The 112,977-nt window shown below is 38.4% G+C and overlaps 8 protein-coding genes across 14 annotated transcripts; 5 read left to right on the top strand and 3 right to left on the bottom strand.

Annotated features, from left to right (window-relative positions):
- The first annotated feature begins 6,727 nt into the window (after positions 1-6,727).
- Positions 6,728-27,993, top strand: si:dkey-247m21.3 (5-hydroxytryptamine receptor 4). 2 transcript variants are annotated; one of them, XM_057361169.1, is made up of 8 exons: positions 6,728-6,930; positions 8,264-8,436; positions 11,281-11,375; positions 11,484-11,627; positions 11,783-11,983; positions 13,637-13,790; positions 14,472-15,028; positions 26,590-27,993. In XM_057361169.1, the coding sequence occupies exons 3-8, from the start codon at positions 11,347-11,349 to the stop codon at positions 26,681-26,683; spliced, it is 1,179 nt and encodes a 392-aa protein (XP_057217152.1). In that variant the 5' UTR covers positions 6,728-6,930; positions 8,264-8,436; positions 11,281-11,346; the 3' UTR covers positions 26,684-27,993. The 2 variants fall into 2 exon arrangements, with proteins under 2 accessions (XP_057217152.1, XP_057217153.1); XM_057361170.1 differs by lacking the exon at positions 6,728-6,930 and having other exon boundaries at positions 8,258-8,436.
- Positions 27,994-28,147: 154 nt separating this feature from the next.
- zgc:86764 (uncharacterized protein LOC797431 homolog) lies at positions 28,148-33,698 on the bottom strand. Of its 2 annotated transcripts, none has more exons than XM_057361168.1 (14): positions 33,593-33,698; positions 32,966-33,098; positions 32,757-32,879; positions 32,397-32,630; positions 32,140-32,310; positions 31,889-32,038; positions 31,634-31,784; positions 31,157-31,290; positions 30,953-31,048; positions 30,703-30,849; positions 29,568-29,669; positions 29,368-29,484; positions 28,740-28,838; positions 28,148-28,546 (listed from the first exon to the last, which is right to left on the bottom strand). In XM_057361168.1, exons 1-14 carry the CDS (start codon positions 33,607-33,609, stop codon positions 28,481-28,483), a joined length of 1,740 nt encoding a protein of 579 aa, XP_057217151.1. In that variant the 5' UTR covers positions 33,610-33,698; the 3' UTR covers positions 28,148-28,480. The 2 variants fall into 2 exon arrangements, with proteins under 2 accessions (XP_057217151.1, XP_057217149.1); XM_057361166.1 differs by having other exon boundaries at positions 28,151-28,546; positions 31,157-31,293.
- A 502-nt stretch (positions 33,699-34,200) lies between these two features.
- slc26a1 (solute carrier family 26 member 1) lies at positions 34,201-40,345 on the bottom strand. Of its 2 annotated transcripts, none has more exons than XM_057361112.1 (3): positions 40,225-40,345; positions 36,396-37,040; positions 34,201-36,327 (listed from the first exon to the last, which is right to left on the bottom strand). In XM_057361112.1, exons 2-3 carry the CDS (start codon positions 37,011-37,013, stop codon positions 34,810-34,812), a joined length of 2,136 nt encoding a protein of 711 aa, XP_057217095.1. In that variant the 5' UTR covers positions 37,014-37,040; positions 40,225-40,345; the 3' UTR covers positions 34,201-34,809. The 2 variants fall into 2 exon arrangements, with proteins under 2 accessions (XP_057217095.1, XP_057217096.1); XM_057361113.1 differs by lacking the exon at positions 40,225-40,345 and adding an exon at positions 38,836-39,867.
- Positions 40,346-44,614: 4,269 nt separating this feature from the next.
- Positions 44,615-46,568, bottom strand: rbp4l (retinol binding protein 4, like). 2 transcript variants are annotated; one of them, XM_057361116.1, is made up of 6 exons: positions 46,446-46,568; positions 46,162-46,283; positions 45,928-46,064; positions 45,222-45,334; positions 44,908-45,120; positions 44,615-44,821 (listed from the first exon to the last, which is right to left on the bottom strand). In XM_057361116.1, the coding sequence occupies exons 2-6, from the start codon at positions 46,276-46,278 to the stop codon at positions 44,811-44,813; spliced, it is 591 nt and encodes a 196-aa protein (XP_057217099.1). In that variant the 5' UTR covers positions 46,279-46,283; positions 46,446-46,568; the 3' UTR covers positions 44,615-44,810. The 2 variants fall into 2 exon arrangements, with proteins under 2 accessions (XP_057217099.1, XP_057217100.1); XM_057361117.1 differs by having other exon boundaries at positions 46,162-46,279.
- Positions 46,569-49,553: 2,985 nt separating this feature from the next.
- On the top strand, positions 49,554-58,759 carry pde6b (phosphodiesterase 6B, cGMP-specific, rod, beta). The gene is made up of 22 exons (XM_057360251.1): positions 49,554-51,294; positions 52,130-52,282; positions 52,915-53,004; positions 53,097-53,237; positions 53,315-53,389; positions 53,464-53,528; positions 53,643-53,709; positions 53,811-53,858; positions 53,933-54,082; positions 54,172-54,315; positions 54,396-54,461; positions 54,778-54,924; positions 55,011-55,118; positions 55,368-55,477; positions 55,558-55,645; positions 55,725-55,825; positions 56,105-56,212; positions 56,302-56,365; positions 56,453-56,527; positions 56,782-56,865; positions 56,978-57,131; positions 57,315-58,759. The coding sequence occupies exons 1-22, from the start codon at positions 50,824-50,826 to the stop codon at positions 57,371-57,373; spliced, it is 2,568 nt and encodes an 855-aa protein (XP_057216234.1). The 5' UTR covers positions 49,554-50,823; the 3' UTR covers positions 57,374-58,759.
- Positions 58,760-61,949: 3,190 nt separating this feature from the next.
- On the top strand, positions 61,950-63,006 carry hspb9l (heat shock protein, alpha-crystallin-related, b9-like). Its single transcript, XM_057360188.1, has one exon. The coding sequence runs from the start codon at positions 62,018-62,020 to the stop codon at positions 62,684-62,686; it is 669 nt and encodes a 222-aa protein (XP_057216171.1). The 5' UTR covers positions 61,950-62,017; the 3' UTR covers positions 62,687-63,006.
- Positions 63,007-63,738: 732 nt separating this feature from the next.
- On the top strand, positions 63,739-67,029 carry si:dkey-30k6.5 (zinc finger protein 883). Of its 2 annotated transcripts, none has more exons than XM_057360183.1 (4): positions 63,739-64,055; positions 64,324-64,429; positions 64,572-65,031; positions 65,366-67,029. In XM_057360183.1, the coding sequence occupies exons 2-4, from the start codon at positions 64,391-64,393 to the stop codon at positions 66,805-66,807; spliced, it is 1,941 nt and encodes a 646-aa protein (XP_057216166.1). In that variant the 5' UTR covers positions 63,739-64,055; positions 64,324-64,390; the 3' UTR covers positions 66,808-67,029. The 2 variants fall into 2 exon arrangements, with proteins under 2 accessions (XP_057216166.1, XP_057216165.1); XM_057360182.1 differs by having other exon boundaries at positions 64,528-65,031.
- A 409-nt stretch (positions 67,030-67,438) lies between these two features.
- zgc:103482 (uncharacterized protein LOC450001 homolog) lies at positions 67,439-69,979 on the top strand. 2 transcript variants are annotated; one of them, XM_057360184.1, is made up of 8 exons: positions 67,440-67,848; positions 68,018-68,123; positions 68,220-68,366; positions 68,494-68,565; positions 68,672-68,752; positions 68,888-69,053; positions 69,423-69,614; positions 69,779-69,979. In XM_057360184.1, exons 1-8 carry the CDS (start codon positions 67,602-67,604, stop codon positions 69,821-69,823), a joined length of 1,056 nt encoding a protein of 351 aa, XP_057216167.1. In that variant the 5' UTR covers positions 67,440-67,601; the 3' UTR covers positions 69,824-69,979. The 2 variants fall into 2 exon arrangements, with proteins under 2 accessions (XP_057216168.1, XP_057216167.1); XM_057360185.1 differs by lacking the exon at positions 68,494-68,565 and having other exon boundaries at positions 67,439-67,848.
- The last annotated feature ends 42,998 nt before the right edge of the window (positions 69,980-112,977 follow it).

Here is a 112,977-nt window from a genome sequence, read left to right as displayed (position 1 = left end):
TGGCCAGATGGATGGAGGTGTTCCCGCTGGCTGTTCTGATCAGCGTCACAGTTATTTTCATCTCCATGTGGACACCAGCCCTTAGTCCTTACGCTCGGCCACTGAGTATGAGGCCATGCCACCCATGATTAGAGTTAGAGACACGAGACAGCGAGTCAGATGGTGATGAGGTCAGCACTGGCGCGTGAATGGATGGGAGAAAGATGACGTGTCAGTCGCCACCTCATGTCTCAGGGGGTTCTGCAACCCTCATGTCCTCAAACGAGCCCCTGGCAATGTCTGCTATGGGATGCTGTACTGTCACACAGCTCAAACTCAGAGACACAGTTGGCGATGTGTGCTGGGGGGACAAGGCTGACTCAAGAGTTTTAGGGGTTTTCGTCATGGTTAATATTAGTGTGCCTTTTCGTTTCGACATGTTAGGTCAAATATATGATTTTTTTATTTAAAAATACTTTTTCCGGTCATAGCTTAATGGGACAATTCACCCCAAAATAAAAAATCCGTCATCATTTACTCACCCTCGAGTTGTTCCAAATCTTTATAAATGTCTTTGTTCTGATGAACACAGAGAAAGATATTTGGAAGAATGCTTGTAACCAAACAGTTCTTGCCCACCATTGACTGCCATAGTTGGAAAAATAACAATGGTAGTCAAAAGTGCCCCAGAACTGTTTGCGTTCTTTTTTTCTATTCTTCAAAATATCTTCTTTTGTGTTCAACAGAATAAAGAAATTTATAAAGCAATTTTTCCTAGTCAATGGTGGCCAATGGTGACCGAATTTGTATTTATCTCTTTAAGACGCAGGTTTATGTGAACTTTTAAACTTAGATGATTGGTGTGATTCGTTATTATTTGGTTCGTAATGCCTTTAGAAGCTACATTAAATATTGAAATGTTTCCAAAAGAAAAACATATGCTTCACCTTTAAATGTTATAGGTTAAGTATGTTAGGTAAACGGTAAGTCTCTTGTAAGATTACAGTAAGGAATCTAAAGAAGTGAATACAGATAAATTACAGAGCTATCACGTGAATAGAACGACACAAAATTGGCCGTTCAGTGAAACATGACCTTTATGTTATCATTTACACTTTTAGTTTCTGGAAAACGTGTCACTAAAATGTTACTAAAACAATGGCTAAACCCGGGAACATAATGAACTGAATTTCCCACTTGAACAGCACTGAATGGAACTTTGTAGTGTGCAAAACTGTGTCTTGAGACTTGGTCTATAATTACCCTGTGTGATCTTCAATGAATTACATTTCCTGAGAGACACTGAAAGCAGTTAAATGGAGAGCACACACACACCATTCGTCACACACAGGTCCTTTATGGAAGAGCCTACTCATTGAGCCAGTGCAGAGGGGAAAGGTTCATCCACAACCCTGTTTCATCCACTGTACCTCTTGGGACATTAATAAATGATCCTTCAAATGATCTCAACAAGACAAGTTGTGTAAGGAAGTTGGGAAATAGAGTGAAGTAATAGGGAAGATGTGTCCATGTCGTGGGAGGGAAGGAGATCTATGGCATCTCTCACTGTGAGGTCAGAGAGAGGGAGGGAAGGAGAAAGACTGATACATTGTACTGCACAGTAGTGTATTTTTACACAGCCCAGGGAGAGTGCGAGAGCAGTCAAGCTGCCGAGTGAAAGGTCAGCGGGGTCAAGGAGAGCAGGAAAACTAACTGATATGAAATAAGTGTGTGGAACTGAAGAACAGGCTGGACTGCAAGTTCAGGGATGTGGAGACCAAGTGATCTCTGTTTATCTATCTATAGAGCAAAGTACTTTCTCACTATAGGGCAGAACAGAGCTAGTTGGTACGTAGAGAAGTTTTTTACTGTGAATAAACACGCGAATACACAGTAAAACACGCGAATACGTGTTTTACTGTGTCTTTGGTGTGTTATAAGTTGCCCATGCATGTATTAGACACGTGAAATTGCAAAAATGTGTCGGAAATTCTATCTACAAGCGAATGCTCACCCAGACCTGCCTGAAACGCCTTGTGCAACCACCCCCCCACAAATCTACTTCAGTTCGTGGTATGATTTGACTAAGACCGCCCAAATGTAGACGCAAGTAAGGTGGGCGTACCTGTCAGTACAATACGCCCTTTTCACAATGACGTCACTTAACTTCCGCCTTTTTGCAAAGCAGTGTATCATAACATCCATCTTGCAACAAACAAGAAGAAGAAGAAGAACTTCCGTTTTGCCGTCGCGCTGGAATTTAACAATAGTGAAAAAAAACTGACAGAACACGTATTCAAGTACTTATCCTAGCACCTTCGCTAACACAAAAAGAAAACAAAACACTTACCTTCATAATCAAACAGGTACTGTTCAACGAAGAATTTGTATCCTTTCTCTAGCTTTGATCTTGTCGTTAGTGAAAATTTGTCTGCAAGACGTTGTACATCATCTAGACGTATTTGTGGCAGATGTGCAAGCCACTTGGTAAACTATTCTGAGGCGCTAGCGGAAGTAACTTCTTCTTCTTCTTGAGTTATACTGACGGTTGGCAAACCAGCTTATAGGTGCATTACCGCCACCTTATAAACTGGAGTGCTAGAGGAAGTAATGATACACTGCTTCGCGGCAGAACGGACGATGCGTGACGTCATGTGAAAAGGGCGTATTGCTTTGGAACCTGATGTTCCAAATATGGTAAGAGGCGTTACATTTCCGTCACACGCTTGCAGTATTTGACCAATCACTACGCACTGGTTAATTGGCCAATCATAGCACACCTCGCTTTTCAGAGCGATGAGCTTTGATAAAAATCTGTACGTTTCAGAGAGGCGGGGCAAAGAGGAGACACAAACATGCACGGTATGTGGAAAATACAGTGTTTTTGAGCCTTAAATCGTGTATACACATTGCATTACATCTAAAACAAACCATAATATTTGTTTTAGCCGTGTCATATGACCCCTTTAATAGCTATCGATATGTAAATACTTTGTTTATAAAAATCTAATCAAATACATAGCAATGGCTATGTTGGTTTTCACATCATTTCAAAATGTTCAATAAAAATTCTACTTTCAAAGAAGCAAAATTTAAAATTATTATTTGTTTAAAACTCCTTGGGTAAACAAATCAACACGGGTTTATTGTAGCTACTGAAGGAAGAATTGAACAGGTTAACAGGTAGGTTGACATGTCTTTTTTTACATATTTTATATATTTTTACAGTATATGTGTGTGTGTGTGTGTGCATTATGAAATAGTGACAATATGTGTTAAATATATTTTTAATTAAATCAGTTTTTCTGGGGCAGTAACATGTGGCTTAACGTTATGTGTCTATAATGAAACTGGCATCAGTAAACCAAAATACATAAATAAATAAACTCAACATACTCAAAGAAAAATTAACTGAAGTAAAAAATCAACAACTAGCCCCACTCTTTGGAAATGATTTTTTTATTGAATAAATGACAAAATGGCAAGCAGTCCCTAAGGCACGTGGAGCTTTATTGTCTTTTGTCATGTATACCTGAACCACAAAGCATTTTCAGGATGTGTAACCATATTGCAACTCATTTTAATAAGGACAATTATTAAGTCATTCAATCCAATTAACATAATGAATTGCAAATTGTCTAGAGTGCACGTTAGTATCCCGCCCACAAACCGCCCATGATTTTAATACAAATAAATTATTAATAGACATTAATAACTGAGCGTGGTGTGATTTTTGTCACAGGCGTGAACACTATGGCAAAACAGTGCGATTACCTCTACAGCCCAGTGGGACAATTACACTCTTGACTCAGTGTTTGTCAGAGCATTAACCTTGTCTGGGTGGCACTAATGTGTCATTAAAAGGCTGCAACATCCTGTTTACTGACAGTAGACTTCTTGTCACCCACAGAGCAGACAGTCGGAAAAATACAGCAACCATCCACCTGTAAGCAAATAGGCACTTGTTTCATTTTCACATGATTTATCTTCATTTTCAGAGTCTCAGGCACACCGTCCTGAATGCCGATGACTCGATTTTCAACTGCCGTTTCTGCTTAAATGCGCTCCCTTTTACTATTTAAGAGTGAAAAATGCTCAAACCGACCCATCGTATCTTAGAAAACAACAGATGTTAATGTTTTATGTATAACCCTATTAGCTGAGACAATGTAGAAGATTGAATGTTAACTCTCCGTCCAACTTGATTGATCAATTCTGTGTGATAAACCAAAGAACGGATCATTCCAGAGCAGGTTCAGTGGAAACTCGCTTGACTCGCTGACCTTACCGCGGTTAATAATACACTCCGTCACTGTGGACACAACGTGCTTAATATGCCCAGGCACACACATCTCTCCATTTGGCAGGATTATGTACTCATTTCCAAACAACCGGGGACTCTTAAAGCTGCACCTTAGGGTTGCACGCACAAGCAGGTGTTGTGTATTCTCTTACCCCTGGCCTCTGGATGTTTCTTTAGATTTATGGTTGTGTGCGGGGTGGGGCAGGGCTCAGAGGAGGATGTGACTCGATGACCTCAACCCATGACCCCATGTCACTTTACTCAAACGGACGGCACGCAACAATCAATCTCTAATCATAACCCAAGAGTTATTGTTAGCACTGACCTATGCATTATTCATGTGGGGGAAAGGGCAAGAAGTGGCCCCTTCACGCAAATCATGAATATTTAACACAGATCTCCATTCCTATCTAAGGCAATGATTTTCTGTAATCGCTGCAATTAAACTGAATGTAGTTTTGGCTCAGAATTGCGGTGTAAAAGTGCTTATTGACACGGTGGTGTTGGGTTGCCATGTTCTCTTCACTCTGGATTATTGCTCACAATTGTGCTGGAAAGATGTCAGCCTGTGTTTCATAACAACTGCTCGAGAGTAAATCAATAACAATAGGCTGCAGAGAATCATGCAAATCATTGTTTTTAGCTACAGAGCAACCCATTTAGAAAAACTCAAACATGCCAAGTTCATCAAGAACATTTATTTACCACCATGGAGGTGGTATGGATATGGAGGTGATACAAGAATATAATTTTCGGATGTGGATTTCTATAAATAACATGCCAATGACCTAAAAAGATGTTCGCCAATCTGTACTACAATTGTGTGTTAAGGGTTTCCTGTTGCTAAAACAATATTCAGCTCTCTATTTTTTCCAAATTAAACATTTACTCCCTTCCAAGTTGTATTAACTATAACTGTAGTAACTGAGTAGAAAACACAGAAACAGAAGCTACCTAAAATGTCAGTAATGTTTTGTCTACGGCACAAACCCTTTCTTTGGTTGCGGATGCAGGGAACTGCATCTGTTTTTTTTTATTACATTTTGTCTTGATAAATGACCACAATTGTTTTCACCCTCTGTCAGTGAATTGAAGTAGATAGAATTGTATATTAGATTGTCCTTCTTAAATATTCAATTTTTTTTACTACACAGCATCATGAAACTAGCTTATATTTATTTATTTAGCTGAAGACGTTTCCAAATGCCTATTAAACAGATGTAACAATCATGAGCTGATGTTGGGTGCTGTGACCATAATGTCTAACAATAAAGATGACAGTCCTGATAGAAGGATTGAAGTCTCTCACAAAAAAGACGCACCTCATTGACTATTCTGAATGGTTCTATTAATCTAGCCAAGATCTACTAGACACAGATAGAAATCCGTCATCAAGCCCAACATACCTGACTTGACCAGAGTGCAGAATATGTTTGGTGCTGTTGCCCCATCTAGTGGTAGAGAGAAGTAAGTCATATTGTCACATTGACTCAGGATCATCAAATTACAATTGGTCGTTAGGGATAGGTCAATAACCCCCCACCACAAAAAGCAAAAAATAAATAATACTTTTTTGGGTGTTTCTCTTACTAGTTTCTAACTAGTTATCAACCATTTTTGTCACTGTACAACAATGACATTTTATTTAATATAAAAGAAATTTGCATTGATCTACAGTTGCATGTTTCATCGGAAGCGCGCGCCAGGAGGACTGCAGTTAACTTCTGGCCTGTGTTTGGCTAGTGTCTAAAAATAGGCTATAACTATTTATATGTTATTTCATTTATGTTAACATAAATGTATAATATTATTGTATTGTATAATGATTGTATTAAATAAAATGTTTGTTGAATTTTGTTGTATGTTCATTTTATTAAATAAACCATTTTTTAAAATGGGTTCTTTAGTTTGGTCGCATTTAAAGAAACCGTATGGTACATTTACATCTTGCGGTTGAGTTTGGTATCGCAGTCTTAATTCAAAATATTAGAGAGACAAGTAACGGTTCTTCACGGCTTCTTTCGCTTGTCATCAGAAATAATCTACATGCACTCCATTGTTTGTAAATGTTGTGGTGCCGAAAAATGACTCCTGCCAAATTATGACTCCCTTTTCCCCAATAACATTAGGTGTTAGGATAAAGTGTGGGGGAGGGGTTAGGCCAGGATAAACTAATCCCGCAGCAGTTTAAAGCGACAACGAGCAACTTTTTGACCTTAAAATAATGTCTCTAAAATTATTTAAGTGGTAGGTCAACTTTTAACTGGATGAATTTTACTGCCGTTGCTACCTAAGCAGCCACCTATCGGCTGAAATTGCACTTGTAACTTTAGTGTTTGGGCCGGTACAAGCCCCGCCTATCCCCTGCTTTACGGCATACGTCACGTTTTACTCGTAGCCTGGGACAAGTTAGCGAACAGCAGAGCTAACAGTAAGACGAAACGAACCAAAACATCACCATGGCAGAGCCAGCCAAAAAAATCAAAGAGGGTTTTGTCGGAGGAAGCAAAGAAAAGAAAGCGAGAGAGTGATCGGACATGAGGCCGGTCACGAATCAATATCAGACGGGCTTACACTTGGTGGCGCGAGCAGCAAGAGGCAACAGGTTGCAAAACGGATGGAGACCTAGCGGTCCTGCTCCTGGATTTGTAAGTGTTATTTGTACCTTTTTTGTTACAGTCCTGTACTTTTGAACGTATTTGTTATTAGTCTGTGTTATTGGCGCATCACCGGTTCACACTAGCTGAGAGATAAATAGCAGGGCAATGTTGGCTTGCTCACCGGGAGACTGCATTTATTCATTTAATTATTTATTAGATATTATTTATTAGAATGATCTTGCTTGGTCTAAACACCATGCACTGTGCTGTGTTTTACCTCTCTGTGTTTTTCTTATTTTTCCTGTAAAGCTGCTTTGGAACAATGCACATTATGAAAAGCGCTATATAAATAAAATTGAATTGAAATGAAATAATATACAGTATGGTTGCCGGTGTCGATAGCTAGCATGTTGTCGTGTCTCGTCATAAATGTGTGTAGTAAATGAAGACTAAAAAAACACAATAAACGTGTTGTGGTAAAAAGTAGCAGATTCTTTAGTTCAGACCAGTAAACCGCGTAAATGTTGAACAGTTCAGTCGTTGAGTAGGCTAATGTTGTCGTTATATATACTGTATATACATTCTATGAGCTGTTTTCATAGCGTATCTGGGTCCGCCGTGTCCGTCGGCTCCCAGCGGGAAATCTTTGCAACAGTTTTTACGACACTGTAAACAGACAGTTCCGCTTATCAACCACGTGGGGCAACACTGAGCAGAAGTTGCTCGTTTTCGCTTTAAATTTCGGCACGACACCAAAACCCATGAACGTGCGCATGTGCAGTAACGTTTGTTTATGTTGTCACTTTAAAACCGTCTATATTCATAAATGTCGGTGGCTCTTTTGTTCACGGAGGAAAATGAAACAAGTTATTTAAACTTATTTACGTGTAAACATTGAGCGGTTGTTCGTTGTACATTGTCTAATGAACCAATAAAGTTTTTTAGACTTGTTTGGAAACACGACATTTGTTTTGCACTTTGGAGGAAAACTTTTTGGTTTTGCGTTGCTTTTGAAACGGCTTCTATGAAATTAATATTAGGTTATTCTACATGATAGTGCAATGGTACATCCCCGAAACCATTGAAAATTGTATTGGTTTTAACTTCTAAGTGAAAATACGATCGTTTCTATGGGTCTCTACTATGGCTCAAAAACGCGACATAAAGGAATTTTCAAGGGTAAACAGCTGATGGATAAACTGTTTTTGTAATTGAAATAATTAAATCATGTAAGCAACCACAGTAAACACCGCAGTACTTTTTTGTAAGCTACAGCTGTATTTGAATGCCATTGGCGTAGAGACTTGAGTAATACGTGAACGAGCAGAGAGGGGCGCTATTGATCTGCTGTGGTTCGCTGTAGAAAAACGCTTTTCTCTAGATTCGGAGCGCAGTTACACCTTACAAGAACAGATGATCTGGAGCCTGGCGCAGCTGTTTAAGTGTGACACGGACCAGATAAGAGCACTTCAGTGTCCCACAGACTGTGATGGAATATGACAATTCATAGAAGGACGTGTGGATTCACAAAGACATCGGAAACACGAAGCCAGGGTGAGTAAAGTTATCTGAATGATGCAGCCTCACATCAATGTCTTCAAGTGTCAAATGCGCAACAGGTTATTTTCAGCGCTAGAAAGTGCGGTTTACAGTATGCACACTTAAAAACACATGTTGTTTTATTATTAGTAAAACGTAAGAAAGCATTTTATGTGTTTTAATTGCTTGCTTTGTCTGAATTTACCACTTTACTGATATGTTACATTTCAAAATAGATCATTTTAAAAGTTATTAGGTTAAATTACAAAGGAACTAAATAAATTTTAAGCATTCAATTTGAGAAATATGTAACATTTACCTGTAGCTGTCAAACACAAATCTTAAAGGGATACTTCACCCAAAAATGAAAATTATGTCATCATTTACTCACATTCGATGTGATAAAGTATTTTTTCCTACTATGGGAGTCAATGGGGGTCAAGATCTGTTTGGTTACAGGCATTCTTCCAAATATTTTTCTCCGTGTTCATCAGAACAAAGAAATGTAAACAGATTTGGAACAACTCGAAGGTGAATAAATGATGACAGAATTTACATTTTGGATGAAGTATCAATTTAAAGTGATTGAACACGAGTTTGTGCATGTGAGTAGCACAACATCGATGGGTGAAAAAATGCGCAGTGACACTTGAAATCAATTGTTGTGTTGTTGAAAAGACAAACGAAGTATGTGATAGATCTGCTCTTACAATAACAGTCAATACTAGTAACATTGTGACAGTGTACCACCAGGGAAAGATTATTGCATTATTATAGATCCCTTATATTACTCGATCAGTTTTTTGAAACATCACTTAATGTGATTGCAATTGATAGGATTGCATTTTCACAACCCATTTTATACACTGTATACATTGTATACAGTCATAGTGTTGCATCACATCTCTGTGTCATATAGACCGCAATTATGTGATCAACATGTGTTTTCAGACCATCATTTGTGTAGTTCTCAAGCATGGGCATCATGTTTGTACGCTTGGTGAATATGTCACTGTCCTCACTTGTTATATGAGGCTGGTGGTTTATGTTTACTCGTCACCACAGATTGTGATTTATTCCTGTCACTTATTTTGTCTGCTGGCATGTCATTATAAAAAGTGGGGTTGTGTGGGAAGGTGTCAAAATTGGTTGTTGGAAGATTTTCCAGTGCAGCCTATTCTTTTCATTATGGCAATTATGTCATGTTAAGTTGTTTTGGTGGTGTACCATGAGAGAAACTGGTCCGAACCAAAACTTGGTTAAACTGAAAGTATATTTATGTGACAGTTACTTACAGGGACAAACTCTTCAGGTGAATAATTGTGATTTCTTAGATATTTAGAGATATGTCGTTGAGAATACGTCATGAAGTTACAGATTTGACAAACATGTCCAGATGCTTGTTTAGATGTTTAGCAGAGTTTTGCTGTTAACATCAATTAAATAAATGTTTGAATTTAATTTACTGTAAAATCTCCTTCCTTTTGTACAGTATAAGATACATTTTATTTAATTCAGCTAATATTTTTTGGTATTTGTTAACATTAGTTTAATGCATTAACTAGCTAGCATGAACAATGAACAATACTTTTACCTCATTTATTAATCTTAGTTTATATCAGTTTCAGCATTTACTCATTTTTTTAAATCAAAAGATATAACATTAACATAAGTTCACAAACATGAACAATTTTAACTAATGTTAACACACAACCTTATTGTTACCGATTTGTGGCGGAACCGGTTCACTACATTTTCTTTTTACTTTACTTTAGTCTAAACGTTTAACATTTAAAGTTAAATCTATCCATAACGGAACGAATTGACCGATAGTCACATTCTTTGTTAGGATTGCTCTGTATTCTTCAAACTCGGCCAGTTAACCATGTTTGAAATCCTTTTAGCTGAAGTGAAAAGCGAGGTCTCATCTTACAAGACAAGATTAGTAAAAGTTAGTGCCGCATCACATGGCATCAACTTTTTAAATGTGCTTTAGTTCAGCTTTCTCTCACGCTTCCCTTTAAAAACTGCCCTAAGAAAATTGTGTATATCAGCTGTCCTCTCAGTATAACTGTATTTGGTTCAGTGTATGTGATACAGGGCTGTTATAATCATGAGGCTCATTTGAAACACAAACGAAAGCAATAGAGGCAGGAACGAAGCATCCAAACTGTCTCTGTAATACACACTTAAGCCACCCAGCTGGGCAAACACATCACCCGCTTCAACTGTTTACCCTGTGAAAGCTCTCTCCACTTCTGCGTGAGTTATGGGTCCAGTGCCACAGGCACAGGGTGCGAATTGGCCACAGAGAGATGGTATTAACAGTGTGATGATGAAGTGCGTGCGCTTTGGGTTGTCGTTTTCATCATCAACTTGCCTACGTTATTTAAAAAAGTTGTATACGTATTAAAAATGATTAAAATGTATAAAAAATATTCAACAAAAAAGAAAATGTTGAAATACGAAATTATGAGAGGTTTTACCCATTCTCAACCACATTTTTTTCTTCTGTGAAACACAAAAGGAGAGATTTTGAATAATGAACTGGTTGCTCTTTATCATGCAGTTACAATAAATGGAGACAGAAGCTATAGTTCAGAATGGAAGCTTTTGTTCATTTGTTCATGAATCAGGCCATTATTCAAATTTCTTTTGGGTTGGAAAAACTAACCCTGTAACAGCTTGCAAGGGTTAGTGCTTAAGGTTAGGACAAATATGATCATGGGGTTATCATGCCTCATATTTCCATGTTTTATCCCAAAAGCATGCGCTTTGTAAAAAAACATGATTTGGTTTCTATTCAACATCAATGCTGAAAAAATATGATGAGTTTGAGAAATTGTATTTCCCCCACAGGAGAGGGACTGGAGTGTCTTGTGTGGGAAAAAAATCATCTGACCACTTCCAAACAGATGACCAGTGATGGCCACAGCATCAGACACGGCAGTCAAGTACAAACTTATGAAACACCTCACAAAATGACCAATTTAACTGTGTAGTTGAATAAAAATAGAGAAACAAATTCAAATGATGTGTCTTATTTGGTGTTTGATCTCTAGTTTAGTGGATGAAGTTGTGTCTAAACACATTTTCAACCCTTTGGAGAGGATCACACTATCTATCTTCCTGGTGACGGTCATCATAATGACTGCTCTTGGTAATATGCTTGTGATGGTGGCGATCTGTAAAGACAGACAGCTAAGGTAATAGCTTTCAAATAGATTTAAAGGGATAGTTCACCCCAAATTCGTATTTGTTATTGCATGTGCTGAAAAGCATTTCTCTGACCTTGGAAAACATTTTATAAGTAATATTGTGTTAAAATAATATTACGCAATATATTTCATTGTTAATATAGGAAGAAGAAGACCAACTACTTCATCGTATCGCTGGCGTTTGCAGATCTTCTGGTTGCTCTTGTTGTCATGCCCCTGGCGGCCATAGAGCTGATCACAGGTCAATGGAGTTATGGAGAGACGTTCTGCCTGGTCCGTACCTCGCTGGATGTGCTGCTAACCACTGCATCCATCCTGCACCTGTGCTGTATTGCGCTGGACCGGTGAGTGTTGAAGGAAGCTGTCAAATAGAAACTGGAGATGAAACGGCGCAATCTGGATATTTTGGATTTTGAGTGTACTTGATCCATCCCTCCTAAGATGTCTAAATTAACTGAGAAAATGATTAATGTTGTCTTGCAAGGACAAAGAACTGCTTAGGTTGCCATGGCGATACTAAATAAAGAGATTTTAAATTGGACCACGTTGTCTCCTATTTATTGGTTTGGAGGAGCAGTTGTCTTTGTCCTTTTTAATCATAAATTTTGTCCCTTAGAAATGATCTTTTTTATCTTTAAATACACTCATTTACTGTGTTATATTCACCGTGTCAAATATTATTCCACATTTTTCCAGAATTGCAGGATTTACAATACAGAGACTAAGGCCCAATCCCAATTCTACTCCTTACCCCTACACTTTCTCCTCCGTTTGACGCGTTCACGTGAAGGGGTAGGGGTGTCTCAATTCTCTTTTGGTTGGAGGGGTAGGGGTAAAGGGACAGGCCAGATAGAGAAAAAATAAAGAGAAATTTCCAACATGGCTGCTCACTCGAGCAAGCAGACCCATAAATGTAAGTAATTTTTGCCATTAATAAGGATTTTTATGGCAATTTTTCATTTTATGTATGTTACATTCAATCTTGTGTTTGTATTTACGGTGATGTTCTTTTAACGTTTGCAAAAAAAAATCGCTAAAGTTTGCTAGCGGACAGCACTGATTGCACGATATTAGAAAATATGTTTTTATGTCATATACCCGTGCATCGGCGCATGTCCTCTGACGTTACGTTAGGAGCTAGCAATGACGTATGATGACGTATAACAGTGTTGTAGTGGTGTCCCATTTCTTAGCGGAAAATTTGTAACCCTTTCCCTTGCCACTTTGTTTCAAGGGGCAAGGGGAAGGAGCGAGGGGTAGGCGAAGCGGTAGAAAATAGAATTGGGATTGGGCCTAAATCTTTCTTAACAGTCCAAGCACTGTAATCTTGCAACGCCAAATTACAATGTGTCACAATTCCCCCTGCCGTGCTTTATACTGATGTATCATTCCAGCTGTAATTTCATCTTTTGTCGGTTCCCAATTGTCATGTTTCTTTGATTATACAGATATTTGATGTGCACTCACAAGTAAAGTAAAACGTGTTAAATGTGTCGAAAAGAATCACATAGCCTAGTATATGTCTCCATGCTAACTCCAGGGACTTGTCGACGTGTCAGCTTATTATGTGTAATTTGTTGTGTTTTGTATGCAAATTCTCTCTCGCTCTCACATTAGGATGTACGGAGCTTCCTTTTGCTCGAAAGCGAGCAGCTGTGATTTATGCATCGCACCTGGTCCATATGGCAGTAACATGACTCATTCTTAGTCTTACTGTGTCTCTCAAAACCTCTCTATCGATCTCTCTCTCTAGCAGCAAATCTGTTTATCCCACGGTGTCACCAACTATCCATACGATTCCCATGACTCCTGATGTGTTTTCCTCTGCGGTCTCCAATGAGGACTTATTTTGTGGTGTTATGTTTCACAGCATTGTTTTTTCAGGGAAATGTTAACCGAAGCATTGGGGGAAATAAGAGTATGTAAGGATGCAGTGGTTACGCAAGATTGCCTGACTGCATGAGTCATTCAAGATTTTTTGCTTATCTTAATAACAGGTACTATGCCATTTGCTGCCAGCCTTTGGTGTACAATAACAAGATGACACCTGTGAGAGTATCAATGATGCTGGTCGGATGCTGGGTTATCCCATTTTTCATCTCTTTCCTACCCATCATGCAAAGCTGGAATACCATTGGAATCGAACAGCTTGTAAGTGAAGAGTTCTGCGTATTGGATTGATTCTTACTTTTTTATTTTGCATCACTGTTTAGGGCTACATTCATATATTAGGCTACACAAACTATAGTGCTTTGATAATACATACATTTGTAATTTCTTGTCTTAGACAACGGGGAAAGGGTTAATTGAACACGTTTTAACTTATTTAAACATCAGCATTAGCAAAAATATGATTTTATTAGATTTTACTTTCAAGAAAGAAATTAGTGAAATAGTGATAGTTGTGCTAAATGTTTGTCAGTGTGATTTATTTGGTCCAGGTATTTGTAAATTGTAATTTGTAAAAAAAATTCAAACCGTGATTAAGCGATTTCAAATGAATGGTTTTTGTTTATATAACATATGTGTGTGTGGCATGTATATTTAAATGTATATATAAACATACATGTGTATATATTTAAGAAATATATTTTTAAATTAAATATAATTTGATGTTTATGCATTATGTATGAACACATTAATAATAATAATTATTATTATTATAATTATTAAATAAATTATATTTAAATATAGATAGAAAACATGCAAAATAAGGAAAACTGTAACTGGTTGTTTGAGATAGCATATGTGACTACCACCCTATGTGACAACTAGCCCCGCCCTCTCCACGCATTAATTATAATATTTTTTGTTGTTGTTGCAATCCCCCAGATAAGAGAAAGAAACCCTTCCCGTAATAAAACTTCCTGCGTGTTCATCGTGAACCGACCCTACGCCCTGGTTTGTTCAGCCGTGGCTTTCTATGTACCTCTGGGACTGATGGTTCTTGCCTATCAGCGAATCTACGTTACTGCTATGGGGCACGCTCGGCGAATCGGCTCCCTGCACCGGGCCGGCTCGGCACCTTCGACCTATCCTAACCACGATCAACACGGGTCCAGACGCCTGAAGAATGAAACTAAAGCAGCCAAAACGCTGGCCGTTATCATGGGCTGCTTCTGTCTATGCTGGGCACCCTTTTTTGTCACCAACGTGGTGGACCCCTTCATCAATTACAGCGTGCCACCGCAGATCTGGACAGCTTGGCTCTGGCTGGGCTATATCAACTCAGGCTTGAACCCGTTCCTCTATGCTTTTCTGAACCGGGCTTTTCGAAGGGCCTTTCTTATGATACTGTGCTGTGGAGATGAGCGCTATGCCCGGCAGGGGGGCTTTAGTCCGAGCAGACAACACTCAGCGTCTGTCAACGGAACCTCCATTTCTCTCAGGTACAGTTAGTCCCTTCTCAATACACTGGGCTTTAAGATATGAATTCTGGGAGGAAAGAGATGAAAGATAACTTTGAATATGAGAACTGCATGTAAGCGTGTTGTTAAAGCTTCGTCAGAGAGATTTCAGGTTGGACAAGCTAAATCATTAATTCTTTTTTCTTTTGTTTTCTGTCAAAGGTCATGAAAGATAAAGGAACAGCATTTTGTTTGATGGTTTAATCATATATTTTGTTTTTGATGTTCGCTTAAAAGGTTTTGAAATGATAAAAGTGACTACATTAAGGTAGTCTACATTATCTATACATTATCAGAATCTTTACTAAACCCATACAGCAACATGCTAATTCCATACAGGCTTTATGAGGCACTTAAAAAAACATAATCGGCTGAAAGACGCTCTGCATCTTTGAAAGTGAAAAGCTCTTTAGCCACAAGAGCTGGTAGAATATTCAGCAGCAAGTGTTTCCACACATTCGGTTGTTTTTGCCCTCATGGTTTCGGAGTGTTTTAGCGGGCTCTCCCATTACAAAGGCAATTGCGGCCCCACTGGCTCTGCATAAGTGGCGCTGGGATGGATGACATCATTGCGGCTCTTGATCAAAACAGAAAGCACATGGTTGTGACTGTGGAATGTCCATCACCATTAAATTTTACGATCTGCATAAAACAACACAGGCATTTTATATACACCACTGTTTATTTACCCATACTTTATTTGTGCACTTCCATTATTTTTTTATGTTTTTCCACATCGAGAAATTGAATTGCTTTATGGATGTTTTGACCTTACTGATTTTTGTACTTTTAATGTCTCAGTGGTTTGACATCTCTCCAAACAAAATACTTGTGGTTTTATGCTCCAGTATAATAGGAGGATCTTTATGATTTGCTTTGAGACAGTAATTGTTTTTGGGAAACAACAGATTTTATTACTGTTAAATGGTTGCAGACAAAACATTATGTCTAGTTCGCATGCATTGCCCCCTTTTTCATTTCTAGAGAGAATTTCGCCAGAGCCGACTGTCTGTTGGCTGTTGCGCTTTAAGTGTTTATATTGCAAAGCTTATGCCCAGGGAGCGTAATTCTGGAAGCACAAAAACAAATAATACGATATTAGAAACACGCCGTCGCTTTTGTTTTTATAATCAGCCCGGGACACAAAGCAGATGGCTCTTTTTCCACACTCAGTGTAATTATAGAATTGATAATACAGCAGAAGCTTGTTGTATACATGTACTTAGACGCACCACGGGTATGAGTGATCTCTGAGGACACCTTTAAAAAGGGCTTCCTTAAAAAAAGGTTTGGATGTAATAATAGTCAGGAAAATAAAAATAAATGATATTATGAACACAACTAATTATATTATGAAATACACATATGATAATGTAGAAATCACAAAGATTTTGAAAACAAGAATTTAGGTGAATGGGTCAGACTGGTGGAACTAATTCCGTAGTGACTATTTTACACCTTTAGGTTTTGTAAGTAAGATGCCGTTCAGTAATGCTCCAAAGGTTTTTACATGTACGTTTTCATAAAAATAATAAAAATAAAAATGCAATCCAGTAGAATAAAATTACACTCTAACAAATGCCTGCATTGGGTCAAAAAGGGACGAACCCCACCATTGGGTTAAATTAACCTAGCAAATGGTTTATATTTGTTAGTGCAAAGGCTGATAGTACCACCCTTTTTAGAGCCAGTCCATGCTGTTTAGTGCTGTTTCCAAACCAGATGTCACCTGTCAGGGTGCAATTGAAACCATTTGATTTGCTGGCATCTTCCACTCTCACCTTTGACATGATCTTACGCAATACAACCTAGAGCTGTGCAAAAATATCGATACATGTAACTATCGCAATATTTTTTTTCGATAGTGTATCGATAGTGATACCTCTACTATCGATTTTTTTTTTAAATCATGTCATATACATACGGCCAAAAGTAAGTGGAAGCGAGCATGGGGAAAAATATAAGAACGCTTGGAGCTCTCAGAGCTGATGTGTGGGTGTGCTTTGGTTTTCAAAATAAGTCATGGAGTAATGAGTTATATCAAATAATGCTGTTTGTAGGCTTCGCAAGTCATGACACAAGTCACTTGGCTGCTGCAGTGCATTAGACAAAAAGTTTATTAAGAAAAGAAACAATGACATTTATTGTGCTTTCACGGATATGACACCAGCGCATTTGCAGAACGGATGAACCAGGGGTTTTATACTGCCCATGTTCAATGTTTTAACTATAATGCACCACAACAGCCAAGTGACTTGCGTGAGCCACCTTATTCCCCTGTGCTACCCACTTGAGGGGCGCAATCCAGTTTGAGAACCCAAACCTCAGATCTAAAGGTCCATGCATCGCACATCATGGCCACTCTGGGGAGGTAAGGGATGTTTTTACACTTATCCTTACAGAAAACCCCCGGTGGTGCACAGCATGTTGTATTTCTAGCTCTACTTTTTACATTTTCTATTTAAAGTATTGCAATATATCGCAAATGTGTATCGTATCGAAATACATAGCAATATATTGTATCGTGACCCATCTATCGTGATATGTATCGTATCGGAAGGCACTTGCCAATACACAGCCCTAATACAACCCACTGAGACAGGACCACTTGTATCGAATTTAAGCAACACTATGTAGTTTTTCGACCTTAAAATAATGTGGCAGAACAACTCTTAAACGGACGAATTCTACTGCTGCTGCTACCTGAGCAGCCTTAGCGGGCGATCACATAGAACAAGCGTTTCATGTTCGAAAACGCGAGAGCGCTGCTCTTTTGGTTGACTCTATGAGAAGAGCAGCACGCAGCGTTTTTTTTATGTTATGTTTTAAGTTGCTGTTAACTGTCATATTATCAGAAACTTAAAAAAGGTACAAGCAGAGGGCGCTTACTCGGTTAACCTGTGTCAGCCAACACAAGTTTCTCCTTCATCAAGCAACTGTAAAGTTCCGTCACCACATTGGAACGTCACTCTCCTTTCATTTAATTGGACAATGGTAAAAAAGGCGCATGACGTCAAGCGCTTTTCTGCTCAGAGTTGATTTTTTTTCAACTTCAGGCGCTGAGAGCGCTCCGACAAAAATGCAAGGCGCAAACAGCGCGCAAAACGCTCCCTGACAACTGAAAACAATTCAAAGAGGCGCATCTAACCGCAAAACCTGCGTTCTGTCTGATCGACCCCTCATCAGCTACAACCACACTCTGTAAGTTCTATGTTCTATGTACACATTACATGCAATCCCCACGCCTGTGGAAGAGTGCCACATAGTTTCCAAACAGCGTTTCTGTCACGGTCCCACCGTCTTGTTTATGAAATTCTAGTCGTGTGGTGGGATCGGGGCAGAGTTCTTGGGTTTTATGTGGGAAGACCATGAGATGTTTATGCCTCTCATGTGTTTTTCCAGTGTCTCGTCTCTGTTCCCGCCATCTCGTTTCCTCGTTATCCTTCCCTAGGTGTTTAATGTCTCACACCTGCCCCATGTCGTTATCCCTCGTTTGTCAATCCCTATATATACCCTCATGTTTCTTTGTCTTGTTGCTCGTGGATTGTACTACGTCTGTTCTGTGCCTCGTGTATGACGTTGTGTGCTCTGTGTTGTCAAGTCAAGTCAAGTCAAGTCATTCAAGTCAAGTCAAGTCAAGTCAAGTCTAAGTGAGTTATATCAGTTTGTTGTTTTTGTATTGTTCTTGTCGAGTGTGATCCTGTTTGTTCCCTGCCTTAGTTCAGTTATTCCCCATTGTGGGTGTTTTTGTTTCTGTTCCTTTGTTATTGTTAATTAAAGTATCTGTTAACCCTTCACTGCCTGCCTGCGCTTGGGTTCTTCTGCCAGTTCATGACAGAATGCACGAGCCCTCACAGAACCCAGCGGGCAGGAATATGGACGGCACGGCGTCGTCCTCGCGGGCCGCCCAAGCCCACTTGCTGCTGGGGTTCCGTCAGGGGAGTTACGGGAACCGGGAGTTCGCCGGGGCATTCTCGACGGTGGCGAGGGCGTCTGAGTTTGGCGAGGCAGAGTTGAAGGCGATCTTCAACTGCTGCCTCACTCAGCGCCTCGCCCCGTCGGAGAAGAGGCTGCTGGCTCCCCTTGGGTTCGCGGACATGGTGAGGTTCGTGGCCAACCGGGACGGTCCCGAGGGTGAGGTTCCACTCGGAGCCCTCGCCCCACGGTCGACTACTCCGGAGGGCCTCGTCCTGGCTGCCGCTGCCCGGGGGGACTCAGTACCCTTCGGCTGGAGCTCCACGGTCCCCGGTTCTCCTGGCGGCGCCTGTGGCGAGTGGGGGAGGTGTGACCCGGGGATGACGTCTGCGGTCTCCTCCGATGCGGAACTCCCTCCGGTCCCCACGGATTCGCCAAGATCGGCTATGGATCCGGTGGTGCGGAGAAGGAGGGAGAGGCGCAGCGGGCGGTCCAGGGCGTCCAGTCCGTGTCCAGTCCGTGTGTCCAGCTGTTTGTCCAGTCTGTTTGTCCAGTCTGTGTCCAGGCCGGTGATCCAGCCGGCGTCCAGTCCGGTGATCCAGCCGGCGTCCAGTCCGGTGATCCAGCCGGCGTCCAGTCCGGTGGTCCAGCCGGCGTCCAGTCCGGTGGTCCAGCCGGCGTCCAGTCCGGTGATCCAGCCGGCGTCCAGTCCGGTTTCCAGCCGGCGTCAAGCCATGTCCAGCCGGCCTTCCAGCCGGCGTCAAGCCCTGTCCAGCCGGTCCCTGGGAGACTCCCAGGGCCAAAGACTGTTCCCCCCGGGACTCCTCCTAAGTCCCCCAGGACTCAGCGCCCTCGAGCGCAGCCGGGGACTGGGACTGTTCCCCCCAACCCTTTTGGACTGCCCCTATGTACTCTTGTTTTGCCCCACCCCCCCTCCCATGTTTGTTGTTCTTGTTGTCCACCCAGTCCCTGTAGTCTTGTTGTCCTGTCTACCCCTTGTCTGTTCACCATGTTTGTCTGGTTTTTGTCTTTGGTCCAGTCTGCTGTCTGTGTCACCCCTTGGTGACACCTGGAGGTGTCATTAAAGGGGGGGCTTCTGTCACGGTCCCACCTCTTGTTTATGAAATTCTAGTCGTGTGGTGGGATCGGGGCAGAGTTCTTGGGTTTTATGTGGGAAGACCATGAGATGTTTATGCCTCTCATGTGTTTTTCCAGTGTCTCGTCTCTGTTCCCGCCATCTCGTTTCCTCGTTATCCTTCCCTAAGTGTTTAATGTCTCACACCTGCCCCATGTCGTTATCCCTCGTTTGTCAATCCCTATATATACCCTCATGTTTCTTTGTCTTGTTGCTCGTGGATTGTACTACGTCTGTTCTGTGCCTCGTGTATGACGTTGTGTGCTCTGTGTTGTCAAGTCAAGTCAAGTCAAGTCAAGTCTAAGTGAGTTATATCAGTTTGTTGTTTTTGTATTGTTCTTGTCGAGTGTGATCCTGTTTGTTCCCTGCCTTAGTTCAGTTATTCCCCATCGTGGGTGTTTTGTTTTGTTCCTTTGTTTTGTTTAATAAATTATCTGTTAACCCCTTCACTGCCTGCCTGCGCTTGGGTTCTTTCCTGCCATACCGTGACAGTTTCTGCATTCGCTGGTTCCATCAGCTTAGTAAACAAATTTACATGTATTGTGCTGCCCACGGGAAAGCTTATACAGCGACAGTATTTACAATACTAGTAACAGACAGTTGCACTTATCAACCACATGGGGGAACCTTGCGCAAAAGTTCTATAGTGTTGCTTTAAACTTAAAATAGCTTTAAATTATGATATGTCCAAGTATTTGTTTTTAGTAAGCACTCGTGGGTAAATTTAAAGGTGTACATCATTTATTTCATCTGCAGAAATTGTATTAAGAATTGAAAAATCATAATAATAGCTGAACATTATAGTTAAATGTCTGTTTCGGTTATTGATGTTTAAAAATATTAGTTAAAGTGTGCCTTTAAACGTCAATTAAATATGCCTTTTTTACTGTATATTTTGTGGAATTGGGGTGGGGGACATGGATGGAGAGACAAGCTTACACATTTTCAAAACTGCTTAGCCGAACATGTAAATGTAATATTCATGTTTTTAAAGGTCCAGTCAGTGAAATAGCAGCAAGGTTGCGAATTGCAACCAACCGCTCACTCCACCCCTCCCCCTCCCTTTTGAAACACCATGACGGCTGACAGAACATGGTGAATTACATGCAAGGGGACCCGCGGTGTATGTAGATAGAAATAGCTCATTCTAAGGTAATAAAAACATAACGCTTCATTATGTAAACTCTTTATTCACATCTGAAGACATAGCTATGTATATTATATTGCATTTCTGTCAATAGATCATCCCAAAAATTACACACTGAACCTTTAAGTTGCTGCATTAATTGATAGAATATGGTTTACACTAGATAGTGTGCATTTATGTTCTCACTATGCACTTCGAGGAGTGGCAGCTAAATATGATCTTTTTAAAAACGACATCAGAAAGCAGGTCGATTTTAATACGTCCTGGTATAAATAGCTAGTACATTTTGTCCAACCATTTGGAATTTAAGTAGGTTGTTACAACATGTTAGAAAGTTTGGTACGCGTTCAAATGTTTGAGTAGTTTGCTAGTTAATCCCTGTTTTCCCGAGGCAGTGTGCGTTAAGAGGATGTTTCTGAAAATATTCATTATGCCTTTGATTTCCAAAACTAACAGCATAATGATTTGTTACTTGTCCCCTGAAATTGATCTTATATCCTAATTAATGCAAAACATTCAAGCTCGCTTGACTGCTTAACCAAACCTCAATTACTCCTGTGTTTTTCTTATGAAATCAGCTTTCAAAAGCTACATAAGGATAAATATAAGGATTTACAGTGGCACGTAGGCACTTTGTGAGGAGCCGCTAGAAAATCAGTCCTTGTGCAACACGAGCAAATACGCGGCGAGAGGGGACGTGAGGTTTTTATATGAGAGCCACGACCTTGGTTGTCCGTATGAAGTATTTTAGCACTGAATTTTTCCCACTTTGTTCATTATCAGACTGATGAGTGGTGATGCAGAAAGGGTGTCAAAAACACAGCTCTCTCTGCTTCGGTTTCCATAGAGATTTCTCTAGTGGCCACCATCCAACAACCTTCAAACCTCCCACCTGAACTGTCAATCACAGCTTATTTCCTGTCACTTTTTTCCTAATGCTACTATTTTTTTTCTTGAACAGTTCTAATGCATGTCTGGAATGTGACATTGGGCTAACCTAAGAAACAGTCGGACAGCTTAACGTTAGAGCCATGTGGTTTACGTTTGCTCATGCGGAGGGCATTCTGGTTGAGCTTTCTAAATCCGATCAGTGTAGTCGGACTCACGTTTTGTTCGATGTGACTGACAAAAACTTCACCTTTGTACCTTTGGACCTCTCACTCATACAGAACCAGGTACAACTCTTGTCAGAAGACTGCGTATTCCAGGAATTAATAATGCAGGACTAGCTCTAAGAATCTTATTTAATTTTGCAGCTGGATGATTTTGTCAGACAGATGTTTATAGGTTTACGAGTTTGAAGGTGCAAACTGCGCTTTGAACTCATGAGACACAAAGTGAAGAAATACAGCAAAAAGTATTGGTTTTCAATTGAATAAGGACATTGATTCAGGAATGAAAACAGAAATCCTACTTTCTAGGACACATTTCTGCATCTCTCATTAATCGGATGAGATGAAGTTGGTGAAATTTGTTTTATGGCCCCATCTTAGATTATGGCCATTGTTGTTATTGCTGCCTATAAAAACGTCCTGTTAGAGTTTGCAATGGTTAATGGTTTTGAGAAAACTTTGGTTTTATAGCACTTTGCCATACCTTCGACGTGCTCCCTGACATAACTTTTTTCAACACAAAAAAGTATTCACTATGATTAAAGCCATTTTCTGAACTAACTGACACTGCAGTAAAGATATTAGAGTGCCTTAAATATTGATTCAGACATTCTAGGGTGTCAGCCATAATAACTCTGTAGTTTCTAACTCTGAAATGTCTCTTTAAAAATCCAGTGGCTGGTGGTATCTGTCTGCACTCAGTTTATTGCTTTGTTGAAAAATCTGTGAAACAAGCTGACATTGTAAAAAAAACGAGGCACGACACACTGGTCGTAATATGAACACATGTTATCTTGACTCTTTCTCTGTAGGATAAATTTGAGCATTTGACAGTTGTCCGCTATAATTCACTGCTAAAGATAATGTTTCCATGTTTGGTCAAAAATGGGGAAGTTTTAGTCTCGGCTGCACCAAATCCTTGAGTTCCTGGTCAATGTCAGGATGAGTTATGAAATGGTCATCAGACTAATGGACAGAGTTGTGCATGCATATCTATTTTTTATATTCTTCTCCCCACAGCTTTAGAACGGGCTTACAGAGAGACCATTGTGAATCACACTTATCACAATTTTTTTTGCTGTTTTTATTGGCCCATTACGGAATTGTCAGCATTAGAATTTATGTTAGAGAGTGCAATCATCAATTGTGACTAAAGTGATATGTATCGGCATAATAGTGTACTGTAACTACATTTCTCTACAGATAAAAGGTCTTACTCATATTTCATTTATTCTAATAAAGTGTGACTCAAGGATCACATGTTATGATTTCTGGATGATTAAAAATGTCTCCCATCAGTATTTTGCTCATGTTTTCATCAGGTTGAGAGTGCATGTTTTACTGCCAATGGCTAAGATTGTTCAGGGGACGAGAGGATGTGTACCACTGGTGCGTGTGAACATATGGGTCCAATGTAAAAGCGGTGCCAATTTGTCAGGGATGATTGTAAAGAAATGACTGGAATGGAGATTTGGCGGGGCTCAATTGCAGTGCTGGCCAACATATCAGCATACTATAGCCTTGTTAGCAATTCAGACTGACAGTTTTGAAAATATTTTTCCTTTTCTAAGTAAAATTTACAAGGAATTCTCAGGATGAACGTGGACAGATTGATTTAAGCGAGGAATCCATGTCCTTCTGAGGTTTGATAAATTACAGATGTTTGAGATGTTTCTCTGATCGTGCATTGATGTGGTTTTGATTTGGAGATCAAAATGAACTCAGGAAAGGTTTGTTTGGTCAGATATCTCTGCACACATTCTCTGGGCCCTTATTGTCGACCACCCACACTCCCTGGTTTTTCTTTAGCACGGCTATTTTAAATCTTGGAATATTTATTGTTATTATTATTATTATTATTAGCATTGTTGTCGTCGCCAAATATCAATTTAGGCAAACAAATTCATTTACGTCACAATTATTTCATTTAAATAATATAAAACCAGTCCAATTACTGAATATTCTGCATTAAGAAGTGCTGTTAAAAACAGAGGATAATGTTAAATGTGATATTTATATATCAGGTACAGATATAGATGACTGAGATGAAAAATGAACATTTTTCAATATGTGTTTCACAAAAGAAAGAAAAAATCACGGTTTGGAATGACATGAGGGTGGTGACATAAATCATGACAGAATTTATAGTTTGTGTCTTTTTAAATACAGTACATACTGTATTTTTGTTTGGTAGATTCAACTAGATTTTAAATGATTTTCTAGCATTTTTATTTACTTACTATCTTCTCCCTTTTCTCATCATTTCTACCATCCTGTTTTTCTTCGGGTTTGTTGAAAGATTTTTGAACATTGACGATTCCAGCTTCATGAATAGTATAAGATACTGAATCAGTATCTTCAAATTAAGACTTAGACAAACAACAAAAGGTTTTTAAAGCCCAGAGCATGCCTGGGCTGGGAATGGGACTCTGTTTTGGCATATGGGGAGTATTATTGGATATTAGATGTAAAATGTAGCTCATAAAAGGGGGAACGCGACTGAGCTGGATTACTGATTTTATCAGTCTGACTCTTTTTATAGAACAGTTCATGAGAACGGCTTGAAAAAGATTTCTAGACATGCCTGTTGACCCAGAAGGTTTCCTTGGTTCTATTGGGATCTTAATGGTAAGCACTTTGATGGTTTGGCATTTTTCAGTGTGAAAGACATGAAGTCATGAAATATTTTATTACTATGTTTTTTATTTAATATGACTGTTTAAAAGGCATTCTGGTCATGAATACTTGATACTGACTTTCTCAAAACAAATGTATCTCTGAGGGTGTTTTGCTGCAGGTTCTTTTTTTATAAAAAAGCTTGATGTCTTCTTGATTCGATCAGAATAATTTGATCAGATTTCACTTTCCCATTCAAGGTTAATCGCGTTTTGTTTTGGACAGCAGAAGCACATTCATTTGCTAATTCTATTCTAGACTAATAAATCAAAACTTCTTTACAAAGCAAACGTATTAGCAAAAATAACACTTTCCCACAAAGGAGTTTTCCTCTCTTATTCGACTGGTTTGTTGCGTTGTGCAACTTTGTATCAAAACCATGTGAACATGCAGTGTTGTGTTGAAATAATACATTAAAAATATATATTTGTGCAATAAAGAGATCGCGAGGCCAGATTTTAAGAAGGAAGGAAAGACAATTGGAGAGCTGAGAAAGTGATGAGGAACTTAGTGAGTTTGTGGCTTGTATGACAGTCAGGCTGAGAATTCCTCAGTCCTGGCCGACCCTCAGCCAAGAAGGTTCAAGTCAAACTCCCATGAGTCCATCACTCTACAGTATTATCCCCCAGCATATTGAACCCGTTATTCATTTCTGCTTTTTCGCCACTCCAAACAGCTGTTGTTGTGCTATACCATGTTTCATAAATTATGTTCATAGAATTTGCATGACGCTGTTGATTTTTTTCATTCAAGACTGGTCATAACTTCTTTAAACCAGATACATAAAACGGTAGATTGGGCTAAATATGAAAAGTAAGACTGATTAGATCGCTAGTCTGTACTAGTGGTTAAGACATAGTCTTAATTTAGCAGCTACGTTTATGCAACTGGGCCCTGGTCTCACCTAATAAAAGTAAAGATAGGAATAGACCAAACACAATATGAACTTTTCAACCTTTCTCATAGTTCTTATCAAGCCTTAATGTATACATTTATGTTTAAAATGAAGAAGATAAAAGTGGAGAGCTGAAGTCATTGTAACAATAAACCTGCAGATTGTGTTTCTGATGATTTTGGAAGGGCTTCATTTGGACTCTTTGGACATTTTTCTGTTTCTGTTTTCTATTTTGAGATTTACATAACATTAATATACTGTGATTCATTCGTTCTTAAAGCAATATTGTTGTTAGGATAAAATACACCAAAAAATAATAGGTCAAATTAGTTTGTAAAGACACTCACTTTTTATCTGTTCTTAGATTTTAAGAAAATTATATTTTAGGTCTCCAAAAGCAACACACTATTAACGGTTTTAATTATAATGAGCTATTCTTTCCAAAAACGCCACGAGGGTGTGTAAATTATTTTTTTAACGTATGGTGGGGAGAATGTTATGTTGCCCCTGACAGGATTTTGAAATGCATTTTATTAAAATAAATCAAAATATTTGCACATGGTTGTTATTTGCACATCATTCTGTTGTACCAAATGAGCGTTTTGTGCTATTTTTTCCAAGACAGCTGAAAATACGATTAACCTTTCTGTTTTTTCCCTTCAGATTGTCATTTCTTCCAAATCGAAGGTACAGTGACAATTCCAACCGAATTCTCGCAAGCGAGCTGGAATCGCAGGACTCTGTTGGAATTTTATAGTCTGGTCCTCATTCTGACAGGTGCCATCACAACATACAAACATCAGCGCTCAGAGGAAATATATCTTGAACCAGAGGCTTCATTCTGGTTTCCCTTTTAATATGTGTTTTCCATGATAATTGTTACCTCATTTGTAAGTGGCCTTGGATAAAAGCGTCTGCTAAATGACTGTATGTAACTGTAAATAACAGTGTTACAAAGATTGACCATATAAGGTCCGGCTCTGTTGAGATGATATTAGCATGCAGGTATTTTAACCGAACTATCTAAAATCAGTATGACTGTGGGAAGAGAAATACATCCAGGAGGGTTGAAGACATAGTAGAAGTCAGCAAACCGAACAGAGGCGCCAACAAAGACTGTACTTAAAACAAATTCAGTCCCTGCTGGACATTTTTTACACTTAATGGAGTTGTCAGCTGAACTGTTTTCATTTATAAAGCTATTCTTGTCGTACTGCATTCAGAGAAACACTTCTGCTTCACCTGTGCATTCTGACAAACACATCCTGCTCACATTCAAGCGTGTTGGTTATATATCTTCACTCTTTCATGTATTTATGTTTGGGCTTCTGTACAAAGAAGCTGTGCCTTGTCACCATGTGACATTTTTATTTTTATTATATCGCTGTGTAATCGAACTGAAGTTAATGGACAGTCTATCTTACGGATGGATCTAGAAAAACAGAAAATCAGATTTCCTACAAAACACTCTTTCATCTGTTCAGCACTTCAATAAGAATTCTGTGGCATCTCATCCATTACATAAAAGCCCCTGTTTGATGGATATGCCATTGTTATTCCCATTGTTCTCCAGACAGTTTGATTGAGGTTCCTAGGAGACAGCCGAATGGTGAACCATTTTAATTGCATAATTCTGAATATGGTCTTGAGAGCATTAGTGTGATCAGACCATTACATTGTTTTGCCAATTATGTCGAGGCGATGCCGAAGCATCAAGTGCCAATCAAAATTCATACGCAACTTTTAGAGATCCATGTTACCATCCATTTGCAAAACAAATGTGAAGATATGGGTTTATACCAATTCAAAATTCTGAAGGCTGATATTTCATCAAGAGGCTACGCAACATATAGTTTATGATCTGCTATCAACAATCAACTTTAGTTCAGCAATACACATCATCTGGCATTTGCGCATAACTTCCCCATAGTGTTTAAAGCAAATATTTTTGCAATGAAACGGTTCTTAAGCTGTGAAATCTCATCATGATCAAAAAAGGTTTGATCATGCAGAATGACATTTAAAAGCTGCAGCAGCAGAAGAGTGTTCGACAAGTGGTCATTATGAGTGTCCTTGTATGAAAAGCTGTGTGAAGATTTTTATTTGTGTCCCATGGAACAAAAAGAACATACTGTATACATGTATATAACTTATACCATGTGTGAAAATGATGGAAAAGATCAAGGTGTAAAAATGTATCCAGCTTTATTAAGAAATGTGTAAAAAAATAATTGGAAATGTATAAAGAAGCTTTTTATTAAAAGTGCTGTATGTACAAAGAAATGCAAAGAATGGACCTTTTATAATATATACATAATGCAGATACACAAGTAAATGACAAACCAATCTAAAATAAACAAAACATCTAGCAAAGACCTTGAGGAAACATGCATTTGAAAAATAATTGCACTGCTCAGTGCTAATACGTAGAAAAGAGAAACACCTGAGAGAAGGTTAACACATATGCTGCAGTGTGAACCCTGACATGATTATTTTTGACCTAAGCTTCGTTAAAAAAGTGAAATAAATACATAAAAGCCAAACAGTTGTCAGATCAGAGCATGTCTCTGACAGTAGAATTGAGAAAAGCATCAAAGCTGGCCTTCCTGGAGAGCTCGCTCTATAATTGAAGAAAGAGAAAGTAACAGTGTTTAACTTATTAAGAATAAACAACAGAGTGCATCAATAAGAATGTTTTAAAATGTTTATAATCTTGTCTTTCATGTGAATTAGCGGTCACAAATGAACATCCGTTTAAGCACTGATGCTCCATTTGAGTTAATATGTATTCAGTGCTAAGTGACTGGGCTTACGGTAAAGTCGGTGTAGCTCATTGGCACAGGCTTCTTGTCGCTGTTGAACTCCTGCAGGGGTGTACGTGGCCCAGCGCTGCTCTCAGCAGTCTTGTTCCTCTGTTGGAAGAAAAGAAAGGTTTAGAAGACATTAACCAGCTGATTTATAAAAATGAAAAGACCAAAAATCAATACTACCAATTTAAGACCACTGATGATTCGCCAATGTCACGTTCAATCTGGGTGTAGAGCCACAGATTGATCAAATATCAAATAAAGCATGATTCGGATTCAATCCCAGTATTGGCTTAAAGCAAACCGAAAACTGATTATCATAAAGCAACTTGCAGATAAATTTCAATTTTGTTCATGTTTATTGTAGATCAGAGGTTTGGTCAGTTTTTTTAGGCGTGTGATTTCAGCAACTTTATAATGCATTTGTCATCAATAAACCACTACATTACACCAATAAAGTTCAGGGCATGAGACCATCTCTATTACAAACCTCTTCTAAGATTTTTCATCCTATGCAACAGTGTCATCTAGTGGTAGGTAAAGGAACTTCTTACAAAACACGTGTATTGATCTGTTTTAGTCCTGACAGCTCCAACCAAAACAAATTGTGGTTGTTCCGGGTCAGGGTTTTTACCTTGGTAGAGAGTGGAGGCCTCCCTGGCACACACAGAAATGTGGATGAACTGCTGGTGCTGCTGGTACTACTGCCAGCGCTGGCTGTGGCTGAGCGAGGGGCCAGCTGACTGGGTGTCTGACAGATGACAGGTAAATATACAATTAAAAAGGGTTTTTGGATTTGTTCATAGCTTGTTTTAAATACAATGTCCTCAGTACCTTTTTAACTTTTTTGGGGGTGGGAGTGGAGGCGGCGCACATCATTCCTAGAGGTCTTTTCGTTGGAGTTTTGAACTGCGAGGTTTCTGCTTTCTTTGTCATCTGCAAGAGGTCAATCATCACTGTTAACTCCAGTTTAATGCAAGGATGTACACCTCAACAGGGATGGGTATTGTTAAGATTTTATCGATACCGACATTGATACTGCTTATCGATACCGGTACTTATCAATACTGTTATCGATACTACGCTCTATAATTTGATGCAAAAATCAAGATGTTAAACATTTTAAGTTTCTTTATTACAGCTGAGCTTTAGAACGGCAGTTTACAAATACTTATGAGCAAACAGAAAATGCCACATAACAAAACGTGTGTTCCTTAGCATACCACTTACGGCACTTAGCATGTGCATAGGGGCACATCATAATGTAATTCAACATTTACTTTACATCACTGTGGTTATTTGGCTGGTAGACCGTATTTCTTTTTTCCTTTCTGGTTTTAGGTCTACATAAATTTAAGTACTATTAGTATAATAAAGTAATATTTTTTTAATTATATGTACTATTTTTTTATAATTTTACTAGCACATTTACTTCAATTTACTAAAGTAAGTAAATATACTCCGTGGCCGAATTATTAAAAACAATGTTAACTTGTTCTCAAATACAGGACTTTTATTTTGACGGGTTTCCGCAAAGGGTTGTTTGACGGAAGCTTCCTCGTTGTGAAACGCGGAAGCTTAACGCTCAACAAGCGCAACCATGCCACTCTTTCACTCATAAACACGCAGATTACAAATACATCGCGGAAATCATATGGCCCTAGATATCACACATACGTCGAGCAAACTTCAGCCATTCGGACATCATTCAGGGAGGGAAAATGACCGGCAGCAGCCTCTAATTCGCCGTTTAACACCCGAATACACAGAGATAAAACAACGCAAGTATCGATAACAGTATCGTTTGTCATGAAGCTTATCGATACTCTGGTATGGACCCAATTATGTACCGGTCCAAAAAAGTACCGGTTCTCGGTACCCATCCCTACACCTCAAATGTACTGTAAGTCACTTTATTTAAAAACAAAACCCCTTTGCCGAAAACAAACATCTATGAAGTCAAATTCACCCGTTCGTTCTTCTCCTTGTCTTTCTGTTGGCGGTGCTCTTCCCATTGGCCAGAGATGAAATCCATGACTCTTTGCCCATACACTAGGAAGGGTGTGCTCTTATTGTTTTCCCAGTCTTCTACTTGTCCTCTCAACTCCTCCTCCAGCTGTACGTGTACACATAGGCACGATTAATACTAGACAATCCGATAAATTAATTGTGGATGAGTAAATAATTGCAGCATTTAAGTTTTGGGTGAACTCAAAGACCTTTGGAAGCAGCTTCTGCACTTTGGCTCTGTCTTTACTCTCTCTAAGCAAAGATCCTCCTCTGTTGCTAAATCGAGCTGGATCTGCAGCCTTCCTCTAGCAACACAAACAAAGACAATTACACATGTGTTTGCTAAATGCTAAAATATACATCACGCATGTTTAAGTGTAATCTTTTGGGTCAGAGATGCCTGTGAGAAGAACCTCAAATTCTTGAAAAAAAGCCCAGTTCCTCTTCCATTTCTCCAGGTCCTCCAGTATTGGCTGTGCTGTCTCATAGACAGCCTTCATTCTCAGCAGCTCTTCATCGTGAACAGCCAGCAGCTCCTCTGTGGTTTCTGCTGTTATATAGATCATTACACAATGCAGTTAACGTTTAACAATAAAACACTGAGGATTTTCCTCCAAATATTATGTTACACCAATTCATTATGATAATCATATAATAATGATTTATATTTTTGAGTTGTCAGGACGGATTGGGATGTCATTTGTAATGTCACATGCATATTTCAACCACTAGAGGGCATAATGTATTTCTTTGAATACATGAAAGCCGCTTTGGATAAGTGTCTGCCTAATGCATACATATTATGTACAGATTTTCCTTTAAATGAACTGAATTGTTGAACATGTACATTATAATAAATGTTAATCGTTCTAAAAGTAAATGCAACGTACCATCACAAAAGTGAATGTCGAACGGCTCTCTCTGTTCTGGGCCAAACATGCATTTGTCCCACAGAACCACAAGCTCCTGTCGGACCTTATCGATCACCACCTCCAGCTGAGCCATCTGCATTTCCTCAAGATGCTCCACTATTCCACGCCACTGCAAAAGGAAATACACTCCATTAAGAAAGAACATTAAGATCTGTGAGGGTTCCGATCCTCTGATGGGATATCCTGTGGGTTAGCCGTAAATGGCTCTCTCACCCGTCTGATATCATCGGAGAGAGTGCTCATCGCAGCCTCTCGGAATGCCTCGCCTTCCGGCTCTGGACAACTCAGGCGATTCCACAGGCTCGTAGCTCGCTCCTTGAGTTTGTCTTTTGCTGAAATCAAGGATTCCTTTTTCATTTCAAGCTGCGGGGAATAAATATTTATTAAATACTGGGTGCATAAGGCACAATTTTTGAACAAATATGCTTTTGCTATTAAATAGATAAGCATTTAAAGTGTAACACCTGGCTAAGCAGCAGCTTGAGGGCTTTGATGTTGTCATGCGTGAGCAGGAAGATATCAGCATCGGGACAGATAGAATCTTTTTCCAGGCTGCTCTCAGGTTCATGCCCCATCTCATCCATCAGACACTTGATGTCCTCTCTGAGGCCAGAGAACACCTTCACCCTGCCCTCCTACAAACAAAGACAGCCAAGGTCACATATGACAAGCATCCAGGAAAAACACTCGTGAGTGATCAGTGGTTCGAGGTGACACTTACCTTCTCCTTGTTGAGTTTCTCGACGTGCTCCTGGAGTTCCTGGAGCTGGCTGCGAGAGGGCACACTTCCTGTTGGGATGTAGTAGGGTGTGGCACACAGAGTAACGCACAACTTCTCGTCCCGCTTACTCAGATCATTCAGCTCTCTCATGCGGTCATCCTTCTCTTTCTGAAGAGACTCGACATGACAGCGCAGATTCTTTTCCAACTGCAGAACTGTAAGGCCTTCCTCCAGCTATGAAAGATCGCAGTATAACATATCTAAGGAAATGGCTCTTCCGTTGTTGGTAAATACATTTTACAGAATTAAGACAGTCAAGAAGTGAGGGGTTTACGTGTGACAGTTCTTTGCAACACCTACTTTGTATGGTTCCAAAGCCAGCTCTAAACACAATGTATCTAGCTGTTTCTGAGATGTAAAGATATCAGTTTTGATGCGATGCCTTAAAGCCTCTTCTTCCATGATCATAGAATGCAACAGACCCTGGGAGAGAATAGGTCATTGCAGACTTATTTTTTTAAGCCTGATGAAGAAGATGGTAGTGTGCGATCTAAACAAAGGCAACTTACATCTATATGCTTTTTCACAGTTTGCATTCGCTCCACCCTCTGATCTTCCATGATGCCAATGCTGTCCCATATGTCCACAAGCTTGGCCATTGCAAGATTGATCTCAGTAACAAGAGAGGATGCCAGAGCCTCACTGATCAGACAAACACAAGACATATGAGATTCACCAGATGCTGAGAAACCGTATGACATCTTACAGGCTGTCTGTTTACAGCAATTTATCATCCAAATCATGTCAATCAACATTTTTGGTATGATTTCTTGTACATATGGCGTATAAACAAAATAAATAGAAAGACAAGACTTTGACAATTTCGAGGTAAAAAGGATGTTTAAAACGATTTGAGCTTGAATAAATTTCACCGTATTAAAACGTTCAATATATAGTGCATTTGTTTTGCTTGCGGTTAAACGTTTTAGAAAATGTTTCATAACTTATGAGATTCAAAGGTGTTGCAAATTCAGAGGCTAAAACGCGAATTCTGAAACAAACGTTTAAACGCACATATGAAACACCGTAATGTTGTCTAGGTAGGCAGCGCACTATCGAAGACACAATCAAAATATGTTATGTTGTTTCGCCAGTACATTAAGCACACATGCTCTATAATTACTTCTTACGCTTACCTTCGCCGGCAAGACATCTCTGTACTATATTAACACGCCAATCCGTCGAAAAACTCAATAATATCTTAAGTATAAATTGAATGACACTCCCCTCGCTCTTCCGACGAGCGGTAAAATTTGAATCTCCGCTGACGTCTTCTCCTCTTTTTCGCGTGTTGCAGCGTAAAAATGTAGCTTTACGCCTACAGCGTCACCACGCGTTCTGGCGAGGAATTATGTATGTCTACGCAGCAAAACTTTGTTGATTTGTGACCAATAGTTGTTTTTTTCTCAATTAAATGCTATTATGTCTTTTAGAATAATAGTGTTATATCATTTGTTGCTAAATGAGCAGAATGTAGTAACCCTCAGTGACTAACATCGGATTTGTATGCTGCAAAAGAGAAGCTTGATTTATTTCTCCTCACCAAACTATAAAATATAATGGGCGCTGTGGAGTATCCTCAACAAAAGAACCGTAAGCTTACTGCTTTCCTTACTGTATATTATAGTATATTTACTCCTTATAAGTTTCTAAGCAGTGTAATATGTTGCACGTGTATGAAACGATAACAAGTACGATCGATAACACGCTCAATAATAAACAATAAATGGAATCTTTTGGAGGAATTCGTATTTTATTTTCTCAAGACCATAAAACAGACATGATATTTAAAACAACGTATAACAAAAAAAATCACAGCTTATTTCTTGGGTGTTGTAGATTGTAATATTTGTTGCCATTTTTGTAAATATTTAGATTTTCATTTTCCATGGTGATAAAATACAATAACAGAATGCCACTGATGTTTTTTTTAAAATAATTAATAGAAAGTTGTGCATCAGAATAACAAAGGATATTTCACAGTCTGTCACATCATGTAAACTTTTCAAACAGTTGAAAATAATGATGCTTGTGATTACAGATATTACTTTGTCATGTCATTTTTTCTTTTTTTGTAAAATATTTAAAAAAACAATACACAAAAGTTTACACAAAAGGCTTCATAATGCCTTCATAATGCATTTAGTATTTGGAAATACTACATAGTATCTATAAAAACAACCCTGAGTGTGTTCAAAAGCAGAAAAAGTACACTTCAGTTTGGTCTCAAAAGGGTTTTTAAAGGGTTATTTAACAATGATTTCATAAACCTGTTTAACATGTGGGCATTTTCCAGGAATGTAACTTTTTTTAATGTTTTTACAGAAAATAGGGAGAAAATTTTGTGGACACATTACACAGGTGAGTCATTAACTGGTTGTGCCGTACCAGTGACAAAACCAACAGCACTGTGGACGGTATGGAATGACAGTCTTTCCATGTCTTGACCACCAGCCCCAAAAAACGAATCTTTCGCTAAAGAATCTATTACTGATGTGTTGCAACAAGCCAGAATTACATTCACATCAATATTATTATAGTCCTTTAATGCCATTTTAAGGGTGCTCACTCCTGTTGTGTCTATGAATGAAATGGAGGAGCAGTCCAAGACGATAGTATGGAAATCCAACTCTTTTGAAATCAAATTTATACTAATGTCTCCATTTGTTTGGTCCACTCCATCAGCCTTCTTGGCTGCCTTTTCTCTAGCTTTTTTCTCTAGTTTTCGTCTACGGGTCATTTCACTGAACGGATCAAGATCAACTGCTTTATATAATGACTTCAGAAATTTGTCTTTGTTAGCATAAAACAGCGGTGCCTGAAAACGAAAGATCTTCACTTTTGGAACAGGTGAAAGATTCTCATACTCCCCCATATCTTCATAGTCATTGGTTTGTTCAATTTGTCCCAGCAATGCAACTTTAGGATTTTGAGTCTGAACCACTACACAAATCATAGAAAAGACCACCCCGATCAGCAATCCAAGCTCCACGCTAATAAGAGCGGACGAGCTCATGGTCACCATCCACACGATTGCTTCGATCTTGCTCGCTCGCCATTGCTTCGGGACGTCTCGAAATTTATGCAGGGCACCCCGCAAGCTGACGATGATGATGCAGGCCAGTACACATTTCTGCAGGGCGTAGAAAAATGGTGCAAAAAAGAGAAGAACCAGAAGAACCACTAAGGCACTCACAAGACTTGAGATCTGGGTCTGGCAACCTGTTGAGTCTTTCACCATTGTCTTAGCAAGAGCTGCACTTGTAGTAAAAGAGTGGAAAAAAGACGGAATGATGTTGCAGAACCCGATCGCTATCATCTCTTGGTTGGGCCTAACTGTGTAACCGTTCTTTTTGGCGAACATCTCAGACAGGGAAACTGTAAATGCAAAACTGATGACCGCTAGCGGAATGGCATCCCATGCTACCCTGGGCATCAGTTCAAAGCTAGGCACCTTCGGTGGGATGAAACCAGTTGGAATGGCACCTGAGATACTGGAGCTGTATTGCCCGTTTAGATCTGCAAAGTGGGACACTATAGTTGCAAGTCCCACAACTACCAGTTCAGTAGGCAGCGGGATCTTCAAACGGTCTTTGTATCGATCCTGGAACTCCTTTCCTGCAACTAATACTAAGATACAAATGGCACTTGTTATCAAATCACAAAAGTTCGTGTTGTGAATGTTTTTGAAGATGTTGATCCAGGTGATCACAACCGTTCCGTAGCCTTGGTGGCGAGGGATCTTGAGGCCAAGCAAGTACTTAGCCTGGACAGTGAGGATAGTGCATGACGCACCGGTGGCGAAGCCGTCAAGCATAGGAGCGGAGAGATAAACTGAAACAAAGCCCAGTCTAAGCACAGCCATCAGGACCTGAAGAAAAACACAATATTTTTATGCAATTTTAATGTTTTGATGATTTATGAATTTTAAATATGTACCTGATAGACTCCAGCAAGGAAGGTTACAGCTGCAGCGACTCTGATGGCATAACATTCCTTTCCACATTCCATATTCAATGCCATGATCTTCAAGTTGACTACTGTGGTGTTGATTTCCCCCGTTCCATTTAACCCATCAAATGCATTTTGCTTAATGTCTTCGTTTATATCAAAGCCTGCTAGGTAGACCTCTCGATCCACAACTTGTCCAACCATCAGACTCATGAGGCTGAAGATACCCACAGAAACATGTCTCGATGTCCCCATGAAAAAGTATATGATGTTTGAAAAAAAGGACGTATACAAGCCGTAGATTGGATCCAAGCCGGCCAACAGGCAATACGCTATGGCTTGTGGGATCAATATGATGCCAACTATCAGTCCAGACATCATATCCCCCCATATGTAATCCTTTACCTTGTATTTGGGAAGCCATTGCACAACAGGGAAGAGACCTGTTAGACTGTTCTTCACTTTGGATGCTGAGCAGGAGAGGTTTCGCTGAAGCTTGGTTTTAATAATCTCTGTAGGTTTCTTCGTCCGTCGTACTTTACGCTTCAAGGGGGCAACAGTTGTAGACATCAGGTCCTCCATGGCTTCCGCTGATGACGGGCCCATGTGCTGCTGGGGCTTTTAGGACAGCTCCTGAAATAGGGAAAAGGTTAGAGCTGATGAAAGATGATAAAGAAATCTTTGATCAGGAAGTGATGTCTTAAAGAGGTCAGGCATGATGACTGTTAAATGGGAGTAATTGATTAATCACAGCTCTTAAAGCAAGTGTGAATGTAAGACAATGTTGCTTCCTCTAGTCAATAATCAGTGTGACAAGTTAACACAATTATCAAAGGTGATGCACTCATCACAGAGTTAGATATGCTTAAAGTGCTTTTTACAAGAAATCAGAATAGAAGTTATTCGCTCGACCTGATTTTGCCAAGTGGTTGATGTCCTCAGGGCAACATATTTTGTCAACCTAAGGACAACATTTTTATAAATAAAACCTAAACCCACACCAAACCCCAACCATAATTTACCCCTAAAATGATAAGTGAAAAACAATGGTCTAGAAGCACCTAATCCTGGTTGGAAGATTAAACTTAAAATAAACTGTACATTTATTTTTGAAATCTCATTGGTTGATTTAAATGTTGTCCCAGGGTCAACGTGATGTTGTCCTAAGGACATCAACCACTTGGCAAAAACAGCCGAAAAGAGCCAAAGTTATTCACACACATTTCTCTTATCTCTGCATGATTGATGGAGTGAAAACGCATAGATTGATCAGTCGATACTGTTATACACTTTATTCACTACATTTTATAAACAGTACCGATAAAAACTTAAAAAGATAAAAAATCTTTTCATCTTAAGGTGGATACTTTTTTGAAATAATTTTTTGAAATTACTTTTGTGGACATAAAATATAAAGGTGCCAACATGTCAATTTCTCTCATTAGAAAACAAACTCCTTTTAATACTCTTTAAAAACTTGTAAGTCAAGAAGCTGCGAACTTGAAGATGTGAAAATAAGAGAACGGTTTTGCAAATTCTACTCAAATGGTGGCAACTTTGAAGATGCTTAAATATAACATGGCTATATAACATAATTCCCACAGTTACAATTGTGCTGCTCATAGATTTAATGAGTTTACTATTATTCTAAAATGTAAAAAATATAAATAAATATATTTACCACAAAATAACTACAAGTATTTTGTGGTAAAATCCCTCACCATTTAAAGTTTACCCATCCGCATGCCATAATAAATGTCTTTTAAAACATTTTTAAAAACAAAATGGATTTGTGAGAGAGGTGTGTGTGTGCGAAAACGATAAATAATTTTAGCTTATTTAGCTAAATTGAAAATCACACAAACTCAAAATATTAATCATTTTTTCTCACAAGTGCAATATTGTGCTTCAGAAGACATTTATTAACCCACTGAAGTCATTTTAATTACTTAGTTAACCATTTAAAGTCTCATAAGATAACATGTCAGTATAACAAGTTAAAAAAATCAGCAACAATTTCTTTCAAAATCACAGTTAGAAAGTGGCACAGCTGTAGCATCAGTGCTTTATCATAGGTAAGGGACAAAAGTAATTTAGTTCCCAAGAAAAATGTAAATGAGCTAATCTGTTACCAGGACAAAATCACTCAGCAGGGAAAAGTAAACATCTCTTTCTGAGTCAGTCCCATTTAATCATATTGTCATGTGCCTTTACTTCTTGACAATGAGAGAATCTGGAATCAAACCGAAGCCAAAGCAAACTCAGCACATGCTATTTAACCCCTAACTGCCTTTCTTATTGTGCATCATAAATGTCTTCCACAATTTTCCATGACATCTCATACATATTTTTTGTTTTTGTTTGCAGATTGTTTTTCTCTGCAGATTGAGCGTTCAAGGTAAGCAGAAAAAGAATGTCCATCACTCACCTGAATAAATGGTCTTTCTTTCACAAGCTGTTTAAAATTGCTTATATTTATACAGTAGCCTCTTTCTACCACACCTGCCACCAGCAAAACCAAAAAACAGTGATACAAGTATATGTCGTACTATACAAAAACCTCGTGGCAGTCCCTCCTCTCCTAAATCCCACCCCCCAGTGTTCTCATTGGCTGAGGAAAGAGAAGGTGTCAGTTTTGTGTCTCTTCTGGGTTAAACATACTACTGCATTGAGCAACAGGCATTGTGGTAATAACGGCACAAAAAGTCAATCTTTTACTGGTTCTTATCTAACAACGGAAAACATTTCTGCCCAGACACAAGAGCGTTCTAAGAAAATCATGAAAATAACAAAATCAAAATCATCTGTAATCTTCTGTGAAATGGTGTATACAATCTGATGGACATGCACATTTCAGCATGACTCAGTCAAAGAATTCAGGCTTTTGTCATAAATGTTCTGTTTTTAAATATAGATCTCTTGTGATCTTGTGATGAGTGTCTGATTTTAAGGGTTTGGTGTGGAACATTATCCCATTGAGTTCAGTCAGAATAGGGGAATTCTAGTTTTGAATTTTACACATAGCTTATGCTTGTGGAAGTTGATACTGCATAGTTGCTCCATATGTTCACTGTTTGTTTATTTTTTATTAACGTACTGCTGTTACCGTATGTCAAAGATATGATGCGTTACAAAGGTCGGTTCAGACAGTCAGTCAGTTTCTATGAACAGTCTAAGAACTGTGAGTCTCTATTCTCATCTGGTACAATAACGCCTCTGTATTTTGGAATAATGTTGCTCTTTCTGCTTAATTTATTGCAGTAATATGTTCTTTGTCATGTCTGGCGTGCTGTATAGTTAGAGATCTCTGACCACTCTTTAGGAAATGTGTCAGTTATGAATTGTGTCATGTAAATCAATGAAAGAGACAAACCTTTATATATGATTCTTGACTATGTTATTTCCCATGTAAATATGTGCATTCTGCCAAGAGTACAGGAATTTCAGTTTAGATAATGCGTGGTTACATTTGAATTTATTCATTAAGCGTGTGCTTTTATTCAAATGAAGAACAGCATGTCAAATATGTCAACAGAGTCAACAGTATTTACTATACACAATGCAAAGTTTAGTACAATAGAGCAGAATTGGTGTTATAGTAAATGGTCAGGTGGGTTTTTAACACATCTTAAAATGCAACTGTAAAACATACATTTTATATCCTAAAACAAATAAATGTGCCAGTGACAGTAGCCGTCTTGCTTTCCTATGTTCTAGTGCTATTGTACTAATATGTAAATGTTGCATGTAAGCATACTGTAAGACCTTCCCCATTATGGTACTGAGGAAGAATATATTGTGACTGAAACAGACTCACCATTAGCATAGGAGCAGATGAGCAGAATGGAGTATACATTTGCCATGCCTTCACTGCTGAATTTCCCGGTGAGCTGGTTAGCTTGGCTGAAAGGGGCAAAGGATTGTGGGTGTAGATGTTGCTTGGTTGCTTAACCCTCGGTAACCAATCATAGACAGAGAAAGATAAAGAGGAAGAGAGCGAGAGAGAGGGAGGAGGGCCTATGGGAGGCTGAGCTGATCACCATGGAAACAGTGCCACCCACTGTCAGAGTTCAGAATTTCTGAATGTGCATTTAGAATAGACGAATGCAGCAGAAGACAAGTGAATATCAACCACAGTGGAGGAATGTGAAGACTTGCTCCCTGCTACACTTTGGGTCACTTGACTGAACTGTTTCTCTTGATTATCTACATTTATCCAAAGCGACCTACATGATCATAAATTTGTTTTAATCTTATGATGTATGCTATAAAATATCATTGTGCCAACATATTAATTATTTAAATTATTAGTTATTTAAATAATTTAAATAATTAATTATTTTAAGTTAGAAAACAAAAAAATATTTAGTTTGATTTATTTTTAATTTACTTTGGTCACAACATATTCCCAAATGTTAGCCTACATTTGTGTTATTTCATGGTTTTGATGATGACCTTACTATTTATCTAAAATGAGAAAAAAAAGAATCAAACATTATATGGTATAAATAAATGAATGGTACCATGTGTCCTATGATTTGACGGCAAAAATGTAGAAAACAAACTGTTAATAATATTTTATATTATTTACATTTATAAAATAAAATAGCAGAGCGATTTATCTTCATTGTTCGCTTTTTAAATTTTTGCTAAGTCAGTAATAGGACACGTGCAGTTTATTTTGTACCCATTTATAATTTATTATAAAATATTAAATAGTATATTTTTCTATTTAATATAATATTATTATAATAAATATAATATAATATTTACAACAATATATTTTTTAACAGATGAGTTCTACTTTTTCTAGAATTAATCTTGGATTAAATTATGTACATTTGACCAATGTTCTGAATTCAATGCAACCAGGGCTGGACTGGGACGTTAATTTGGCCCTGATGTTTTTTACCAGCTTCGGCCCTCCACCATTTTTGTCGACGGGGGGGTTTGGTTGGGTTGTGCTAGGTTGTGCTGCTGTCATTGCCTTTCCTGCATACATGTCCGATTCGCAATTGCATTCGCGTTCCATGCATACGTGCTCGATTCACGCTTCTTAAGCTCGATTCACATTTCGCGTCTAAAACCTTCCGGAAAACATGAGCTGCACTGCGTTCTCCTTTTTTTCCAAAGCGCCTGGACTTTGCGCTCTCCTGGCGTCTGTCGTCGCTAAGCAACCATGGGCCACGATAGCCGTTGAGACGAGGAGGTATAAACAAAGGATATATGGATTATATGCACTGAAAATACCTTGCAATAACTCTGCTACTAGATTTAGTTATGCTGTGATCATCTGTGTCTCCATCTTCATTGAGCTTGTCTATATTGGCTGGTTGGTTCTTGTCACATGACCTGCGGTGCGCTTGCGCCTTTCTGGAAAGTTGAGATTTTTTCATCTCGATGCGGAGCCGACGCTCCTGAAAAAAAGAGCGCGTCGCACCGCATGCGCATCGCGACCGCGTGGCCCCCTATTTCCGCGTGGCTGCCGCGTGTCTACATTTAAAATAACGAATATGCGCGCGGAAAAGACGCGAAATGTGAATTGGGCCTAATCCGTCCGTCTCTCTGGCCCATGCGTCCATTCAGCCCAAAAAATACATCGGCCCACCGGGAAAATGCCCGGTATGCCCGATGGCCAATCCAGCCCTGAATGCAACAAACATAATATGTTGTTCCAGTATCCACAAATAAAAAATCCTTTACTTATTAACTCTCACATTACACGGAAATGTTTAAATAAGCTCAGTATAAACCAACCAAGTTACTCATTGCAAGCATTTCTTCCCGTGAGCATATTATTGTCAATGTCTCAGCCAATGTTTAACATCACATATGAAAATAATATTTAGTGTTTGGTTGTCTGCTTTGTTCATTTTGATCCTTTTTTTTACTTTTTACATTGTTCTACAGCAAACAAACCACGAGCCTAAGCTAATTCTCTTTTAAACAGGTCAGTATGTTCCTTTGAGATGCTGACAGTGTGTCGTCTTGTTAATGTTTATAAGTGGCTGGGCATTATAGTATTATAGTAACTATGACTTATTGCTGAGTGTAAATTACAAAGTCCTGAAAATTTCTGATGTTGCAATGGGTTTTGTACGTCAGCTAAATTCCATTGCTGTTTATGTAGATAGTTCCCCGAGATAGTTTTCAGCAAGTATACTGGGGTGTGTCACTAAAATGCACACCCCACAATTACAGAAATAACATCTCGAGTTGTATATAATCATTGCAGCATGTGCATGAGTGGAAAGATGTGTTTTGAGATATGAGACATTCTACATTTTATCTCTGAAAATATTAAATTGAATTCATATTAAACTAAACATAAATCAAGAATTCTAAATAAATTTAAAGTAGGTCATAGTTTAGAGCTGGCATCCTCTGAAGTCATAGCATGGGTTGGCATCATCTATCCACGGGTGTTGGGTCATCTTACATCTCTGTGGCACACTGAAACCAGACTGAAGCTGGTGTAATCACTGGTTACTTTGGGATGGGCATCTCAAGATGGAGAGCAGATGATGACATGACATTTTAGGATAGTTATAAGTATTTAATCTATAAACATGAAATGCATAATTACAAGACATATTATGTGTGCTTGGCTAAAGAGATGTTTCTGTCGTCTAGATTTAAACTAGGATTGAGGGTCGCTGCCCCAGACAGGAAGACTATTCCACATCTTAGTTGCCAGGTGCGAAAAAGATCTACTACCTCCTTTGGTGGATTTTGCTATCCTACAAACTACTAGAAGTCAAGAGTTTTGCGATCTTAGAGATTAGCGTGATAAGTTGCATAGTTTTTTGTATAGTAACTTACTGTAAACAAATATGTGTGCTTTGTCTGCTTATTTGGGTCACAGTTTGTGTCTAAACCTTTCTGCATCTTATTTATTTAAATCAGGCAGGTTTGACCGATCTTACAAAGCCACTTATATCATAATCTTTGCCTTTTCACCAGCAAAACCCAGTACAGACAATCTGTTCTGTCTGCAAGAGACACCAGCTGGCATGAAACTACTTACCGGCAGTCATAACAAGAACAGTTAGAGGGCATTAACCTATTGTAGATAAACCGATTGGAGAGATGACGTCAGCTGCATCGGTGTGTTGTGAGAGACACTATGTATACTGTATTTAAGCTACAGGAAGACATAATATTGTGCAGACAGACAAAATAAGCGAACTGTCCTCAAAACTGCGAAAAAGTTTGTTTATCTTACAACTTTTAAGTGTGTTTAACGATTTTGATATTTTGAGTTCCAGGGACTCAAAAATAAGAATTCACTTAACTCAAAATGTTTTATTATATCTTCCGATTACGTCAGAGCGATTCCCAGCATGCTTTGTGTGGACTGCATAATGGAAGTAAATCTCGAAATAAAGTGTTATTCTATGGATTTATACAAGATTACAAAGGGAGGAGGCTTATAAATGTTTAGTATTCTGTTCTATTCTGTTATTTAAAGAGTTTTTTAACATTAGTGATTTCAAGAGGTTACCATTGTGCAGACGGTAGAGCATTTGCTTAGGAGGAAAACAGACGCATTTCAAATCTTAATTGTTAGTTCTGAAGGCATTACATAATGGTCCAACTGTAATTGGCTGTTGTTCCTTCACGACAGCATTGAAACGTAACTATTTTTTTCAAAATTATTATTATGACTTTACGGTTCTTATGTGTTTAGTGTCCTTTATTCAACAGAATTGAGTTCATCAGCGTAAAAGTTTTGAGGTAATAAGTTTCCCCAATTTTTTTAGTTATCTTAACTTATCTGGGTTTACAGTGAGTCGTGACTAAAGGGTCACATGAACAACTTTAATAAGAAGAATACGGTTGGGTTTGAAGTATTAACTCATGGCTACTTAAAGGGACAGTTCACCCCAAAATGAAATCTGTCATTATTTAAACACCCTCTTGTCATTTCAAACCCGTATGACTTTCTTTTTTTCTGCAGAACACAAAAGAAGATATTTTGAAGAATGTTGGTAACCCTACAACAGCGGTACAAATTGGGTACCACTATTGTTCAGTTACCAACATTCTTCAAAGTAACTTCTTTTGTGTTCTGCAGAAGAAAGCCATACAGGGTGAGTAAATTTAATTTATTTGTCATTTGCTTGGAGTCATCAGTTGTTGTCTGCGTATTGACAACCAAGTAGATGAAAAACCTTTTTACCCATTGTAAAAGATGAGGCATAAAGTTTTGTTTAAAAAATATTTATTGTCACAGATTCACCAGTACAACAAATTCCACATTCCCTTGAGAGATAAAAAGCTTCACATGGTCTTTCCCGTATGCACACATTGTTCCATGCATCTCTACAGCAGTGAAATGACCCAAATGCCTTGTCCATTGACAGTACACTAAATTATTCCCTCTTCATTTGCTCGAAAACATTAGCAAGCACCTGTAAAACAACAGACGAAAAAGTCAGCTACAAAACTGTCTGTGCCACTTGTTGTGTTTTAGCTCAAAATAATTTTTGCGACTTACCAGACTGAAGCACGGGCTGGAACTGACCAGCCATGCAGATCTCGTCCTGTTTCTGGCGCACGATGCGCTGGATTGCGGGGGGAAGGCCACGGGGGTTGCGTGAGAATATGAGAGCATAGCCGTCATCACATGTGCCGTCGTCCTTCAGGGTGCGGCAAGCATAGGTGATAGCGTAGTTGTCATAATCGGTGTCGATGACCCAGTAGTTGTCACCTGTGTTAACATTGAACAAGTGAATCACATGACATGTCTTATGTTGGTACAGAAATTGAACCGTACTGAGTACAGATGTATGAATCTGAATGTATTATGACCTCCACTGGACAGATAGCTAGCCAGGCCCTGGTAGTTCATGAACATCTTTCCAGGGGTGCTGGGATCAGGCACGCTGTACTGGGCCGCCATATCAGCACACACAACCCAGAACCTGTAGAGATATAACAACAGATGGTGGGATTAGCATTAGCATAATGTCACCAATTGTTTATCAATATATCTGTATCAAAAATCATGGGATTCCTGTATATTATTATAATTTCCCTTACTGCTAAAAAGCTTAAAGGGATAGTTCACCCAAAAATAAAAAATTCAATATTTCATCTTTCATAATTCAAGCACTCTCATTTCATTCCAAACCAAACCTGTATGATTTTATTTCTTTGGCAGAACACAAAAGAAGATCATTTTAAGAATGTGGGTAACCAAACAACATTAGCCTCCATTGACTTCCATTGCATAGACACAAAACCACGGAGACATCTCTCAATATCTTCTTTTGCGTTCCACAGAAGAAAGAGTCATATACGGGTTTTGAACAACATGATAATAAATAAATAATGACATAATTTTTATTTTTGTGTGGGTCTTAGCTGATTTAGCTGGCCTCCTAGCATGTAAAGCTAAAAGTACCCAAAACCTTTTGAAAAAGCCCATATAGCCACCAAGCTGGTTGACCAGCTATACCCAGCAAACCAGTTTAAGCTGTTTTTTTAGCAGAATTATAGTTATTGTTTCACTGACCCGAAAAGAGTTACACGACCCTTGGAAGAGGCAGTCATGGTGCCATCGTCCTCAATGTTGTATTCAGCAGAGATGTTGTCCTGGAGGAACAGCCCCTCTGGATCTTTTTTCTGCTGAGCGTACCATTTGCCTGCATACTACAAGACACAAGTCACGTAAATATGAGTGTTTGACATTAACGTTATAAATGAGCAAACAAGACCATGACCTGTGGGCATCAAAATGCACACATACTCGCTTTGGATCAAAGTTCTCCTTGACTGTGAAACTGTCCACGATGCATGAAGCAGACCAGCAGCGTTCAATGTAGGATAGGAAAACCACCAGCAGAGCAAACTTGTAGTATTCCATTCTGTCTAGCAGAGAAGAAAAGTACAAATGAAGCTTTTGCCAACTAGTCAACACATTCTGTTTATTCCAATAGTCCGGATGGCAAGTTGCATTTTGTTAGATAATATGAAAAGTGCACTAGACTGCATGAGTGGCCCAGAAGGCCTACACGTAGGACTGGGTCTTACCTGTTTGTTTTGTTGTTTTTTGAAGTGCAGGGACGGAAAGGTTTTGTGGTGTAGGATCTCTCTCTGTGGTTCTCCACCGGTCTGTGTTGTCTTACGTTGAGGAAGAGCCGCTTTATACCTACTCCACACACAGGCTTATTGATTATTTTCACTTCTTGTGACTAAATAAGGTGCTTAAATCTACGGTTAATCCGGTTCTAGAAATCCTTACTGTAATCTGGCTTCTCAGTTGAACCTTGCCATAAAAACAATTAAAGAATTATGTAATGGAATATTGTTAGACTTTGATTTATTGTAAAAAAAATAGAAGTTTGGCAGATAAAGGTATTTTTTGTTTTATTTATATTGAACATCTGTTATGTAATGTTATTTGTTTTGAGTTTTTTATACAGTATTAACGGCATATTGCTATTGTAGCAGTTTAATATGTAAATCACATTCACATTGGTAAATTGATAACAAAAATGCTCTATATTTATTAAAGCATCTGATTGTGGTCCAGTGTTATCTTAGGTACAATAGGCTTCTAATGGCTTTGTGTCTGTTTGTTTAGATGGACATGATTACAGAAACAGCTTTTCTCCTTATGACAATCTATTATATAATAATGAATGTATTTTTGTATCAGATTTGTCAGTTTTCTATAAAAAAACGGTATAGTGATTTAAAAGCATATTATGTCATATTTATGCACCCTCATCTATGAATTTTTATCCTCTTATACAAGATCTTATCTTAATCATTAGCTATTCTGACTCATTTGTTATGATATTGTCCAGACTTATAGTCTCTCTCAATGTCTAACTCAGTTATGAATTATATAACGTCTATTATGCGATTTAAAAATATGTATAATTTTAAAAGCAACAAAGTGAAAAGTTGGACTGTTATCTATTAATGGCATGTGGAAAAGACATCTATTATTATTCTGGCAAATCATATAGCATTAGATATCTTGTTACTGTTATTGTGAAAACATCGCAAAAAAGAGGTTTGCCTTTCATTAGTATTCTCATGTGCCTCTATACTTTATAGCTCTATGCCAGACCTTGAATATATAAAAAGACTTAATGTACAATATGATCTCTGTACTCTTATTACTTGTATTTTGAAATAACAAACTTTTTTTGTTTCAGAAGCAAGAGGACTAAGCTGGTTTTGGCACGTGGACCCTTGGCTCACACACAGTGTCCTGAAGGAGCTGTGGGATGATCAGGTGGGGTGATCCGATCACATGTTACATTGAAATCACAGAGAAGTTCAATTGCATAACATTCAAATATGTTCAGACTTAAGTTTTAAGCAACTCCATATGGTGGAGATATGGCTTTAAACTACAGCATAAAGTTGATCTGACCTTTCTGGCGACACAGCATTCAGTGATGTTATCTATTCGCACCTGAGCTCCGCGCAGAGATTAGTGCAGTTCTTTTTTTAAGATCTTCATTTCTTTTTTCATTTTTCTTTTTCTAAATCTGTTTAAACAAAGAAAAACTGAACTCTTTTTGGTTGCGCTGTTAAACAACCATTGCTAAAGTTGATGTCTGACAACATCTAACCTGGTTACACCTCTGTTCCCAATGTATATTGTAGTTTTGGTAAAACGTCTTACACAAAATTATTGTATTTTGCAAAAAAGTCTCTAAATATTTCTTTTTCATATTTTGTTATTTTTCAAAGGGTACAGTATATCCCTAATCCCAACTATTGTGATGTTTCATGCAAATCCAGCACACAAGTACCCTTCTGTTTTGTTTGTGGTCCTCATAGACTTTACCCTATAAACCATGAGCCTAATCCCTCAAATTCCGCATGTGCTCAAGGCTCTTGGTCAACCTATGAAACGTTTAAAAACAAAGGCACTGCTTAGGTTCAGATGCAAATTATGCTAGTCAGTCAAGTTGTGTTGTCTACTGCGATCTTGTGGGCTTTTGGGGTAATGACAGCAGGATTTAGATGATTAAAAGCATTATAGCAAAGACAGTGCGTTTAATACAATTAATATTTTTTCGTAATACAGACTTGGTCCTTTATTTTGATTTGATTTGATTTATTTTCCAAGCTTTCTCTGTCGATCTGATCTCATATCATCTTGCAAACTGTATGATCAGTGGAATAACGACTGATTACTATCACTAGGTGGCGCACCTGCAAAATAACAATTTAGAAAAGCACTGGAGGGTGGATTTAGTGCAGTTAAATAAAATGTGTTGCATAATATGTCCAGAAAGTTTATTGCATCATATAATATCTGTAGGCAAACACAAAATTGCTGTTAACCAAGGACTTTTACCTTTATTTTTTAATCTACATGAACTGGTTGGTTATAGATCTAAGCAGAAACAGCTCTTGCAGGTTTAGAAACTCACCTGGAGAGCTACTGAGATCCCAAAAATATGCCTTCATTTTTAAAACTGTTTTAAAAAAAACAATATTTTTTTTATCTGCATCTAAATGTAGCATACACATGATTAGTTTAGCAAATATTTGCTAAACTAATCGTGCAGTTTTTAAACCTAATTCCTAATTCTTATTAAGACAACTGTTGGGATTGCTTTCTTTAACAAATAATACAGTAGTACTCAGCTGTACACAGGACGTTGTGTTTTCCTCAGCAATCAAAGCTGTAACTTGCTTTTGTGCAGGTATGGAGCTATTAATATGCTGATTATCCCCATGACCTTTTGTCTAAGATGGTTACGGGGGTATAAACTTTATGAAGATGCCGTCCATCGATTTAAAATATAACATAAAATGTACTCACAATTAAAAGCATGACAATAATATTATATGCGGTCAGGCATGACATGATATTTTCATATCACAAATTATCCACCGTACATTTAACATTTAGCAGAAGCTTTTATAAAATGAGGAAAACAATGAAGTGAGTCGTCTTAAATTGATAGTTCACCCCAAAACAAATTCTGTCATGAATTACTCACCCTCAAGTTGTTCCAAACCTGTAAAAAATTCTTTGTATGGTTCAACACAAAGAAAGATATTTTGAATGTTTTTTTATCTCTAATATTTTTCCTTGTGTTTAACAGAATAAAGACATTTACAGGTTTGGAACAACTTGAGGTTTAGTAATTCATGACAGAATTTTCATCCCTTTAAGGAGGCAACCATTGTGTGGTCTGTTGGACCCGTTTTTAAAGTTTACTAAAAAATCACGCGATTATTTGTTTTTGTTTTTAAACACTGCCATTTATATGTATTCAAGATACGTTTTTCGGCCTTATCACAGATTGTTCTTTTTTAGTACATTTTCTTTTTCCATCATTAATACGATTTAACTGAGGTGGATGACAAATATTAACCACATGCGTTCTATGTGGCTTGTAAGTAGGATAAAGAAAATGTCTGTGAAGTATTTTTACACACATTTTTATGGCTGTGTTGATTTGATTTTATGGCTGAACTGAATAATTCTATGGGTCCACTCGACCTGTGAACATTGGCTGAGTAACAAAACATGAACACCATACATGCATTGATGTATATGTCTGTAAATACTTGACACTACTGTTGTAATTCTGTATTGTTGTATATAGTTGAATAATATCAGCTATGCTACTGCAATATGCCTTAGAGATTATGCCTGTTACTGTCATACAAATGAAGTTCAAATAGATCCATGGTAATAGTTTTGATACAGTATGTTTTTTATTTCTCATATCATTTTGGTGTTGCATGACTGATATTTTCGACACATCCTGTGGTACCACTGCATATTTCAACAACTAAATTAAGAAAAAAATCTTCATATATATACAGTATATATACATGTCCCTTATTTATAAAAAAAACCTTTCACAGCTCTCCTGGTTGCAGTCACATTGAGTAAGAAGACGACCGGGGTGCTGAGATAATCAGCTAGTGGCCTGGTTAAATAGGGCTTAGTAATGAGGAGTGTGTTTTTAATAAGAACTTAAAGAGCTTGTACTGTAAAGGCCAGACTTCTGCAAGAGGATACGAAGGGGAACAAAGCAAATGCATGCGGATGGTTGCCAACCAACACAGGCTTCATGACTTCATATGTTTACTTCCTAAACTTTCATTAAAAGCATCTCTTCTCCCAGAAGAAAGAGTGTGTGAGGTGGAGGACAGTTCAGCCATTGGCTCAGGCTTTGATAAGGTCACCTGATCAGTTTCACTACAGCAGATCCTCATTCACCTTCAACACTATTAGGAAAACACCTTGCCGTTGATGTCAGTTGGATTGGACTCGGGTTGCCCCTGCTGCTGCAGGTGTCTCTTCACATCACTTCTCTTTTTCACAACAGCTTGAGTAAATGCTGTAAAAAAATATTTGAATTCCTAAACTCATTTGAACTTTCCTTACTTGGCCGGGGTAGAAGCTCCCAAACCCAAGATGAGTGTCAAAAAGGAAGACGTGGAGAAGTTCTTGGACGGAAACCCTGATTTCGCTAAGAGTTATTTTAACAGAAAGCTCAAACCGGGCGCCGTGGCCTCGATCATGCGAATACCAGAATCCAAAGTGGATATTGATACTTATAAAGACGTAAGCTCAGTGGAGGAGGGAGCGATATTCTACGATCTTATTACAGACATGCAGGAGAACGTAAATATGGAGAAAGTGATGTTTAAGATCCTGAAGAGGACCAGCGCTCTGATCCACGCCGACAGGTGTAGCCTCTTTATGTATCGACAGCGGAACGGCATCGCTGAGCTGGCTACACGACTCTTTAACGTGAATGAAAATTCTGAGCTAGATGACTGTGTGGTGGCTCCAGATTCTGAGATCGTATTCCCTCTTGACATCGGTATTGTGGGACATGTTGCTCAAACCAAGAAGACCATCAATGTCAAGGATGTTACACAAGTAAGACATAATGTCTAGTTTAAAATATCTCTACATGAGATATGTAACTCATGGTATTTATTTAAGCATGAATGTGTAAATTATTGTTATTAGAAACTGGTTAAATTACTGTAGTATAGTTCATGACTGCAGGTATGGTCAATCCATATTTTGAGGCTTGGCAAATCCTCTTGACATAATCCATTTATTTTAATATTCGATGACCCATGTCCAGCATGAAGGATTATGGGTAACACTTTACAATGAGGTTGGATTTGTTAACAATTAATTAATGCATTAGCTTACATGAACTAACAATGAACAACACATTTATTGATACTAGTTCATTTCAACATTTAGCTTCTAGTACATTTTTCAAAATCTAATGTTGTATCTGTTAACATTAGTTAATGCACCATAAATGAACATGAATAATTGTATGGACATTAACAAAGAATAATACAGTTTCTGAAAAACTACACTGCTCATTGTTAGCTCATGTTAGAAAAAATGCAACCTTATTCTAAAGTGTTACCGGATTATTATATCTATGGCATTCACAGGTGCATGGCTCTTTAAAAGACCAAATTTACTTCCAGTAGTTCACAAAAAACTTGAAAAGATTATTCTTTAATCATTTGGAAAAAAATAACTTACACCACAGATTTGTTAACTTTGTTAATTGAGTGAAAACATTTAATGTACTTTTTAATCTATTTTTAATATACGTAAAAATGATTAGTTATAATTGTGCTAAGCACCACAATAAAAAGACAATTATTAGTTTGGTTTTCAAACTACAACTCTGTGTTAGCAGCGTGTGTTTATGACAAAAGGACCTTTGCTTTCACTCTAGAATAGTCACTTCAGCTCATTTGTTGATGAACTTACCGAATACATTACACACAACCTCTTGGCTGCACCCATCATGAACGGCAAGGATGTGGTCGCTGTCATCATGGCTGTCAACAAAATCACTGGACCTCATTTCACAGATGAAGATGAGGATGTAAGTGACTGTCTTCCCTTCTCTTTACCTAATCAACACAAACTAACCAGCAAAACATTGGTCAGAATTTATTTCAGCTGTTTTAAAGAATTTGTGACAAATTGTTAAAGATCCAGTGTATAAAATTTAACGGCACCTAGTGGTGAGGTTGTGAATTGCAACCAATGGCTCACTCCACCCCTCCCTTTCGTAGCACTAAGGTGGCTGATACAGGACTAAGATGTCGTCACATTTTCGCTTTTTTGTCGAAGGAGATAACGTTTTTACCAAACATGCTCTGTAGAGCAGTTTGTCCGTTCAGGGCTACTGTAGAAACAACATGGTGAATTCCATGTAAGGGGACCCGCGGTGTATGTAGATAGAAATAGCTCAATCTAAGGTAATAATAACATAACGCTTCATTATGTAAGGTCTTTATACACCTCTGAAGACATGTATATTAGATGGCACTTCTGTCAATAGATCCTCCAAAAATGACACACTGGACCTTTAATGCTTAAAAGTATTTGAAAAGTATTGAATCTGGATAAAGTGTCATATAAGCATAAAAATAGACTGTTTTATGTAAAACAATGCAGAATGTTTTGGGTGTAATGGAGTAAAAGTGTTTAATGTCTGCTTTTTGTTTAAAGCTTTTTTTAAAGTACTTAAAAGTTGGCTCTCTGAACCTGAAGATTTTTCACCTGAGCTACCTACACAACTGTGAAACACGTAAAGGACAGGTCAGTCTGTATAAGCTGCACACAGTAAAAATGGTGTCATTGTTATGAATAAATTCAAAAATTGTAGTACGTTTTATGTGTCTCATTCACAGCTGCTGTTGTGGTCAGCTAACAAGGTGTTTGAAGAGCTCACAGACATTGAGCGACAGTTTCACAAAGCTTTGTACACAGTGCGAGCCTACCTCAACTGTGATAGGTACTCTGTGGGCCTGCTGGACATGACCAAGGAAAAGGTACAAAGCGCATTGAGTTTAGAGTCTTCCACCAGTCCTGTTTCTCTTTTTAAGACTGTGGCTTTGTTGTCTTGCAGGAGTTCTTTGATATTTGGCCTGTGTTGATGGGAGAGCAGCCACCGTATTCCGGTCCTGTAACTCCAGATGGAAGAGTAAACTTCATTTTTTTACATTTTATGTTAAGCTGTCTAAAATGCTGAAACCAGTTTATATTTTTTCCACTTAGGAAGTAATTTTCTACAAAGTTATTGATTATATTTTGCATGGAAAAGAGGACATCAAGGTCATACCGTAAGTTTTATTCTCTTTGGTGATTTTTTTCGGTGCACTTAATGACACATGATGCTAAATTCAGAATACATGTAAACATCCTCTTGTTGCTAAAAAACATTTCTTGTTTCAAAGAAATCCAACTGGAGACCATTGGGCCCTGGCTAGTGGATTACCCACGTATGTAGCTGAAAGTGGATTTGTAAGTGACTTCTCTACTTTGGGAATGACGGTACATGCAAATGACAGTAGACCAAATCGAATGTATCTATTTATCCATTTGTTTTTATTTGCTTGGCCAAGATTTGCAACATCATGAATGCGGCAGCCGAAGAAATGTTCAAATTCCAGGTAGATATATAGTCTTAATGTTTACGATTAAAATTTCGCTTTGCAGTACAATAACATTTTTGTTGTTTCTCTAGACAGAGCCGCTGGATGACAGTGGATGGACTATTAAAAATGTGCTTTCCCTGCCTATTGTCAACAAAAAAGAAGAAATTGTTGGCGTTGCAACTTTTTACAACAGGAAGGATGGCAAACCATTCGATGAACTCGATGAACAACTCATGGAGGTATAGCTGTTTGATTGACAGGTAGCGTCAAAAAGCAAGATATTTGAGTACTTGTGATTGACTCTTAGATGCATTTGTTATTCTGAAAGGCTTTGACGCAGTTTCTAGGTTGGTCGGTCCTCAACACAGACACATATGACAAAATGAATAAGCTGGAGAACAGGAAAGACATCGCCCAGGATATGGTGTTGTACCACGTCAAATGTCGAAATGATGAGATTCAAGATATCCTTGTAAGTTCCATTGAAAACCATGTAAACCTTAATTCTTCTATTAGACTTCTTCAAGGCTCTCATTGGTGTTTCTATTCCAGAAAACAAGAGAGTATTTTGACCGAGAGCCCGGGGACTGCGATGAAGAAGAGTTTTTGGAGATTCTGGTACACCCATCAGCTTACTTTTCTTTTAATATCTGGAAGTAAGAATTTGTTCTTTGAACATAACATTTTCTGACGCCTTTGGTGATGAAGGATTAGCAACAGCACTCAACAGATGCTTTTCAAAATGTTATAAATAAGTAAAGCGCAGGACTAATTACAGTATTTTTAGATTGTGCTGGTTCACCTATCACAGATCATAATTTACAGTCATAGTTCAATTATTTGCATATTTGTTCTTTTTGAGTTGGTTCATCTGTGTCTCATAATGAAAGATGACTGTTTGACTTTCTTTGTTCAATTGTTATTTTTCATGCAGAAAAAAGAGCTTCCAGGGCCAAAAAAGTTCGATATCTACTTCTTCCATTTCTCAGATTTTGACTGCACTGAATTGGAGCTTGTAATGTGTGGCATCCAAATGTACTATGAAGTTGGAGTGGTCAGAAAGTTCCAGATCCCTCAAGAGGTATCCTTACATATCCTTTGTTAGTAGCATGTGTTTTGTGAAATTTCACAGAACTGAAATGATGATTGACTGCTGTTTTTTGTGAGGTTTTGGTGAGGTTCATGTACTCGGTGAGCAAAGGCTACAGGAAAATCACATATCACAACTGGAGACACGGCTTCAACGTTGGGCAAACCATGTTCACATTACTCACGGTATGATCTGCTCAGCATGCTTGGGGTCCAAACTACATGTATATTGATAATTGATTTAACTGCAAAAATAAAAATAAAAAATATTTTTGCAGTTAAATTTTTTCGAGCACTAGCCCTCATCTGCCAACATTCAGCCAAGCGAGTAGCCCCGCCCCAAACTCACATTATTGGATGAGCCAATGTGTTTTAACACACAAAATGTGAGAAAAATCTGAATGAGAAAATGTTTTCTGTGTTTTATGGAGGCAGACAGGGAAACTGAAGCGCTATTACACAGATTTGGAGGTGATGGCCATGATTACTGCTGGATTCCTGCATGATATTGACCACAGAGGCACAAATAATCTCTACCAAGTGAAGTGAGAGAATGACTCTACTTGACTAGTAATTGAATTCTACTTTTACTTCCTATCATCATATTTATGTGTTTTGTAATTAGGTCCCTGAATCCTCTTGCCAAGCTACATGGATCTTCCATTCTTGAGAGACATCACTTGGACTTTGGCAAGTTCTTGTTAGGAGATGAGGTATGAGTGGGTTAACCATAAGTCTTGATGGTCTGTGTCAAATTGATTTTTAATACTGACATATGAATGTTTTTCTTAGTCTTTAAACATCTTCCAAAACCTCAACAGAAGACAAACAGAACATGCCTTCCATCTCATCGATATTGCTATTATTGCAACTGACCTTGCCTTGTACTTCAAGTAAGTTATGAGCTGTATATGACATTTCATGTGATGTCATGTTATAATCTGTTATAAAGTTGATATATGTTTTGAGAAGTTACCAAATAATTCAGAAATAAATATGTCATTATTTAACTTGTAAACCTCATTATGAACTGTTATTGACAGAATATAGCTTTAAAGAGATGATGACAGAATTAGCATTTTGGGTGAACTGGTCCTTTAACAAAAATAATAAAAATGAATTAAAATAACAAACCTCACTACACTCAAACCAACTGAATTTGTGTCTTAAAGAAAGAGGACAATGTTCCAGAAAATTGTGGATCTCTCAGAGACATATGAGGATGAGAAGAAATGGGTAGACTTCATGTCTCTTGAAACAACAAGGAAAGAAATTGTAATGTAAGCGTTTACAGTTATAACCTCACTTAAACGTTTTAACACCACAGTTGTGTAGTATAAATGTTTTCATATTTTTATTCATTGACGAGGGCCATGATGATGACGGCATGTGACCTCTCAGCTATCACAAAGCCTTGGGAGGTACAAAGCAAGGTAGGAAAAAGTACCATCTTTTGATTATACAAATTGTTATTCGCTGTGCCAGGGTCAGAAGATTTCATTGCCACTCTCATCTCTTAGGTTGCCCTCTCTGTAGCCGCTGAATTCTGGGAGCAGGGTGACCTTGAGAGAACTGTTCTTGAGCAACAGCCCATTGTAAGTGCCTGCTTATTGTTACATTAGACAAAAATACTGAACTTCTTAGTCGTCACTGGGTTTGTACCCTTAAGGGTTCCTTCATGCAGGTACAAAACAAAATGTTGTACATTTTGGGTACATAATTGTATCATAAGGACCTATTGTGTTTCTTTAATGGTACAGTTTTTAAGGGGTCTCCTGTTAATCTTTAAGGGGTCCCCGAACAAAACTATACCTTCACAGTACCTGTTGTAATAAATGTTTTTTTCCAGCCCATGATGGACAGGAACAAAGCTGGTGATCTGCCTAAACTTCAGTGCGGTTTTATCGACTTTGTCTGTACTTTTGTTTACAAGGTATGTTTATGCATAGAGAGTGAGAAATTCTTGTTGACAGAAATGATCAAATACAGAATTTTGACTGATCATATTTTGGTCACTTGGCAACCCACTTCTCTGTTTTTCACAGGAGTTCTCTCGCTTTCACTCTGCCATCCAGCCGATGTATGATGGGATTCTGAACAACCGGAAGAATTGGGAAGAGAGGCAGGATGAATATGAGGCGAAATTGAAGGAATTAGAGGAGGCAACTAAGGCCAAGCAGGAGGCAGCTGCCAACAAAGGTTTGAACTCGTCTTTTCTGTTTATGTTCAATGTATATGTAGTAAATCGTAAGGAACATCTAACCAGAGCCCGTTCACAGCTCAAGGTTATATTTCCAAATATTGTAATGCTACTGTGTGTTATAGTGTATTTCTTTTAAATAATTTGTGTTTTTTTATTTATTTCTGGCGATTTTTCTACAGCTGCATCTGCCAACAACGCCACTGGATCTTCTGGGTCTAAGACCTGCACAATCTGCTAGACACAGAGAATAGCAAAAAGGGGGGGGGGGGGGGGTAAGCAGGTACCCTCACACGAGAGGCAATAAGAGAGCAAGTGGGCAAACATTATCAATGCATATGATATTAGCAAGCCAAATGACCATCTGTTACCAAAGAAAGACAGGTGAACAGCTATTTCATAATGTATCTTTTGGGACAAAGTGTTTCGTTAAAAGCATTTTCATTGGGTATGGTATTCCGTTATATTTTATTTGGTCACAAGGCAGACTTAAAATTTATGTAGAGAATGAAAGGTGAATGCTAACAGGGCGAATGAGACTCTTATTCATCATAATAATTGACATTTTTGAAATGTAAAAAAAATCAATAGAAGACATTAGCATCATATTTTCTGTAAATGATTAAAATGATCTTGACCTCTTCTGGTTCTGGATTTTTATCCATGATTATTTTACGTTTTCTCCATTTTATAATTGCAACATTGCTTTATTCTTTTGTCATGGGAAACCTAAGTATGCCCTAAATATCTAAAAACACAAAAGCTGTATGTGTGGTAGACATCTCATTGACGTTTTAAATTGTGTCCCTCTAAAAGTTATCGCACCAAAGCTGAGTATTCAGTTTGCCCTTTCATAGGCAAACACTATAGTGCACAGCAAAAATATAGCTAAACATATGAGTGTTGGTGGCCTATTTAACAACTGTAAGTTTTTCCACTTAAGTTGACAGGTAATGAGCAACTGTCCTTCTGACTGATTTACATCAAGCGGTGTCATGGGTGTGTTTTACTGAGAAATGTCTTGTTACTCATTGATTCCACTGTTGGGACATGCGTTCACAGAGAAAACTAATACTAGTGGCCTTGATACCATTCATTCAGTAAACTCTCAGCTCACCTGATCACACTGAACCCTCAGAAATGATCTGTGTGTGATTTTTTTCATAAAGGTATTTAGATACTTCCCTACGTTTCATTTTATAGGAAGCACTGGCTTTCCATAAAATGCTGAAAAAAATCAATAGATGTCAGTTGTTTATCTAATTGTGTAAATAAATACATTTTATGAGCTTCTACATTTTTGAAATACATAAAAAAATCTTTATAGTTTTAAAGTAAATACTAAAGATGTGTTGTTAGTGCATATAATTGTTCTTTGTGCTTTTTAAACAAAGATGCTGCTTATGTTTCACATAAAAGTAGTGGAGCAAAGAAAATTGATATTTAAAATCAATCAGCTCTGATACAAATTATATTTACTATCATTGCAAATGTCATCCTTTTTTCACAAGAACTAAATGCATGTCTAACATCATGATTCAACATCAAATATGATGATTTCAAACCATTCGCAATATGCCAGAGAAATGTTATGCATCACTTCTGTATGCCCAATGCCATGAGAATAAAACGGTTTATTTTTATGAACTTTGTTGTTGTCTTACTTAGTAAAACCAAGAGATACATTTACAAACAGTTCTTCCACTACATGGCTCAGATGTGATGGCCTTACAGCCCTTTCTGCTTAGTGACTCAGTCGCTAAGAAAGCCTCTTATCTCATGAGAACTCTCAGCAGTTTCCACTCTGCCTTTCCTAGATGTCTGGGTGTTACCTGCAATGGTTATTTGGATAGTTACACATCTGCGTTACTAGAAATTCTCTGACAATTTTCTTGAAATACATTTGATACTTGTTCCTCACTCTTACATACAGTATATATTTAGGTCCTCATAAAAAGTGTACATGTATACAAATTAACTAAAGCAAAGTTTTATTCTAAAATACTTTAAATTGTTTTGGAAATGCAGCATGGCAGATAAGTAACAGCGAAGCCCTCAAAAATTGCAAAATAGGCACTTTGCTGTATTGGCCTGACCTAAATCCAAGGATTTATCTAAACCATGGTGATGTTATACAACAATCTTCCCTCTATAAACATCCCTATACAACTGCAGAAAAGAGAAGACAGTCTGCAACTCTTCTTCAATCGACCTCATAATAACCTCAATGTTGACATATACAAGGAAAACAATGCAAGATTTAACTTCATGTGTCTTTATTGAAAAATAGATATAAGTTAATTGTCTTGGTGAATCATCTCAGAGTTGGAATGCGTGCATCTTGGAGATTTACTTCAGAATGGTGTCAGAGTCTGCTGTGGAGGTAAAAACAACTGTTAAGATATTTTATAGTGTTTAATCGTCTAAGATTAAGTCAACACCCTGCATTACTATTTACTTTGTCACCCCACATACTGTATAAAACATATACAGAGGTTGACTGATTTCTCTGGAACATGATCTAAGTTGCTCAGTATTACATTTCCTCAAATTCCTTTTTTTTTAATAACCTTTCTTTGCATAAGAATGTCTCACACAACATCCATTCTGAACAAAACCCATCTGTGGTCCCTAGATCAAATTTCACATGGGTAAAATAGAAGCGCTAAACCATGTCTGTTAATCTTACATTGTGTCTAACAGCAAAAAAGTAGAGGACACAATTTAACAATACAGTGTTTAATCACTGAAACACAAATAACAGTATACTTGGATAACTGCAGTATAATAGAGGGGTAAGCAGACCTTCAGCAAGCCGTTTGTAAATCCTCTCTTGCTCTTCCCTGAGTTTCTTCTCTTCCTCCTCAATCCTTCTTTCTTCAGCAGCGATGGGCTTCAAATAATCTGGCGATTGAACACAATTTTCTTTAGGCCATAATACACTATGCGCCATTTAAAGATAATTTACTCATATACTCAGCACTTACCATATCTCTGCTTTCCATAAATTATTCCAAATAGCAAGGCTGACCATCTTGCAGTCTGAAATAAAGAGAAAAAAAGACTGTTGTTGGTGGTTTGACTAATGAACCTGCCAAAGACTAAAGTACTGTATCTTTAATCACGTGATTTTTGATTTAAAAAAAAAACTTCTGTACTGAATAATCTAAATAACACCGAATATATGACGAAATCCGTCAAGTTTAATATAACATATTACTACGGAGCTGTTAACATGTTGAGGTTTTAAACTCTTGGACAATAACATACAATCAGTTTATTATGGGTAACGTTAACGTTTTCAGTTTATTATTAGGTGTGAAGATTCATCAGGAGTCGTTTTAATTCATTCAATTTCCATATTTTAATGTACAAAATATGTGCACTTGAACAAAACATTTGTACCCGCAAAACCATATAAAAAGGAACTGACCTTGCAGTACAAGGCAGCTAACACAGTTAGCTCACAGTGCATTTGACCAAAGCTTTCAATGTTATGCTATGCTAAGCTAACACGTTTAACGCTAGCAACGTTTACTTAGGATGAATGAAGGTCGCCGCTTCAAAATCTCTGAATACAAAGTTTGTTCATTGAGGGCCATAGCCCAGAGAAACAATATTACCGCGTATTAATAAATGTACCTTAATAAGAGGTGAGACTTGTACCGGAGGAACCATGTTTGTATGTCTTCAGACAGGAGAGGAAGTCAACGTGAGATCTACAGTATGACAGCGGCGCTCCAGTCCACTCAGTGCTACTTTTAGGGGTAGTTGACAGACATATGTTATAACATCAACATAACTTTTTTCTACCAAACATATTTAGGATAAAATGCTTAGAAATGATAAAGGCTTTGTATGTTTAAGTGCTTTGAAAGTTTTTTTTACTTTACGTTTATAAGATCTCTATAAATAGAGATGAAACGCCAACTGCTAAATCTGTGCAGCCATCTGCCCAACTAGAAACTAGATATAACATATGAAATAAAAAACACACCTTAACATGACTCACATGTAATAGTAAAGATGACTCATACATCCCAAATAGGCTTACATATTAAGTCAATCATATTCATATATGTGAGAATATACGGTTTGGTATAACTTCCTTTTGTGGCCTATTTTCAGATATGATGTATAGAGGCTCTGCCAACACAGGTGTCAGGTTCACAATCCTGTAGGATTAGAAAGCATGTAAGAATGTTGGAAGTTAAATATAAACATGACAGAATATGACGTATGTTCTGACACAGACAGAAAATATGCACTGTCTATCCACTGACATATTTATAATGGTAATTATTATTTATTCTTTTTTATTTTATAGTTTTATTTATAGCAGTGTAGCACTTCTCACAATGTGCTTTACTGTAAAGCCACTTTACAGAAAACATTTGAAAAGAGGAAACATGAGTAACAGGAATTTAAAAAAGCGTTGGTAGCTGTATAAGCCATATTAGGATGTTGCAATATACATGAAAGAACGATGTCTAACACTTAGATATTGATCAGATAAAGATACAGTAAATACAAAACACAAAATGCATAAAAGTTGCCATCCTCTAGCATTAACCTCTTCCCTTAATAGAACGTTATGCACAGCCATTAGACAGCTTGAGTGGTCACTGTAAATAGAACAATGATGTACTAGTCTGGTATTTAACAGATGGATCACAAAAATACAGCCGACTTGTTTTGGAATATGACTGCAAGTGCCCAGTCATAGCAACCCTTAGCAAGATGACACATACTGCAGTGCTAATAGAAGAATGCTACTGGAACATTCTCAGGCCGCCTATAAAAGCACCGTGCCTTGTTGACTGGGACAGAAGCACAGAAGAGACAGTCGACCAGCTCAACACAGCACTGCAAAGAACAACAGAAGATGCTTTGTCCGAGCAAATTTCAGCCTCATCTCAGCCCATTCATGATGGACTTCCACTGGCCAGTGCGCAGTCTGTGGCCAGAGACGAGACCTCTGTTCTTTCAGATTGAACAAGAAATGATGAGACACATGCAAGAAATGAGGCAAAATCTGGAATTCATGGAACGTTTGCATCAAAGGATTTTTGACCAGATCGACCATGTTCCACCCATGACGTCTTTCAAACCAATCTCATTCAAGCTTGGAAAGGAAGGAGACCGCTACGCACTGACATTAGATACTACAGATTTCTCTCCAGAGGACCTGTCGGTCAAACAAGTGGGCAGGAAGTTACGAGTCAGCGGCAAAACAGAGAAAAAGCAGGATGATGGGAAAGGATCGTACTCATATAGATGCCAAGAATTCAGACAGGAGTTTGACCTTCCTGGAGGTGTCAGTGCTGATGCAGTCACCTGTTCTTTACAAAATGGCCAGCTGCAGATCCAAGCACCAAAGGAAACTTCAGTCGTGAGTGATGAGAGAGTGATTCCCATTACACGCGCTCCTGCTGTGAAGAGTACTTCTCAGACTCCTGTTCTTCAAAGTCCCGCTTGTCAGAGTCCTGTTCCTCCTCAGAGTCCTGCTCCTCCTCAGAGTCCTGTTCCTCAGCCTGAGAGCCACACTGAATAGACTCTTGAGTCTACAATAAAACTAATGTTATTCTCTATGAATACTGTCAGACACTGCGGAACAAATAACTCCATGGAAATCTCTTTCGGACTTTATTAACTTTTTTTAATCATTGGCATTTTGTAGCATTTTACTACTATTATGGTGATTGTATTAACATAGAAATGCATTAACATTCACAAGAATAATAGTGAAATACTTCAGCTCAGTTCCTTTGTAAGTACTTCAATATTTAATTTTGTCAAAGTGCAATGAAATGTTCTTGTCTAAATGTTATTTTGTGTACACCCAATAAAATTAAAGTCATGTTTGAATGCTGACCACAGTTCTGTAACTTGATTTTTGAAAACAAAATAGTAATCAATTATTTTTATCCCATATTGTCTGTTATCATTTTCAAGAATTGAAACAATATTGTTTCCGGACTTTTGATAACACCTAGAATAACTAAATCCACCAAAGGGGGTAGAGCTTTCTCATACTAGCACCTAAACTCTGGAATAGCCTTCCCGATACTATTCGAGGGTCAGACACACTCTCCCAATTTAAATCTAGATTAAAGACACATCTTTTCAGCCAAGCATTCACTTAATGCAAAATATGCTAAATAAACCACCGGGAGACTGCATTTATTAGATATTATTTACTATAATAATCTTGCTTGTTCTATAAACACCATGCAATGTGCTGTGTTTAACCTTTTTTGTGTTTTTCAGTTTTTCTTATTTTCTCCTGTAAAGCTGCTTTGGAACAATGCACATTGTGAAAAGCGCTATATAAATAAAATTGAATTGAATTAAATTATTGGCATGCAATTTCAAAAAAAGACTTTTTTATATGATGAATATCGAGTTTTCTATAACAAATCTCATCCACAGAGACTTAAAGTGCAGGAAGGAATTTCGAAACGTCACATTATTAAAAGAAAGAGGAGCACAGACTTCATACGACTTCATAGATTTATCAGTATTAGTAATACTTCCAATCCTCTAGGTGGCAGTACTGCGTCAACCAAACACACTCTCGAAATTTCTGCGAATGAGAGAGACAGATTTCCTTCCGTTTGGGCACCCTCCACAAACAAGCGAATGGCTCGGGCTACTTACAATATTTTTGTACTTTTATTTTCGTAATATAATGACTTAGTAAATATATTAGTTGTTCGCAAAATACTGAAAAATCTTGGACAATGACGACAGTGATTCACGAGTTACTTTCCTCCGTAATGGGGGTATTAGTTGAAAGTGTCGTGTCAGAGTTGAGCAAACATCTCTCGGACTTCACGAGTGTGTTATCTGAGCAGTATAAAAACCACAAGGGCAGTGCGGGGATCAAAAACAAAGTTAAACAAGCGAACCAAGTAAAAACTGTAAGTTCTACCGTCAGAATGCATGCAGTGTCCACCATTTACTTTAATAATCACAAGCCATTGGCTTTTTGTGACAAACTTATTAGAATTCTTATTTGTTTCTTTACAAAACGTCTTTTTAGCCATCCTGTGCTTTTCGTTAAGCACCAGAAACTTTACACTTTGGTTTAATGCTTTTTCCTGTTGTTTTGCAGCCAGTATAGATGTTGTTATAGATGTATGTATTAACCAGTTAAAACGACAATGCTAATTCATTTTTAATATTTAGAAAGAGTTTGCTGAATTCATGGAGATGTTGAGCAAAGCAGCAGTAGAGACCATGGTAAAGCAGATACATGATCGCATTGCTGGAAAGTTACAAGACAGACCAAATGGTAAGTGTTTTCTGTAACAGTGTTCATGTGGAATTTGACCTTCACATACTAATAAAAAACCCACTGATGTGTGTTTGCTTGGTTTTGAATTTTCACAGAAAGTCACGCAGCCAAACCTAACCCTCAGTACGGTGTCCCACAGGAGCCTGAGAAGAACAGTAGCAATGAAGAGGAATCAGAACACCACGACAATGATACTGGACTTTTGGCAAATTATCAGTACCAACAGTTCTCATCTGCACAAACAGAAGCTCTTGAGGCCAGTTCAAGTTTGAATGAAAGCCAGCCTTCTACAAGCACAAATGGGACTGCGGAAGAGATACACAAGCCTTTAATTTGTGACAACTGTGGAATATCTTTCAGTGACGTGGCCTTGTTCAACATTCACAATACAGTACACAAAGAAAGACCTTTTAACTGCCAGATGTGTGGGAGCTCTTTCAAAATGATGAAATGCTTGATGAAGCACCAGAAATTTCATGCAACTGAGAATTTATGTATTCAATTTGAAACTCCTCTGCATGAACAAGAATTCATCGTGCAGCTGGAAACTTGCGATGCCGTTGATCCATCCTTGCACACGCTTGAAGTGACTACTCCAGGTAAATGTGAAACACAGCTCAGATGTATACTAGCTGATGGTTATATTGGATTAATATTGACAATTGTCAGCTTGGATGCAGCATGTAAATGTCAAGTTCACTGTCAGCCTTGAGTCATTTATTTATTATTATATTTGGTGACTTGTCGTATGTTCTTAACATGGCAACCATCTAGTCAAACTGCTGTTTATTAAAAAACCTGATCTCTCACTTTTAGTATTCTACCATTTTAAAAAGTACACTTTAAGAACATTTTACCCTTATGTCTATTAAAAGTTACTAATAGAAAAGAGTAATATGTTTTTCTCTAACAGTTTTTTGTTTTTCCCCACAGGTATTTTCCAGAATAACTCTGACAACGAGGACGTGTCTTGTACTGACATAATAACCAGTCAGGATACAAATGCATTTCTTGTGCAGGATTTAAATGTTTCCATCCAGAACACAGACGTTGATCCGAACATGAATGTAAAACCATCGAGTGATGGTTTGTTCCACTGTAAAACCTGTGGCAAGTCTTTTGAACTGAGGTGGAAGTTAATAAACCATGTTCGGGCTCACGTGAAACATTACAAATGTTCCCACTGTGATAAACGTTTTACAATGAGGAGCTGCCTGATCAGACATGCAGCAATGCACACTGGAGCTCAGCTCTACAAATGTGATATATGTTCCAAGTCTTTTGTATTTCAGGCCACACTGGAGCACCACAAGCGTCTTCACACAGCAGAGAAGACGGTTACATGCTCAAACTGTCAAAAGACTTTCCCTGGCAAACGTTCTTTCGGTAGACACAGGTGCAGAGCAGTCGAAAAGCTCTACAGCTGCCTGGTGTGCGACAAGCAGTTCAAAATCAAACAGAACATGCTGGATCACCAAACACTTCACACTGGAGAGAAGCCCTACTGCTGTGAGATGTGTGGCGAGTTTTACAGCTGCGAGAGATATCTGAAAAATCACCAGAAGAGCCATATTGAGAAAACCTACGACTACCCGTGCGAGCTCTGCGAGAAGAGGTTCAGCGCTCGCAAACATTTGCAGGCACACATGCTCGTGCACACAAGAGAAAAACGGTTTGCTTGTGACATGTGTGACAAGAAGTTTCCCACCTCTGGAAATCTCAACAGACACAGAGCTGGCCACACAGGAGTGAAGCTGTACGGTTGTTCTATTTGTTTGAAGAGGTACACTACTGCCTATGCTCTAAAGATGCACATGCACAAGCACACTTCAAGCAAACCGTTTCTTTGTGATGTTTGTGGAAAGGGATTTACCAGTTCAGATTACATGAAAAGGCACAAGCGAATTATTCACGCAGGAAGGAGAGATTGTGTGTGTTCGATCTGTAATAAGGCTTTTATTTTCCCCAGTTCTCTTAACCAACACATGCTTGTACATACAAGAGAGAAGCACCATGAACGACTGGTCAGTCCCTCGTTGAAGAAGTTCAGTTGTGATCATTGTCAGAAAAAGTTTTATTCGCAGGCTGCCCTAACAGTTCACCAAAGGGTCCACACTAAAGAAAAGCCATACAGTTGCGAGGTTTGTGGAAAGCGGTTTGGGTATGCAAGTAGCATTCAAATGCACATGAGAATCCATACGGGAGAGAGACCTTTCGGTTGCGATGTATGCGGTAAGACGTTCAGTCAGGCTGTACATTTGAGGACCCATCAGAGAGTTCACACTGGTCTGAAATCATTCAGTTGTGAGACCTGTGGCAAGAAGTTTGTGGATCAAAGAAATCTGAAACAACATAAGTGTAAATACACCATGTAAATGTTCTTCATTTTTACAAGACCAAAGTTTTACACTAAATTAAATTGTGCTTTTGTTCAGTGCCGTTTGAAATAGTTTGTGTAATGCATAGCATTATTGTGTTAAAAGATGATCTGAAGAAATAAAGAGTTTTGCACAGTTCTGCATTTTTAATTAAGCTGTAAACAATTCTATTTTCAACAAGTTGAGGCAAGCTTGTGTGTGAAGATAATAAAAAAAATCACGAAGAACCACCTGTCTTGTTTGTTTTGTGCTTATAGGTGCATATTAATAGTTGTACTATTGTGCATTTTTTTAATACAGTTATTGTGTGTGGATGGGACAATTAAGTATTCAGGTGAATAAAAGTTCATTACTTAACCATTAAGACAATAAAAAGTACAGCAGTGGAAATGTATATAATAGATACATTTGTAGATAACAGTAGCCTTTGGCTCAGACTCAAAATTCTCAAATTAACAGAAAATGAATGTAATAATTTTCTGCAAATGTATAAAAACTATACAAGAACATCATTATTGAAGATGGGTTCAACATCTCATAATGATAATAATGAGCATGCTCCTAAAATTAGACTTCCGGGGGCGGAGACTTATCGCGTGTATATTAACCTGAACTCAATTACCGATACGTCACATGACTCACATCAGAAGGTTACGTTAATTGGTTTTCAGAGAGAATATCTCCATCTATGGAGACTGTTTAACGTCTTTATTTTCTCTTTGCTGGATTAGTGTGATCCCTTCGATGACAGATAGTCGACTAATTCCTTTGGCTTGACGTGATCAAGAAAGATGAAGGAGTTTGTGGAGGAGATGCCCGATGAGGGATATGGATGCACTGTGGCGAATCGGTTCGGGCAGCTGCTCGACGACGAGTCTGACCCTTTCGACATCTTACACGCGGCAGGGGCGGGCAAGCAGCAAAAGAAAAAGAAAGAAGATCAAAAGAAAGCCTCTAACGCCGCGAAAACGGGAAAGAAAGAGACTCAGAGGGACAGGAAAAACACCGTTCCGGCCGTTGGGGGTAACGTTAGCCAAGGTGGGTGAAGGACAGGTTACAACTGCCTTGTTTTTCTTTTTTTAACTCTGCAAGTTACAAGACGCAACATGTTTTTGTAAGCGTCGAAGTAAACATTTCCAGATACTTCGTTTAACGTTACACGCAGTAAAACATTTTTTTACAAATTGTTTTCAAAAGTGAACTGCAGGCCAAGTGCGCCTCCCACGCGGAGAAGTTGAGGAGAGGATAGAGAGGCCTGTGACTTTTGAGCGTAAATTCAACGATGCCGACACCCCCTATTTCTCTGTGGAGAGGTAAAGCTCTCGAATGATGAATTATTAAAAGCCACGGTCTTTATTCATCATCCTTCTTGAATTATTTTGTATGGCCTTTAATTTATCTTTCGCTAGGCCTGTGGATGTGTTGGATAGAGCTGGTAGAGGAAGAGGTAATGGCAGAGGACGAGGCGCCCGGGGCCCCGGCTATCCAAGATCAAATGATGGATTTGACCAGAGGGGAAAGAGGGAATTTGAGAGACATAGTGGCAGCGACAGAACGTAAGTAGTGACTCATTTGCTGTCATTTTAAGAAGGCTCTACAGAAGTTTTGGAAGCTAAATTTGGCGTTCAAGCACATGGTATAGCACTCCACACAAACCTGCTTAAATGAATTGTTTTAAATCAGGAGTGTCCGGTCAGATGAGAAGCGTGGTGGCAGTGGATCTCGCAACTGGGGTTCTATGAGGGACCATATGAGGTTTTGCATTTTATGCCATGTTGTTCTAATCCTAGTTTGGCTTTTCAGGTCTGTGTATTTTTCACTCCTTATTTCAAATGGATCTCATTGTCCTTGTGTCCTGTAGTGAAATCGAAGAAGCATCACCCACTGAAGAGGTTGTGGAACGTGAGGAGACCCCTGAGGGTGTGGAGACTGGAGAAAACAGGTCTTTTTACACAACTGCAGGGAATCTTTTGTTACACGCAGTGAATTTGATTTGTTGAACTTATGAACTTGGCTTATCCTTTTATGGTTCATAAAAGATGGTTTTGTGTAAATCCTCACCTCCTATCTAACACAGGCCAACTGAGACTGAGGAAGTGATGGAGGTTGCTATACAGATGACACTGGATGAGTGGAAGGCCCTACAGGAGCAAAGCAGGCCTAAGGTGGAGCTAAATATCCGTAAGGCAGAAACCGCTGTGCCTTCCAAGGCTGTGGTCATCCATAAGTCTAAATTCCTCACGGTAAGGAGATATATTCGGAGCACAAATCTCAACTATTAATTTTTTCGCCTGTGTCTGGCTGGTTTTGGGGCCCTTTGTGTTGTGAAAGGTTCTTGTAGTATCGAAAGGGATAGTTCACCAAAAAATAAAAACAATTATTTACTGTAATGTAACAAGTATTTGACACTTTTTGTTGAACGCAATATTTTGAGATGTTTGTCAATTCAATAAAAGTCAATGGAGGCTTATGATGTTTTGTAACGGATGTTTTCTGCAGTTCGCTTCCATTTGATGCTATTAAAAGACGTTTTAATACAAAAATAAATGTGATTTTTAGCAGCTGCTGCCTATTGTCATTTGTAATGCTTTATGCTTGTGTTTTCCTTGTAGAAAAGTCACAATGGCATGGAGGACGAGGATGTGGTTTTTCGTCGCCCAGCCAATGACATCACCTGTCAGTTGGAGATCAACTTCGGCAGCTTGGCTCGGCCCTCTCGTGGTGGGAGAGGTGGACGAGGTGGTCGTGGCCGGGGGGCTCCTCCCTCCATGCCGTTCCAAAGATCTCCACAGAAGGATGAGGTGGTAAGTTGATATAGTCTTACTGGTTGCATCAGAAAAGCAAAGAACAAGCATTTTAAATGCAACACTAGTTGTGGGCGCTGTGCAAGGTAACCAAGAACGTTAAATGTTTTATGGGGTGTGGGCTGAAATGCGTTGGGGGTTAAATTATGTTTTTGTGTCCTAAGGCTCCAAACCCAGATGATCCAGAGGATTTCCCTGCACTGGGTTAGTTCTCCTCCAGAGGAATAGTGAATAGATCAAACTGTTCTGCAACCTGTTTTGGTAACAATGCAATGGGCAAAGTGTACTTGAAGTGGGCACAAATTAAAATAAAAATATGCACGTCTTTTGTATCGTTTGAATTTTTCCCACTTGTTTGGTTGTTTTCAGAGGCTGGTGAAGTGGTTTGTTCTGAAATAAAGCGTGCTTAATAATGCTGCTGTGTATTGAACAATTCATTCCCAACGTATTGTGTGTTCAATATTGTTGTTAAAAACTGCTGCGTTTGGTCACTAAAGGGCAAGACTAGAAGAAATATTGCTCCGTTCCTCTTTGGTAATGGCAATAACTTTGTTTCATTAATTTATAATACCCTTTGCAACTGCACGTGTTGTACACCTTAAGCAAAAAAAGGATTCGTATAATCCATTCGTATACTAAAAATGTTTTAACAGCACAACACAAAACATACATTAAGGGTAAATGTACTTTATGTAGGCTGTTTTCTCCCTTTGTGCAGTACTTTATTTTGCCACCAGGGGTCTGTATACCCTGTTGAATAAGTGACATCTGAGTTGTACTGCCAGTTGGATGTCAAGTATATTATTTCTCATGTGAGGAAGATCACAGTACATGTGGAGTAGTGAGTAGTGGAGAGACATCTAAAACGAAGAGTATTGCTGACAACCATGTCACCCGCTGTTTGAAAAATCATGCTTTTAAAAAAAGCCTTTTAAGCTCTGGCAATTCTTTTTATTTTCGTGGGTAGAAACGTTTCCTTTAAGGTCACAGTGCTTTGGCTGGTGATGGAATGTCACACTGCTAGTCATACAGTGAAGGAAATTAAAATTACAATGAACTGTTTTTTTCCAACTCGCAGTGTATCACTAGAGGGTTTGGCAGTTTGCTAGACAGTCCTGCCAATCTAACTAAAGAAATGGGAGCGTTTTCCCAATCCTTCATCTTTACAGGACATTTACCAACACACAAAAGATGTTCCTCCTTGAGGAAAGACCATCGCGAGAGAAATCTCACATGCCCGACTCATTTTTTGGTCCATCTGCCTCCCACTCCTGATTGCTCTGACAGGCTTATCTTTGAGCTATAAAATTCCTGCTTAGTGTTGTCGTATACTAGTTTTACTCTTTGAAGATCGTCTGTTGGTTTTTTCAAGGGGATTGGGCCAAATTCCCGTGGCTGGGTTAACACTGAGGTGATTGTGAATGTTAGGTTTAAGTGTTCTCTATGCATTCTCAGGGTTGTTTTTTGTAGATAGTGTGTTGAGTCAGTGTAACGCGCACACACAGGCATGAGCTCATTGTAGCTGACAGAGTGAATCCAGATGGATAAAGCAGTGATATTGGAAGGATGTGTATATACTACAATATCTGCACCTAAGCCCTCAGTTTTCTTTATCTTGGCTTAGCATCTTTTTATATTTTCACATCAGCCTGACTTGCTTTTCTGTTCTTTTTATATTGGAGTGGAAATCCTGAACTGTGTATGATTATAACTAACTGTCGACTGTTATAAATTAATATAAATCCATTGGAGCATAGCAAACACATGATGATTGGTTGTTGGCTTCAGGCCTTAAAAAGTGATTAATTCATTATAGTGTTGAATTTGGTGTAATCTCAAAAATGTATTTGAACTTTTTGTGTATTTGGCCTGAACAAATGTTAGGCCGAATCTTAAACAAGTGAGATCTAGTTTTAGTTCAGATTCAGTGGTGTTCCTAATTTTTTTTTAATGACTGCGGATGCTTTGGTCCTGTTTAAGCAATTTTAGGTGATCTAACCTAAGGCCACATCCACACGAAGCCAGAGCTTTCCCTATCCGATCTTTTATTTTCCTTTTCACAGCGTCGTCTCAAGAAATATGTGCGTACAAGAAACCGACTCAAAACGATGTAGTGTAAACGCCAAATCAGTATGTGGCGCTGTAATTCTGCCACAGAGATGCACTAAAAACGGAGAAGACTACATGGAGCATGCGCATAAACTGATGACATCACCGTTTAAAAATATACAGATCGGCTGCACACACGAAAACGCAACTGTGGCTTTTTCAGATCTAGCCACTCTGAGACCCGGTTTAAAAAATAGCGGTTTCAGGCTCCCTAAACGCCGGTGTTGCAACAAATCCTGTGACCGTAGTATTCTGTGACCCTAGTAGGCGCTGTTGTCACTGTGCAAATACGGCGCTCACTAAATCCTTGGTGTGTGGCTTGTTGTTTTTGACTAAATCCTTGCTGTTTAGTCTTTCGAAACCCTTACCCTAAAGTATCTAAACTACATATGATTCTTAAACTTGACTAAACACGGCTGCGTGATGACATCATACTCGAAACACCAAGGATTTAGTGAGAGCCGTATTTTCACAGTGACAACAGCGCCTACTAGGGTCACAGAATACGACGGTCAAAGAATTTGCTGTAACACCGGATCAGTGTGGACGAAGCGGCGAAATCTTACGTACAGCTAAACGCATCTCTGTGTGGATGGGCTCTTAGCGGACTTTAATATTCTTTGAGCAGCTGTATTTCTTTTTAGATTTTTTACTTTATAAATATTAGACCTTCTTATTTGTACTTTTATTATTATTATTATTTCAATAACATGATAAAGGGTAATTTTATGTCTACTGTACTGATAGAATGTCCAATTATTCACAACCCCTCTCCATCCCATTAAAGGGATGGTTCACCCAAAAAAGAAAATTCTGTCATTTACTCGCTCTGTTGTCGTTTCAAACTAGAATGACTTTCTTCCGAACACAAAAGATATTTTGAAGAATGTTGGTAACCGAACAACAACGGGTACCAGCATTGTTCGGTTACCAGCATTCTTCAAAATGTCTTTTGTGTTCTGCAGAAGTAAAAAACTCATACAGGTTTGAAATGACAAGGTGAGTAAATGATGACAGAATTTTCATTTTGGGCTGAACTATCCCTTTAAATAAATATTTTATCCAATTTATTTTTCATTTCAGTCTTTAATACTGCAGTACCGCCAGCTCCGTTTCACACAGTTTACCATGTTTAAATCATTCAGCGAGTTTCCTTCACAATCAGCACTGAAAATAGGAAACCGGTCCTACCGATGGGTCTCGCAACTCTTGTCTAGCTCATTAAAATTCATGATTTCCCAGAGGTCCCGCGCTGTGATTGGACAGCTGTAAACGAAGACTAAAGTCCCTGTTTTTCGAGGTGTCTCAAGGTTACGCTCCACGGTAAATAGGTGGAACTTAAAGAGGCAAACCCAACATATTGATTAGGGCTTTAAGGCTAGTGCTGTTAGCAACCTTGAATCCTGAAGTGCACTACAGAGACTTGTCAACTAAGGAAATGCAGTCTGATAAACTACAAAGTGCTTTTGGGGCTCGATTTCATTCATCTCACACTTAAAGGTTGAGGCAATTCAGCAGAGCAGATCGGATATTTACCAGGAGGCGCATATAACTGAACAAACACTGTTCTTGGTTGTTTCTTCTGAATTGACTGCATGCAGTGATATGCAACGATTTTATACATTTTATGTTATGTGTGATTTCAAACAGGATGGATGTATCAAAGTCTGCCTTTATCTATTAATAACAAGCAGCTGATCAATCGGGCCTCTAGAGCTATTGAGACCCAGGCTGTTTTTGCCCTGCAGGGAGAGAGAGGACCAATCAGAGGTACCCAGGCTCATTATTAATTCAGTAGCTGTGAGACTTTATAGCTCTCTGCTCCACAGTCTTCAGCACTGTCTCAGCATAAAGTGAATCCATCACAATTAGGCCTTCTTGGTATTGATTGGGTCTATTATGTTAAATGTATTTAAGCAACAATAATAATTGCCAGCATTGTTGGTCATGCATTGAATGTTAGAGAAAGAATAGGATTATAGACGATTTTAGCAGCAACAACATAATCAAACGTTATGCGGTTAAAACGTAACTTCTGGTGAACCTCTGAAATGAATCAATAACTGTTGAGTACTTTTAATTAAATTTAATACAATTAATTTACAATAAATAAATATTAATATACAATAATAATAAATGTTTATATTATTAGCTACTAGTCAGACCGATAACCAAACACAGACCGGAAGTTAACTTCGGGTCAGGCATGTGTCCGATGAAACCGTCTATAGGCTTTCAAGATGTGAATGCAGTCTAATTTTCATTTCGTCGTTGTCCTTCCAAAACCTCAGATGTCTGAATTCGCTGTTTTTAAGGAAATGGAAAAAACCCTGTACTTTTAAAATGATTGAATTGTTGACGAGCGCTTTTTAATAATTGGTTAGACATTTGCAAAACAGTCACAAACATGAGTTCTGGTCGAAAATAAAATTGAAAATTTGAAGATGCAAGGTTTCAGAAGGACAGCGGTGATTTTATTTGCATCACTGTATTCATATTCGTTCAAACCAGAAACATCGGTTATAAAAATGATGTGTATGCGAAGGATATGAGGAATAACCGAGAGACGTTTTTTCTGACCTGTCCTGCTACTGTTTCCATGGTTGCGTTCAAACGTGAAATCCTTCAACAAGACTTGGGGTCTTATCATTTCTGTCATTGTGATGAGAAAAATCGCCTTGTCTGGAACATTCGTTCCAAAGATGACTGATCAAAATATTAATATTCCAGTTCTCAGAGTTGGCAGCCGGTCAATCCGACTCTGGAGATCTTAGCACCGTATTAAAACAGACAAACAATGCGAATGACTTCTTCTCTTATTTAAACAGATGCGAGTCTTACTTCATTTGAGGCTCGGCAGGTGGCTGGTGACTGCCTGCACGATGTCTTTTTAGGCCACGGCCAGTGTGTGGTCTGGCCTAGCCTAGTTCTGCCACATCGTAGCTTATTGAATGTGGATAAATGCCCCCGGGTGATTCTCTGTTAGTCGACCGCTGATCTCCCAGTGATGTGATACAGCATGGCCCTGACAGCTTATGGCAGTGTACTCCAAACAACACATCGTGAGCTTGTTTAATTAGTTCACACTCTTTGTGCCATAGACACCCTGAAGGACCGTGTTTTGTATAAAATGTTTACCGACAAAATAACCGTCATATTTATCACCAGACACTGACCTCCTTGGTGAGTTGTACTGGTATGTTGCATGTTCTTAAACTCAAAACTCCTTTTATAAACATCAGCAACAGTTAGTTTTTTTAACTATGCATAAGCTCAAGTTTATTTGTGATTTGATGATTTTAACATTACACAGCATGCGACTTCAAGGTCTGTTGTGTGATGTGCATGCATATTTATGACCGGTTTGGCCTGAGGGATGTGAATATCTACCTTGTATTATGTTATTATCAGCATCCTGGGGCTATGCCAAAAGTTTCCATGCAACGTAAAGGTCATTGTGATGGATTCAGTGGGTGGTGGAGCGGGCATTTGGCCTGTAAACCCCTCCTGTGGCTCAGAGGGTATTATAGAGGCATTACATTTGTTTATCCTTCATTTTGTTTGTGAAAGCACAGCAGACGTAAACTTGTACGGAGCTCAGACAAGAAATACCTTAATCTGTTTACAGTAATACGGAGAATCATTTTAGGGTTGTGGAAAGCACCGCTGTTATTCCTTCGTAATTGAAAACACGGTTAGAACGTATGGGGGTGAGGTAGTTCATGTCAATTAAAGTGAAGCTTTGTTCTTTTATGCATGTTCTTTTAATGGAACATTTAGATTAAACAAGTTCAGTTGTTCACCACTATTAGAGAACGTGGCATTAAAGTGATCTCAAAAATGAAGTTCTGTCATCATTTACTCACCCTTTTGTCATTTTAAACATGTATGACTTTCTTTCTTCTGCAGAACACAAAAGGAGATATTTTGAAGAATGTTCAACACATTGGTTTTGTGTCCATACAATAGAAGTCAATTGAGACCAACGGTTTTTGGTTATCAACTTACTTTTGAAATATCTTCTTTTGTGTTTTGCAGAAGAAAGAAAGTCATACAAGTTTCAAATGTCAAGAGAGTGAGTAAATTAAGTTTTTGGATGAACTTTTGATGAAAAATTTGTGTTATATTTTAAAGTTCCAGTGAAATTAAAAATGACAATTCTTATTTTTTCATGAAATATTGTAGCGTCTATAGTCAATAGTTTATCCATGTGGGTCATTTTTCTTTTTAAAATTCATCTACCCTCATAATCTTCAGTTAAAATCTGAAAATGCACTTCCGCCCTATAATGACTATACATCTCAAATGACGTAAATTAGACGGCTTGGCCGGAGCATCTCTTAACTCCTCCCCTTCAACTGTCAGCCTGCTGCCAGTTTAATTTTTCAAAATCAATGCAACAGCTGTTTTTACACATCCAATCAATTCGCAGTGAAAAACGCAAGCCATGCCCACTCATTTTCTCCTTTGAAATTCCTTTTCACTCGGAAATGTGTCAGAATACGGAAGTAAAAACGAGTGCAACTTACGGTTCACGGGGACTTTAAAACTTCTGTAGCCATCTGATAGCTGTGTGAGAAGCCGACTGAGATTTAAATGTGAACCGTGTAATTTCTGCAAGACAAACTATTCCATTAAGGTGGTGCAGGGGTGTCTGTTTAATAAGACCACCGTTTTTTAATGAGAAAGAAGCATATTGACGTGGCGAGAGGGCAATACCGGTTTGTCTTAGTGGGAATATTTGTTATGAAGACCTTTGAGGGTGGTCACACAGATCTCCAGCTCGCAGTGGGCCTCAATGAATTGGCGCTTCAGGAGATTCAGATTACTGCTTTTCTGGTGTTTCTGAAATGGGAGATACAAAGTGTTTTACCTCGCACTGAAAGCAAAAGGTGCAGCCTATTGACAAGGTTATGTAAGTCTGTTGGCCTGAGAAGAATGTGGCAGGAATCTTGAGCAAAAACAAAAATTTGACAAGCCATCCATCACTTAGGCAGCGGTAGGATGGAGGTGAAGTATGTGCTCATATACGGTAGGAAAATAGGGAAACTAGCCCTGAATTTGGCTAATTGGCCAAAGCTTTGAGAATTTGAGTCGGCACATCCCACAAGAATTAATCCCAGTCTCGAACATCTTTTTGATATATCACTATTGCTGCATTTGCCTTTTTGTTGTTTTGGTTTGGTTCTAGGGAGATGGTTACATCTGTCTGGGTTAGGCATGATGGATTTAGCTTCTGCTGGTGGATACCTTAAGGAGATAGTTAACCCAAAAAGATAAATTCTGTCATTTAGTCACAAACTTGTATTCAGAACTCTTTCTTCTGTGAAACGCAAAAAGAAGATATTTTGAGAAATGTCTCAGTGGTTGTGTTTCCATAGAAGGGAAGTCAATGGAGGCCCAATGTTGTTTGGTTCTTAACATTCTTCAAAATGTCTTTTGTGTTCTGCAGAAAAAGAAAGTCATACAGGTTCGGAATGACATACGGGTGAGTAAATTAGGGCTGCGCAATTAATCGAAAATAATTTGTAATCGTCAATTTTGGCCTTCAACAATTACAAAAACAAAATAATCGACGTAAAACGATTATTGTGCCGCATTCCATTTTGCAAGGATCATCTCTTTTCTTGTGGTATAAATCCACAGCGCACTCCCTTCCTTTACAGTTGTTCAGCTGTGCTATTTCTTTACATTTATTTTTCAATTGAATTCAGTTTAAAAGCCAAGTTTTTTTATTTTTCTATGTTGTTTTAAAACTTAGCGAGTAATCATGTTAAATAATCGGGATCTCAATATTGGCCAAAATAATCGTGATTATGATTTTGGTCATAACCGAGCAGCCCTAGAGTAAATGATGAAAGGTTTCTCATTTTTAGGGTGAAATGCAACTGCACCACCTGGCATAAGGCATTTCTCTATTTATTCCCACACGTATTTTTTTCAATATAGAAAAACCCCAATGAAATACAAAATGCTAATACAGATAGCTTTCCCTAGGCATTACAGGTGTCCTGTTCTTAAGAATTTGTTTGTTTAGAAGTTGTTTTCTGCAAATAGCACCAGAAGGGACCACATACAGAACATATTGGTATTGATGCGTATGGCGCCTCTGTCAATGTGCTTATGTGCACCTGCATGTGTCTGTGTGTCTTAACTACTGTATGGTAAACAATCTAAATGGCAATTCACAGGAGAGTGTGTCTCATGCTAATGATGTCTGTTTAATTGAAATTACTAGAGAGACAGTAGTTCATATTACAGCCTCTTGCCTCCCCGTCTCTCTGCTTTGGCAGCAGTAATTACCATTCAGTCTGAGGAGCCGAACGTCGTACTGTCGACTGCCGCCCTCGACTTGGGAAGTTTTCAAGTTAATGTTCGCCTAACAAGCCTATGCAAACCCGCAGCTGCTAACACTATTATTATTCCCAGTCAAATGGAGGCTGTTTGCACATTCATGCTTGGCATCACCACAAACATCTTTACAGAGAGCTATGACAATGATATTCATGGATTCTCCTTTTTTAGGCAAGACTAAGTCTGGCTGAAAAAAACTGGCCTGACTTAGTGACACAAATCAAATGTTTTTTATATTAACCGGCCTCTGCCTGTTTATTTATGTTTGATTAAATCGTTCTAACACAATGAATAAGAATTGTACTGGCAGGTTATGTGGCCAACATTGTACTTGCGCTAACACATGTATTCAATGTAGAAGCATGAATATTAAAAGAATTTACTGTAATGCACAAACTGATTTTATTTTTGGAGTCATTTATGGACAGATAAGTTAGTGTACTTAATGCCATAGAAAAACAAAAACGAAACATACACTGAAATACATTGAAGTCACTTAAGGGGGCAATATCATTTAAAATCAATAATTCATAGCTTACAAAAAGGATGACAGCATTAAATATGAACAATATTATAATGTCTGTTTATGTGTGGCACTTAATATGAAGAGTAGTCAAAAACAAAGTAATGAACAACATTCAATGCGTATTTCACTACAAAAGACCAAAAGGGCACTTGAATCCATGAGTCTTTGTTTTGATTAATTTTGTCAAACAACGCAATTGGCTGAAATGAGTCAGACTTTCCAATGCTACATACGATAATGTGGACAATATTGAAAACTATGTTTGATTTTAGTAAAAAGTGTAGGAAAAAGAAGCTTGTTACTGGAAATGCTGTCAAGCTACTAAACCGAAGTCAATAGCATCACTGCACTTAGTTACTCGCCAACAATGCTGTCTGGTTATATTTTTACTGGCCCAGTGTATGCTAACTTTTGCTCAATTTTGATGTATTTTGCTACAGTATGTATGTTTAACATAAATAAGGATGTTCATGTGGCATAACTGCACAGTTTACTATTAGAATTTTGTTTTCGTCATCCTACCTGGTGACATATTGGAGGTCTGCGGTAGTCGATATGCAAATAAGAATACTTGACCTTCTGACTGCTGAATGGAGAATATTAGCATATGCGGATAGTGGTAGCTACACTTCTGTTCCGAGTCCATCAGAAACTGTTTGTTTCAATTTACATAACAAACGCAGATGTGTCAGGCAGATGTTGAAATCTATTGCATTACATTGTTGTTGTGAGGAAAGATTTCACTGCAGATGAATATTGACATGAAACATATCTGCACAAATGTTTCCATTTGCGGGAGTGAGAACATCACTTAGCAGTTTCCGGCATAATAATATGGAAGAAATTAACTTTTACACGAGCTGAGTTTTTGATGTCTGTGGAACGTGAATGTGTCACACGGTCACGTAATATACAGTATATATATATATAATTTCGTCATGTAACAGGGCCGTGCTAACCAGCTGACCTTTAATCCCTTGTCAGATCTGTTGATATTTTGTCATGTGTGGTATTTAACGAAGCAAAACAGATTTAGATCTGTTTATCTTTCAGTTGTTTTTGCGTCTGTCCTCAAACCTGCAGCTAATCTGGAATCAAATTTTGTTTAGTCTTTTGTTTGACATTACAGTGTGCAGTACGTAAGCAATCTTCAAACTATAAACTGTTTAGATTTATTAAAGAAAACACGACTGTCGTGTCCATATTGCTATGCTCTGCTTCACGTGGAGTATTCAGACAAGATCATACGAACAAGATACAGAAAACAAAAAGAAAGTTAATAAGGAGGTGTTTGCAAGCTCATGCCCACTTTAAAGATGTTTACTGTATATAAACAGTCAGGTTTTCTTGATCCAATTCCAGACTTCAATGTTCTGTATAACAGGGAATAGACATGTCAATTTAAATGGATTTATAAATTTGCGGCGTATGCAATTCCCCAACAACAGAGGTTGTTCTTGCAATAGAAATAAAGCATAACAGTTTTTCTTAGCATCACTGTCAAAGACTGGGGTGACTTTTGACCTTTCTATATGAATAAAAAGGTCAAAACAAGCGAGTAAACATAATATGAAAAGATGTTGTTCAGGTTGTGGGTGGATTACATAATTATTCCCTGGATGGAAGAACACAAACCTATTTTCAAATACAACCACAAAAACATTACGCCGGAAGAGTCTGTAGACGCTTTGAAGAGCACAGGTCATATTTATGCTTTATACTGGCTTCATAAACATATTAAAGAACAGATGCACTGTAAAGCAGAAATGCACTTTAAAATACCTCACTGCTTGCAACCAGGGGAATTTATATTCGCTGTATATAGTGTAAACAGATTCTGATGTGAGTTTTCGAGAGCCTTTTAGGAGTCTGCTCGCCCGTGCAGAGCTTACAGCAAATTGATGGCTAGCGAAAACGATGCTCGCGTAGGCCGCGAGGAACGTGCAGGAGTTGTGGTGTGTCGCTGCAAAAGAAGAAATGCTCTGTCATTGTCTGCAGGAGCCAACACCTGCAGTCATTCAGTCATTGCACGTTGAGCTAATTTGCCTAAAAAAAGAGTTTGCTATTCATCCAGAGTAGAAATCCATTGGAAAAGTCAACAGCAGAAATAACATCATGCCTTTGTCTTCTGACAGGATGGAAATCAGAATGAAAGGTCGGTTTTATGGGGCTTTAAATGGTGAGAACTCCGACAGTTTTTGCGGGGGAATTACACTTTCTCATGTGCGCTCATTCTATTTCTCAGTACGAGTAACACATTGAGTTAAGCTGCCAGCACAAACAAAACGCAGGGAAGGGAAGGATACAGAGGAGGAAAGTGAAAATCCTGTTGACTGGTTTTTGGAAGTTTTAATTCTGTTGTTTATAACGCTCGTGAAGACGTTAAAACAACCGATGATTGATTTTACGTTCGGTTGGATTTGAACAGATGACCTAAGAATTACTGGAAGCAGGGTTTAGTCTATGGGATGTTAGACGCGGCGATTTATTAAAAGGCGCAGTTCTTAGGAACTCTTTAAATAGTGACACATGAGCAATGAAAGCTGGGGAGAGGAACGCTTCATAAAACATAACCCTGCTCTCCTCTTGGCGACCCTGTCTATCCGGTGACAGACTGAGGAAATCTCATTTCCTCTCTTCAGGTCTCCCCGCTGCCTTTTTTCATGAAGTTATGAGTCACTGTTCAGACAGGTCTTTGGGTGCACTCGCCCTCTTGTGGAGACAGTGTTCAGTTTACCCCTCGGGATGGGAGACTTGAAGTGTTCTATGCCAGTTTTGCCAACTTTTCTTGTCTGATGTCCCTTTTTTAAGACTCCGATTAGTATGTTTATCGTCAGTGAAGAGGTTGGAGGCCCATGTTTAAAATGTAAACTTTTGTGTTGCTGTGATGCTGGCTAATGTGATGGGAGGTGAATAGAACGGGGCTGTTAATAAAAATTCGAACAAAGAGCTGGGACATCTTTTCACATTTGTTGCAGAAATCAACCTACAGTTATTGCCAAAATGTGCAACTTTGGAAAATGGACATTTGGTTTTTACTCAAAGCTATTATTTAAAAAAGTTGTATTCATGCAGCAAGGTTGTAATTGGAGTGTGAATCAGTTTTTAGAATAATTTATGGTGGCTTGACAAAAATAGACACAACATGTACAATGCTTACGGAGTTAAAGGGATAGTTCACCCAAAAGTGAAAATTGTCATTATTTACTCCCCCTCAATTTATTGAAAGCTGATACATAGTTGTCTTTTCCTAGACAATAGTGCCCCAAAACCGTTTGGTTTCAAACATTCTTCAAAATATCTTTTTCTTTGTGTTCAGCAGAACAACAAAATGTCTACAGATTTGAAACAACTTGAGGGCGCGTAAATGATGACAGAATTTTCATTTTGGGGTAAACTATTCACTATTTAAGGTTCTGGCAAATGGCTACAAAATGTAATTAAAAAAAGATCAACAAATATTAATAACAGCTTTAACTCCGGTCCATGTATGCTTTATTTCCAGTGAGCTTTGTTTTTCTCATTTTTGTGTGTTCGAATAAAACCCATGATTGTAGTTTGTATTTTGTCTGATTAATAACATTTTTATTTTTGCCCATTTTATACAGTACACCTCATATTTAGATATTTTTCATGTTTAACCTGAGGGGGCTTTGATTAATATTGTGCAAATATCCCCCACCAAGACATCACTTTTGGCCACAACTGTATGTCTAAAATCCTTATATTCAAAAGTACCCCAGTGTTGCACAACCCCCTGTTCAATGTCACATTGATATAAAATGTAACTGGACGTTGCGCTCCGTGTACTCGGAATAGATTGTCATCACTGTCGCGTAGCAGCGGTCGGCTAGAACTTCACTGCATGTAGAGGCATTCACAGCCTGATGCGAAGACCAAGGCGTTAGAGGGTCGGAGTGTTTAGTGAAGTAGATGGGGGCTGTATGGAGATAAAGAAGCAGGCCAAAGGGAGGTGATTAGATGGTGATTCATCAACTCTGCCCGCTGAGTGCCTTCACCGAAGCTACTTTAATAAGCAAGCAGTATGCAGGCCATGAGATGACTACTGCCTCTAATGCTGTAATTTGCAGACTCTTGCGTTTCAGAGACACGGGGCAATAAAGCATGCCGACGATAAAAATGATACAATTACCGGAGCTCTCCTGATGGCTAATTGCATCTGATCGCATTTTATCCCCCTCTCGACGAACCCAGCTGAACCGCTTGGCATTAATGAAAGCTTATCAAGGACCGGCTCGATCGTCACGGTCACTCTTCTTTCCAGCGGAAGGGGACGCGGGTAGCTACGGTCTACCGTTGGGTGATTTCGTGAAGTATGGAAAGCGGATGACGTCCGCTTGTCTAGCCAACAATTAAAGCTCAAAATATCATAACAAAGACCTCAATGTTGACATGCGTCGTGACCTCATGTTTGCTTCCTATATTACTGTAGGTCCTAATTGTTGTCTATGAAAACAAAATAATATCCTCTCTTTGTTCAGCCTAATGTTTTTACTAGCCTAAGTGCTTGCTGATTAAGGGAAATGAAACATTAATTTAGTGACTTTTAGTTGGGTTGGAACATAATTACTTGAAATATCACAACATAGAAACTATTAATTTGGTCATTAACACACAAAATCATCTTTAGCTGCCCGGCCTCATTTTGTATTCCATAGCAAGCAAATGGGCCATTAGATCTCACATTACCGTGACTGTTTGTCCATATTACAGTATTCGACCGCATGTTACAGCGGAGATGCATCTCCTCATAAAAGCTCCCTCGATTTAGATTGAAGGCATCCTTTATTCTCATTATGTTCCAGTTTTGCCTGTTAAGAACTCAATGAGCTACAAGGGGGCCATTTAGTTCACCATTAGGTCCGAGCACGTTCTCAGAGGGCATATTTATGGCCTTTACATGTGGCGCCTTTGTTCAATTAGATTGAATAGAAAAACCCAGGAGAATGTGGACAAACAGTGGAAGAGTGATAGCCAAGGTAATTAGGGTTCATCTTTGACAAAGTCGCTCTTTGGGTCAGTCGTACAGACGGATGAGAACAATGCACGGACCTGTTAGGATGCCTGTGGGCTCCATAAGTGGTGTTGACCGTCTCTGGTCATTACTGAATTTCACGCCGAGTAGCCTGTTAGCATATCTAGAATTGGCACGAGAGAGGAAGACTTTTGTGTGAAATATGGGTAGTTGCAGTTTGTTGGTGAGACTGAGCCATTTCAAGCGTTTAATGTCAAATTATTAAATTCTGCTTGTCCCCTTGACTGCCCTTGAGCATTTCGGTAGTGCACTTTTGTCTGTGACCTTTTGATAAATGTCAGTCCAGTTGTAAAAATGGAACAATAAAATAATTTCTTAATGTAACACTTCATCATGTCAACTCTCTTATTGTGCTAATGAGGAAGCTCATTTTTGAGACCGCTTGTGTCAAGTCCTTTTCCTATTATGCAATGGCATTTAAAATGTACGTGTTCAACAGATTTAAGATTGAATCACTTGTCTATACATTTTCACTTGTCTGAGGCATTTTTATGAAACTTCTCTTTTAAGAGAGTTCTGTAATAATCTTGCTCGGTACATTCACATGTCACTTATAAGATTGTGATGTGGACCATGAATTATTAAACGCAGACATTTGCACTGCAAAAAAACAAATTTCTTACTTATTTTTGTCTTGTTTTACAGATATGTCAAACGTATTACTTAAACGTATTTACTTAAGGAGCAAAATGACCTAAGATATTAAGTTTATGCTTAAAGTAAGCAAACATATCTGCCAACGGGGTAAGAGAAATAAACCTTGGTTAAGTTTTCCCTCTTTATTAAGTGCCTAATTCAAGTGACCCCTTTGGCTTTTGCTTGTTTTAAGCACAAACTTGCTTAACATTTATTTTTCTTTTAAAAAACAAGATTTGACCTGTATATATCGCCTTCCTCTGTGGAACAGAATTGTGAGAAATTTGGATTGTGTCATACAATGGAAGTCAATGGGGGCCAATGTTGTTTGGTCACCAACATACTTCAAAATATCTTCTGCAGAATAAATAAAGTCATACGGGTTTGAAATGACATGAGGGTGAATTTTTACTTATAAACCTATAAAACAGAAATGATACGTTAAAATATAAATTATAGGGTTTTTAAAATATTCTGTATCATAAAATGTCTGTGATATACTGTAAATGTATTTTTAGTCACTTTGTTGTATGTTTTGTGTGTCATCTGAAACCGAAAGCTTTTTACGTGGCTATGGTCTAAGTTCTCCTTTTAAATGTTATTACAGTGAACATGACATATACGGAGTAATTTGTCTGCCATGTAATGGACAGCTATGTACTTTCTGAAATGTCACTCACATTACCCTGTGTTATCAGAACCGTTTACCATTTTGTTCCAGTTGGAGCCGATCACATCCTCCTGGGGGATGACTGCCACAGTTATGACTACCTCCTAATACAGCGTGAAAGATTTACGAAGTGTAGTGTGTAAGTTAATTCATGCACAAATAAGCCTGTCTGCATGCGGAGCTAAGGTGATGTGTCTGGAGAGGTAATGGAGACCCGTTCAGATTAACTGAATGTGACGTGATTGAATCTCTATATGTGAGCGCTAAACATCTGTCTGTTTTCGGGCTAATCTTTATGGTATAGTGAATTTGAGAAATACGATGTTTGGCCTGTTCGCTGAATGACTCCTGCATCCCTGCTGTGCCGTCGGTCGAGGTTTGTTGATATTAGAGAACCCAAGATCTGATACTTTGAGTGTTAGAAGACTGCCGAGACATCCTGCCTCACCAGGTTTATGTGATATAAAAACACATCATAAAGCATGCGAGCTCTGGAGCAATAATAGCTTCTTACAGTTGTTTTGTGATCTCGGAGTGCTATTCTTTTGTTGTCTAAAATGATGTGGGTCTCCGTATAAGCAGAAAATGTGTTACTTCTGCTGGAGTTTATATTAAATAAAATTAGATTGAACAAAACCATAATATTTTGAGCTTCAAGAGTGTTGGGAGAGTACCTAAAGGCTTACATCTTTATTAAATTAAACTTACCCACTTGTGATTTTACCCTGCAATAATCAATAACGGTCCTTAAATGCAATGACTCGGTGAGATGTGACCTGGTGGGTGGCGTGCCGTGCTTGCACGGTGACCTAAGTTCAATTCTGGCTCAATTCGAAGTTCTATTCAAATCTCCTCCCTCCCTAGCAATGATCTTCTCATTGGTAGTAGTGCAAAACACTCAGAACAGTTTGATCCCTGTGACATTATTACCTCATGCTATATCATTATTTAATTCACAGGCGATGTCTTTGGGGAACTCATGAAGGCTCAATGAGAAGTTTTTATTGATAAGCTTCGATGGTGTCATTGATAATGTCCTGGATCTCCTCTGTGAACATCTGGTGATCTTTAGACAGCTTCTCAATAAAAACACATTGCTATGAAAGACTGTTCAACTAAATTTTACACAGAGCACACCCTGTTTGGTATACTATATACTATATATACTGTATATCTTCTTTCAAGCATTTGTATTGAGGATATATCCAGCACAATCTCACGGCAAAACAAATTCATAAATATTTTACGAGGTGGCTAATTTGTATAAATGTACGATCTAATTTGTATGTTTTAGTATCTGTTTGGGGGGTGGGGCTACATTATTGGCCAATTCCAGCGTTATGGATGTGACATTTTCAGTCAAAGCTTGAAATATAAACGAATTTTATATTAAATACAAAATAAATACGAAATGTATTTATTGCTAATATATTGAATCCTCTGTTTATGTTTCCCACCCTAAACCCCCGTTGACCAGACATGAAATATACACATTTCCTATATAAGATGATGGAAATACAAGCATTATGGATATGACAAAAAAGGACGTTTTCAAGAGACAACATACTTTGTAGGATTTCTGTGAATTAAAATGCACAAACCAGAAGCAATAATACCCAAACGAACGGATAGACCCTAAACGAATAGACCCTAAGAAAATAGTTATATGCTAATTTTCATGTCCACATATATGAGGAATAAGGACTAACGTTACATATGTGACAATTCTGAAAGCCGCACTTACCTGACTGTGGAAAATCATGCTTTAAAAATAATAATAATAAAAAAATTATTTTAAGAGAGACCTCGCATGGGTATTTAAACCACCAAATATTCACATCCGAGATATCAGTATAACTTAATTTTTCTACGGTAAGGTTGACTTTTGCATGGAATTGTCCTATTGCTTTTTTCTAATGATCATACGATTTTGTATGTTTCACATTTTTCAAATTATTATGAATTAGCCACCTTGTAACATGATTACGAATTCATGTAACATCCGGCTGATATGTCCTCTGCGGTATTGGTTACTTATTGAGGCTGGAATATAGTTTATATAAATTAATGTAGCTTTGATGTTGACAGCTGTTGCATATATGCATTCAGCACATACTAATTTGCATGTACATAAGTGACATTATGCATACTTACCGAGAGGCTATTTAATGCTGGTTTGGCTGAAAAACACTGGCAGTAATGAGTGAAGGTCAGACCAATTAATGCAGTGGTAAGAAAACAACAGCAGGCTCCTGCTCACAGCAGAGCGGCTCTATTAGTTTAATTTTGCTTATCGTCTCGCTTTTCCCCCTGTAGTCAGGTACAGACTCAATCAGTCTTTTGGAAAGCCGCCTCATTGTACAGCCGCTGGAGCTCAGGCATGATAACCTGAAGCGACTTCTATTAATTTTTCATTATTTCATTAAATTGCCAGTCCATTGTGCCTTTGGATTTGTGCTGAAGCACCCAGTCTGTTGGCTTGCTCCTGTCAGCTATATGTCAGGTTCTCTGTGGCTGGGCATTTTTTTCTTTTACTATTCAGCCGTGTTCTAACTGGAAATTGTTTTACTTGAGATTTCTAAGGAGATTATTTCTGAATGCCTATGTATTACCTTCGATTCTTCCTGCAAATGGATGATGACAGAAGGAAATGTATTACACTTTTTTCACTCACTCTTTGGATACAAGAGGCTTTATCTTTGTTTCACTGCAGTCAATATTCTTCAGAGAAAGAAATTTGAACAGTTACAAAGTTGCTTTCAAAAGGTGGCAGAACTTAGTACAGAAAATGCGATTAAATGGTCACCATGGGAATGTTTTACATGTAACATGTTAGTTTTGTGTTTTTTTATGTGAAACATGTCTCTCGCATGCTGTTTCCATGTTTGTTTCTGATCCCACATGTCTGCTGCCATTGTGTTTTAGCTTTGGCATTACATTAACCTGTTGCATTCGTTGTTGTTTTGCAGCCATAATTTAAGTTCGATCAAATTGGCTTCAAAAGTCATATTGGCTTTATAAGTTATTTCAACTTACTGTTTAAATTTTACAATGTTTTTACATTGAGCGAACCAATTTCAACTTATTTTTATAAGTTACATCAACTTATCCACAGACCACAATTTAAAAAAGCTGAAATGGCTTTGAACGTGATTGTACTTAAAAATTTAGGGCAGCAAAACATTTTTGCAGTGATACTAGTAGATGCTATAAAAATGTATATATTCTGACAAAACTTATTGCAAGCTGCATAAATCCCAAATATTTCATAAATCATAATATATTATACGAGTAATACATATTGTGCAAATGGTAAATATATTAAAAATTAAATGTATTTGTTAATGGCCACATTATTTCAGAGGTGTGTGTAGTCACAGGACATTTACAGCTGAGGCTAATTGGCTAAAATTCTTTGTGACTCCCACATGCACCTCCAGGGGGTCCCGCTGCACCCCAGCTAAAGCCAATGAGAAAAATGGCAATGCTGTCAGATAGCTTTCTGCAGGTGTTACACTCTTCCTTGCTGTTAGAACAGCAGACAGGTGGTGTGTGAGAGACACGTGTGAGCTAACCCAAGGACTTGATCCCCGCTGTGTTACATGAAGTGTAATATAGAAAACGGAAAAGTAATAAATGACAAAGTCTATAAAGGAGACAAACACTGGAGCCCCCTGTTATTCAGTAATAATGCTGAGAAACAGATCTGAGCTCTAAGCCCTACATCAAACCTGATGTTATGTCTGATACAGCAGGTAATAAGGCAGTGGGAAATACAATTAGACCACATGTGGAGAGTTTTAAGATGACACGGAGAAGATAATGAGGACGCACATTGTCCTGCTCTCCTGAAGGAGAAGAGGATGTAAGTGTCCTCGGAGACGGTGCAAGTAATCAGATGCTTGTGAGATGAGAGTACAGAAGCAGTACAGACTCCGTATATCAATCTGAAGGGATCTGGGTTATGCTCGGCCTCTGTGCCAAAAACTGAGCTGAAATCCACATTGTGCTGTCAGTTTGATGAAGAATGTGCTGCCTAAAGGTGGACGGTTTTGCGACGTGAAGACAGCTGGCTATAAGAGGACAAACAAGGCTTGTGGAAAGAGAAAAAACGTCGTCAGGTGTAGCTGAATAAATGAATACATCAAGGAAATGATTAAACTTATAGTTGAATGTTGTCATTTCACAAGCACATCAGCATCCAAAACAACATGTGCTGTATAAGTGGTGCTCTTTTCAGCACACAAATGTGTAAGCATAGAGGTCACACATTTAAATTAAAATGTAATATGCAATATGGCAACGCAATATGTAAAATTCACATTGAATTATGCTATATTCGTCCTGCTGCATGTAAATGAGAATGCAATCCAATGTGTACTACCTGTTAATGTAAATACATTTAGAGAAAATAAAATTTTAATATTATTTTGCTTCAAGTTTGCTTGACCATCTTAAACATATCTAATTAGTTAATGGCGGGGTGTCCGATTTCTCTTAGCCGTTGTTGATGTTCAAATCACCAAAACAAACACACCCCTACCCCCATCTTAAGCTTTAGTCAGCGCTCGGCTCGGCTAATGTCCGTCCTGTGCACTGTGCACCTTACTGCTGATTGGCTACATGGTTGTTTTGGTACTCGGCCCGACTCCGTTGTCTAAAGCGTAATTCGGAAATCGGTTACCCCGCCTTTAAGGTAATGCATTTTAGGGCTGTCAAATTGATTAATCACGATTAATCGGTTAAAAAGTCTGTGTTTATATATTATATGTGTGTGATCTGTTTATTTATATGTATATAAAAATGATGTGTAATATATATTTATACTTATTTAAATTATATATTTATGCGTGTGCACTTTTATACATATGTACAGTATATATACATTTACATAACGTATAATAATACACGGCACAAATAAAAATACACAGCTCATGTATATTTTAAGTTTTTATATAAACAAACTTTTATTTTGGAATTGATTAATCGCAATTAATCGATTTGACAGATGAAGCATTTTCATTTTCATTTTGCAACTTATAAAGCGTTAAAATGTGTATTTAAATGACATATTAAAACTAGTGTATGAACTGCCAAATGTAAACCATATTACTACATTTATATTTTCATTCTAGACCTGATGTTGCACATAATAACACTGAAGCTGTAAATGTAAATGCAGAAATTCATTTCCATTTCATGCAGTGCCATTTTACATATACATTCTCAATTGACCTTTTCTACCTGCATGCGTCCATAAGGAATAGGGTAAAGAACACTTATATTACGATATTCCGATTGATCACACGTAGCTATTGTAAAGATTCACAATATTAAAAAAAACTGGCACAAAGCTACTTTAATGGTGCTTGTTTGGCCTTTCTCAAGCTTTACAGACTGGTCATTATAGACTGTTGTCGTATGGAAAAAGCTGCTTATTGATTCCTCACAATTGTATCCCACAGAGAAAATAACAGCATGCAAGTTCAGAGTGACACGAGGTTGAATAAAAGTGACCACATTTTCAATTATGGGTAAACTGTTCCTTTAAGTTGCTGTATTTAATCACGCTTCTGTCCTGTATTGTATTTTAAAATGGCAATAGGGAATCTGATGTTGAACGCTCTGAGTTCAGATGAAAAATGTGTTTCATTCAGAGGATGTAGGTCCTCGATGGTTAAGGCCTGGGGTTGCTCATAGCACTGATACGAAACCCCTACTGAGCGTCTTCATATCGTCACACTGAGACACTGTGCTCCTCGGGTCCTGCACACATCGCTCGCTATTCATATGTAAAACACAACTCAGAATACTGAACTAAGGTGCTGATAAAAGAGCTTTCTAGGGTTTAAGTTTCTAAATCTTCCAGGAATAAAACTTTTTAATGGTCTTCTCCTTTGCTTTAAATCTATCCGAAAAACACAATTCGGTTTTTATTGGTCCTCAGGGAGATGATAAATACAGAGGTCACTAGCTGGAGCAACATGAATAAAATACAAAATATACTAACCTTGAAAGTTATTTATTAAAACTCAGGAAGCCTGAGAACTTAACCCCATGTATTCAGTATAACCTGGTAATATCCAGAAGGGGTCATTTAACTCTTGTGCACAGGGCACAATGGTTAAAAACCATAACTGGCATTACTTGCCCTGGGATGACATTTCAACTTGGCAACGGGGTTTCATATAAATGACTAGTGAGGTATACGATATTGAGCGAGCTCCGGCCTGTTATCGCTGTTGAGAAACACCTCATGAGCGCAGCACACCGCATCTGAGATCACAAAGTCCAAAGGGTCTCCAGAGCAGCTCCACCCCGCTGCTGGCTGTCTGCTCCGTCTGCGCAGCTTCCTTCTGCCGTCACCACAGAGACAGTGAGCTCATTCATACCTATTTTTTTTTGGTTTGGTGGGGAGATTCTGAGGAAAATAGCCTAAGGAAATTACATATTATAAGATGAATAAGTAGTTTGGATGGAGCAAAGCAACATAACTGTGTTATCAATCAGCACGGTGACTGATGAGGACCGTAGAATCGTATAAACGTCAAAGGGAAATTCAATAGGAAATTTCCTTTAGCGCATACGTACCCATATCCCATCTGACAGTTAACTGTGCACTCGGGATAATGTTGAAAGGTGGAATTAATGTTCTGTCTTAAAGTAATACAAATAATGGACGTTAAACATCGTAAGGAAATTATTTGTGTCATGAATGCATATCCTGCAGAAAGTAATCAGACATTAGAGACGAGTCATCTGACATTTTGACAGCGTAATAAAAACAAAATGCCGGTGCCAGTCAAAATGTTTCAATATGTTTGCAAGGCAGGGTGCTCGTAAATCACGGTAATATGAAAAATTCATACGTATTAGAAGGATTAGGACTGTATCATATAATAGTGCAATATGTCCATATAATCCAATGAGAAAAAAGAATTGAGTTTGTGTCTGTGGGTGAAGGGGATGATGTGGGGGTGAGGCGGAGATCAAAGGCGTCTTGCACCTGTTTTATTTATTCATTTCATTTGGTGGTCCGGCTTCACTCAGTGCCCTTGGCAAAATAAAAACTGGTATCGCTTGTTTGCCTATAGTGCAGTTTTTGTCTAGCAAAAAGCAGGCACCGGTTTAAGGCATTTTTGGGGGGAATGTACTGTCTCGTACTTGATTGTCAAAGAATACATTTTTCTTAAAAGTTGCATTTAAAGGTACAGTGTATGAAATTTAGCGGTGAAGTTGCAAATTGCAACCAACGGCTCACTCCCCCCCTCCCTTTCGAAGCACTACGGTAGCTGACACAGGACTAAGATGTCGTCACGTTTTCGCTTCTTTGCCGAAGGAGATAACGTATTTACGAAACGAGCAGTTTGTCTGTTTTCCACTGTGTGTCTACATTTCTACAAGTGTATGTAGATAGAAATAGCTCAATCTAAGGTAATAAAAACATAACGCTTCATTATGTACGATCTTTATACACCTCTGAACACATAGTTATGTATATTGCATTTCTGTCCATAGATCCTCCACACTGGACCTTGGTTAACAAGGGAAGCATTTTGAATGTACGCACATACGCATGTGTTTCATTGCCAGTCTCAAAACTATAAAATCTCATTTGTTTCCTTCTAGACAACATATGCGCAACACATGTCAACACGTACGTCCTCCATGTGCAGTCCTCTATAGACCCCTGTCTTTCTTTTTGCGAACATGTGTGTTTTGTGACCTTGCCTGTGCTCTTTCATAATCCATTTGCTGTTCTGCAAGCCCTCTCTCACCTCCACATCCGCCTTTATGCATTTATAGTTTTCATTGTGCATGTGACGGGGCTCCCAGGAGAAGCCCATGGCCCCTGGTCAGGTTATAACAAGGTGAGCGAACCATATCGCCTGCCTCACCTATCCTCAATATCGTATGAAGTCCTCTCTCGCTTGGCAAGCCGCTCGGAGCTCCACTGAAAAGACGGCATGGCTCGGCTTCAGAATGCCAAAGAGCGCAGATATCTCTGCAGCACCTGGATGAGGTGACTGTGAGCGAATAATGAATTCTTTAGCAGCTGGAAAAATTTCTTCACAGGATGTCACCCCCAACGAATGCCCGCCGGGCTAAAGGTGCTCGCAATTCAAATTTGAGTAGGAGCCCTTGATTCAAAGGGCATCGCTTTCATCGGGCGGATGGGAATGCAGGTTTACATCGAGAAGTATGGAAAGTGTATCTCGTGTTGTCGGAAGAGAGAAGAACAATGTTTGCGTGGCAGCTTGTGTTGTACGCCCAAGGTGTTTTCCTGATTTACAGTGCTGTCTCATCTCTTATACGTAATTATAATAACAAATGTTTTTTCCTTTCATGTGTTTGTCTGTAAAAGCTCAAATCTGTATATGAATATCGTCCATGGAAAGATTATTAATCAAATGAATCATACTTCATATTTCAAATTAATCACTCCTGCTGAATATTACAGTATTGTCTTTCTCATACACAGTCTAATTACATTCCGTCACACAGAGAAAATTGAAAAATGATTTTTCTTTTCTTTTTTTCCACCCTTCCTTTTTCCTCGCCACATTCAATCAATGCTCATTATAAAACAAAGAAAGACAGCTCTTGATTACAGGAGTTGGTATTCAGTCTTGGAAACATTTCTCTACATCCTTTAAAATCTTTTCAAGTCATTTCTGATCTGTCTCGCTCCTCGGAGAGCACTGCAGGCCCTCGCACGGCTCACAGATAAATCGATGAAGAGCCACAGGCAATCCTGACAAAGCTTTATTCAGAGAGCAAACTCATACAACTGCCTGCCCGTAATGTCCAAGTGTCAGGATTGGCCAAACTATTTTTGGAGAAGTCTGGTGCAATAGAATTCGGAATGTAAATTCGATTCAATAATTAAAAAGGTGAATGCCCGGGATGGGGGGTTTTAATCTTTTATCACACAGTGGTTTTCTTTCTTTTCCGTACTGCCGTGTTGCGCCCTCTGTGGTCCTCTCCTGAGATTTTTTGTGTGTGAAGAATCAGACAATACAAGCTCACTCCTCCACGGAGTGACTCTTTGAAGAGAGTTGGCATTTCTGTAGATACAGCAAAGAAAATCAATTTCCCATTGACCCCGGCCCTATTCCATGCTGGTCTGCTGAAACGTATGCTTTGGTCTAGCTGGACGGCTGTGCGGATTGTTTCATGATAAGGTCCGAGGCGTTTACTTGGCCTCTCCACTGATGTAAAAAGATGCCGACGTTTCTGTCCGTCTGTGTTTCTTCAATGATTCTCAAGCGCACACACGCATACTTCGATTATACAGGCATCTCCCTGAATGTTTTACTGCTTTTATTTGCACTGATCTTATTAGTAAAACTATGCAAACAAAGACCAATTTAAAATCAGCAGGGAACAAATGCGAACTTGAGAACTGTGAACACACTGTATTATGACATTAATACAAAAAAGCTTGACGATTCATAGAAAAGATTGTGAGTTGTATTATAGTGCTATCTTACTGTACACAACAGAACACAAAAGAAGATATTTTGAAGAATGTTGGTAACCGAACAATGGGTGCCCATTCACTTCTGTAGGCACAAAACCAATTCAAGTCAATAGGTACCACCATTGTTTGAAATATTTTCAAGTCATATGGGTTTGATATGACGAGAGATGATAAAATAATTTTCAATTTTACATTATTAACAGAAATGCTAATTGTTTATTGTGAGTCAATTTGTGACGCACTGAATTTGTACACTGTTGTGTGTTTAACTCCAAGCTAAGCCGTATTTAACAGTGTTGGTGACTCACAAACATTTCCTGATGTGTTCAACCGTGAATGCTCACACAGCCCACACACACATATGAACTGCAAAACAGTAATTGTTGTGGCTACTGAGCAGCATAATTGATATGCAAAATATGAGTGGTATCAGGCAAAACAGCTTGACCTTTGTGAGTTACATCACTTCAGATTTAATATGCAAAATGATGAGTCAAGCTGTGTCTTCATACAAGGTAATCTGCTTCCAGGACAACGCGCTAATTCGCCATCCCTGCGCATAATTAGATTGGCATATTTCACTAATGGCTTTTCCTCCGTAATTACAGATTGTAGTTTATTTAAACGGGCAGAGGGACAAATGAAATGACCATACTGCTGCTGTCAGGGGGAGTGATGGATTTCTAACTCGCACGTGTCCATTTCAGATTGTGATGTTGTAATGCGTGACAGAACAAAAGGTTTGATGTCGCGCCCACTCGTTGCTGCTAAACCGCCTACAGAAATTACTGATTAATTTTCTACGTTGTCAATGTCACAGGTGAGAATTTTAACAGCCATCTATCGCCTATTTTTAAACCTCAAAGATAAGTGACAATTTATGCTAATATAAGATTTTCATGTTTGTTTTCTGCCACAACAAAAAAATCCAATCGCTTAACCCTAGGAGACATCTTATCCCCTAAGTTAGGGGCCCTAACTGACTTCAAATTCTGCTTAGGGGCCCTAACGGACTTCAAATTCTGCTTAGGGGCCCTAACGGACTTCAAATTCTGTTTAGGGGCCCTAACTGACTTCAAATTCTGCTTAGGGGCCCTAACGGACTTCAAATTCTGCTTAGTTGAATTCTTGCATTAGTTGAATTCTGTTTAGGGGCCCTAACTGACTTCAAATTCTGCTTAGGGGCCCTAACGGACTTCAAATTCTGCTTAGTTGAATTCTGCTTAGTTGAATTCTTAGCTGCTTAGTTGAATTCTTGCAAATTCTGCAAATTAACTGACTTCAAATTCTGCTTAGGGGCCCTAACTGACTTCAAATTCTGTTTAGGGGCCCTAACTGACTTCAAATTCTGCTTAGGGGCCCTAACAGACTTCAAATTCTGCTGATGAGCACAACCCCCCGATACGATTTAAAAACGCAGAAATAGGAATAAAACTTTTAGTTTTGTCCCCACAGGTCTAGCGAGCGCAGTAAGTTACACTCGCCTCTTGCCCGTCAACCGCCCCCTCCATATAATTGGCCCGGAATTTTTCTCACCGTGATTGAATTCATCAGGCATCTTTTGTGCGCGCCGTGCCGCTTTGAGAGGCAGGGGTGTGGAGCTGCTTATTTATATTTATGAATTCGCACAGTTTGCCCTAGTGTGAAATAATGGGTCATTCCAACACAACATGGAGCGGCGAGGCTGAATTTCAAATGGATTTCCAGTTTCGCACCACTGAGCTCTATGAATGCTGAGCACACGGAGGAAAGCGAGAAGGAGGGAGGGCAGGGGAGCGATGGAGTGAGAGAGAATAAGAAAGATATATACTGTAGGGGCATATGAGTTTAAAAGGCTGAGTAGGAGACCACACAGAAACGTCATTGTTCCGGTCACTGGCTTCATTATTAAGAGCCGAGGTACAAATGTCAAAGCCCTCCGTGGCATACGCTCTATGAAGTGTACAGCGGGATAACCGTAGTTGTTGACATCCCCTGAGCAACAACAAATTTGACGCAAAACTACAGCGTTACGAGCGAAGTGGACCGGCGGCAGTCAACTTTTCGGTGAGAATCGAGTTTTTCGTATCCCAGCCCACTGCGACGATGCGTGTCGAGGGGAGCTCTTCTCTTGCACGCCTTGCTTGGGTTCCTGTGGGCTGTGACAGACTGTGACAGTGGGAGGTTTTCGCTGATTAAAAACACTGAAGCTTGAGCGCATGCAGCTGGGCTCTCGTGACGGCACACCTGGGTACCCTGGCAACACGTAAAAACTTTGTGCCAGGAGAAAAATAAGCATTGAAGAAAAATATGAGAAGGTCATTGCTGCGATTAAGTCTCTAACATTTGAGATACTTGTGTATGGTGGAGTGTGGTTGCCAAATACTAGCAGGAGTGGAACGGGTTGTTTGTGAATGTGTACGGCCCGTTCTGCTTTTAAAAACCTTAGATCTTAGAGTACACCGCAAATCTAATTTGACACGAATAAAAACAAAGCTATGTAGGACGATAGTGCAGACGCTTGAATATGCAGTATTGCATTAAGATTAAATGTCACATTTCATTTTTGAGTTTTCCAGAGTTTTGGAAATGTGTATTTCTTTACTTTTGTCAGCTAAATGACACCCTTGTACACAACAGCGCCTGTACTTACATTCTTGATAGCCTTGTTTATATTCACATTAAATTAAATATGACATGTGCCCTGATTAAGAGCTTAACGTTTTGAAGTGTCTGGCTTATTATCAGAACGAGGATTGTGTGTCTCGAAGACTCCAAAGTTTATTTTCCGCTTAACTTTGTGCCGTATAACTCAAGGCGAGCATGTTCCCTTAATGGGTCATCTGTCTCCCTAACAAGCTGACAAATACTGAAGTACACATACAAATAATGTGATCCCAGCTTCCCCTGTTCAATCCTCACCGGGGTCTATGAAGCTGACTCAGTGAGTCATTGAACAACATCGACTCACGAAAGCTGCCGAGACTCCATGTATAAAATCTAAAGAGGGCCACGAGGGTCTTAGTTGCTGAAGTTATGACGCAGGTGTGTGAACAGTTTTATGGCCCGCATCTGTTCACCAGCAGCACTCATTTTTCAAGAATTATCTCTATTTTATGTCCGCACAATTTTTGTACTCAAAAGAAACCCACCGGCACCTTAACAATTTCTCAGAGTCTGATAGTCATCCATTATTTTCCCCTTTTGTCATAAATAACAAAAGGCAACCCACAAAGACTTCTTTCTGTTTCATCCCATTATGGCTTAACGTGTCTTTGGTACGCAAGGTACAAGAATCACATCATTCCATAGATGTCAACTATTATCCGTATGTTCAGAGCTTCCGGTTATGGAGCGGCTCCACGCTGTAATGCTTGCTGTAATTGTACGAGTAGCCGGTGTGCACTGTGGTATGGCGAGCACAGGTGTGAGTCTGTGAGGATGCTTGCTTGGCCATCATCTGCAGGTCCACTCCCTCTCACAGCTGTGACAGCGTTGTGAAGGAGATTGGATTAGCTCCATACGAGGCCTTGGGGGGTACAAGTGAGCGAATGATTGCTTGACTGCCGAGCGTAACACAATGATGGTAAATATGGTTGGCTCTATTAAAGGCCCAGCACTGGCAAGGAAATGGCTGGAGAAAAAGCTCCAGCTTCCAAACAGGAAATATTCCGTGATTAATTGTGTGAGTGCAATTTCACTTACAGTGGCGTATAGCAGAGGTGATGGAACCATACTTGTACTATAGTCTCAACAGCATGTTCACTGTGTTTATATGGCGCGAACATGCGTTTTTCTGTGTCTTTGGTGTGTTATAAGTTGCCCATGCATGTATTAGACATGTGAAATTGCAAAAATATGTCGGAAATTCTATCTAAAAGCGAATGCTCACCCAGAACTGCCTGAAACGCCTTGTGCAACCACCCCCCCACAAATCTACGTCAGTTCGTGGTATGATTTGACTAAGACCGCCCAAATGTATACGCAAGTAAGGTGGGCGTACCTGTCAGTACAATTGCTTTGGAACCTGATGTTCATTTCTACATTAAATTTCTACATTTCTACATTAAATTTGTTTGGTAATTAATTATATTGTGGTATGATAAATCTCAGACAGTTGGAGGGTACCTGGACGGGAACCCGGCGGCCTCGACCCTGGAGGGGAACCCGGTGGCATCAACCACCCCACACCGAACCCTCTGTCTGCTGGGTCCTGATTTGGCTGGTTCATTCTGTCAGGGACGTGGGTGGGGAGGACAAAGATACAAGGAAAGAGGACCCAATCGCAGACAGCGGGTAAGGGGTTAACAGACTTTTAATAAATAATTAACAAAACAAAAACCCACGTGTACCTCCCTCCACATGAAACAAGAGGTTCTGCCATGGCTCTGCCACACGATCAAGAAAAGCAAGACAAGATGGGGCAGAACCATGACATGTTTTTGTAACATTTTGGTGTGAATCCCACGTGAAACCCATGGGATAACATGTGCGACATGTCTCCACATGTGATCACATGTTCTTCACATGTCATCCCATGGGTTTTACATGTTATCCTATGTGTTTCACATGGGAATTCACATGGGATTCACACCAAAATGTTACAAAAACACACATTTCACATGTGTTTTTTGCACATGTTGTATACATGTGAAAAACATGTAAAAAACATGTGAAATTCATGTGTCTTTTCTGTAAGGGTTATTATGTACTTCTTTTAAATTAAATAAGAAAGTAAACTTTCAGTCTAGCTTTTTTGTACTTCTTAGAATTATGAAATGACGTATAATTTATAGAGACTTGTACGCAATGTTTTGATTGATATATCTTTAAAAATATACTGAAGGATTCTAAGTATACTTGACTTTCTCTTGTGTTTGACCGAGTAGTCTCTCAAAATCTTTTTCCACATCCGTGGTTTTACATACTTATAATCTTATGTCTTATAAACCTACATGTTTAAATTTATATAGTAACACTATAATATAGAGTATAATATAAATATGTAAATAGTGAACTATAATTCACTTAAAAAACGTATGCTTGTATTACAACTACTAAACTAGAGTGAGAGTATGTGTCTATGTGTACTTTTTTAACCTAAACATCGTGCTACAATTGAGTAGTATATGTATACAGTAAGTTTACTTGTAGTATAGTTGTACTACACTTAAAGTTTACTTGAAAGTATACTTTAAAAAAACTAAAAAGTGGGGCAATATAGTCACATGTGGTATCAAAACAGTACACTTACAAATATGCCGTTAGTGTGCATTGATAGGACATTTAATACATAAATTATACTTAAAATATACTTAAGATTTACTTACTTTACTATGTTAACATGAAGTAGTTATTTTTGTAAAGGAAGCAACAGTGCATCTAATGTATACAAAAGTATGTGTTTGGGTATTTTATCATAGACTGGGTTACAAAAGAATGATCTGGTCATGTCATGAAAAAAGCCTTGGTGCTTTGGTGAAAGCACACTAGCGCAGAGACACAACTTAGCTCCTCTTAGCACTCTCCTGTGCTCTCTCTGTAGGAACCAAAGCAAGTGCTGTCTTACCTGCTGATTTATTGATGCTGTCACTCTGTGGTTTATTTCTCCAACAGCCAAACTGAACCTGGGCTCAGAAGAGTGCTCATTATTCTCATCACAGCCCAGGTCTCACCTGCCGATGAAAAGACTCAGTCCAGTTCTTCTTCCCAGCCATTTGGTAATTTGAAATTTGATGCTAATGATTAGCTGTCGCTTGAGTAAAGTCTGAGCGGCTCGGAATGTTTGGATAATGCCAACAAGACACAAAGAGGAATGAGAAAAAACAATATGGGAGGACACACAGTGTGTCTCATTCACTGAGAATGAATACAAGCCTTCTTACTGCCGAGATTTACAAAATATGTGTGCAACCTTATTGATCATTTATGATTTATGTACGGTATGAAAATAGTTACACACATTTATCTTCTATTATTAAACTTAACATTTTTAAAGGACCACACCTTTAATTGCTATATCTAAATATATACACATATTTATGTAAATAATCTTAGTTCACTTGTCTTCAGTTCACACTGTAAACAAATTGAAGCCTTCACAACAAAAAAAATCTTAGTACTAATTTCCCCTCGCTTTTTCTTGTTCACTCAACTTTTTGAAATAGAAGTTGTACTGACTTAAAATAATGAATTGGAGATACAAAAAATAATTCATTGGGATAACTCAGGATTATTAGTTGTACTGACTTAAAACAAGTACTGTAATTGGAGATACAAAAAATAATTAATTGAGGTAATTTAGGATTATTAGTTTTCTTGAGAGGTACAAACAAATTACGCTTAAGTCATTAGTTGTCACAACATAGTCAAGTTTACATAATGAACAACATAACAAATTACTTTTGTTGGCTGAACATAAAGAATATAAATTGGTTATTTAAAAATAAACAAATATTTTTGTCTTTTACTACAAATTGAGTAAACTTTGATCAAACAACTGCTTGAACAGTTTGAGTTACGTTGGGTCTGCACTTACACCTCAACATTGAACACACAAATCTCAACCATGGTAACAATCAAAAACCATCATTCATAAAAAACTCTAAACACAACAGATAACAAACAGTAACAACAAGATTAAAGCATAAATTATTCCAGCAAGAACTAAAACACTAATCTTTAAAAGAAAAACAAATAAGAAACACCGAATTGAACATGCTGCAGTGCATCTTGGGAACTTTCAAACTCTTGTTTGTTCATTGTACATTGACGTAACTCCATTTTTTACATTTATAGAGGTCTTTTTGAGTGAACTTGCAAAGAATTTTTCACACAACTCATATTTTTAAGTTAATGAAGAAAATGTTTGGTTACAATGAATGAACTTATTAAAAGAAGTTCTGTGAACTTTTTCACGGAGTTTTGCTCAACCAACACAACAAAATTAGTTGTTTGAACTTTTTTTGAGTTGGGTTTTTTACATTTATACCATCATTTTTTAAAAAGGATTTTAAACCTTTTCTTTGGCGCTCAGCCTTTGTCTGCTTCTCTAAATTAAATCTTGCTGTTAAACAATGTTTGAAATAGCTTCATTGAGACCTGGAGACCTCGAAAGTTTCATTTTTGTTCCTCTGTGTAAGACAGAAAAGGTTGCCCTTGCTCCTGGGTCTGAATCAGAAGCAATGTTATTCAAGGCTGCTTGCTGTCTCAATATGCTTTTAATCATTTTGTATTCTAGCATTGTCTTGCCTCCCCTGACCTATTATTGTGAGTCTTTTCAGACACTAATTGAAAATCATTGTATTGTCTTGAACAAAATGGACATGTGACGTGTCAGGTTTCATTATTGCGAGCGCTGATGAAACAATAAGCATGCAGAACGTCGTGGAGAGAAAGCAAGCCCATTCAATCTGAGGGAGCATGTTTCCCGTAGTCTAAAAACTAAAAAACGGTTTGCCTATAACACCGTGGCAGAAATCAGTCACATGTCTAACCTGGACTAGCAGATTATTTGCTTTAAAGAAACAACAATGGTAACCTATAGGTCTGTCTGGATACGATACGAAAAATGAACCACTCGACTGTATATATAAATATATTCATTTTTAATAAGTACTATATCTAAAAAAATTCTAAAAGCAAAGTTCAGTATTGTATTGAACTGGCATTTTTTCCTCCTCCACAAGTTCGCGAGTGAAAGCCGATGTAGTTCAACATTCGTCTGTCTCTGCAATGCCACTCAATCCCCACACGGGCATTAAAAGCATTTTTGTTGGCATGGGAACCATTGGAGAGTCCCATTATAGAACACAATAATATGAAGCCAGATTGCCTGAAGCCCAACCACTCAGTTTTGGTTTCAGGAAGGATAGTGACAGCGACATTCAGAGAGAAAGGATGAGCACAATACTTCAGATGACTATCCATTGTCTTCATAATGTCTGTCATTCCTGCCAGTGTAATGGAGGGAAGATCACACAGAGTGTGGTGACTGTCACTCCAATAAGACGGAGCTCTGATGTCTGCCGTGACTTCAATGCATTGTATTCAATCTTCTGATGTTAATAAATCTATGAAAGCATACATTTATTTGTCTTGAGACTATCCACAAGAAAGCTCGGTTTCTATGTTTTAAAGGGACAGTTCACCCAAAAAATTATATTTCATTATTTACTTGCAGTCACGAAGATTTAATCCTGGTATTTTTTCTGTGGAACGGAGGAGTAGAAGGAATGGGAGTAGTTTAAATTTTTTATCCATATCTTGCCATTAAAGGGATACTTTACCCAAAAATGAAAATTCTTTTTTTACCCACCCTTACATTGTTCCAAACCTGTATAAATTTCTTTATTTTGCTGAACACGCAGGAAGAATTTTGGAAGACTGTCAGATCTCACCCACCATTTACTGCCATAGTAGGGAAAATAAATACTATGGGAGTCAATATGGAGGTGAGATTTGACAATCTTCCAGATATCTTCCTGAGTAAATGATGACAGAATTTTGACAGAAAGTATCCCTTATCAACAGCTAACAATTTACAGATCTTTTTTGCTTTTTATTGAGAACTATTGTGTTATAGCAAGAATTGTTAACTATTTAAAGGTCCAGTGTATGAATGCCATCTATCAGTGAGGTTGCGAATTGCAACCCTAGGCTAGCTCCACCCCCTCCGAAGCACTACGGTGGCTGACACAGACAATGATGTCACTACATTTTCACTTCTTTGCCGAAGGAGATTTACGAAACGCTCTCTAGAGCAGTTTGTCCGTTTAAGGCTATAGAAACAACATGGTGAATTAAGGGGAATGTAGATGTATGTAGATAGAAATAGCTCATTCTAAGGTAATAAAAACATAACGCTTCGTTATGTTAGGTCTTTATACACCTGAGAAGAAATAGTTATGTACATTATATTGCATTTCTGTCAATAGATCCTCAAAAAAACCCACATTGGACCTTTAACGTGTGTCTCATTGAAAAAGTAACAACATGGAACATCAAGGGTTATTTTTGGTGAACTACTTTTATTCCTTTAGTGTATAATATGCTGAGAATATTTCTCTTTAAGCCAAGTGTTCTGTGGTCCATTATAGAGCCATTGTTGAAGCTTGGCTTGTCCTTCAACTGTTTCTAAAGCATTATTTCATTAAAGAGTTTCCTACGGCCAGGAGTGATGAGAGATATGAGAGACACCAGATCAATACGGTGAATTGTGTTGATGCGCTCAGTAAACAGAAAGGCCACAGCTATGGGCTTCTTTAGATGCAACATTGACCAAGTCTAGTATTTTCATTTTTTATTTTGCATTACATTTGTTTCCATGACAAGCTTAACAAATAATGGAGTTCTTCGGATCTTAAAGAGCTGCATTCAAAACAGCATGTTTCATTCTAGCTCAATAAGCACCGCATGTTACTAGCAAAGCCAAAGTATGAAGTTTGATCCCAATTGAACACTCAAACTGATAAATGCATATATTGAATGCATTTTCTTGCAATGTGCAAGAAACATTGAATTATGATATACAGTACGAGGATTTCAAATAAGAATAAAATTCATATAAATGCACAGGCATCTTTCATGTTTGGATTGCAAGGCTGTCAGTGTATCTGGGTGGTGCGTTCTACCATCCCGGTGCCCCGTGACTGATGTCTCTGACTTGACCACCCATGAGTGATTCATTTTCTGCTCTTTTTATGGACAAAGGCTGTCTCAGGTGTTGTATTCCTTCCTCTCCTCTTCTCTTCCCCTCCTCAAAACTTTGGCTGCCTGTCAGGGCATTCGTCCTTGTATATGTGTGGCCATGTGTGGCGGGATGTGTGATTTCACATGAGATGTATGACGCACATCTGGTCTTCTGTGGTCTATCTTCCAACCTCATCATTTAGGTCTGAAATGCATTTATACAGAAGAATCACCCTTAATAATGCCAGCACTCCTGACTGCGGATAGATTTAAAGCATATGCCTTTTTGTCTAGGATATGTTGTTTTGAAAGAACATTTTCGATTTAGGATTGAACATCTTACAAAACAATGATAATTAACATTGACTGGGGTAAAGAAAAGCGCATCTACAACAAGCAAACTGATCATGTAAAACTAAAATGGTTCTTGTAACGTCATTGGTAGAGAGCATGGTGCTAACTTTGAGTTTATGGGTTTGAGTCATGAAAACGCCAAGCATTATTAGTCAATTTTGGCCATGGTGGCCAAGAGCTGGTCACAAGCATTCTTCTAAATATCTTTCTCTGTGTTCATCAGAACAAAGAAATGTATTCAGGTTTAGAATAACTTGGTGGGTGAGACAGAAATTTCATTTTTGGGTGAACTGTTCTTTTAATTATGTAAAAAAATCTATGAAACATTTGTTTCGAATGTTTAGACCTTTCAAGCAAAAACACACAAGAACACATTGTAGAAATAATATCAATCCATACAGCAAGCATGATGGCTCAACATGTCTCTTTTTAACCACACAAAGGCTCGGAGTGCTCTGGGTGTAATGGCCCTGCATGATTGTGCATGTAAGGACAGTCATCCATATCTACCGTCCATTGTTCTTCTTTCATGTGCCGGGTCTGAACAGTAGCTGAAGTGTTTACCTCATTTCTCTTTGGCTGTTATCCTCAGATTTAAGAAGATTACATTTGGGCCTCATATAATAGCGATATCTAATTTTCTCTTCATCCTTTTCGCTCCTTGTGGTGCCCCAGATGGGTTTAGGAGAATACGGTGTATGTGTCCATTTCTCTGGCTAAATAACAGGGGTGAAATAGCAAACTGAGATTTGAGGTAATGCATCTCTGTTGGCTGTCGTCTTTCACTACATCAAATGCTTTCATAGCCTCTTGCACACGCTCGAGCATTGATCCACATATGCTGAGAGGTTATGCCCGGTGCTTTGATAAAGGAGGCTCAAGCTGATGTAACAAAACTAAACATTACAGGATATAAATGATTTACAGCAACCATCTGTCACACATATGTGGCCTCTGTTAACACTTATCAGCACCGAGGATATTGCACGGGCCGATGCAAAACATCATTTATTATTTAAACGTGTTAATGTTGCAACGAATCCACCAGTTTTACATACCACGGCCTTGGTTTTGTAGCTGCTCCTATTTGCAGTCGAAAATCTGACGCCCCGGGTTCACAAACCAAATATCAGCTGACTGCTGATATTTTTTTTGGTTGTACCTCATTGCATAAAGTGCAGGTTACCCTGTGGATATTCTGTATATAAACCAAACTATTGACATTCAGAAAATAGTTTTGAAGGATTGGTAAACCACGGCTCCATATACTGTGTAAATATTGAACATGACAACTAATGTGATTTAAAAGCATGTTCTTATGGAAATTGCGGGCGGAGAGATGTTCTCACACAGCGGGCTAAATTTTGCACCTCATTCTTATGAAAGGCCTATAAAACAGCATCTAGATTTGGAATACTTACAGTACATTTGACCTTATAATAGTTCATTACACAGATTTCTGATTATGACTGTTCAATTGCAGCATTTTGTGGTCAAAATATAATGGCACACTGTAAAACTTTGCTGTAATTTCGCAGCAGGTTTGCCAGTAACTTACTGTAGATTTAATGTAAAATTTTGTTTTAAGCGTAAACTTACCTAGATAATATATTTTTCTTTCATAAAACAAGACTAAATATATTGGGTCACTTGTCTTGTTATGTAAATGTATCGTAATTTAAGAAGTTTTCAATATTTTTCCAGAAAACAAGAGAAAAATGCTTAGGAAGAATGTCATTTTTTTTGCAGTGTTGCTGTGCTAATGCCAGTCTCTTCTTGCTCATTTTGAATCTCAAAAGTCAAAGTGTTTTAATTTTGATTAAAGTCATTGAAAACAGTACTAATTGGAAAGTATATTAAGTACTAATTAAAGTTACTGGCAAACCTGCTGCAGTACAGCAAAGTTTTACAGTGCAGCTAAACTATATATTTGACCGTTGTCCTTAGCAACTAATACGCTAAACTGTGCTAGTTACATGTGTCTCATATGACTTAAATAATACAAATGTCAATTCACATAAAAATTCCATGTGCATTTTTTTCATAAGTGGTATTTTTTACAAAATAAAATAATACAAGACCCCCTTGCTTTGTGTCAACGTGCTCATCACCCTGTTGGGGACTTATTTGCAATAATGACCAGCTAAATGTACACTAACCCTTACTTAATACCTTCACAAAATTACAAATAATACCCTGCCATTAACTAATTTCTCTGTGATTTCAAGAGGATATCCAGTTTTGTGAATGACGGTAAAGCAGAGAGAAATCTATTCCAGCATGTACACCCGTGGACAGGCAATTGTAGAAAGCTGTGCAGACCGCCGGCTCTCTATTTTGTGTCATTTCGAAATGTAAGAAAGCCAAAAACATTTTCCTTTCCCCAAAGGCCGCTCAATTTTTGACTCACTCCTGATCTGCAGACCAGATTTTCCTGGCAGGCCAGATAGCATCAACCCTGCAGCTCCATTTAAAGTATTTACCTTCTGAAACAGTCAAAGGCTGTTAGAGGTCTATGAAATGGTGGGAGAATAAAAGTTGGTACTGCACCTCAGCTCATTTGATTTATGTGGTTTGAGGAGCTTAGTGAATAAATATTAAAACACTAGCGTGCATTAGCTGCCAGTAATAACAGGCTGCCTGGTTTCCTGTGCTGTGTTTGATTGTCTCCTGCTCACCGTGATTAACAGAGCGGAGAGAGAGAAAAAGGAGACAAAGCAGACTGAACGAGAGAGCGAAGAGGGAACGGGAGCAAAAGGGAGAAACTGTTATATGTGAGAATATGAAACCGACCAAACCCTGTCATTACATCCACCTTAAACCATCTGTTCTAAATATGACGTGAACTTAAGTGATCCTTTTTCAAAAGCTCTTTCAAACCGGCGACGTCCTGGAGCATAATTATGATGTTAGTCATTCTTACACTGTAAAAGAGAAAAAAAGATCGTTCCTGAAGTCGATTTTGCAGAATATAGAATCTATATAAAGCAACTAACATCAAACTTGTCTATTTTATTAATAAGCACATCTCCTGGGACTCGAACCCATGACTTACAGCATAGCCCAAGTATATCCTTATTGGTTATGCAAAATTTGAACAAAAATAATCCTTAACAATACACAGTTTCCATTTCTTTTTAACAAGGTAAATCCAAACGGGCCTCAGGGGAAGACTCAACTATTTCACGAGGTGACTGTTTATTTGAATTATACTTACGATTAGAAAAAACAGGCTTGTTTCACTTCATGAGGTTTCATTTCTCAGACCGATTGGCCCATGACGTCATAGTAGGGCTGCACGATTAATCGTATTTTAATCGTGATAACGATTTATGCTTCCCACAATTAATCGAGCATAATCGTTGTGATGTTAATGTTTTAAAAGCAAGCACAAACTCTCGATAAGGTCAGAAAATCATTGCCGAGCTTGTATGTTTTAAACTGCCACTTTACAGAAAGTTAAAAAAAAACACAACATTTTTTCACTGCATTTCTACTATTTTAATACTTTTTTGCAAAACCCACAGACAAACATGAAGGGTGACCAATAGTAATGATTGATAAAAAAAAAAAACAAGAAATCAAAAATGGAGTTGTAAGGTTTCATTCCGAAGGTCACAAAATGTTAGTTTTTGTGGTGGAGTGTTTAGATGATTGATTGCGTGCTTTGAAATATGGTGTTGAAGGCAGCAGATTGTAACATATTCATTGGCTGTAAAGTATAGGCCTATAAACATGCTGAAGTGAAAGTTCTGAACTGACAAAATAATTGTGTTGATTAAAGCCACAATATGGAATATTTGGGCCGCTAGATTGCGCACTTTCGAAACAACAACAAAAGGCGAAGCTAAATGACGTTATGTAGGAGAGTGGAATTATGGGACATGTCGTTTTCACCATCCAAAGGCGTATGGAGATCGCCCATCATGTTCATGTCATCGTAATGAATTAGCTTGCAAGAAACGTGAAATGTAATGCTACGTTATCCCACGACTGATATTGGACTTTGTCAATTGATTTGGTAGCGTAATGCTACACAGTTTTACCTGTTTCAAACAGTCATACAGTCGTCGTTTAAAAAGTAAATTGGAACGAACCCACAGTATTTACAAGCAACGTTATTGGCTACATATTTTTGTGTGACATATACTGTATTTCATAGGGTAACATTAACTGCATTCATAACTATTCAAATAATCTGTGCATGAGTATTTCGTGTACAATAAAAAAATATGCTTACCTGTCTATTAAAATACATGCGAGAGCGGAGTCTGTCTCGAGTCCAAGTTGGCGGCGAAGCTCTCTCCATTTAGAAAACACTTTTATTAATATTAAAAAAGATATTAATCCTTGTTTTATTTCTTCGTTTGTCCATAAACCTGCTTGCCTCATTTGGATAACGTTTACACTTTTTTGGGTTTCCTTTATTCTCCAAAGAGTAATCGTGATCCATTATAACAGAACAACAGATGCTGCGTCCCAGATGCTGTATAACCACTTCCGCATGTACGTGTTGCCCTAGTTTCTACAACCGGAAACTGAGGGTAGTGCGGAGCACCGGATATTAAGTCACTGATATGTGACAAATACAAGGGAGACAAGGGACGGGCCATTATTTTAAATAGGAATTTCTCTGGATTTGCACATTCTTGGGAACATTTGTGATAATGTAAGTACACAACTGCATGAAATATATCACACTGTGCAAGTGATTTTTGGATATTTACATATTGTGGCTTTAATCGCGATAAAAATCGAACAAAATAATCGTGATTATCATTTGACGCATGATCGTGCAGCCCTACGTCATAGTACCGCGAGACAGAGTCGCGACCTGACCGCTCTGTATGCTCCTGAGTCGCTCTCGCGGTACTGTGATGTCACTCACCGATCGCTATTTGAGATCGAACAGGTATCTCAAACAAGCCTGATATGAATGAAGCTCCACCCCCAAACCTTCTTACGACGTTGTTCGTACATACGACATCGTAAGAATCAATGCAAATTGGCCATCTAATAGAAAAAGCCAAAATAGTTATGAATTAACATATCACATTATCAGTCCTTATATAAAAATACTGTGCACTTAAAAGAACAAAACAAGTTGTGATCCATGGGGTTGGTCGTAAATCTGCATACTGGAGGAGCTGTACAGGTAAACACCCCTCGGCATACTGCCAGTCAAACCAACAACTGGTAGCACCATCTTCTCATAATTGTCCTGCAATGACAGACGAGGGAAAGAAAAACTCTCATTCATTACAACAGAGCTAAACACATTAACAAGCTCGCACACGGGTGAAGATGAGGTCATCGGGAATTCCTAAAGATCATTTGGTGATGCCACATTCGTATATATTTCCTCCAATTGAATCACATACGCATCAAGCTAGGCCTTGATTTTATTATTCGCTCGATGCGTTATATGGTTTGCCGTTAGCGAGAGGTCACGTGCAAATCAAGCTGTGCATGAGCACTTGGTCGGGTCTTTTTGCGGTTATGGCTCATATTCATTAACAAAGTGACACTGAAGGCAGCGTGTGCTGCGCGTTCGTGATAGATAAGGACGGCAGGTGCTCTATCATGTGTCGGGGGTGCAGGCGCCATGACCGCATCAGTCCTGACACCCTGCAAATGGGACGCATTCATTCCCTGTTAGTGTTTCAAATGAGAGTAAACACTCAACTAGAGGACTTTCGATCATACAGCACCAGAGAGGGAGAGATGCTGAGAGGAAGACAGTTATAATCTGTCACGCAACTCTAAAATATCATCAAAAGTCTGCTAAACTGTTTTTTTTAAACAGTGGATCTCGACTGGTTTTGACACAGCACATATCAGATTATTTATTAATGGAAAAACAAATCGTTTTGTAGACGCATAAAACAGTAAACTCACAATAATAAAGGCTACAAAATTACTGTAATAAGTCTATTTAGTTTGCTTGTTTACTTTTTCCACTATGCATTATATGGTTAGTTGCAGTTTTTAGCATTTGCTGTTGTACTTCAATGCTTTTTGTGACCTAATTTTGGGTCCTGACCCACCGGTTGAGAACCATTATTGAACTTCACATTTCTGAACCAAAGCACAAAAAAGCCTCAATTTCTGTTAACTCGTGATAAGAACTGCACTTCCATTCCTGTGTTTTAAAAGATTACAAAAGGGCAACAGGACAGGTTTTCAGTCACCAATGTAGAAAAAGCAGATGTCCTCAGGGTGCTCAATCTTTGCATCGAGCGCGCGCCTGACATTGACATTTGCTAAGCATTTGAGGCACTCGAGTGAGAGACTCCTGCATCTACAGAAATGATTTCTTAGGAGACTCCAGCAGTGTCAGTCAGTTTGCTTGGGCAGCATCCCTTTGAATTGATTATAGCGGAATTTCTTTCTTGCAAATCCAGCATTACACGGCCTGCTATGTGAATGTCCTCAGCTGTGACTGGAACCTGCCATAAGGTTAGGAAATCATGGGAAGAGGAGCATCCTTGATATTTGGCACTACAGCTCCTGAGATTTTGAGAGGAGCATAGGGGGAAAAAATGACTCTTCTCAGACTCTTGGCCGCCAGGCGATGGGGAGATGTTTGGATTAGGGCTGGGGTGATAGAGAAAGAGCAGGGTGAAGAGTGAGGGATGAGGGGGAAGCTCTGCTGACGGTTTGCTTTTGTAGATTTCACGGTGGATTCATTCCTAGTGAATGTGCAGGGTGCATTAAGGGGAACCCCTCATTTGTTTTTTTAGTCAGATTATCGCCTCCATTTGGGTAGGGCACCCATTCCCACAACATTCTGGCATGTGTTTGATATGTGTGTTGTTTTTTGCACCCTTTCTCAAATATGGACCCCTCTCTCCAGTGTGATCCAATAAGTTATTTTTTATTACGTCTTTTTTTAAAGTGGGACAATAGATTCAACACATTTTTTTACCCTAATGAGGGTTCGTTTTGAAATGATCTACGACCCCTGTGAAGTTTTTGACGTGTTAACCCTGTGACCCTTTTCCCCAGCCGTTGAAACATGGTGACCTTTAACCTCTGGACTTGCCTTGACGTTTACATCATGTGAATATTTAGCTTTGTTTCCTGGCCGTGAGAAATAACGGCTTCAGCAGGCCATGTGTGTGAACTACCAGTTACCACCAGTGAGAAATGCGTATTGACAGGCATGTGCAAACCAAAATTATTTGTATTATTGTTAATTAAATGGCATATTGTAGATTTATCTGAAATGATGTGACTAAATTTGTTGTTGTACATAAAATTGTATAAGCCTTAGGTTGCTCAAATGGCCCGCGTCTGGCCCAAAGTTAACTTCCGGTCTGTGTTTGTTTATAGTAAGAATTTAATTAATATTAATGTACATGAATATTTTATTGTATATTAATTGCATTAAATTGAATTAAAACTAATCAACAGATTCTTTGCGGAGGTCTGCCCGAAGTTAATTTTTTTTATAGTTTGTTTATGTTGTTGCCGCTGAAACCATCTATAGGCTAACTTTATTTTTACTTATGAAACAGAACACAATTTGTTATAATCAATGTTTGTTGAAATTTTGCTTGGTTTATTCGTTTTAGTATTAAACTAGTATAGTTTTGAAAAACATTTCTCACCATAGGTATGGATTTGAGCCTTGGTCCCCTTGCACGCTAAATGAAAACAGTACCGCTGGGCTAACACATTTTAAGATGTTTTTCATGTCATTGTGAGCCAAGACTGCCACTGGTGCCCCCTCATAAAACGTAGGTGCGTGACGCCTCTGTGTAGCGATACCCTTTTCTCCTCTTATTCAGAGATGTCAGTCGATGATTTTACCACGTATGTTCTCTCCTCATGAACTTTTAAAGCCTCCGAGCTGCAGTATTCTCTTACAACCCACTTCAGATCTGGATTTTTCTTTTAATCTTCCTTACCTCAGCCCTATTACTGCGTAAATTCAGTGCCGGCGCACTCGCCACCAAACTGTTCCAATGTGCTCTTTTATCATGCTGTTGCATACTGAGGCTTGGCAGACCGGCCGTAAGTGGGCCACTGAGGAGCCAAGGCCCGTTACAAAAAAGCTTGGTCTGGTTTCAGAGGCTCTGACCCGTCCTTTGATCCACTGCTGGTGATCTTTAATGGTTAGCTCTGCTTTAGAGGTTGACAGAGCGATTTCTTTCTCTTCTGTTTTTTTTCTGTCTGCACCGAGCTTCAGCTTGCACAGCTGAATTTTGTCAGGTGCGTCTACATCATTGATCATCGTGACAGAGCATTTACAAGGAGCTTAAGAGTAGTCTGTGATGAGGTAAATGTGTGGCGTAACCTCAAGGAATTTAAAACCTTTTCAAATTATAAGCCACAGTATTTGAGAAAAACGGTGCATTTCCTAATCGTTTGGTATCTTATAGAAATTAGTAGAAAAGCATATTTACATATTGCTGTCCTTGCGAAACCTGTGATGTTTAAATTCACTGTTTTTCAGGAAATGGAACAAACACTGTATTTTTTAAATGATTAAATACTGTG

Source organism: Triplophysa rosa, linkage group LG19 (genome assembly GCF_024868665.1).
Source record: "Triplophysa rosa linkage group LG19, Trosa_1v2, whole genome shotgun sequence".
In the NCBI taxonomy this organism is placed as follows: Eukaryota; Metazoa; Chordata; class Actinopteri; order Cypriniformes; family Nemacheilidae; genus Triplophysa; species Triplophysa rosa.
Note: the sequence above shows the minus strand (reverse complement) of the source record. Positions and strands in the feature narration are given on the sequence as shown.

Bases quoted from the DNA above. Each gene is read 5' to 3' on its own strand.
- si:dkey-247m21.3 (XM_057361169.1), top strand. From the start codon at position 11,347: ATGGCCACAGCATCAGACACGGCAGTCAA. The intron at 11,376-11,483 runs GTACAAACTTAT...TTTGATCTCTAG, and splicing joins GCATCAGACACGGCAGTCAA to TTTAGTGGATGAAGTTGTGT. The intron at 15,029-26,589 runs GTACAGTTAGTC...TTTTCCCTTCAG, and splicing joins GGAACCTCCATTTCTCTCAG to ATTGTCATTTCTTCCAAATC.
- zgc:86764 (XM_057361166.1), bottom strand. The intron at 32,039-32,139 runs GTGTTACACTTT...TATTCCCCGCAG, and splicing joins TCAAGCTGCTGCTTAGCCAG to CTTGAAATGAAAAAGGAATC. The intron at 31,049-31,156 runs GTTCTTCTCACA...TTGTGTTGCTAG, and splicing joins CTTTTTTTCAAGAATTTGAG to AGGAAGGCTGCAGATCCAGC.
- slc26a1 (XM_057361112.1), bottom strand. From the start codon at position 37,013: ATGGGCCCGTCATCAGCGGAAGCCATGGAGGACCTGATGTCTACAACT. The intron at 36,328-36,395 runs GTACATATTTAA...GTTTTTCTTCAG, and splicing joins TCCTTGCTGGAGTCTATCAG to GTCCTGATGGCTGTGCTTAG.
- rbp4l (XM_057361116.1), bottom strand. From the start codon at position 46,278: ATGGAATACTACAAGTTTGCTCTGCTGGTGGTTTTCCTATCCTACATT. The intron at 46,065-46,161 runs GTATGTGTGCAT...TGTGTCTTGTAG, and splicing joins AGAACTTTGATCCAAAGCGA to TATGCAGGCAAATGGTACGC. The intron at 45,335-45,927 runs GTCAGTGAAACA...ATATCTCTACAG, and splicing joins GGTCGTGTAACTCTTTTCGG to GTTCTGGGTTGTGTGTGCTG.
- pde6b (XM_057360251.1), top strand. From the start codon at position 50,824: ATGAGTGTCAAAAAGGAAGACGTGGAGAAGTTCTTGGACGGAAACCCT. The intron at 53,238-53,314 runs GTACAAAGCGCA...GTTGTCTTGCAG, and splicing joins TGGACATGACCAAGGAAAAG to GAGTTCTTTGATATTTGGCC. The intron at 53,859-53,932 runs GTAGATATATAG...TTGTTTCTCTAG, and splicing joins AAGAAATGTTCAAATTCCAG to ACAGAGCCGCTGGATGACAG.
- hspb9l (XM_057360188.1), top strand. From the start codon at position 62,018: ATGCTTTGTCCGAGCAAATTTCAGCCTCATCTCAGCCCATTCATGATG.
- si:dkey-30k6.5 (XM_057360182.1), top strand. From the start codon at position 63,876: ATGACGACAGTGATTCACGAGTTACTTTCCTCCGTAATGGGGGTATTA. The intron at 64,056-64,323 runs GTAAGTTCTACC...TTTAATATTTAG, and splicing joins AAGCGAACCAAGTAAAAACT to AAAGAGTTTGCTGAATTCAT. The intron at 65,032-65,365 runs GTAAATGTGAAA...TTTTCCCCACAG, and splicing joins GCTTGAAGTGACTACTCCAG to GTATTTTCCAGAATAACTCT.
- zgc:103482 (XM_057360184.1), top strand. From the start codon at position 67,602: ATGAAGGAGTTTGTGGAGGAGATGCCCGATGAGGGATATGGATGCACT. The intron at 68,753-68,887 runs GTCTTTTTACAC...TATCTAACACAG, and splicing joins GTGGAGACTGGAGAAAACAG to GCCAACTGAGACTGAGGAAG. The intron at 69,054-69,422 runs GTAAGGAGATAT...TTTTCCTTGTAG, and splicing joins ATAAGTCTAAATTCCTCACG to AAAAGTCACAATGGCATGGA.